Genomic DNA, 144,179 nt, shown 5'->3' on the forward strand with positions numbered 1-144,179 from the left:
GCTAACAGCTGCTACACAGACATGAAATGGCCAGAGAACGATGCAGTCACATAGAAGCCCCAGAATGATTGCTCAAAAGCTCTCTCACTCGTCCTTTCCTTTGATTTTAGAGTTGTCTGCTTCTCCTGAGTCTTGCTGGAGTGGAAAATGGAAGAATGAAAATGAAAGATCAGACAGGGAGCTGAAATGAGCCTCGTCTCTATGTACAAGACAAGTCGTCTACACTGGCACAGGAAGACACCTGTGTGGGAAAGCATTGTCTCTCAAAACAATCCCATTATTTCATCCTGACAGGTTTACAAAATCCCCTCTGAGCAGGCAGATGATAGAGCGTGTAATAACACCTTGCCTATTATTTAACGGGACATTCTATCATCATGACGTGTTATTATCTGAGGGCAGAGGTGGGCTTTACATCATTCCTGCTTCAGCAAAGCAATGATGGTAATGCTGAAATACAGAGCGAGGTGATAGATAAAGAATGACAAACAGATACTAGATCAGTCAAGAAAGGACAAATCATCTACTCTGGGAAACATACTGTTAGGACTTGTAAGAGATCCATCTACCGGATTAAAGGAGGTGATGATCTTTTGTTCTCTGACCACAGATCTGTAAAATATCCACTCAGAAACTGCACAGCACTGATTAACAATGCTGATGATTAGAGTGACGTCGCAAAATGTTAAAGCGCAATCACAAAAAGAGGGCATGAGCACAGAGACACTGATTGTGCTTAACCTGTTATTTGTTATAATTGTTTGAAATATAACGAGGAGTATATTAGCCTTGATTGTAACACTATCAGAAGCACACTTCAAAACATCAGTAGTTACCATAATGGCCATATCCCTGTGCAGTTTCTGCAGAGGAGTAACAGGAAAGGAAAACAAATACTGTTTTGCTCATAAAACAGAGGAGCCATGTGTAATGTCTGGCAAAAAAATCAAGTCATACTCCACATTCCATACCAGATGGGGGCAGTATGCCTCAATAAAGTGAATTGGTCTACTCTAGAGTAACAAACGAGAAACGGCATAGTCTCTATGCTCCGCCCCTACCTTCACAACAACCCTAGAGCCATAGCCGAAGCCTAAGAGGACGTTTTGCCTCCAGAGGAACATTGGGTGATGTCAAGTGATTTTGAAACATGACATCTTCAAGCTACTCCCCTTCACCTTTACCAGTGAATATGTTCATATTCGTTTTTGTTCATATTACATTTTGAATTGTATATACACATTATTTGAATTAAATTAATTTGACAGACAGCATTCTGCCAAACATCATTGGTCAACATCAGACAGCTGATGTTGACCAAGCTAGCACCAACCAACGTAACCAGAGCTGCCAACTCTCAAGCATTCACCGTGAGACACACGCAATTGACTCTTTTCACACGCTTTCAAAAACTTGACCGCTCTGAATATAGTGAGTGAGTGCGCGCGCGGCCCGGGGCGCGCGCGCTATCTCTCTCTCTCGGGTTCATTATCATCGAAGACATTTTAAGCTTCTTAGGTAATGTTACATTTTAGCATCAGCTTGGTAGAGACGGGCTTTGATAGATAACAGGTGAAAACCGGATCGGATCTGTGGGTAAGTTATAGCTAGCTTACTATCAAACGCAGCTACGGTTAGCCATCCCTAACATTAGCACGTTTATCGAACAGCCTTCGATACATTTCTATGTTATAACTTCCCGAAAAAAATACGCAAACATATAAAACAAACTTCTAGCGAAAATACTAACAGCATCTTACTTACCAATCCAAAAGAAATGTTGCAAGCTCGGAGTCGAAGCTCATTTCTTTCAAGTCCATCAGTTGTCTCCAGCGATGGAAAGCAGTGCCGATGTTTACTCTGTTTCGGCTCCTTTTCTTATCGGATTTGATTTGTGATTCCGAGCGCGGTTGCTTGACATCAGCTTCAAGTACGCCCACAAAGCCGTGTTATTCGTGTATTGCAGGTTGGCTGGTGGTTATGTTGCCCGCATACCGCCTCCCATGGCCGAAACTGGTATTACGACACCTGTCGGGCCGTGGCTAGTAATGCTAATGCTAATTAAGGTTGATATCTCTGCAGCACTATAACTTGACATTTTTTTAAAGACATCATCGCCCTTATTTCTTCTCATTCTTTTGATGCGTGTAGGTCATTTTTTTGATATTTTTTGCTCAAAAAAAAAAAAAAAAAAAAATTAAGCAGAGGAGTAACAGGAAAGGAAAACAAATACTGTTTTGCTCATAAAACAGCATAAAATAAAAAATAAAAATATTATAAATAATATTACTGTATTTTTGATCAAATAAGATAAAAATACAGTTATATTATTTATAATATTTTTATTTTATGTTTTTTATAATACTATTTGTAGGTGATGCTTTGATGCAGAAACTGCACAGGAATATGGCCATTATGGTAACTACTGATGTTTTGAAGTGTGCATCTGATGGTGTTACAATCAGTGCTAATAGCTACTATTTTAATATCTTTTTAGTAAATCTAAGTCATTTATTCCATCTGATTGCTAAGCTTTATATTCAGCAGCCTTTACTCCAGTCTTCAGTGACACATAATCCTTCATAAATCGTTCTAATATGCTGATTTGGTGCTCAAGAAACATTTCCTACTATCATCCATGTTGAAAACAGACACTTTCATTTACTGATGTTTCTTCAACTTTGGCCGCTGAATGTTTATTTTTATGCAGTTTTACATGTTTAAAAGCTATGATGACTTTAAAAAGTTAAATAAACATTTTAATAGTTGTTTGAAAACTATTCACTGTTGGACACCGTTAGTAGAAAGGTTAAGTTAGAGTTTGAAACAGGTGTTGTCAAAGTCTGTGTCAGAGCTTATGAAATAAAAGCTTTGAAAATGAAGAAATTCATAACCAAAATTGTTATTTATCTCTTCAAGAATGATCAATGGCATCCATATCCCATTAATGCAACATAGCTTTCTTTTTATTTTCATTTTATCTAAAGGTAGTGTTATTTTTTATTGTTTAATATAAAATGTACTGAGAAGGAGACTGAAGAGTAAAATGCATTTGTATTCATGATACTGCACTGCGCAAACAGTACTAGAGTAGCACACCTCAGTCAGCCTCATTCGTCGTCAAGGGCCTTCTCCACATCTTGACTGCAGTAAAGATACAGTAGGCACATGCTTTCAAACAACAAAACGACCTGAAAACAATAGCTTTCTATAATGAATACAGGTGGTCTGACTGTTGTATTCTCTGCTGCACTGAAAATAAACAAAAAATCTCCAGTAGGTTACTCACAAACTACAACATGGTAGGATGAAAACATTAATATGTGTAGCCCTGTTCTATGCTGTGTGATTATTAGAATTTTGCAACTCAGATCAGATGTTTGATTTTAATGATTGCAGCGACATTTGAACACTTACTGAGCAATGGATTGGCTTGATCAGTTTGATTCCAATCAGCTAGGCAGTCACCGCAAGACAGCCTCATTCGTCGTCGGCTTGTAAAAGTCACAATTGTGATAAAATCTAATATATATTTCCTCATTAGATACAATATCAAACTATAACTTTTCTAACATAAACCAGTCATTTTTATTATGGCAAACCGTAAAATCTTAATCTTAAATCTTAACAGCGTCAGGTTGACTAGAGCAAATGATTCGCACTGTTTCTCTTGACACAGACTAAAAAAAACCTTACACAGACTAAAAAAAACCTTCCTTCATTTGTCCGAATGAATAGAATAATGCCACTCTCCAAATAGCTTTATTTTTATTTTTTATTTAACTCCTAATAATTACTACTTATTGATAGTAAGATAGTTGTTGTAGTAGTTATCTTTAGGTATGGGGTGGGGCAAAGGGATCTAGAATTATGGTCATGCAGAATAAGGCATTAAAATGTGCTTTATAAGCACTAAAAAACAGCAAGCTAGTAGCAAAATAATAAACAGCCTGCTAGTAATAAGCTATTAAGCAATTAGTTAATAGTTGTTATGCCCCTGGACTCATTATGTTGTGTTTTCCCTCCATGTGTTCCATGTCCCATGTTGATTGTATCATTCCATGCATCTGTGTTCCCACAATTATCTTGTCTGCCCCGTGTATTCCTGTGAATTATTTGAATTAAAAGAAGACTGTTCCGTGCATTCCTGGTTTCCTCACTCCTGTCTGCCCCGTGTTTTCCTGTGGATTATTTAAATTAAAAGAAGACTGTTCCGTGCATTCCTGGTTTCCTCATTCCTCGCTCCTCGAATTTAGGCATGTGACAGAATCTTTCCTTTGCCCCGAATTCATCCTCCTCTTGCTGGAGCAGGGGGAAAATTCGCTCGAGGGTCATACCAGACTGTTTCTGGCTGTGGGGCGTTCTATGACGCCAGCCTCAACACCGTCATGGCCCGGCAGTCCACAAGGTCTGGCTGGCTCCTTCGTGCCTCCGGCTACGCCTTGGTCTGGCGTCGACCATCCTGCGCCTTGGGACTCCACTCCTCTGGCTTTGCCTCATCCCCCCGTCCCTCTGGCTCCATCAGGTTCCTTCATCCCCTCGTCTCCACCTCAGTCCTCTGTCACTCTGGCTCCACCGTGGCCTCCCGGATCAACATCTCCGCGTCGGTCGCCGGTGCCATCAGCTCCTCCTAGAATCTCCGGATCCTCCCCGTCACCCTGGCTCTTCGGCTCTCCGTCTCCACCTTGGGCTCCTTCACCACGTGCTCCGCTTCCATTGGTCGGCCCCCTGGAGTCAGCAGCCTTTCCTCCTCCTTCGATTCCACTGTGGGTCGACATCATGGCTGTGGCCTGGGTCCAGCTGGACTCCTCCTGCTCCTCATGTCTCCTCCCTGGTTCCTTCCTCCGTCGTCTCCTCCCTGGCTCCTCCCTCTGTCATCTCCTCCCTGGCTCCTTCCTCCGTCGTCTCCTCCCTGGCTCCTCCCTCTGTCATCTCCTCCCTGGCTCCTCCCTCCACTCCTCCTTGCCCCCCCCCTCCCCCCCACACTGTTGTTCTATGGTGTGAGGTCGCACCTTCCGGGAGGGGGGAGTAATGTCGTGCCCCTGGACCTATTATGTTGTCTTTTCCCTCCATGTGTTCCATGTCCCATGTTGATTGTATCATTCTATGCACCTGTATTTCCCCAATTATCTTGTGTTTATAAGCCCCAGTCCTTTCATTTTTTTTTTGTCAGAGATTGTATGTCTACCTGTGTGTTTCCTGAGCTCCTGTCTGCCCTATGTATTCCTGTGGATTATTTGAATTAAAAGAACATTGTTCCATGCATTCCTGGTTTCCTCGCTCCTTGAATTTAGGCAAAGTGTGACAATAGTGAAGTGTTTTCTATTGGGTATATACAGTGTGTGTATATACAGGTGCTGGTCATATAATTAGAATATCATCAAAAAGTTGATTTACTTCACTAATTCCATTCAAAAAGTGAAACTTGTATATTATATTCATTCATTACACACAGACCGATATAAAATTATTTCAAATGTTTATTTCTTTTAATTTTGGTGATTATAACTGACAACTAAAGGAAAATCCCAAATTCAGTATCTCAGAAAATTAGAATATTGTGAAAAGGTTCAATATTGAAGACACCTGGTGCCACACTCTAATCAACTAATTAACTCAAAACACCTGCAAAGGCCTTTAAATGGACTCTCAGTCTAGTTCTGTAGGATACACAATCATGGGGAAGACTGCTGACTTGACAGTTGTCCAAAAGATGACCATTGACACCTTGCACAAGGAGGGCAAGACACAAAATGCCATTGCAAAAGAGGCTGGTTATCCAGAATAACAGACAATCTCATATTTGTTTTAATATTAGTAACCTGTCGCAGTTCATTATTTAATTTGGGGCCCAAAATGCATCTGATAAATGTGGAATAAAAAAAAAGCCCAAAGCACAAGCACTCTATTAAATTTGTTTAATAAACAGACAAACACCAAGAGAAGAGAGGAAAAAAGGGGTGGAGTCAGCTACAGATAGAGATTAATGATAATTTATGTGCCGAACATCCTGTGATGACCTCAGCACTCTGCCTTCCTCACTCTTCCTTTCAGTCATCCATCCCCCAACTCCAGTTCCAAATCCCATTCCCATTTTCCAATGGACTGACAGTCTATCAAACCTAATCATCTCAACTTTTTTCAACATGGCTGCCAGGAGACGAAAACAAATAAATAAATGAGGACAAAGTAGAAAGTGACCAGCTTTTTTGTTCTTCACATCGGACGCCCTCCGAACAAAAAGAAGAAATGGCTGAAAACGAGAGCACAAAGTGTGATGAATGATTTTCACAGCCACATCTGGCCTGGGCTGTGCACGGCATGTGAGCTGTGGGAAAGACTGTTCCAGCTAATCCATGCTAAGTCACGGTGGGAGTCTGGTAGAGGCCACAACTGCAGACACAGCTGCCTTAGTCAACAACTGGTTTCCTGTTTTTTCTTGAACCACACCTGACTCCATGCTAAGAGTGGTGAAGGACCCATGAAGACTGGCATAAAGATCTCTGCCAACTTCAGTTAATGTTGTCTGTAGAGTACTGAGAAAGAGATATTCAGTGCTAGATGAGATGTGCCTAATATGTATTAGCAAATGCATTATATATATAAAATATATTTATATATTAAAATATAATTTCTTAGCTATTTTCTCCAAAGTGGAAATTTTTATATCGCACTTTAATCGGTGAAGATATAAAGGAAAGTTGGTGAAACATGATCACTGTTTACATAATGAGAGCAATGGGAATATAAAACCATGAGAACACAAGGGCAAGTGTAAGACAGCCTCTAGTCTTAACCTTGCTAGAAATAGATATCATTGGGGAACATCTCTAGGGACGGTCTCTACAATTTTCAAAAAATTGAAAACAAATTACATTATGAGATTCCTGACAAAAGCTGGCAGAAATTTGTTTTTGGGAAACAAGATCAGACCAGAGATTCGCAAGAGACAAGGCCTACCTGTCTAGGTTTTCTAAAAACTATACCAAACTGACCTTTTTTTAAGTTCTGACCCAATTCAGAAGATGGCCTGGAAACAAAAGACCAATTACTAGACAATCTAGGGGAAGAGTGCCATCTAGGCACAACATGACACACTACAGGATGAAACAGTCTAAACATTGCCTTCAACATTTTTGCACTTATGCTATTTAATCTTCTATTTTAGTAACTTTTTGGAGCATATCAACTAGTTATATGGTATCATAGTCAAAACATTACAGGTAAACCATGAAGCCTGCGGTTCAAGAAGCTTTATCTCACCATTGGTCTCCTCACATTCCTTTGTTTGTAGGCTTTATCAGAATTAGCTGTTTCTTTATATTGCACATTTCTTTGTAGTTGACTCTTGGCAGAAAATTAGGAATCTGTATATTAAACATATATTCGCAATAGCCATTCTGCATTCAGTTTTGTTTGGTATGCTTAGCCTGCACCAGGGTTATTATCTTTAACTAAAACTATTAAAAACATTTTTGCTAATTAATAATAAAAATGGCAAACACATCAGCAAAATTATGAAAAGAAAATTAAACTGAGAATGAAAGAGTTCAAAATTAAACTAACTGAAAATATAATATTAACTAAATAAATAAGATTATTAAACTTAACAAAGCCAATTCAAAATATTAATAAAAACAATACATTTTTTTTTAAATTAAAACAAAGCCAATTCAAAATATTAATAAAAACAATACACAAATAATAGTAAAATAACACTGACATACTACATTAGCACTTAAAGGAATGGTTCATCCAAAAATAACAATTATGTCATCAATTAGTCACCCTCATGTCATTCTAAATTGTTTGCACCACAGACTTTCATTGTATGGACAAAAACTGTTTTCTACAAAATATCGTTCACAGAAGATAGAAAGTCAAATACAAATTTGGAACAACATGAGGGTGAGTAAATGAAAAAGAATCCCTTTAATCATCTAAAACATTATTTTTAATATAGCATGCTTGTCTACATATGGATATGACACATTGTGGCAAGCAATATCCCTATGAATGTAGGCACAACAGTCGTAAAATGTATTATTTAGTTCCAAAAGCTCTGTAACCTGCACTGTACTAACTAGGCCAAGCTTGTGGGCCTACATAATTGGCAAGTCTTTCTTGTGCGCAGATGCAGAGAGAGAGAGAGGAGATGGAATCAATAACAGGATACATTTCCAGATGCTAGGGGATTCAAGGGGCACACCACACCAGACACTGTGTGCCTCAAACAAGAGAAACATCTCTTCCCTCATGTTTCTCCCCTTTGTGGAGGAGCGTCGTCATCAGATCAGCACTACAACACTGACTATTTCTTTTCAGTACGACAGTGTTTAAAGTTATCGGCATTATCCAGTCCAATCTCTACTTGGTTTATGCATAGCAGGGGTTTAAGACTTCATTCGTTTTAAGAGAGGGAGGCCCTGGTGTAAATCTGCTCAACTGCCCATTTATGAAAAGTGAACATGAGCAGCCTTAATCCCAAAAAAGCGTCCCACAGACATGACACGTCCAGTGCCAAAACAGCGTGCTTAATTAGTGGGCAGGTTCCGGTCTGACGGGCAGGGCCGTGACCTTCCTCTGGGAATAATGAGCCAGGCAATGCTTGGGGCCTCGAGCTGTGGCATCCACACAGGAGCGAGGTGCTGATTGCTGCTTTAGACGTGCTAAACTGACAGATTCATGTGACCGGACAGTGAACCATACACTTGGCACCAGGAAGCTGAAATATTTGCTGCCGTGTTGGGGTTGGTCCAATCTCTTGTTTTGTGTCCTTTTGTCTCTGCTTTGTGAAGCTAGATGAGATTGGTCAGCTTTCTCTTTGTTCTCCAGCAAGAAGGGAGCAGTGGCCATACTATCCTAGATGTTTTATCAGCATGGGCTAAGAGAAGCAGAATCAGAAAGAGTATTATTGCCAGGTATGTTTACACATACAAGGAATTTGTTTTGGTGACAAAAACATCCAAAACACAATTTAAAAACAAATAGACAATAAAAATATAACAAAAAGAAAATTAACACAAAAGATCAATTTAATACACCATTTACAGACAACTAGTCTATAATATTTTGGCAAGTTGTGCTTTTACACATGCGAGCAAACATGCGAGGCTGACAATATTTAATTAAAACTGATTAATTATTTAAAACTGTTTTATTAACACTAGACAAAACTATAAAAAGAAAATTGGAGGAAACATGGGAGAAAATTCTTAAAATCTTGAATTCTTAAATTCCATGCTGCATCACACACAATAGAGGGATTGTACATTAAAAATAAAAACATTTTGGGTTTTCTCTTCCTTCTTCATCTTCCATGTGCATTACCACCTTCTTGTATGGACTTCTCTTATTCAAACGTTCAAAGCTAAAAATGGGTTTAAACAGCATAACCTCAGTCAAGACATTTTTAATACAAAACTCAAAAAAAAAAAAAAAAAAAGCTATTGTGTTAGTTTTAAGCTGCAGTACAATTGATAAAAATCTATGGAGGATGGGCAATTACATGATAATATTAGATTTGGTGTGTTGATATCTTTATATGTGGCAGAAGTGCCATCTGCTGGTAGTTCCGTTTAATTGCACGCTTTTGGGGCTGAATGTGCACTGTCCCTCGTCAGCTCACAGTCTCGGTAAATGTGCACTAATCCTTATCAGCTGACGGTATGAGTATCACTATTATTTCTATGCCCAGTTAAAATTACAATTGGGCCCAGCATCAGACTATATAATTAGGACATGGTGTATAAATATAAATATTTGGAGAATGCGGGCATTCATCCCGCCGTCATCAGGCCCTCACAAAAACGTCATAAATAAATAATGTTGAATATAAGTTCATCATGTTGTTTTCACTGGATTTTGTTTTAAACTGAAAATGTGCTGATATTTTACTCACCATTATAATGATCAGAAACCATAAAAATAATGAATCCCCACCTTACAGAAAACAAAACCACTCCTATAACTTAATTCCAGTAAAGACGTGTTTTTGCTTTGCACTTTTCAACATTTGGCCCTTTTTTCACAATTCAAGAGGTCTTTATTAAAAGTTTGCAACAGGTTGGTGGCCTATTTTCTGAGGAGCCTATTTCTTGAGACGTATGCAATATCAAAATATGGACAAACTACAACATAAACATTATACAAAATATAAATTTTGTTTAAAAGACACATGATTGTACAACTAAGTTATGGTATGGCCGGATCAAACATCAGCAGACTTGGAGTTTTGTTTGGGATCATCCTGTACCTACTTACAACTATCTTGACCACACAAAGTAAGTTTTTTTGGACTGATCCACTGGATAATCAGTAAGGTATATAAGTCCTTCGTCAAATTACTCTCCCTTGTAATTTCTCCACCTGCCCGCAGGAAGGTATATATCTCTTTCTTGCTTGCCTGGTTCAGGTACAGGTGCCACCAGAAGGTCATCTCCTGTCCGGAACTGAGAGTCAGTTTTGTAAGCTGCCTCATCATCTGTTGTAATCCACTAAAGTGGACGAATGATGAGATCCCCAGTGTACAACACTTCCCCAGCAAGCTCCAGAACCCGAGGGGCTACAAGAGACACACTCATAGCAATCAACTAACTTCTTGGCGATATCACTACCTCATCATCATAGTGCCATGGTGGAAGTGAAAACTGCATGGCTGGCATGAAAGCTGAGGGTTCTAGCCAATGGATGTACAGTTCACGATCTGGAAGGCCAGTGAGGTTACAGGTTGTACTTCCGCCTATTATGTCTGGCAGAATAAACTGGTAGCCAAGAATACTTATAGTAACCCTTATGCAAAAGAAGTTTATTCAAGTGTGCTATTAGTATACTTCTTCTATTTAAGTATACCTGACTTATACTTACAAAAAGTCTAAATAGATTTGAACTATACTTGTGCTCCTAGAATCCATGTTTTCATTATTATACGGTAGAGGGCGCTAGTACACATCTTCTGTACAGAATTTCCAAAAAAACACAAGTGAAGAAGAAAAAGAAACAACAGATACTAATACATGTAATCTAACACGATCATCTGACATGAAACAGCATCCAAAAATCTGTAACGTTATGGAATAAAATGTCGACCGATGAAGAGGTAATAATTACAGTCAAGCTTTGGGTTGTTGATCAACTTCATCTATGTTTTGATTATCATTCTGAATCCAATTCATAGTCTTTTTTTTTATGAAACTTACCCACATTAAAGTGTTTAAAAAAAGAATGCATGAACCTACAAAAAAAAGTATTATACTACAAGCATAAACCAAAGTCTTTCTTTGGATGTTTTGTATGTTCAGATATTCATATAACAAAATATATACAAATTAAAACCTAAATAGGGACATAGTAGTATTCTTAATGCATGATGTAAAGTTCACTTAAAAAAAAACTTATGAGTATACTTGCAGTATAAAACTACTAAACTAGTAGTTTATTGAGACTATACTTCAAAGTGTACAAAGTATTTAATTCGTAAACTATCAGTTTCCCTATAAGTTCACTTTTAGTATAACTGCAGTACAAACTACAAACATAGAAGTAAACTAGTTGTGTACTCAAAGTTTTCTACTGTTATACTTAAAGTATACTTAAAAGTATACTATTTATATACTAGAATATGGGCCAATTTAGTCCCAAGGAGTATTGAAACAGTACACTTACAAGTATACTACACTGATATTTGCATACTTGCTACAGTACATAAAGTATACTTAAAAATATACTTGAACTTTACTTAAGTATACTTAATAAAATAAACTTGAAGTATACTACTTTTTGGTAAGGGAAGTACAGCTGGGATTATAGATTTGAGGCCTAGGGTGTATCCTGAAAGTAAGTCACGTTCTATAATTCTGAAGAAGCAGGAGATGTTTTAAGATTGATAGCCGGACCGCAGCTCTGCACGGACATTGAACGGTATTTCCAATCTAGTGGCAAGTAAAAGTACTGTTATCCTGCAAAGGAACAAAGGTAATGAACTGCTGGGGTAAGTAGCCTGTTTCTCCTGCATCAAACTTAAAAGATACCACTCCATACTTGTTCTTGAGGGTGCTGAGATTCAAGGCATACCAGTCCCGAGCTTCTGGATTTGTGAAATCCAAAATGCCAGCAATACCATTCCACCAACGCACCACATCCCTAAGCTCATACAAACAGTCCTTGTTCTACTCCAACACAAAAATTGACAGAATTATAGTTGACAAATGGATGAGTCCACAAGGTTACCTGGAATCCATCATCCCTAAGTTTTTGAAATATGGCTGAGGCATTGGGGAACTTGATGGGATCTAAGTCAAACTCCCCATAGTCACTAGTAGACATAGTCACCCCATAGACTGCAGTTGAAAACTTTTTTTTAATATCAGATGCATATGTCAAAATTCTTCTTCGTTTACTTCTAGAGCTTTTGTAGACCACACTGGTTGTCTGAAAACAGCTTCTTTATTGGGCTTGTTGAAATAATATCAACGTACCATGTACTTGTGTATGGAGGTGACGTCATGACCAACACATACACGATAGCTAAGTGTCACATGATGGGGATTACCAGGGTTTGGCCTATATGAGCTGTCATCGTATCGAGCTTGGAACCACAAAGTTCTGTTCGTTTCATCCCAGCCAAGGTGAAAATGAACAGAATCATTCATTTTTATGGCCATAGCATTGGAAGAAGGACAGTAGCGATCTTGCCACCAAATGCCTGATAATTCGAATGGACATCACCTGCAATGAAAAGTTTGGGTTCTTGCTAACATTAAAATACAACTCCAGCTATGAATTGGTCACATCTGAGAATCTGTCCCTCTTTACATATTACATTAGTGTACTGCACATGGTTGAAGTAGCAGCTGGCCATGATGACTTGAAAAATTTGCTATGCCTAGACAAATTGAGAAAATTTAAAAGGAATAATATGTTAAAAAAAAATAATAATAATAATAATGTAATGTTTGGCAGTGATATGACTTCTGAGATAAAACACCATCCAATATCTATTCTTAAAGGGATAGTTAACCTAAAAAATAAGATTCTATCATCATTTATACTTATATTTAAGTTATTTAACTTATACTTAAATATATACTCATATTTATACTTGCTATTACACTACAGCAGCAGAACAGTCCTCTAGGCATGTATTGAACACAGGGTTTCCAATACAGTGTTGTGATGTCCTGTAACATGCACACTATTGATTTGATGGACATTTACGACAGAATAAAACCATCTGCTATAATTTAAACACACGTGATTACAATTTTAGGGTTGTTTGATTGTAGAAAATATTAGTTTTAGCAGATTCATCCTCGTCACAGAAAAGGAATATCACTTAACAAATGCTTTCTGACACAGTACCTGACAGTTTGAAGTAACACTGCTGCTTGATAACTAGCGATTAAGTCACGCAGACGATAATACATCGTTCATTCCACCGTTTTTAAGGTGTTCACTTGAGAAAGCACAAAGATGATTAAGTTCTGTTTTATGTTATTACACCTCACATATCTATGCAATAAGCAATACATTTTCACCAGTTAACTTACATTTCATATCCAGTTCACTGATAGCACACATCATGGAGACGTCTATTTGACGTATGGATTTACATCTACAAACAAGAGATATTTTTAGAGTGTTTGCTCATCTGCAATACGTCTAAAGTTATAGGACGTTTCCTATCAGATGTCAAATGGACATTTCAAAGATGTCTTTAAGATGTTTATGAGAATGTAAAACTGGCATCTTAAATAAGTCTATCAGATGTTTGTACACAGCAGATGCTTTTCAGATGAAGAGATCTTTAAAGGGTTACTCCACCGCAAAATGAAAATTTTATCATTAATCACTTACCCCCATGTCGTTCCAAACCCATAAATGCTTTGTTTGTTTTTGGAACACAATTTAAGATATTTTGGATGAAAACCGGCAGGCTTGAGACTTTCCCATAGACTGCCAAATAAATAACAGTGTCAAGGTCCAGGAAAGTATGAAAAGCATCATCAGAATAGTCCATCTGCCATCAGTGATTCAACCGAAACGTTATGAAGCAACGAGAATACTTTTTGTGCATGAAGAAAACAAAAATAATGACTTTATTCAACAATTCCGCTCCTCTGTGTCTCTCCAAATCAGTGTAGCGCCATTTTGACAACTTGGAGCAGTACGCTCTTCTGTGTCAGCCACGCCACAAGGATAAATTTTTTAGGTGGATTTACGCTTTGGTTTGAAAGCAAACAGTGCATCAGAGCTAAATTTTTTTTTTTTTTTTTTTTTTTTATTCGTGTACAAAAAGTATTCTTGTCGACTAATAACTTCAAACTTTAATCAACCATGGCAGATGGACTATTCTGACGATGCTTTTAAAACCTCAATCCACCCTGAAACTTCTACCTACAAGCCACTCTAACCAACACACACAACCCTACCGGTTTTCATCCAAAATATCTTAAATTGTGTTCCGAAGACGAACAAAGCTTTTACGGGTTTGGAACGACATGGGAGTAAGTGAATAATAACAAAAATTTTCATTTTGGGGTTGACTATCCCTTTAACAGACATCTTGCAGACTTACGTGTGCTATCTGGGTTAAGATCAACAAAATCTATGTGAATATTACTTTCACTCAATTTCCATTTGTGTAACGTTACAGCTAAATTTTTCATGAAAATTACAAAATTAATAATAAATTAATTAGTTTATTAATTTTGCACATCGGTCAAAACGCTGTTGCTTGAACGTTCATGAACACATCAGAAGCGAGCTCGACCGGTTTGTGTGCGTCATGGGTAATGTAGTATTGTAAATCTTTTATTTGATGAGAACATAAGAATTTACGGAAAGCAAAAGGGGGGTTGGGGGATGGGGTTTCTGTATGTAGGTCAGGAAAATAAAAATAATTTAGTTGTATTAGTGTTTGGAATGGCATTTTCCCATAATTTCGAAAAACGTTTCAACCAGGTTGTGTATGTTCCATTACACCAGTATACCACTAGATGGCGGTAAATTATAAGATTTATAAAAAAAAAAAAAAAAAAAAAAACATAAAATAAAATAAAAAAAACTTTAAGTATATATTGATTTCTCATTGTAAAACAGTAGGCTATCAACAGCTTCACTTTCCAGAATTTCCAGAAGCCTTGATGAGAGATTGCAAGAAACTAATATTAAAGCGTAAGTTTACAGTATTGTTATTCGGATGGGAATCTACAAGAACTGACAAAGATGTTTTCCTTTTAAAAAGATGTTTAATAACGAAACACTGTGAGTGAGAATGTGTACAACCCATGAGTCTGGCATTAGTCCAAACCTGTTTTTACCCTGGACACCGATCAGTGTAAAAACAAACAAGAAAACACCTCAGCAAATAGAAATTGAAAATTGTTGCTACCTTGCAGCATGCTGCTAAGCAATGTCAACACATTACAAAAATTAAGTTTTTTCTGATATTCTCTAAACAAAATACACAAAAATAAGACAGTCCCCAAGCTGTCCCGATGATCCCAAAATATCAGGCTATATCGAGAACTAGACACAGCATACCACCTTATAAGAAAGAACAACGCAGCGTGTGTCTTTCCATGTAGTCATGCATGGCTAAAATCTGCAGAACACTGTTGAGTCTAGGTAATGTTCTTTTCTTTCTCCCAGTCTCCTCGTCCCCAGAGATATACAAATAAAAACAAACATGTGTCAGCATTCCTGGGCCTCGCTCAGTACTCAATTTCATTAAAATTTTAAAAAAATAGAGAAATAAAGAGAGTTTTATATATATATATATAAAACAGGGTGCCATATTACAGCTACTGTAAACAGATTCTATATATATATATATATATATATATATATATATAATACATGTCCTACAAATACACCCTCTGTGTCTTACAGGGTGCCATATTACAGCTACTGTAAACAGATTCAGATAGCTACAGTAACAGTCGGCCTATGTGATCCCTCTATAGACAAACCCCAATGAGACCTGGAGTAAAGAAAGCACATGCTCCCCCCACCAGCTGTTACTGCACTGCAGTCACCTGACCTCACACAACCTACTGCAATACATCAAATAAAAGAAGAGAAGATGAGGCGGCGCACAGGGGCATGTCCACAAGGGTGGCATAAAAGGAGCTTTGCCACCCCAAAGCAGAGTATGTGAGCGGAGCTGAGCAGTGTGATTTTGACTGAATGAGAATTTTTTGAAAGTTAGAGAGTTGTGGTTTTCGCTCGCTCACAGAGTATCCCACTACTGCTCCATAAGAAGCACAATTAATGCCAGCAGCCAATAATACAACTGCTTTTTAGCAAGAATTCCCGCAATAAAATAAGCATTAGCTAGCTCTGTACTAATGGATAACTCAAATCAGAAAGAAGGTGAAGGTTATGAAGATGTGTGGGAAGTTAAAGAGTAGTTCTGAAGAAATATTGATTGGGTGATTGTACATTAAAAAAAAAAATTGCACAGCAAAGACAACAGGCTTTTCTAATAGCTGTTCTAAACTGGTGCTGCCTGACTGCATTACTCGTACACACACACACACACACACACACACACAGCAGCTTGCATATCCAGGATCACGTGCACACAGAAAACTTATTGTCAACGCTGTCCAGTGGTCAATAAAAAAGCTTAGAAACTGAAACGTTGTAGCATATATTTCATTGTTTTTGAAGTAATTAAAACCTAGAGCTTTATTATTAGTAGAGAGACATTGCACAGAATGGACTAAGAATATTCTGTTTGTAAGGACATAATTATAGGAAATGTTTTCCCCTTTAGATCAGTATAACATTTTATACCAATCATTCCTCATAACAGCTATAACTGGTGTTACTTGGCAAGTTGCCACCCCTCTTTCTGCTCTTGGCCCCCTTTGCCACCCCGAGTACAAAATCCTAGACACGTCCCTGTCGACGCATGAACAGCTGACACTTCCTGCTCAACTTTCAGGTTATGTGTTTGACTTCACATATTACAGCACACAAGAAGACATTTGTGTAACCATTCATATTTATTTAAATTAATTTTTAATTGTATAAATTTTAGAGCATGACATCTATTAATTAGATGTCAATTAATTAATAGAAAAAAATAGAAAATATCTAAATATAGAAAGTCTAATTTAAAATGCAGTTCACATATACAATGACTTGAATAGACCTCTTTTATTTTTTGCATATTTCTATTACAATGAATTTTTAAGAAATTCTTATAATTTATTTATAAGTTTGGCATAATCATAATCTTATCTTATTATTAAAAGCCTGATTATTACTAAATGTTAATTACTAATTAATTACTAAAACTAAAATTAAATTAAATAAAAATTACTGAATGTGCATTTTATATACATTATATAAAATATTATACATTATAATTTAAAACAATCCGGTAGTAAAAGTACTACTATGTGTGTGTGTGTGTGTGTGTGCGCGTGTGTGTGTGTGTGTGTGTGTGTGTGTGTGTGTGTGTGTGTGTGTGTGGTAGTTTTACTACGCATTTGGTCATGTGGTCCAACCAACTTGCAGAAAAAGACGGAGAAAACAGGAGAAAAGATAAAAGGAGATATTTTGACTTTTTTATGCCACTGCAGTCATTAAAAACTTTTGTTTTGAAAAATATATTTAAAAAGAAACCTGCATTGTCATTTTGTTACTAAACTGTTCACTCACCTTTGCACGGTCCCTTTTTAAACACAACATCATCAATTGCAATGTCACTCCTTATTGAGGACCCTCTGACAGCTTCAAATATAATCTGCAAACAATTAGGGAGACATTAAACCTTTCAGTGACATTTTACATGCAAAAAAAAGCAACACAGTAATGTTCAAAGCAACGATTCCATCAGTTTCCTGGCACCTCAAGTATACCATTACCTCAGCGATCAAATGGGTACTTTGATATCGACATTATAAAAGATCTTTTTTAAAGAAATCTTTCAACAACAAAGGGAGTAAGAGTGTGTCTCTAACCCAGTGCCTTGTGTAACACTCATAATCCACCGTGGCCTTCATCCAGGACACACTTTGTTCTCCTTGTCTTGCCCAAAGCAATCTCTCCCTGTCTCCCTTATGCAGCAGGATGTTCAGAGTTCCTGTGCCTGAGCCATACATGTGGTAGAAGAAGATCAGACACTGAGGTCCGGTTGAACCCCTCAGCTCAGTGGACAAGAGTCTGGCCGACTGCTTGGGTAACATGTGAGACGCCTCAATGTACATGTAGTAGCCTAAGTCAGAGCAGGAAAGACTTAGTGTGCACTGTCTCATGACATCAGCAATGTTAATAAAGCATTTCATGCTGAAGCATAAATTTGACTCACCTACCCCTAAGGTGTGGTCCCCCTTGGGTCCTGTGTAAGACGTGGGTGTCTGTCCCCTGATCTGTAACCAATGTCCTTTCTTAGCTTTCTTTTTCTGGGTATAACCACAGTCCCCAGTTTCAAAGTTACAATGTCCAGGAGGTGGATTCAATGGTCCTAAACAGAGCACAAAAAGGGTGACCTCCTTTGGAACAGTAAACCTCCAACATATTAGGCTTTTTTACATCTGAAACACACTTTATGTGAGAGAAATGGTTACAAGATTGTCTATTTCTGTTCACTGCAGCCCATTTAATGTTTACGTTTGTGAGGGCAGATGTTCTCCATTGGCATGTAATATATGTCTACAAGCAGAATATTTAAGAAACTTAGACAAGGGCCTTGCCCATTTCCAAGCCACACTGTTTGAAATGTGCTTCTGCCAAGCATTAATACAGTTTACCCTTTAGAAGAACAATCAGCTGCTTAAGTCGTTTACAAGGCACAGGGTTTACTTCCATAAAACAAACTGGGTCAAACACAATGTTATTTTTTGGACAATTCTTAATGTGGGGACAGTTTTAGATGAACCACTGTGAGTCACTTTTATTATTTAAAGGAAGAACATAAACCTATCCAAGTTTATGTAATTTGATCATTTAAAATCTCACAGTGGTGAAGCAGCCATGAAGCTTAATGTGAAGAATTTCAAAGATTTCTGTGATACAAGCCTCTGCTGTACTAAAAATACACACAATACCACACAGTGAAACCATATGCCACTTGGCAGTAGTTAAAAAGGATTTCCAAAATGCCTTTTGGAATAATTAATGCTTTTAAATTCAGACATGTGGATATGGATGGTACCACATGACCCTGGTGTTTGTTAAAAACAGTAAGTGATGCAACCAGTAATTGTCTTGTGGGCGGTGGGAGCAAAAATGTTGATAAAATTCACCCTGTAAAAACTGGAATTAACTTACATCACCATGAAACACAATTACCATCTGAACAGGGCTTTTGCTCAGTGTAAAAAGGGTAGAAGTTACCTGTAGTAACCCGGCAGTCTCCAAGGGTCACTGAGATGTCATCAAGAGACACAAGCCCACAGTCCCAGAAGTTTCTGCAGATGCTGACAAATGCTACCAATGGGAAGTTAAGATAAAAAAAAAAAAAAAAAAAGTCCATAATGACAAATAGTAAAAACAGGGAGATCATAGTCTAGTAGTTCTAAAATAGTCCTAAATCTTATAATACAGAACATAATTTTACTCAAAAACAAATTAAAAAGGTCTATTAACCTTTAATTCAAAGTTACTTCAAAAGAATTACTATTTTAAAAGAGAGAAAAGAGAAATAACCCATGTCATTTACATACCTCATTTTGATTTCTTTGTGGTTTTTCTCTTAAATGGCTTTGACATTTTGAGGAGGCACAAAATATTCGACAAATGGAAACACTATTAACGAGGTTTTGATGTGGTTTGCCTGTAGACAGACACTCCATTTAAAAGAGTCTTGCTCTTCACTTATCAGAATCCCCGAGATTACTACAGGAATTCACACACGGGGTGACCCAAAGTTCAATAAAAGATTTGTTACGACTTATCATTTGGAAGTCACAAGAAAATACTTTACTAAAACAAAAAAGTATTTAAACTGAATTTGTGCTTATCATTCAGGACAATGTCATTTTATCACCTATAATCTGAAGAACACTTATTGTAAACCTTTGTGTTGTTCAGTTTACAGTACCGGTAAAAAGTTTGGCGTTAATAGGATTTTTAATAATTTTGAAAGAAAGTCTCACATCCTCACCAAGTTTCTGTTTTTGATCAAATATACAGTAAAATAGTGATATTTTGAAATTATATTTACAATTTAAATAACTGTTTTCTATTTGAATATATTTGAAAAAAAAAAAAATCCAAGATGGCAAAGCTGTATTTTCAGCATCATTATTCCAGTCTTCAGTTTCACATGATCCTACAGAAATCATTCTAATATGCTTATTTAACGCTCAGGAAACATTTCTTATTATTATCAATGTTGAACACAGTTGTGCTGCTTAATATTTTTGTGGAAACCATGATAGATTTTTTTTCAGCATTCTTTGATGGACAGAAAGTTCAAAAGAACAGACTGTATTTGAAATAGAAATATTGTGTATAAATATAAATGTCTTTTTAATGTAAATAATAAAGTCAATTTAATGCATCCTTGCTGTATAAAAGTACTAATTTATTATTTTTCTTTTAATCTTCCTAACCCAAAACTCTTAAAGGGTGGTGTACATAAAAAAAAAAATGTCATAAAAACAGTGTCTTATTCCATTGAATAGCGAAATAATTTAAAGTTAGCCATTATCATGAGCACAACCCAGTCTTGAAGAAACACATTTTTCCAACAATCCATAAATCCACTTACCTTAGTAGGCAGGGGCTTTAGGTAGGTGACTTCCACCTCTGTCCAAACATCTTTAGACCTCTCAGACACGGTCCAGATTTTCTCCTGAGCTATGTTGTTTTCATCATAGACATAGAGAGCCAGAGCATTATCTATTTTCATGAAGCCATGCAGGGCATAGTAGAACCTGAGGCAGTATTTATGGTTCCCTGGTAGTGCCGGTCCAAAAAGACGACCAACATACCCTGGACGAGAGGTATGACGAGTGTTGGCCAGGAGAAAAGACCCTGTGAATGTAAAGACACAGATATGACATAATCAGTAAAATAAAAGATCATTTTATGAATGTTATCTTATTTGTAACATTTTTTTCCCTTTAGTTTTCCTCTTTAATCATATCAAAGGAATAGTTCACCCAAAAATTAAAAGCTGCTAAAAATTTACTAATCCTCAGGCCATCATAGATGTAGATGACTTTGTTTCTTCATCAAAACAGATTTTGAGAAATTTAGCATTGCATCACTTGCTCACCAAGGGATCCTCTGCAGTGAATGGGTGCCGTCAGAATGAGAGTCTAAACAACTGATAAAAACATTACAATAATCCACAAGTAATCCACATCACTCCAGTCCATCAACTAATGTCTTTGCTTATCGCCCCAACAGATCCACTGATGATGCCATCTCTCACATCCTGCACTCTTCTCTCACACACATTGACAGGAATAACAGGAACTATGTAAGACTGCTATTTATCGACTATAGCTCAGCTTTCAATACTATAGTCCCCAACACGCTAGCTTCTAAACTCATGGACCTCGGCCTGAATTCTTCACTATGCAACTGGATTCTTGATTTCCTCACCGGCAGACCTCAAGTGGTGAAAGTAGGCCAGTTCACCTCTAACTCCATCACCCTGAACGTAGGAGCCCCACAGGGCTGTGTCCTGAGTCCACTGCTCTACTCTCTCTACACACATGACTGCATGTCTTCCCACAGCTCCACATCTATTATCAAATTTGCTGATGATACTGTGGTTCTGGGCCTCATTCACAACAATAATGAGACCGCATACTTGGATGAGGTAGAGAAATTAACATCATGGTGCCAGGACAATTGTCTCTCTCTGAATGTGAGCAAAACTAAAGAGATGATTGTTGACTTCAGGAAGAGACAGCAGCAACCCTATACTCCTCTAATGATCAGCGGGACCCCTGTGGAGAAGGTGAGCAGCTTCAAGTACCTCGGTGTAAACATTTCAGAGGACCTGACTTGGACTTCACACATTCAAACACAGGTTAATAAAGCCAGGCAAAGACTGTACCAGCTGAGACAGCTGAGAAAATTCAGGGTTTCACCTGCAATCCTGAAAACTTTCTATTCAGGGTCCATAGAAAGTGTATTGACTGTGGTATATCAGTGTGGTATGGGAACAGCTCCAGTCATGACTGCAAAGCCCTGCAGAGAGTTGTGCGCTTAGCTGAGCGCATCTCAGGGTCTGCTCTCCCCTCTTTGCAGGACATCTACCTCAAACGCTGCAAAAGCAGAGCTGTTAAAATCATCAAGGACTCAATCCACCCCAGTAACCATCTTTTCACTTTGCTGCCATCTGGTAAGCGCTTCCGTAGCCTGATGTCAAAAACTGAGAGACTTAGGAGGAGTTTCTTCCCCCAGGCCATCAGGCTCCTAAACTCAAAACCAGCCTCTTAACATCTTCATGTCTCCACTTAATATTCACTTTATCAGTAAGAAATTCATCATTCACTACCTCACATTGACATACTGAAAGTGTCAACCTGTTTGCACATTTGCCTCTTGTACATTCCCGTGTCTATCTTAATATGTACTGTAAGACTACATTTTACTTTCATGCACATTATTTTCCACTATATATTTAATTCTACAGTATACATCTTTTTATATATCTTATATTTTATTTTTATATTTTTATTTCATTCTTTCATAGCTATATTTATGTATATTTTCATCTGTGTTGTATTCTTTAATAATTCCACTGTCCATGGAGCGGACCTGACTCACATTTCACTGCTGGTTATATATGCTCTATATAATTGTGTATGTGACAAATAAAAGTCTTGAATCTCTTGAGTGATATGAAAAGCTGTGTGATTGTAATAAACAAATCCTTAATTCAGGAGATTTAACTTTAAACTGTCACTTCTGGTGAAAAATCCAACCAGTCCATGATCCATATTAATCCTTCCTCCAGTGAAATTGTGGATTATTGTGATGTTTTTATCAGCTGTTTGGACTCTCATTCTGACGGCACCCATTCACTGCAGAGGATCCATTGGTGAAAAAGTGATGTAATGCTAAATTTCTTCAAATCTGTTCTGAGGATGAAACAAACTCACCTACATCTTGAATCAAATGAGTATATATTGATTTTAGGTGAGCTATTGCATTAATATGCAGAAACAGATAAATACTGATAAATTGAAATTAAATATACATTAAAGGTGCTGTACGTAGAATTGACACTGAGTGGTTGAACTAGGTATTGCAGTCCAATTTCAAAATATTGGAGATAGGTTTTTTTCACCCGGCCCCTCCTCCTCAGACTTGATGCACACACAGGTTGCCAGATTGATGACACAAACAGGAACGAGAGCACTTTACAATGAATGAAATGAAATAAGCTGTGTTTTTTGCCAACTGGCAACCCCGGGGGCCGAAATACAATTGGGTAAACTGGCAGAGGGCGGGTTTCACAAACCAAAACAAAGTCTGAGTTTCCGGCCCGGAATGCACATTTTCAAAGGAGAATAACTGACTGTAACATTAATTTTCAGATAAACAAGTATGTTAACTTAGCATGTTTCTTAAATATCTGCAAACATATTATGGTATTTTTATGCTTTAGTAGAGTCAAAAACTTACATACAACACCTTTAAGTAGGAAGTAGTAGGAATCTCACTAATTAAAACAGCTCCATAATTTGGAACTTTAATGAGTTAAAAATATAATTAAAATTAAACATAAAAATATCATATATTATATTTACAGTGATGTAAATGTGATGTAAATTTACAATATTTAGATAAATTAGACTCTATTTTTAAAAATAGAGTCTTAAAGTATGATCAAAATATTACTTCATCAAGCTTGCCCAATATATATTTTGTGTCAGATTGCACAAATTAGGTAAACTGTTGAAAAGAACAGTCTCACTTCGCACCAGTGCCTGTAGTGTGATCCCCGATGCGGTAAACATTTGGTTTCACAGAGACCCTGTTCCACACTGAACCTCCGGTCTGTTCCTGATAATACTGACACAGGCCCTCCTCAAAGTCACAGTTTGCCACAGAGGGATCAAACGCTGGCTCTGAAACATGAGTCACATGAAATTAACTCACATCAAGAACATCTCCCACATAGGCAGACTTTCTGTAAAATGTATGTAAACTGCTGACTAACGGGAATGTCAATGTGGTTGCTACATAACAGTACAACAACAAGAAAATTCCCCTTTAAACAGCACTTATGGGCTTTTTTGGGTTGCTGGGTATAACGGTGAAGGTCCCTCTTAGAAAAATTACTTTTTTTTGTCCCAAAGTATATTTTTGTCCAACCCTAAATATTTGTGTCAATGGATTATAAACAGGTTGCACAAAAACATAGAAATGAGACTGTAAATTCATACAAATTAGCAACAAATTTGCTAAAACAAAAAATAGATACAAATTGCCATTGTGTTGCAAATTACTTCAAATCAGGATTTTGCAGTCTATAGAAAAAAACACATTTAAGATGTGGTGGTTTTTGTTGTCATTCGATGCAATGAGAGAAAATAAGAGGAGGAGGCTTATCCCAATTGTACTCTAATTAACTGAACAGTACAGACATTTTGGTTCTTCACAGCTAAATAAGCATGGTAGAAAATGACTCAAGTAAGAAAAGAGTTAACACATGTTCACCAAGTTACAGTGACTATTGAAATGAAAGCATAAAACTTGTTTTCGAGCTGTGTAAACAGCTGTATTGTGATGTTTTGGATTATGCAGAGTTGCATAAGGCGTGTTAGTGCTTATTATGCAACCGATCCGTACTAACCTGTCTCTGTGTGGCAAAACTCTGGGGAGAAAGAAATGTCATCCAGAGCAACATAGCCACCACGAGGACTGTTGAATGCCACCTCAAACACCACCTAGCACACCAAACACACCAATCAATCTAAAATAGTGACCTGAAGTGCCCAACATGAGGGGAACAAAAGTGCACAAATGATTCATTCATACTGAAAACTGAAAAGTTTCAAATGGATGTAGTTTGTAATTCCGCATAAAAGCAATACAAAAACACTATAAGGTTCAAAGGCATTAGTAACACTTCAGACAGAGAACTCATCTGCTGGAGGGAATCTCCAGACTCCACACACACACTCCTACTCTCATTATTTACATTGTCTCCTAGAGTTGGCTGCTCACACTCAAACATGGCAGCCACAGCACTAGCTCTTTACTTTATGTTTATACTATTCTTACAGATGCAAAAAAAAAAAAAAAAAAATCTCAGCAAAACAGAGATTGCGTTATGTATGGTCAAAAATATATCACTCTTTGAACAGCATTTGGAAATTACCAAAGATATCTTTAACAACTCTTACAGTTAATAATCAGAGCAGTTTTGATCAAATGTCTAAGGTCAGTTTTCAATTGAACTATCCATACTTGATTTGGTTACAACGAATGAGTGCAGTTTTCTCTATTTTTATTTAGCAATAATGTATTAAACAAATAAAACATGATGTAATTATTTTTTTATATTATATATTATAATATTAAACTGATCAAAGGTGATGTAAAGACTTAATTAGATAATATATTAAAATAAAATAAAAAAAAAGTTATTTTAAAGTTCTTTTTATTTTATATTTTAAATTGTAATAACATTTCACAATATTACTGTTTTACTGTATTTTTGATTAAATAAATGCAGCCTTGATGGGCATAAGAGACTTCTTTCAAAAACATTTAAAAAAATACAATATCTTACCAACCCCAAACCTTTGAACAGTAGTGTGTATTCCAATTAGTTACAAATGTCATAATATTAATATTAGTCTAAGGTAGTGACATTCACAACTAACTGAATGTACATTAAATAATGTTTGCTAATGCTATTATTGAAAATTATTGCAAAAGTGTAAGTCATTCATCTTCTTGAGTTCCAAATACATATATTTATATAGAGGGTGTAAAGAACCCTGAATAGAACTTTAATTCATATTTGTTTGACTAAAACGTACCATCTATAATATGGCATCTGCACAGTGTTTTATATATGTTAACTATGCAATAAAAGAAGGCCCCTTTTACAAATAGGTGCTAATCTTGTTAGGTTAGTGTTTTAATATAAATACCGGAACTACAGCTCTAAAGCCAGAAAGTGCATTTGCAAGATGTGTAGAAAAGGACTCTTATATATTTGTGTTTTATTCTACTTATTTACGAGATCATTTTAAATTGACAGCAAGTTGGGTATCAGATTTGTTTAAAATGGATTGTTATTTTGTAATGAAAACACAATGCATTTTAAAATTAATTAATTTTTTTTATCTTAAATGTTTTTTACTTAATATGTACACTATTCTATTAACATCCAATTTCCACTTTATAATCTTTTCAAGATTTTTCTTGATTTTTTTTCCTTATGTTAAAAGCTATGTTAAAAGATTACTTTTTTTCAATTGTTTGCATTAGAAGTGAAGACATTTGAGGTAATGATTTTGTTGGCCTCGCTAATGTGCTGTGGCCCCAAGTGCTACCAGATAATGCAGTGGTACATGGACACAAATTTTGTTGAAGAACTTCACTCACCTCTAAAGGATGTGGTGCCTTAATATCCACTTGCACTAACTTCCAGTGTGTTGTTGCATACATATCTGGCCTCCATATCTCTTCATAGTGGCCAAGCTGGTCCTTGGTAAAGACTGAGAAGAAATTCCCAACAGCTTGGTCCCTTTGATAGTAAAAGGACAAGCATCCTGCCATTGTAGTGGTAGTCATTGGTGACACCAGCTTGGCCACCTCCTGGAACCTTTTAGCATAAACTGAGTCTACATACATGTAGTGACCTAGTTCAAAGTGGAAAAATAAAACAAAGGATGGATTCACAAGCACATTCCTCTGGGTGAGAGAGTAAGCACGTTCCAGTTCAGAAGAATTGTGGGTTGAGAAAAACTATGGTCTCGTTGGAGAGCCTGGTATGATTCATTCCAGCTCTTGACCTATTGTGCAGTATGAAGCTATCCTGTCAGTTTGTATTACCTCTCTCATTGTTCATGGTGTGATCATCTGGAAGATTTGACTGAGGGTCCCGGGCAAATCCCCTACCCACATACCAGTTCACATTGGGATTCCACTGATGATTACTGTAGCCACACAAGTGATGCTCCTCAAAGTTACACTCTAAAACAGACATTACACATTACTGTTATTATTTAAGATTTTTAATTGTTGTTGTTGTTTTTTTCGGGGGGGCATTGCCCATTTACAACCATTTACAACCAACATGACCATTTACGACCAACGTGATATGTTTCATCAAGTTTTACTGTTTCTTTCAAAATACCTTCTAATATTTATTCTTGTTTATTTTGTTCTGTAACTAGTAGTGAAGAAGAATTGTTATAGCAATCTGTCATGCCACATTAAAGAGAGTCAAAACTACATTTATTGTTTGAATTTAGTGCTAAAATCTACAGAATTTGGAAGCCTATTGACTTTGTTTCTTATCAAAAAGTAACAAAGCTCAAAGCTTGTTGAGATTATTGGATGAGTGGCATGCAACAAATGCTGGGATCAATAATACATACATTGTACCCCTAGTATAAAATAGAGGACTTACCTAGACAGTATCCAGGGATGATGTGTATTTCAAAAAGTGCAACGCTATTTCCCATTCCTCTGCTGGGTTTAGCCTCAAATAATAGCTGAATGTCAAGAGGTAATAAACAAAGAGAAGTGAAACTGTTTGGGCTGTAACATACATGTAGTTAAATGTGCACCAACTGCCATCTGTTCAGCTGACAGAAACATTTATTTTATTATCTAAAGCCTAGAAATCTACCTATCTAACTCATCCTTACTCTCTTTCAGTGACTCTCTAAATCAAACACAGCTTCAGTTTTACACATAGTCTACTTCTAGAGTATGTATAATATCAGAAGGTTTACATCATACACCTCAAGTCAAAACTAGCATAATGGATTTACTTTCTTTCCGATCATAATTCATAACATTTGTTATCGAACAAAGTCAATCTCTATTCCTTTGTTTGCAAAGGCCAATTATTACTCTCAGTCTGTCTTTCCAAATGTAATCCCCAGAAACACAGTATTACTGTAAGCGTAGTAAAATAGCACAAGTGCTTGTCTGATCAAGGGAGAGGTGTATAAAGGGCTCTTTTATTCACACAGCTCCACTCAAACGCTCTTTTAAGCTAACAGTCCTCTAGCAAACTATGAAGAATCTTGACTACATTATATCACATGCACAACCCCCTTGTTTCCCCTCTTTACATTTAAACACAGAAGTGACTGTGCCGTGTCAGGCAGATACCTGGTAAGCTCCAGATGTATTACGGAGGTCCACACTGGCAATGAGCCAACTATCTGAGGGTTTCTCCGCCGTCCATAACGTGTAGTCAAAGTTCTCACCCTCGGGTCGTAAGTGCAGTTGAAGAGAGCCTGAGCCTGAGATCTGATAGACCAACCGCACACAGCTCCAGTCTCTGAGCTCCAGCTCTGGGCTGACCAGGACATGCTTTTCTTTCTCACCAAAAGATGAGGAATCTGCTGTAATGAAGCGGCCTGAAAGAATCCGAAGAGGCAGGATTTCAATACTGGAGAGAACATTTGTGCAGAAATACAAATGCATTATGTCATAAGATTAAGAACAGCACGAAAACACTTAAAAGAAATGTATGGTTTATGACTGTTTAAAAATTCAGTTCTGTTATTTTCATTGTAAATGGTCAACTGTTTCACCATTTTAAACTGTGTCAAAAAAAAGGTGTGATCTGTATCAGGTTCTAATGAAGGGCATGGAAACACAGCAAACAAAGACTCGTGGGAGACTCAAGTATTAATTTAATAGTCCATTTAATCTTCTGACTTTACCAGAGTGACTGTTTAGAGCACAGAAATAGGTTAGGTTCAGATTTAAACAGTTTATTAAAGAAGAAATATAAGCTGTCAGACATAAAGTAAACATATATATGTTGTAAACGTATCCAATTTCCTCTTGTTTAATATGCATCAAACCTCAACATGATGTAAGAGTGTGCTTGCTGCCGTTAGATTCAGTGATCTCTGATAGCTCCAGATGTTCGCATGATGATTCATTCCAGGTGCCAGATGAATATTATCCCTTGTTTCTTCTCTCTTCATGACCGCTTGTAAAAACACACTAATTTTCTACACTTTAGTTTGGCCCTCTTTTGAAATCTCATATATTTAGTCCATGAGCGAATACCAGTCATTAATATCCCACCTCTCCAGCCACAACATCAGCTTCTGATGTACAGTAGGTGAAGTCATGTCTCTGGTAAGGTCTAGTGACTTTAGTCCCCATTTTGTGGAATGATTCACAATTAACCACAAAGCAGAGTGTTAACAACACCTGCCCTCATTGTATTAGCGAGTTCAGCTGAACATTCAAAACTAGCATAGGGCAACATACTTCACAACCAGAATATAACTACAGGGAGGAAGAGCTGACGTCAGTGAAAAGGTTCCAGGAAACTCAGCATGTTTCTGTAACTATAGTTGCAAAGCCTTTTAAAGTTAATGAATTAAAATATGGTCTCATATGTGCAAAACTTTGTTTCCAGTTAAACAGATGAGTAGTTTAAAATACTCGTTCCGACATACAGCAGCCTGAGTTTGTATCCCGATTCGAGGTCCTGTCCGATTCCTTTCTCTCTCCCATTTTGCTCTCCACTCTCCAACAGCCCTGTCTAAGTAAGGCCAAAATGTCAAAAAATAAATCTAAATTTTTAAAAAATAAATAAATTAAAAAATTATGCTTTGGGATTGGGCAAGTTTGGGCACTTTATATAGGCTATATACTCCAAAATAAAAAAATAACACACAAAAAAAAAAAACACATATATATATAACATTTATAGTCAAAAAAAAAAGGTAAAAATACTCCACAAAAAACTTATTTATTTCAACATGAGAAAGGAATTTAACACAGAAATTAATCAAGAATAAAGTGCAGTTCTCACTATACTCTCAACTCACTGCAGCAGCTGTTATTCAGTGAGTGTGAAGGAGATCTGGCTGGAAGTAGTCTGTTTACTTCTGAGGCTTCATAGGAAGGGTTAAATGTTGAGGTGAACTTCTGTGAATTTCTGCTGTTCATCTCCAAAGGTCTAAAATGATTTCTACAGCTGTCTGAAAATGGCTGGAGAAACAAGGTCACCAGATCTCCTCTCTTTCTCATCATTTCCATCTCTTTATCTTAGCTCCTTCTGGAAATGTTGTCTTACATAATTTTTGGCTGCTTGTATATGTAATAAATGAATACAAGTAATAAATGTTTTATGAATTATAATCAATGTTATAATTATAGTAGAGAGTGGGCACATTTGATAAACAGTAACATACATTTTTGGCAAATGTCTGAATTCATTCATTGAACATTTAGTAAAGTGTTTCCATTTTCCTAAAACTAAGAAGTCTTCCTTTCTGGGTTTCCACTACAAAATCTATGTTGCCCAGGAAACCAAACAGAAACACAATTGTGTTGCCCAGTCTTGTTTATTTGACCTGTGGAGGAAAAACTACCTTCACATGCAAAAGGTTGAGACAGTGGTCAACCAGACAACTGCCCGACGTACGTTCACTGGATAAAACTTCCTTCATCATACTTCGCTTAACAGTCATTCAAAAGCATCTCCTCTGTTTTCCCCACAGCAGCTGAGCCCATCCAGTTGTTCACCAACCATCATAGTTTTTGGCAGAGGACAGAAACAAAAGTTAAGCAATGATAACAAAACTTATTTTTAGAACAGAGCACAGACAGTTATGGAAAGTGCTCGCTGTGATGAATGCAATATTAAAGTAAATTCAAAAGACAAGAAATATACAAGAAAAAAAAGACTAGCATGAAAGCCGTCAGCAGAGCCCATGATCTGTGAAACATCTCTGGCCAGTGTGCATCATACAGGCCAGTTAATAATCTATGACAACCCTTAGCATTTGTGTCTTGTCAGAATAAGACCAACAGAGATCAGATAAAGTCCTGTTATGTAAAAAGCTGGCTTACTCAATGAAGTGCAGATGTGCAACCATTATGTCTTAAACACTTAAGAAAGTAGTGCAGCAATTTATATATGCCCTGCATATAAAATTATGCATTTAAATACATTCACAGATGCTCAGTATCAAGGTTGAATGCTATTCAGAATTGAATTGAGAATATCTTAAATCAATGTCTTTAAAGATGTAATGATAAATAGTTAAATATTATTATGCCTCGCAGCTGCTTGCTTGTGAGCCAGTGAGAGAGCATGCAGAGTCATCGTCGTGTAACAGGTTGTGTAACTTTCTTAGATTTGCACATAGTTTCCACTTACTCCCCTTTTATATTTATGATGTACATTACTTAGTTTGCTAGTTTAATGATTTAGGGAGTTTTCAAAACTATTCTATTCAGAGCTTTAGCTCTATGCTGCCATCTTTTCGATGTCCAACCCAGAAGTCCCATTAGTGGTATTTCATACATAATACTGACACCTATTGCGACAATGTGTACAAAGTTTCATGTGAATCAAACCAACCCTCTCGGAGGAGTTAGAAAAAACATTGGGTTTTTAAGAAAATTCAAAATAGCAAAATCAGAGGGATTCATATAGGACTTAGAAGACAGCACACAAAAAAATTAATTCTGTCATCATTTATTCACCTTCATGTTGATGTTATTCCAGACCCATAAGACTTTGGTTTGACCTTTGGACCTGAGATATTTATACATCCTACGTCAGCCACTGAAACGCGAAGCAAGAGATTACGGTTTATAAAATTGTTAATATATATTTTTCTTAAACAAACACATTTTACTTTTTATAATGGATGGATGCACTTCATTGGACTACTTGGACTACTGAATCTCGACCACCATTCACTGCCATTATAAACCTTGGAAGCGCCAGGACATGTTTTTATATAACTCCGATTGGATTCGTCTGAAAGAACGAAGAAAGTCATATACACCTAGGATGGCTTGAGGGTGAGTAAATCATGGGGCAATTTTCATTTTTGAGTGAACTATCCCTTTTAAATCTGTTCATGATATGAAGTGATCCAACTGTATTTCTTCATATGTCTTGGATTAAACAGCTCGATTTATATGAATTTAATTTATATGGCACCTTCATGACCTATTTGGATCTTCTACATTTTGGTTACCAGAACTTTATTCAAGGGGCAGAAATGCCTCAGGTTTCTTTAAAATATCTAATTTGTGTTTCGAAGATTAACCAAAGTCTTATGGGTTTGGAACAACATGAGGGTGAGTAAGTAGGCTAAATTAGGACTATAATTATAACTATCTCTTTAAGGATTCAGAAGGAAAAATAATTTTAACTCTAGCCCTTAGGTTTGTTAGTTATGAACTAAAACGCAAATGTAGACTATACAGTATGTTATAGCGGCACCTATAGTGTATAAGGGGTGCATGTCTACTGGGGGAAATATATTTTGGAATCGTCCCACCAATGATGTCTACAACTGACGCTCTCTGACAACTAGACACTTTTAGGGCAGAAAATGAATAACTGTCAAAACAGTACTACAAATAAAGGTGCCTGAAGCCTTAAATAATAAGAAAGTTTCTCATACCTTCCTCGTTGATGGTCCAGGCAGCAAAAGTGGGATCAGACGTGTATCCGCAGCTGTCCGTGTCAAAACTGCAGGAGCCCCGCAAAAGCTGCGCCTGAGCCCGCGCTAGAACAGCGACTGCTGAGGGTGACATACCATCAGATAAACACAAAAACTATAACGCCTAAGCAAGACTTTAAGAATATTTAAGTACTCTGTTAGTGGACGTAAATGGGGGGAAAAGTCCATTCAGCAACGAATAATTCTACGTTGATGCAAAGATGTAAATAATAAATTAAACTTACACAAATGCAAAGAAGCATGCAAACGAACTAAACAAAAAGGAAAAATTGATAACCTACCCAGAAGTGTTGAGAAGTGAAGCAAACTCATGGCTGAAGTTGCAGGGATGCTGAAGTGGAAGAGTGAAGGTCCTGACGAAAATTGCGCACGGCAGCTCTGCGACCGCTGCATTTACTCTCCATGCTTTGCCTCTGGCAGTGCTGAACAGACAGTGGGAGGAGGGAGTGGTTGTTGGGGTTTCTATTTCAGAATGGATCTTAGATAAGGAGTTTGCCGCTGTGTAAACGTCTGCAGATATGACATACATCTTGCTCATCGCAGACAGAAGACTTAATCACAGCTTTGATGGCGTTAAATCACTCAAATAGTAGAGATCATTGATTAAATGATGTTTAACAACAGAGTGACTTCTGAATTGTATGTTTAACTGCAGGTTTACTTAGTAAATGTTGATGATATGGTAACTGGTAATTTAATGGAAAAGCTAGTTTTTTGTCAGTTCCAAAAACAACAATGAATGATGCTCAATTTTTTTCTAATATTTTAGTGAATTTGTGTAAATATTGCTTAAACTGTGTTTAATTTCACAACACGTATGCACATTTCAGTTGTCATAATTACTATAGATAATGATTAAAATGTCATAATGACTTCTCACTTGTGGTATGCTGGACTTCTCCAATCATTTAAGCTGTGTACAAATTGCACAGCCTACTGTCTAGTAGGTACTATAGCCTATATTTTGTTTAAAGCATTCGTTATAAAACTATGTTGTATATAGTATGAATATGGGCATGATTGAAATTCGAACACACTACATCCACCATGCTGGCTTTATCATGTCACAGTGTCAGCTGTGTCACTTCACTGCCATTCACAAGCCCTCTTCCATGGTCTCATGTTATAGTAAAGTGTTCACCAAATGCACAGAATCTCACCAGAATTAGTAGGTAATCCGGGTACTTTTCGCCTACTGTTTTTTGAAAAGTAAATGAATTCAGACATACTACCATTCACATACATTTATTCACATAGTACTGCCTTACCTGTATATTTATTGTACATTTGTAACATTTTGTAGACACTGTATATCCTGTACTTACTGCTTATTGCACTTCTGGTTAGATGCTAACTGCTTTTCGTTGCCTTGTACCTTACATGTGCAAAGACAATAAAGTCGAAACTAATCTAATATTGAAATATTCAGATGCAGTGTAATTCTGCATAAAATGATCTGTCACTACTACTCTCCCTCCGTTTTTCACAAGTTCATCAAACAACTGTGGTAAGTTGGATTCATTCAACAATCATAGTGAGTAATGGCTTCTTCTCCTATTATTGTCACTTGCACTGCTTGCCACATGTATAGTGTAGCCTTCTCTGTCAGCAGTGAGGGATTCACATGTGTTAAATGCAGGGAAATAGTTAGGCTGACAGAGAAGATTTCAGAACTAGAGACACACATTCCAAACATTAGTTGAGGACAGTAAGAATGTGAGGGCCATAGATACAGTTTTGGATGCAACTACCTTAATGAGTCCTGTACATTGTTCGGTTCTGGTTGCAGAACCCTCGCAGCAGGGCGACTGGGTGACTGTGAGGCAGCATAGTCCCAGAACAAAACACAGCTCTTCCGTTTTGGTTAAAACATTAAACAGCTTCTCCCCACTCAGTGATGCACCCACTGAGAAACTTGATGAAAGTGCCCTAGTTATTGGCAATTCTATTATATGGAACATGAAAATAGAGACACCAGCCACCACAGTCCAGTGATTAACCCTTTAGCGCGTACGTTCACACCGGGGTGATCAGTCTTGGCTGGTCCCTGAAGCGTACGATCACACCGGTGTGATTAGAACTTTCAGTGCGTCACGTCATCAACTGCTGAATTTAAATCCGCTTTCGCGCTTTGGTTGGCGCAGAGTCAGATCAGACGCGCTGAGCGCTGGACATATTATCACAAATATTCAGTGTTTTCAACCATATAATGCTTATTTTAGGTTTCAGATATTTAAAAACACATAAGTACTAGCAAAAATATACATTTACAGTTTGTAAAATACACGCTGATGTCTATGGAAACGGCAATAATGACCCTTACAAATATAATCTGACCACATGTTTTTATTGATATCATATACAGATTGTGTAGGTAACTATAAAGTTTACTCTGCCCTTCTCCGAGTTTACAGGAGACCTACTTTAACGTGTTTCGGGAGGAAAGGATGAATTTGCGTGCTGTAAATCCCACAGCTCGGATTCAGCACGAACTAACATGGCGGAGCCCATCCCCCGGTATAGATCAACTAACACGGTCGATATAAAAGTGTTTAAACTACCAAATATATTTACTTACACATATTTCAGAATCGGAATATCAGATATACCATAATATAGTGAGCATGTTTGTGAATGTTTTGAATAAAACAGGGAAAACGAAATAAAAGCGATCCATGTCATACAGATCTATTTTGGCTTTGGTGTGTCACATCACAAGCATGACGCGTCGCCATGAAAACAATAAGGCGGTACACTCTAAATAACGGTCGCCTGAAAAAGAACTCACGCCGGGGTCTCAACTTGAATATTTTAAACTCACGTGCGAAAGGGTTAATGGGAGCCAGAGTGCCTGACATCTTGGCAAATTTAAAAGTGCTGGCTAATGATAAATGTAAATTCAGTAAGATTGTTATTCATGTTGGCACTAATGATGTTCGACTTCGCCAGTCAGAGACCACTGAAAATAACTTTAAAGAGGTTTGTGAATTTGCAAGTATGATGTCAGACACTGTAATATACTCTGGTCCCCTCCCTGCTTACCGTGGTGACGAGATACACAGCAGACTGTTGTCACTCAATGGCTGGAGGTTTAAGTGGTACTAACAGAATAACATAAGTTTCATAGACAATTGGACGAGTTTTGGGGGCAAACCTGTTGAAAAGAAGTGGTCTTTATCCCTACAAGGTTGGTGCCACTCTTCGCTCAAGAAATATGGCACATAGTCTTAGTTAGTTTTTTAAATGATTTTGTAAATGATATGATCACAGATCATAATGGCTAAAACCTGGCTAAAACCAGATGATTACATTACTCTAAATGAGTCTACCCCCCAAGATTACTGTTATAAACATAAGCCGCATTCAAAAAGTAAAGGGGGAGGTGTTGCTACAATTTACAGCAATATTTCCAGTATTTCTCAGAGGTCTGGTTTCAAGTATAATTCATTTGGACTAATGGTGCTTTACACATAATCTAGTGTAATAAGTGTTAATGATAAATTCCTTGGGATGTTTGTACTGGCTACCATATACTGGCCACCAGGGCACCATACAGACTTTATCAAAGAATTTGCTCATTTTCTATCTGAGTTAGTGCTGGCTGCAGATAAAGTCTTAATTGTTGGGGATTTTAATATCCATGTAGATAATAACCATAGCCACCCAGATCCAGAACAGATGGTCACTGCAGTCACTTGGATCCAGTCCGTATCTGGTTAAGATGGTGGATCAGCACCTAGAGATGACCTCTACAGCCCTAAATGTCAGCGGAGACCATGTCAACTAAATAAGCCCTAGAGACAGATCTCCTGTGAAGACCTCATTGGCCATCGGCATAAGACCATGAGAACCAGACAAGTCCTCTGCACAATCCAACGTATGTTGCAGCCTGGAATTAAACCACACCATGCTGGTTTCGTCTGGCCAGAGGAGAACTGGTGCCCCGACTGAGCCTGGTTTCTCCCAAGGTTTGTTTTTCTTCATTTCTGTCACCAATGGAGTTTTGGTTCCTTGCCACTGTCACATTTGGCTTGCTGGGGACACAATTTATGCCAACATTGTTGACTTGACTGCACAGACACTATTGGAAGAGAAGTAAATTGAGCTGGATGATGACATAACTGATTCAACAATGAACTGACTTCAACTGATACATTGACTGTTTTTTATAGTCCTCTTGCATTGTCAGCACTCATTTTTTGTTTAAAACTGTAAAGCTGCTTTCACACAGTCTGTACTGTATAAAGCTCTATATACAGTAAATAAAAGTGACTTGACCTGACATGACTTCTATTACATCTTAACTTTAATTATGTTGTATCGCCATTTAAAAACCCATACAACCCAGAACAAAAAAATATTTGTTCTTATAGCTTGAATATTTAGAGTCTTAAATTTAACAGTACAGACATTGTTCAATACTTTTTCTTCCTCATTTTCCTTGAAGTAAATTAGCATGAGAACATGGAACAAAAATAGGTATTCATCTTTTATTTTTAAGTAAACTGTACAAAACCACTGTCAAGGTCAGGCAGTACCAGCACAAGAGTAAGTGGTTCATGAAGTTCTGGTGGAGGTAAAAACAACAAAATCATTTTAGTTAAAAAAAGAAAAGAAAATTAAACTGTACACAGTGGAAATGGGACTTGATTTTAGGAATGCTGTCTTCTCTTTAATCTACCTAATAAAAGCGTAACAGTTAATAGCAGAGGCCCAGCTGCAGACATTAAACAATACTGTAGTTCATGAGGCTGTTGCTTTACAGTAATATCCTTGCAGGCACAAGATCCACAGAGCAATGAATCCACTGCATATGCACAAGGATTGTAATAATTCCCCATAGTGGTCATAACTCACCTAGCCTTGTAGCTCTGCCCTCCATGCAGCGGTTTCCAACATCCAATGTCTCTAAAACAAAGAGAAAGAAAGAGAGAAAAAAAAACAATTAGCTTTAATATTGTTGTAAATATTTTCCTATGATGATCACTCCAACATGAACATCTCTTTCACTGCTGGTGCTGGAGGTGCAGATTTAGGTTCACTGACAGTACTGGATCTGATTTGTTATGCTACAAGCAGGATGATCACTGCATGTTTAGAATAAATAATTACATTCCACATATGTCACTGCAGTTTAGAAATATGTATTTATTGTGTCTTTTTTTTTTTTGTGATTATTTACTTAAAGGGATAGTTCACCCAAAAATGAAAATTATGTCATTAATGACTCACCCTCATGTCGTTCCAAACCCGTGAGACCTCTGTTCATCTTCGGAACACAGTTTAAGATATTTTAGATTTAGTCCGAGAGCTTTCTGTCTCTCCATTGAGAATGTATGTACGGTATACTGTCCACGTCCAGAAAGGTAATAAAAACATCTTCAAAGTAGTCCATGTGACATCAGAGTGTCCGTTAGAATTTTTTGAAGCATCGAAAATACATTTTGGTCCAAAAATATCAAAAAACTACGACTTTATTCAGCATTGTCTTCTCTCCCGGATCTGTTATGAGGCGTTCACAGCACATCCGGTTCGCGAACGAATCACTCGATGTAACCGGATCTTCTTGAACCAGTTCACCAAATCGAACTGAATCGTTTGAAACGGTTCGCGTCAACAATAAGCATTAATCCACAAATGACTTAAGCTGTTAACTTTTTTAACATGGCTGACACACCCTCTGAGTTCAAATAAACCAATATCCCAGAGTAATTCATTTACTCAAACAGTACTGACTGAACTGCTGTGAAGAGAGAACTGAAGATGAACACAGAGCCGAGCCAGATAACGAACGAAACATTGACTCGTTCTCGAGTCAAGAACCGGTTGCATTGGTTTTCGGATCACCGGTAGTGATGGGAAGTTCTATTCTTTTCCGCGAACCGGTTCTTTCGGACAGTTCGATTCAATAAACCGGTTGCCGAAAACGGTTCACCAGTTCTTTTGCGCTCGACGTAATGACTTCATTGGCGATGACTGCCCTTGATTCAAGCCTTCGGTTTACCCGTGAACATAACATTAGCACAGAATCAGTTCAGAATCAATCATCAAAAGAACCAGTTCGGTTCAGACGCGCTGTGTGTCAGTCTGAATCACGCATGCACAGTATCATCAGCTCCTCGGTTCTCGAATCGGACGCGTCCGACAGAAACGGTTCTTGACTCGAGAACGAGTCAATGTTTCGTTCGTTATCTGGCTCAGCTCGGTGTTTATCTTCAGTTCTCTCTTCACAGCAGTTCAGTCAGGGTACTGTTTGAGTAAATGAATTACTCTGGGATATTGGTTTATTTGAACTCAGAGGGAGTGTCAGCCATGTTAAAAAAGTTAACAGCTTAAGTCATTTGTGGATTAATGCTTGACGCCAACCCTTTCAAACGATTCAGTTCGATTTGGTGAACTGGTTCAAGAAGATCTGGTTACATCGAGTGATTCGTTCGCGAACCGGATATCACTAAACTGCAGTGTTGTGAACGCGCTCACAACAGACCCGGGAGAGACAATGCTGAATAAAGTCGTAGTTTTTGATATTTTTGGACCAAAATGTATTTTCTATGCTTCAAAAAATTCTAACGGACCCTCTGATGTCACATGGACTACTTTGAAGATGTTTTTATTACCTTTCTGGACCTGGACAGTATACCGTACATACATTCTCAATGGAGGGACTGAAAGCTCTTGGACTAAATTTAAATATCTTAAACTGGGTTCCGAAGATGAACGGAGGTCTCACGGGTTTGGAACGACATGAGGGTGAGTCATTAATGATATAATTTTCATTTTTGGGTGAACTATCCCTTTAAGTACAGCACATGAATTTCATCCTTTAGCTTACATTGAACTTGGTGTTCTTAACTAAAAATAAAAATATTAAAAACAGTTTCTGTTGAAATTTAGCTTAAGTAAGATAGCTAGCTAGATAGATAGAGCTACAGGTATCTTCTATGTTCTGTAAATTTCCTCTCAATCAGGAAGCCCTTTCTCCGGCAGTCCTGTGTGAAGATCCTTGTTTTTTTTACTAACCATGTGTATAGCTTGGAGGACTGCACTTTCCACACACAGCCTGGAGAACAGGAATGACAGGATTGGTGGAGGATAAATTCCCCACTAGCCATAAAGACCAGAAGATCCTGGTTCCAGCAAATAACACTAAACAGGATATGAAATGTGCCTAAAAAGTGTTATTTAAATGCACCAAATAAATAAACCAAATGTAGAAACAAGCAAACATTTGCCTAACATTGTGTTAAAAGTCATATTAATTCATAAATTGTATCTATTACATTAAGTGCATAACTGGTAGATCAACATGAGATTCTGACACATTAATAGCCTAAATAGATCTATTAGGAAGTCGACTGATAATAAAACAGATGCTTGCCTTCATGTTTATTGCATTTCCACTGGTAGGTCTTCACAGCAATAAAGAAAGGCATGCGGTCAAGATAGTCTGTTGTGTTGTGCAGTATTGAACACTGCAGTTAAATTCCATACACATACTGCAAGCAAACATCTATCAAACCAAATTTCTTTTTCAGTTTTCCGGATTTTAGATAATATCTACTTAGATGTTGTAGATGGAGCCCATATTAGACATAAAAATAAATAAAAATCTCCATTAAGGGTGCCTTCAGGTCAAAAGACTTAGCATACACCCATGTCTGCATGTTGGCTTACATAACCGCCTAATGGTCACCCTTTGGCTTCCTGTTTGATCGGCATGGAAAAGTTTCTCGCAGTTGGTAGCACAGGCACAGTTGCTGGAGGCTTGATGCCTAGTCATTTTTAGTTGCCAAAGTATTAAACTGAGATGAATTACTGGGTATTTTATGCAGCTGTTGAGCTCACAAACCATAGCAACTTCCTTGTTCCAAAACCACCATAACATCATTAGACACATATTCTTCCAATGTTGACAGATGTGCATATGCCCATTTTCAATAGCTTTTTTGTTTCTCATTTAGGTTATTTTCCTCCAGTCAATAATGACTGGTCAACCTAGACAAGGTGATCAGGCCCCAAAGCAAAGTTACTGACCAAATACAGTACATAACGTGGACAACAAACATCTGTTGAAGCAACTGATTATACATAATCTGGATTACATAATTCAATTCTAAAAATGTAATACTTTTAATTAGATTATGTTATGTTTCAAAATGCTCATAATCACATTACAGTTACTTTTTTATTACATGATTAAATGTTATTCACACAATGGCAGTAATATATTTTAGATATTTTATTGATTTTCCCTTCTTAATTCTTTACGTTATATTCTAAAAAGCCTACTGCTTTCACGCAATATGTTCAGAAAGTTATATACTTTTTAATTTTATATTTTTATTATATTATAAACATTTATTTTTTAGTTTTTTGTTCATATTTAAATGTACATTTTAAATCCATTAATATCTTTATCAACTTATTAGCTTTATCAAACCCCAGTTTGGCAAACCCTGACCTGATGTAGCATTTAATGCACTTCATGCTATTGATAACAAAAGTAATATATATTTTTAATATCAATATTGTAGACTATCCTATTCAAATCAATGAATTAGGTCAAAAGTTATCCAAAAGTAATCCAGTAAATAGTCAGATTAAAATAAGTAAAGTAGTCAAATTAATTAGTCAGATTGTAAATATGTAATTTGTAAATGTTACATTACAATTTCTTTCATGTAATTTGAAATCAGTAACAGACAACAATTTGTAAGTTATCTACATACCACTGCCTGTATGTTATCTTAGAAGCCCAGAGCAGCCTGCTGTAGACTATAAAGTTTGCCATGGATACTGAACTCCACAAATTCAGACCAACCGTGTCAGACAACATCTCCAGGATTCTACACTCCATATGACTAGTAAGCCAATACTCAAATAACTGCTATGATGGCTTTTGTTCTACCCACTTAAATAATAGAAGTACAGTACTTGCACTGTCCAATCTATTAAGACTGTGTCTGTTCCCCGAATAGTGAGGTCAAAATATAAATTAAATGCAGGATCTAGAAAAAATCTGATTGTGATTAAACCAGAAAAATGTAAAATAAATGTACAAAAACAAATTTTTAAAGTTTGGGCTCATAAACATTAGATCACTCACACCCAAAGCAGTTATTGTAAATGAAATAATCACCGATAATAGTTTTGATGTACTCTGCTTGACTGAAATCTGGCTAAAACCAAATGATTATATTGGTCTAAATGAGTCTACTCCACCAAACTACTATTATAAGCATGAGCACCGTCAGGGTGGTCATGAGGGAGGTGTGCAACAATATATAGTGATATTCTTAATGTTACCTAGAAAACAGGATACAGATTTAACTCATTCGAAATACTTCTGTTAAAGGTTACACTGTCACATATGCAAAAGAAATCTATTGTATCTCTTGCTGTGGCTACTGTGTATAGACCACCAGGGCCATATACAGATTCCCTAAAATAATTTCTCAATATTATTAACTTGTCGTTATCTTTAGGTCACGTCCCAAAACCATTCAAGCTGGCAGTTATTAAGCCTCTTATTAAGAAACTACAACTAGATCTTAGTGAACTGGCAAATTACAGACCCATTTCAAATCTTCCATTTATGTCTAAAATTTTAGAAAAATTTGTATCTGCTATATTGTGCTCCTTCCTCCAAAAAAAATGATCTCTATGAAGAATTTCAGGCCCCACCATAGCACAGGAACTGCACTTGTTAAAATTACAAGTGACTTGCTTCTTGCGTCAGATCAAGGCTGCATCTCATTGCTAGTTTTACTTGATCTTAGTGCTGTGTTTGACACCATAGATCATGACATACTCAGATTGATTACAAAAATATACAGGTATTCAAGGGCAGGCTTTAAGATGGTTTAGATCCTACCTGTCCGATCGCTACCTCTTTGTTTATTTAAATGAGGAGTCATTTAATTTATCACCAGTAAAATATGGAGTGCCACAAGGATCTGTCCTAGGTCCTCTGCTATTTTCAATATACATGTTGCCCCTTGGTAATATCATTAGAAAATACGGGATTAGTTTGCACTGTTATGCTGATGATACTCAACTATTTATCTCAATGAGACCAGATGAAACTTCTAAATTATCTAAGCTAACAGAGTGTGTTAAAAATGTAAAGAATTGAATGACCAATAATTTTCTCCAATTAAATTCGGATAAGAAAGAGATATTACTTGTTGGACCAAAAAACAGTACACAGAATCTCATAGATTACAATTTGCAACTAGACGGATGTACTGTTACTTCCTCTACAGTCAAAAATTATATTAGACAGCAACTTGTCTTTAGAAAATCATATTCAAAACCAGCATTCTTCCATCTTAGAAAAACTTACAAACAACGAAAAACAACAAAACATTCTAACACAAAAAAGATACAAAAAACCTAGCACAACCTCTCATGACCTCTAGACTGGACTATTGTAATGCACCTTCAATAAACAAGCTACAGGTAATCCAAAATGCAGCGGCTAGAGTCCTTACCAGATCAAGAAAATATGATCATATTACCCCAATTTTACAGTCTCTGCACTGGCTACCTATTAAGTTCTGTATCAGTTACAAAATATTATTACTTACTTATAAGGCCCTTAATGGTTTAGTTTGTGCATACCTAAATAGTCTTCTACCATGCTACAATCCATCATGCTCCCTAAGGTCACAAAACTCTGGACTTTTGGTAGTTCCCTAGGATAGCAAAGTCCACTAAAGGAGGTAGAGCTTTTTCGCATTTGGCTTCCAAAACTCTGGAATAGCCTTCCTGATAATGTTTGGGGTTCAGACACATTTTCTCTGTTTAAAGGAGGACTTCAGATGATGCCAACCCTGAAACAACATGCAGAACTACCACATTTTGAAATGAGTTTGATTGCATCATGTAATAATTGCTGTTAATAGTGTTCATTATCTGTTTGATTACGTCTTTAATTGATTTTTCCATACACTTCTGCCATATATACATAAACTGACTGTCAAAACTGATAAGCTACTACTAAATATTGTAGAAACTTAATTTTCTGTTAAGTTGCTTTGCAACAATTTGTATCGTAAAAAGCACTATACAAATAAACTTGAATTGAATTGAAGTGAATTGAAGGTAAGACAATCTTTCAAACCCTGTGTTCCATGATCAATTTCAGAACTCAGTTTCAGAAATTGTCTCTTGGCATTTTCTCATTTCTCATTGCAGTTTACGGGTGACAGTGTAGACTGTAAATCATACTGACAGATGCTCTAATTACAGTACATGCCTGTGTGTCTTTCATTTGAGTAAACCACAAAGGGTATAGGAGCAGTGCCTTGGAATCTTTGTTTATCAAGAAAATTAGAAGATCTGCACAGAAGATGTAGCATACTGAGCAGTTTCTGGTAGCTTTCACTGGCAAATTCACCATTCCTTTGTTATTTATTCTTCAGTTTTAGGTCTTCCTTATTAAACTTTACTATTTCATATTGTTCTGATAACACCTGGGGTGCTTCCAAACACTTAGATCATCACTTGGAACACTGGCCTCTATTAATTTTTTTTTTTTTGCTTCAACAAATTCAAGGGTAAAATGGCATATCATTGGGAGTTGGAGACAGTGAGCAGCATTGAAAATGAATACAGTTTTTCCTCAGTTTCTGTGCTTACATCATCTCACCTTTAAACAAAACTGAGCTAAAGACTGTCTGAAATGTAGTAAATTAACAAACTATTTCACCAAACACCATGTTATCACTGACCTTATGCAGTCAATCTAATTATGTAATTCAAATGATATTGCATTTAGCAGACGAAAAAATGTTAATTGTCTATTGTCATTAGTCTAGTGATGTATGAGCCACAGCTCACACAAACCAAGCAATTGCTATTGAAATGACTGCAAAACATCATCAGTCTTAAAGTGTATAGTGACAATACAATGTGTCTTTGTAAAATATAATTGTAATTTACCATAACTTAATAATTTAAGTGTATATTAGAACAGTGAAACAAAATCCTTCAGTAATTAAAAAAGGTGAAATAACTTTTAAATGGAGATATTATACAGGTAAATATGTAAAGTTGTGCACCTCTAACGGTTACAGCATGCCTCCAAAAGGCAGACATGCTTACATCATGTGGGTTACTCAGGATACTGTGGTTGTCTTCACCGTAATATTGTGTCTTTCAGTAGTGGAAAATGATGTCATGCTTCTCTGTGAGTTGTATCACAACAAATCAGCCATAGCAACAAAGGTCTGCACCATTTTTTGTTATAGAACCATAGGAATTGTGCAGTAAAAACCTTGCATATGTCTGAGAACAAGATCCATCTCGAATGAAAATCATGTAAAGATAATGCAAAGACCATGACTAGCAGCATGAGGCAGGGTTGTTTTTTGACATTAATTTAGGTGTTTAATTAAACATCATAAAGAAAAACATAGTAAAAACTCTAAAAGGGGAAACTGCATGTCATGTGCAAAAGAGGTTTTTAGGTCACAAGTGAACAGCAATCCCCCTAAATTTCATCAAGTTTTTTGTCAGGTTAGTCAAGCCTTATGAAATCAGGCTTCCTGTCAATTGTGGGCTTGATTGGCATCTATTTATATCACAAGACAGGACACAATATGACCAGTCAGTATATGACCAGCAACATTTGCATTTAGTTAAACACATTATGCGAACAGCTCTGCAAAAACAAGGTTACTTGTTTTTCTGTGAATAGCCTACAAATGAACATAGGAAATTCTCTCTCCAGTTCTCCATATCTCTATTTCTGGTTAAAAATGAGAAGAAGCTTTAGGAGAAACTGTTTTGGAGTGTATACTCTCCCATGGGACTCAAAGGTAAGCTCCACATTAAGGGCACTGTCCTATGAAATAGGGAATGAAATAGCAAGTTACACATCAGGTAGTAGTTGTGAGGAAACACAGCCTTGAGATAAAAATATAACATTAACACTCCTGTAATCAGTGACCCTCAGTTGCATCGTCTGTGAAGACAACAAACCAGGGAAAGATCTGGTCAAAGAGTGAAAAAAAAAAAAGATTGGTGACCTTTATGCATGACCTGTGAAATTAATTTATTTTCTTATTTATATTCTTCCACTTTGTACCAACTCATGCAATGATGCAAGAGAAACAATGCACTTACTACTATTGGTACAAATGGGGAAAATAATCCAACACAGTTCCAAAAGAGATGATCCAAATCAGTACAATCTATTAAGGTTAAGATTAAAAGCAGATCTTTCAAGATGAATTTGTCATGCTATTGTGATTCAATAATGTGATGTTGAGATGCTAGATCTTTCAAAATCCTGAATGAAGTATAAGTCTTAATTAATACTATTTATCATACTGAGGCCTTAAAGTGTTAGATTAAATCTCATAATTTATCATGCAACAATTCCTGCAAATACTATTGACCCAAAAGCAAGGCCAAAGGAATCGTGTCAGGCAAGCTGCATCTTCTGGACTGCAGTGAACTCTTGTTGCCTATTGTGTAATGACTGGAACATGTTTATAAAAAACCTTCTGTGAGTATTAAAAGAGTTGTGACTTCAATAATGATAAACACTTCATCCTGTTTCTCCAACATCAAGAAAACTTCACTTTTCCACAATTTGGTTTAGTGAGAATGATATGCCAACACAAAATATAAAACTAAAATAAACTAATTAGCTTAGCATAAAAGGTGATTTTCTGTTTAGAAAATGCGTATTGTTGGGGTAACAAAAGTAACTTTAACTTTTTGTAGAGTCTTTTTATCATGTCATATCAAGTATGGGTATGTACCCATCTGCTGAACATAAAGTGACATGCTTAAATATTCAGTAAGAGAGTAATTCAAATCTGTTCCAGATTACCATTTCAACACACCAGACCCAGACCACAAACCTCATGCCTCCCTCTACTGGTAGACACTGTAACATCAACCTGGTCCCAACAATAACAACAAGCATGGGCACCCCTTAATGAAAGGAATGCGCGACACCTGCGCCACTCACCAGCCTCGAGTTCCACGGAGGAGCTCTGGAAGGATAAAGGGAGGAGTGACAAATGTGTAAGACGAGAAAGGACCAGGCCTGGACTTTTTTTTGTTTGTTTGTTTGTTTCTGTTTGTGTTTATTTTATTATTAAAGTTTTTGTTTAAATGTTCACTGGTTCCCGCCTCCTTCTTCCCGACCTACGAACTTTGTTACATTGGTGCCGAAACCCAGGAGGAAGGAGGGACACACTGCCGAAGATCCCTTGCTGCTGTGGTGAATCCACGGTGCCATCGAGCATGCCGGAGCAGTCTGCCACCATGGACGCTCGAGGAGGTGGGCTGGAGTTAGTTGCCAGGGGCAGGGACAAACTTGCTGCCGGCTGCCTGGGATGTGGAGGGACAGCTGCCATCCGTGAGGAAGAGGAGGAGTCACCGCCGTTTGCCTGAGGCCGGAGCCTGCTGCCATCTGCCATAATGGGTAGGAGCAGGGAACAGGGGACTCCTGCCGGCTGCCCGAACCCGGAGGAGCCGTCGCTGTCCACCAGGAAGCAGAGGAGTGTCAGGCCGTCCACCGAGGACTTTCCAGTGACGCTGGAGCTGTGAGCTGTGGGAATGGGGCGAGGCTGGTGGAGTTAATGAGAATGCGTGACACCTGCACTACTCACCGGTCTCGAGTCCCACGGAGTAACTCCGGAAGGATAAAAGGAGGAGTGACAAATGTGTAAGACGAGAGAGGACCAGGCCTGGACTTTATTTTGTGTTTTGTTTCTGTTTGTGCACGACAGTCGTCCACGAGGGATTTTGTTTATTTTATTAAAGTTTTTGTTTAAATGTTTGCCGTTTTCCGCCTCCTTCTTACCGACCTACGAACTTTGTTACAGTAACATTTGATCTTCTATTGGTCTCACGCATTCACATGACGCGAATTTGCAGGTCAGAGTTCACCAAACTTGAACTTTGCTACACAGCATAATATCTCCGCACAGGCTTGCATTTCCGGTCTGACACATTTGCATGCATATGAATGGAAGACAATGGAATGAAAAGCCATGGTCACACTACACTTTGAGCACGCAAAATTCGTTTGGACGCTGCAACGATCGTGATATGATGTCATGCTCTGCAGCGTCTTTTAGAAACTTAAATTCACGTAACACATAAACAATAATAATACACCTAAAATGTAAAAACATACAATCTACTCCACTTTCCTGCAGCACTGCAGTTTTATATATATATTCCTTCCGGTCTCTCTCATGAAACCAACACGGAAGTGACTAAAACTAGCCTGACTTCGTCATACTCATGTGGGCGGGGTTCGGGCTGGCACCCAGGCTAGACTAAAACTGCAACTGCAAATGCTTCAAAAGGGAGTCAGTTCCATAGACTCCCCATGTTAAAATGCCCAACTTTACAGCAGAAAAAAAATGTTTACAGCATGGTACAAAAAGTGGTTTTGGTCTATATAGCTAATTATGCCCTTCATGACAACTGTGAGGGGGGTGGATTTTTTTATAACTCCCAAAGGACGAAGGTTTATTGGGTTAGCTTGTTCGGCCGCTCACTTTGCTGTGACCTTAGTCTTTATTAAAAGATGGCTGTTCATACAACAGACCAGCGTGGCAGAAAAAGTGACTTCTCTCTCTTCTTGTCTTCAAGCACTGGTAGATATAACCTGCACATTGCTTCTCTTAAACCCAAATTTTATTGCGTGGAATGTCAGGTACATTTTCATCATGTTTGTATTACCTGAAAAAAAAAAAAAGAAAAAAAACATTCTGCCAAACTAACCCTTCACACACTTGACACTTCACATTTCCTCTCTTTGATGTCTGTCTAGGTGTCAGCCATTTTATTTTTTGGAATGTGCTGCTGCCTTCATACGGAAGAGGATTAGGGCCAAGCAATAATAAAAAAAATAAAACCATCTCGAGATTAAAGTCATTATATTGCGAGATTAAACTCGTTAAATTTTGAGAAAAAAAAGTCGAAATACAATCTTGAGAATAAACTCATTAAATTTCGAGAATAAAGTCGTTGTGTTTCGAGAAAAAAAGTCGAAATAATTGTGAGAATAAACTAATTTAATTTTGAGAATAAAGTCATTGTGTTTCGAGAAAAAAAAGTCGAAATGAAATGTAGAGAATAACGCATTCGATCAGTGTTCATTGCATAGCCTATATCTTTCAATAACAAAGAAATACTATCAACTTTAGCTAATTATGACACAATAATAATTAGCACACGAACTTTAAATTGAATTTGCAAGCGGCTAGGTCTTTTTAGAAGAAAAAAAATCAGTCCAATTTGCTCGATGTAGGCTACTCGCTTTTGTCCAACATGAAATGACAACCAGAGGACAAATGCAAGGTTATCGCTGGCTTCACCCAAATGCACTCTGGCACAGCTATGATAAATTAAAACCGTACGGCATTGCCATTAATGGTGTGTAATGTAATGCGTTTATTCTCAAGTTTGTATTTCGACTTTTTTTCTCGAAATTTAACGAGTTTTTTTTCTCGAAACACAATGACTTTATTCTCGATATTTCATGAGTTTATTCTCAAGATTGTATTTCGACTTTTTTTTCTCGAAATTTAACGAGTTTAATCTCGAAAACACAACGACTTATTCTCGATATTTCATGAGTTTATTCTCAAGATTGTATTTCGACTTTTTTTTTTTCTCGAAATTTAACAAGTTTTATCTCGAAACACAACGACTTTATTCTCGAAAGTTTATTCTCAACGACTTTTTTTTCTCGAATTTAACGAGTTTTTAATCTCGAAACACAACGACTTTATTCTCGATATTTCATGAGTTTATTCTCAAGATTGTATTTCGACTTTTTTTTCTCGAAATTTAACGAGTTTAATCTCGAAACACAACGACTTTATTCTCGATATTTCATGAGTTTATTCTCAAGATTGTATTTCGACTTTTTTTTCTCGAAATCTAACGAGTTTAATCTCGCAATATAATGACTTTAATCTCGAGATGGTTTTATTTTTTTATTATTGCTTGGCCCTAATCCTCTTCCGTACCTTCATGACAACTGTGAGGTGGGTGAATTTTTTTTATAACTCATCCGTTCAAATAATATTAAGCCTTAAAGTGCTGCATAATTAAGGACGTGGCCACTTGAGTGACAGGTGGATTGCCACTGCTTTCACCACCGTCTAGCTAGGTGGGTGTGGCTTCAGCAACCAGCTCCCGCCTCTTTGGCTATTTTAGATTATCCGGGAGTGACGCGCGGTGACGCGCTGCCACGATGGCGACGGCCGGCTACGCCCACTTTGAGCTTCAAAAAACGCTCTTTGGAAACCTACGGGTGACATCACGGACACTACATCCATGTTTTTATACAGTCTATGGGCAAACCCAAAAGAGCTAAGGCAAGCTGATTTCACTATTTGGGACATGCCCCGCCCCTAAAATGAAATTGTAAATATGATTGGATGGAAAATTAAATATCCCGCCCCCAATTTGAATGGAGGTTCCAATTGTGTATGGTCACAGACCTGTCTTCTCATTGCTTTTTTTTTAAATTGTCTGTGGCTTCGATGATTTAACAAGATTTACGGTAAAATGGCGAGTAAAAGAGACCACAGCGACGTGTGGATTTAATTATTTTTTTAAGCAAGACCATCTCCTAATTTTACATAGCAACAACGTACGCTTTATGGTTACTAAGACAACTTCTCACAGAAGCCTGTGTGACTGTGAAATGTCCCGGATGAGGTTGAGTCACCGGCGTTGTTGACGTCACTCGAGCTCTGAAAATGGCTGAGTTGGAAGAAGAGGTGGATGTCTTGGTCCAGAGAGTTGTGAAAGATATCAATAACGCCTTTAAAAGAAACCCGAACATGTACGTATGTGAACTCGCATCCTTGCTTACCTCACGCTCGTCCAGTTTATGGCTTACAGCGGCTTAGAGGCTCGCGCTCAGCCGCAGCGAGGACATAGTGCAGCAGCCTGTGTAACTTGCGCAGACAGACAGTCTCTGGCTAACTGGATACTAACCAGCACTAACCCGCTGGCGCCTGGTGCGGCCAGCAGCAAGTATAGCTCAGCAAGCCTCGGTTTTAGACCAGGTCTTGTGAAAATATGTCTGGGGCGCCTGTTTAACAAGTACCGTGGGAACGCCGAAAGTTTCTCTAAGTGAAACGCGAAGAGCGCGTGCTTGTCATGTTGTAGCTAGTAACGTCACTGTTAATGTTTGGGTTTTTTTACTCGATGGTCAGTTGCTGGAGAGCGTAGCGAGCTTTAATGCATTATATTTGAAGCTATAATTCTCAGTAATTTGCCATGAGCGTTTGTTTCTACTGGTGTTCGGATTCAGACATTCAGTGGTTGCAACATTGCTGCTCTTGTGTGTCCAAAAACATCACTTCAGTCCACATATGAAGCATCTCGTCAGTTTTTTTAAAGCAACCTTCAACGCAAATATTGTTTTTCTTTATGTAAGGTCTTTTTATCCCAGTGGTTTGACCTTGCTCTTCTCCTATCTTTTGTATCTATGCCAAAGAGGCACATCTGTAATGAGTCCGTGTCAGCTGAGATGTTTGGTGCTTCATTATTCTCTGCCTTCCTCCATCACCTCATCAGAATATCTTAAAAAAACATCATTACTACTTTTTTTTTCTTTTATCTTTTACATTGTGTTCACAGTGATGAAATCGGCCTCATTCCGTGCCCTGAAGCCCGATACAACAGAAGCCCCATCGTCCTGGTGGAGAATAAGCTGGGAGTGGAGAGCTGGTGTGTCAAGTTTCTGTTGCCCTATGTGCATAATAAACTTCTGCTGTACAGGCAGAGAAAGCAGTGGCTCGATCGGGAAGGTAGGACGAAGGTTTATTGGGTTAGCTTGTTCGGCCGCTCACTTTGCTGTGACCTTAGTCTTTATTAAAAGATGGCTGTTCATACAACAGACCAGCGTGGCAGAAAAAGTGACTTCTCTCTCTTCTTGTCTTCAGCACTGGTAGATATAACCTGCACATTGCTTCTCTTAAACCCAGATTTTACAACTGCGTGGAATGTCAGGTACATTTTCATCATGTTTGTATTACCTGAAAAAAGAAAAAAAACATTCTGCCAAACTAACCCTTCACACACTTTCTGAATGATTATATGCACATTTATGGTATTTTTAGAAATTCTCTATTTCTTCTCTTTGATGTCTGTCTAGATGTCAGCTATTTTATTGTTTGGAATGTGCTGCTGCTATTTTTAAAAAGTTGTCTAATTTGGGAAAGAAGGCATCAAAAACTGCTGCTACATTTAACTCTAAATTTGTCTATTTGCACAATATCACATAGGGAGCAAAGAATTGACTGATTTTTCTAACATTTAGTTTCATACAGGAAACACTATGTATATTTAATCCATGCCTGGTTAAAGAAACCAGCCTTAACATTTTTTACTTACTTTTAATTTACATATTTATTTATTTTAACTAGGTTTTTACTAGGATTTTTTGCACAGAAATCTTGGCTGAATGTCTTCATGATAATGTTGCATAGAAGAAACATTGTCCAGGAGGCGGTGCTGTAATTTTTTTTTTTTTTTTTTTTAATGGTTGTATCCTTGTGAATTCATTGGGGTATTGATTGTTTTATAGGAAAGAGCTCCTGCAGTGTGGTGTGTTAAAACCAGAGAAAGACCTTTACCTGGTTAAACTAGCACTGTCTAAGCATCCTAAAAGCCCAGAGACATGGATACACAGGTAAGAGGATTAATTTTTTTTTTTTGACATTTTAAATTGTAGGTTTGCAAATCTTTGATTTGGCCTGCAAACTCATATTAGAAGAGTGGTGGGGGGGTGGGGGGGTGTCTTATTATTATGAAGTTATTATATATAACATCTCTTTTTTTATATATATATTCAAATTTAGAGAATATAATAGATTTTGATTTAAAAAAAACATTTATTTACTTTCAATCAAGTGTTTGGCCCTGTGTATTGAATTGTTTGTGGACCTCTCACTTAAATAAATGAAGCAAGGTGATTTGTTGTTGTTGTTGGGTAACTATGATTTTAGAGCATAAATGTAAACACCAGTGAAGGCATCTGCTTTAGTGCGATAAATGTTCATTGTGAAACTCTGAAAGATATTCTGCTCTTAATGTATACAGTTAAATAAGGTTTTTTAAAAACATTAAAGATTACATATTTTAGAAGTGCGGTGTTCCGCGCCCTTTATGTGTCCTGTTTTTCATATTACATTTAGTTTACCATTAGATGAATCTGAATTTTCAAATAGTGACATAAAAAATGAATAATACATTAGGCATTAAGAAATTAATAATGGAATAGTTGGATGCACTGTACTGGAAAATGTATGTGCTCTGCTTTCTTGTAGCTGAATTAGTATGGAAGAAACCTTGCTCTCAAACCGGCTGAAACAGTGAAAGCAGTGGCCAGGAGACCATGAAATGAAATTGTCTGCAATTGCAGACCTCTTGCAACATGTCAACAGTGGCACATACTGAAGTAGAATTTCGTCACTACTGCAAGGACAAGGGCAAACCACTTTACACGGATCCCTGGAACACTAATAAATATCCAAAGCTTGTGCAACTGACAAGACCAAGAGCTTATATGTACCTGCAGGGAGTGTGCAGGACACATTGCAGCTGTCAGCTATTTTGAAAATAATTTTACTATTCACTATGTCAGTTTGGATGATGTTATTGTCTGCAGATAATAATACTGAGCCATTAGATCTCCCAGGATACTTAGAAGCCACAGGGTGCTGAAATCATCAGGGGTGATTCAGAGCTGTTATGAAAGAGAATTCATTGTATTATTTATGTTCATTGGTTTAGATTTTGCGTTCTCATAAATAAAGCCATAAGCATTTTAAATACCTTGTGCATCCAGACGTGTGTATGATCAGTCTGCTTAATTGGTTTGTTGTGAACACAGACGCTGGGTGTTGCAGTGGCTGCAGAAGGAGGGCTCTCCCTCTGAACAAGAACTGAAGGATCATGCTGAACCCAGAGAAGACGCTGCGAGGAGACCGTGCGATGGGCTGCAGAGAGCCTTGCAGGAGGAAATGAGGGTCTGTGCAGAAGCAGCCGGCCGTTACCCCAGCAACTATAATGCCTGGTCCCATCGCATCTGGGTATTGCAAAACATGGCTAAAGGCAATCTGAAGGTAGGCTGAGTCCTCTGCAGCTTTCTGCACTATGTCTGTGTGATTTATCATAATGACTGAAAACGGGTGTCTGTTAGATGTTGCTTTGTTTGCGTACATCTCAAAGATTAGATTTGTCTTAGATTACTTTAAGGAATGATGGATCACACTGGCATATCATCAGTACTATTACAAGGAAAGCAACATGAGATGGTTATTTATGAGGTTGATAAATCTACCTGAGCCTATGATGATCTTAATACATTTCTTCTCTACTTGAATTACCTTAGGAAGAGACCTGATTACAGATGCCACAGTTTTCTGTCTTTTTAGCTTTTATTTATTTATTTAGAGAGAGAGCTGAGTGCTGTTAGTCAGGAGAGCTTATTGGCTCTTAGGGGGTCACTGAGTGCCAGATCTTTGATGTGCTTATCCTTTCTTAATTGGATGCGAAATTAGGCAAATGTTATAGGGCTCAATCCCAGCTACAGGCCCTCATATAAAAAGGATGAGCCTGTAGATTTAATGATCCAGGACTAAACAGACTTGAACCAGTCTGAGCTATTCATAGGCTATTTCAGGAGTAATTGGGTTATGCGGCTGTCATCTTACATCTCTGCATGTCTTGTTTGATACTGTTTTCCTTGGTCTGTATTTGGGTTTCGGGTTTGTAATGTGGGAAATTCCAACAAACATTTTATTATGTACATTTAATATAGCATGTGGGTTAGATGTAAATAAATCCAGATAGAATATCAGATCAAATCAGTCATTTGAAAACATTGTGTTTCAGCTGTAGTCTGTTTCTCTCTCTCTCTCTCTCTCTCTCTCTCTCTCTCTCTCTCTCTCTCTCTCTCTCTCTCTCTCTCTCTCTCTCTCTCTCTCTCTCTCTCTCTCTCTCTCTTTCTCTCGCTCTCTCTCTCTGACTCTCTCTCTCTCGCTCTCTCTCTCTGTCTCTCTCTCTCTCTCTCTCTCTCTCTCTCAAAATGACGTCACATCAGCACATCTCGTCTGCACTACAAATGACTTTGGCTCACGTTTTGGGACAGCTGACAGACTTGTCACTTGCCTAATCTGGCCAGTGTTGCATCGTCACAAAAATTTATTGTAAAAGTCTTTTTAAATTATTCGTTACTCACATGCTTCAGAGACTTCTGTGTGGTCACCAGACTGCGACTAAAACGGTCGCATTTGCAACCAAAAATACGAATTTGCGAGTGAAGTTTTTGCTGAGGTCGCCACTGGCGATTATAGGTATTGACATGTTATGATTTAAAAAATTGCATGTAATTTTCTGATTGCTTTACGATCACGTTGACGTAATAAACTGAGATGATGCGCATTAAAGTTTTAGTGGAAAAAAGACTTTCCAACAGTCCTCATCTCTGCTGAACAGCAGCGTTGACAGCACACTTGCTGAAAGCAGCTCCAGTTCTGGTGGCATGAGAGAGCGGAGACATGCAAAGTAAAAGTTCAGAAAAGCAGTGTCTAATTCATGCGCAACTTGAACAAACTACAACAGGTAAAGCTGTTAGCTGTGTGGACATTAACAATATATCGTTAACAATTCGTTTAAAATCGATACTTCTTTTTATCAAGATTAGTCCATTAATCGCAATAAGGTTTGTGCTTTGTTACATTTTAATAAACATAGTATCAGCTTTAAAATTCTGCCAAATTCATAATGAAATTTAAAAACAAATGACATTTTGGCTCTATTTAATGCGGCATGAGCGATCGCTTTAGCGCCTCAGTTCAAGCGGCATATCATATCTTTCTATTTACAATATGAAATAAACATGAAAGGACATCATTACTGAAATGTCTCATGTAATCGCTCATTCAGTGTTTCAAACTGCGGAAAACATGTAAAGCTTGTAAACAATGCCATCCGGCGTCCATAAGCTTATCAGTCAGCTAGGAGAAAATGGCTATAAAGAGGAGCATTTTGCTAAATTCATGCATTATATTCCATGTTCATAATTTAACTTACAGCTTGGCATCTGAACTGAAATTCATTTGCAACAACCTGAAGCATAATGTTGTTAAATTAAAATAATACTCTGACTTTCTACTCCAGGTTCTGCATGATGAGCTGTCCTCTACCCGACTGTGGGTGTCCATGCACGTGTCTGATCACAGCGGCTTCCACTACCGTCAACACCTGCTCAAGGCCCTGGCCAAAGAGCTGAGCCAGGTCGTAGAGACGGAGCTCCACCCCTGCCAGCAGCCTAACGGAGAGAGCACTGCGGGTGTGTCTGATGACAATCGCCATAATGACGTCATCCCTCAGCTCTTCCACGAGGAGATGGAGCTCTGCACTGATCTCATCGAGTCATATCCGGGCCACGAGACGCTGTGGTGCCACAGGTGAGAGTGATCAGGCAGAGTGTTTGAAGTCAGTAACAGATCTGCAGGTGTTGCTGTGCTGATGGTAGTCGTGAAATCAGTTAACATCAGACTGCTTCCACAAGTCTCAGTGTGAATACAGTGACTTTGTTTGCCAGAAGTCTGTCCTTGGCTCTCAGCTGGTCTGTGGTCATGTGTTTCAGGCTTAGTGTTATAAAATGATGGATAGTCTTATGCTGCAGGGTTGTACCTCAATGAGGGAGAGGCAAGCAGTTTTCTGGATCTCTTTTTCAAGCTCTTTCAGTTTTCCCCCTTCCCAGCCTCATCCCTTGTGGATGAGACAAGGAGCAGCTGCTCAGTGAATGGTGTTTATATATCTTAAGCTTGTGGTTTCCTCCCTAAAGTGCGATATGAGAGATTGTTTGTGCAACATTTCATGGCTCTTAATGACAAATATTATGAAACATGATGCATTAATAAGGTCTAGCTTGCTTTAGTTTGAATGTTTCATACTTAAGCCTTTTTCTATATCCTGAATGTTTTTTTTTTTTTTTTACTGGTTTTGCACCAGGTTTAGCAAGTGGATGTGATGACCCAACATGGAACCAAAACTGTTTATCATATAAAAGGAACAAAAAGTAACACCAAAATGAAATTGTGTCACCATTTACTCAACCCATATGACCCATATAAAATATGACTGAATTTTGTGTAACACAACAGATTTTTTTTTTTTTTAACATTTTTTCCCCATGCAATGAATAATGGAGCTTTAAAGTTTCAAAAGGATGCAAAAAGCAAATAGTACAAATAATCCCTTCATTTGTAGGAATGTAACGATTAACCGTGAGCTGGTTGAAAATTGATTCAAATATGTGACGGTTCAAATCGGTTAAGATGCTAAACAAATCGCGATTCAATTAGGGGTAGGAGTTTATATGAATGTACCTGTATGTCTGAGGGGAACTTACGGTCTTTAGAAAAGTTTAGATGGTATTTTTTTTTTCTTCATCTTACCTCTGTATAATGCATATTGAAGTTCATAAGTGCAGCCTTTGTTTACAGCGGAAACCAAGGAAACACTTTAAGTGCCACCTGCTGGCAGAGAGTGAATCTGCGTCTCATTCAGCTCGTCTGCCGTTTCTGTTTCATGCAGATATTTTTTATGTATAGTTTCACAAAACTGAAGTCAAACCATTCTGTCTTTGCTTCAAATTTCGAAATTATACAATCTAATTTAGATTAAAAACTCCTCATGTTGCATGTATGAAGCATCTTTGTTTGGATCATGATTTCAAATATAACAGTTGCCTCTAATTTTAAATGGAAAGAGCACAGACAAAGCCTTGGTTTGTTTATATGAAAATATTTATTGTATTTGTGTTACTTATTTGTTTGATTTGGGACTTGTTTTAAAATTTCAGTTTAGTTTTGTTATTTAGCAGACGCTTTTATCCAAAGAAAAAAAATCAGGAAAATTGAAGCAACAAAAGAGCAATAATATGCAAGTGCTATATTAGTATATTATTATAGCTATATTTCAATTTCACAAAGAAACTTGCAGTATTTTGTCCAAGCAATAATAAAAGGACACATTTAATTTATAATTTGTCTTAAATCTCGTTTTGTAAAAAAAAAAAAAAAAAAAAAACGTGAATTGAATTGACCAGTGAAATCAAAATTGTGAATCGAACCGTGAGTTGAGTGAATCGTTACATCCCTATTCATTTGGATAGCATGTGACATTTTAACTATTTATTTTCTATGGCATGTTTTATATCTTTTAGTTTGGATTTATTTTTTTTATTCATTGTTTTTAGAAATTCGTTTTTTATTATTTTTTTTTTATAATATTATAAAATAAGTTTTCAGATGAAGTTGTTCTACTACAATTCTCTGGTGTGATGATGTCTAGAAGAATAGCACAAAATGTTAACATACAAATTACATTTATGATACATTTATGGTGCATTTGAAAGCTTTTTAAAGCTTGAAAGCAATCATTGTAATTATTATGATTTCTCCTGTCATGTTCTGTTCCATGAAAGAAAGTCATAAAGTTTTGGAAATACATGAGGGTGAGTAAATAATGACAGAATCTATGTGACAGCCAAGTGCATGAAAATTTCAATGAGATATTGTTTTCCACAATTTTTATCTGTTGAAAGTAAAACTGTATGTAATCTAGTTTGGGGTGGATTTTTTTTTTTTTTTTTTTTTACTTTGGATAGTGTTGCTTGTGGTTTTTGAAGATGAGGGCATGTCTTTTAAAAGTTGGTAAGCCTATTCATTTAGTTATTCTAACATTGCATTGTATTTTCTCTGCAACTGTCATATCACACCTAAATAATAATGTAAAGTGCTTTTTTTGTATATAGTCAACTGCATTTTAGTACATCAGGTATGTGGTTTTTGAACAAACTCAAATCCAGGCTTCTCCAACAGGCGACATGTCTTCTACCTGTGGCAACAGTGGCGGAGGGAGCACCTGCAGGGGGCAGGGTCACAATCTCCACCTCTCACCCACACCGATGTCCTCCTCAGCAAGGAGCCCTGTGACAGCAGCGCCTCCCAGGCCATGGACGTTGACTGTGTTCTGGACGGGAGCAAACACGGAAGCTACACGCAGGACACCAAGCGACTAAAGCGGGGACCACTGCTTCCCCACCCTGCACTTCCCTCCGAGCACACGTTTGTCTCTAGAATCCTCACGGGCTGCCGGAGCACCGAGCAAAACCGCTTTGCCATTGCCTACAGGAAGTGGCTGGACTCAGTTATAGGTCACTAGTGTGAGAAATGCTCCGCCCACCATGATGTGGGAGAACTGTGATAGGTCAACTTACAGTATTTCTGGCTCCACACTCGGTTCTCTGAAAACAGCTGGACTCGTTGGCCAGTTTGCCAGAGCAAATTCCTCCTCATGATGAAAACCCATGTCCTGTCTCGGCAGTCTAAGCCTGGTCTGTTTCAGCTGCTTTAGTTCAGGTACTGGATATCTCAGGTCTGTTTTCGGTGTGCAATCCTCTTTTCTCTTTTCCTCTTTTCAAAACATAAGAATTTTTTTTTTTTTTTTCGTATAGTTTTGTTGTTTTTTTTTTATGTTGTTTAAAGTCTTCCACCATAAATCAGTTACAGTATGCTCTCATCATGTTGTCTGCAGTTTTACTATTCCTGCCGGGAATCTTAAATGCACATTATGGTGCACACTTGAAGGGAGCCCAAAGTGATTCTGACCCAGTTTCCCTCTTCTGTTTAATTGAGGGCAGACTGGCTCTTGAATCCTGTCTACTGCTCCTCTTTGAACTTTTATACTGAAGCATGAATATTTTTTCAACGATTACCTGGACGTTTTGATACAATCAGTAATGTGAGCACAATCATTGAATTTAAAGATTCCTGGAGCCATTTGATATAAAATATTAGGGCTAAAGACAGACATTTTCATGAGTTTTAATAATCTTAAATCAATAAAACAGAGTAATGCACTCGAAGCTGACAGAATTTCTAGGCGCTGTCCTCATTCAGGTGAGTATTTGTATTATATATGACATGTCTGTTGCAGGGTCAGCATTTCTTCAGTTCATGCAGATGATCCTTGGGCGTTTGAGAATAAATATTCCTGAAGCACATCATCACTCATTCGAATAACAAAGGCCACGTTGTAACATGGATTAGCCTCAACATTTAAGCACAAGTTTTGGGTTCTAGTTCATCCAGGTGGTCTCACAGATTCATGGGTTTTCATGATGAAAGGGAATAGCAGAAGTAGGAATAGGCTTTTCTCAGCTTGGCCCAAATGTGGCTGCAGAAATAACATGCTGCCACATTCAAGCCCATCTCGTGCAGAATGGTGCTTATTCTCTGCACTTGGGGGAGTGTGGACCCCTGAGGGGCCTGGGTTTACAAATGCTGCTTTTTGTTTAACACTATTTTGAACTTAATATATTTATGCAAATATGAAAAGTGAAATGTTGTTAGCTTCAATTATGTGATGATTTATTAAAGCTAATAAGCTATTAGATGGTTATGGTTGACTCACTGTTACTCCGTAATTATTAAACTTGTAATAAACTTTGAAGTTTCACAGGCTCAATATTGCATTGACAACTTAATTCTTTCACAGCTTACTTAGAGTAGGTTGTGAAAATCTGATTAGATATTATTATTATATCTCACTCTTTAAATTAGGACATATGCAAAACTATTCTTGTTAGGTGAAATCATTTTAACATTCTAGCAACGCTTATATGAATCCATGTCTTTCAGCATATCTGTAAGACTTGCAGAGTTCGATCTTAAGTTTCACATCATAAAAGTCTATTACTGTTCTTTTGTTTCTTTTTTGCATAATTGCACAAGAACTAGATTTATGGAAGTAGTTGAGTTACATAAACTCTAGACTGACTCTCAGACTTGATAAAGGGCCATGTCAGAGTGTTTTTTTCTGTTCCTGCATGTCTTGGACCATGTCTAAAACTGGAATGCTTCTGCAACAAATGCCTTTATATTTTGTCACTTTGATCTAAATAGTTATCTTTTTGCATGTACATTGTGTCTACTGTTGTATTGGGATCAAGGTCACATTGTCATTGTATCTGATAACTTTTTAATTATATATATATATTATAATTTAAAAAAATAATTTTTATAAAATATATAAATATATATATATATTTTTTTTTAGGTTTTATGACCCATACATACAGAGACACATCGTGTTGATTTTTGGCTCCCTAAACAATTAACAATTATTTAGGTTTTATGACCCATACATACAGAGACACATCGTGTTGATTTATTAACAACTAAACAATTAAAAAAAAGCTATAAGTGGTATTAATGTCTATTGTCTACTAACTTTTAAACTCTTAATGGACAGTCTTGCCAGTTATATTGTTGAAAACGTACAAATTATATTTATGTCTTTATCTTTTTAGGGTTTCCCGTTTCATAAATAGTCCTATTACTTTAGAGGTTTTAAAGATGTGAACATTAATGTGAATTACACTGAGGAAGCACATAGTATTTCCAGTTGTGTCGTGTCAGTTTCCATTGTTGTAATGTCAGTTGCTGTGTTTAACAGCAATTACACTGTAAAGCATAAACACAGATTTGAAATGGCTAGTACATCTATGCAGATGCATGACAGAGTTCATTTAGCTTTAGAAAGAACAAATGTAGCCTAAGATTTTGTATTTTCCTGTTAAGCTGATAAGGTACTGTAGGTTTTTACAGCCACAATAACCAACATTTATAGCATCTCATCCATTGTGTTTTTTATATTTATTTGTATTAAAAACTGTAATGATCGTAGTTGTTTTGTCAGTTGTCTACCATATTAAATAAAGCTACTCTGAAAAGGTCCATCTCACATTTTAATTTCCTATTATTTTGCATTCATGTCAGTTTTAAGTTATTATTATTATTATTATTATTATTATTATTTTATCATGTCAAGTGTTTATTCGATTATTCATTACCCTGTAGCACATTATTTAGATTTAGGGTTGGTACTTTGTTTTGGAAAGAAGTTTCATAAAGGCTGCATTTATTTGTTAAAAAAAAATACAGTAAAAACAGCAATCTGTTCAATATTATTACAATTTGAAACAACTCTTCTCTGTTTTATTTTAAAATGTAGTTTGTTCAAAGGAAAGCTGAATTTTCAGCATCATTACTTCAGTCTTTAGTTTCACATGATCCTTCAGAAATCATTCTAACAGTTGTACTGCTTAATATTTTGTGGAAAGCATGACACATTTTCTCAGAAATCTTTGGTGATTAAAAAGAGATCAAAAGAGAAGCAGTTTCCAATGTAAAAGTCTTCCCAGTTACTTCTGATTAGATGAATGAATTATTGCTGCACAGAAGAATTAGTTTCGTGGAGAAAAAAAAAAAAACCTAAGGCCTACTGTCCCTAAATTTTTGAAGGGTAGAATAAAAAAAATAATAGCAACAAAATTCCTGTATTAGCAATAAGACTTGTTGCTTGCTTCCTCTTTATAGTCTATATGTTTATATAGCTTTCTTTAGTCGGAGGGCTGGACAGTCATTTTGTAACCAACTTCATTTAATGCCATCGAAAGGGCTTTTATACCGATTTGGTTCTTTAAGTTATTTCTTACTATGAACTTAAAGCAGCATTACATGTATAGGCTACGTATAGTAGTACAATACCTCGACGTTTTGTCGAGAGCTGCAGCTCGTTCATTGAGAAATTGGCCAGTGTTCGGTGGTGTTTGCTTCGCAGGTCTCTGATGGGAGGAGTCGGGCTTGCCCACAGACCGAGTGAAGGGCAGGCTGGCAGGCGATGAAGATGGTGGATCCACACACATATCGGATGGACCGTTAGCTCGCTGCAAACTGCAGTAAACGAACAGGTGAGATATGACACGAGAGATCATTTTACGCGCTGTGTAATGTTAGCATCGTTTGTCGCGGAAGCGGTTTTGTAAAACAGTAAAACGGAACAATGTAATGAAGAAATCATTGTAATTCAATGAGATTCACTCAGTGATGAGGTGCGTAGTGCGGGACTGCTGTGATGTCGCTTTCCCTGCAGATGACAGTCAGGGGTTGTTTACACTAGAAAGGACGGTGTTTCGTTGGCATGGAAAGCAGTGCATTACTGCCGGTTACCAGATAAAATACAAAAATGTGAGGGCCTAAACTGTTAAGTTTAGTGTACTATCCAATAGGAAATCCATACAGTTTGCAGTGCATCAATCTCATCCTCATTAGAGGACAGAAAAATGTCTACAAACTAATTCAGTTTCTAGCCTATGCTTGTGCATTATTGAGAGTAATTCTAATGTCTAGAATAGCAGTGACTTGAATCCGTTTCTCCAAAAACATTGATGGTTATGGTTACACCAGTAGATGGCAACAAGTGAGTGTGGTATTAGTGAATGACTAAATTCTTCACTCAGTCGATTCGTTTCGAAACACCTGCTGCCTCTGGAGGCAGTATAAGGAGGTGGAAGGAGACAAGGCACATCCGAATCTAATTTTCTAATTAGATACCTTAATCTGGGGGGCGCACTCCTAATTTTTGAAGGCAACATATGTGTCCATCCCTGCTTATGACATCTCACAATCCTGTGTGTTTGATTTCGTGACACCCCTTTCTCTGCTTATTACGAATGACTCTGATTAACGACTAAAATGAACAACATTCTAGCTAAGAACTTTTGCTTTGGGAATGTTCGTTTTTGGTTTACAGTAAAAGAACCTACAGAGAACGTTTGTATTTTTGGTTCCAAAAAATAACCTAGTGAGAACCATGTTAACATTAGGGGACTGTTGAGTGTTTGCTGGGATGTCAACTCTGGTTCAGTCAGCCATCCGTACCTCTTTTAGGAACAAGATGTTTTGTTGAGTTTAGTTCACAAAAGAGATGATTCGTTTTTTTAAAACTTACAAAACCAACTCTTGTTTAGTGCATGTTTGTTCAATATAGCTAGAATGCATCACATGCTTCAAAATAATGGAACAAATATGGCAAAACATTAATTCAGCTCAGAAGCACCATATTTAAATTTTAACAGCAATGAAAACAAGGCAGTGAGGGAGAGAAGTGCAGTCCATTCATCCTATAGGCTACTGTATGTCTGCAAGATGTCTGTTAAAGATCACTTCATCTGGAAAGCATCTGCTGTGTACAAACATCTGATAAACGTCTTTAAGATATGTTTTAGCCTACATACATTCGAAAATCATAAATATCTTAAAGACATTTTCTAAGCGTCTAATTGACATCTGATAGGAAACGTTGCAGATGAACAAACACTAAAAAATATGTCTTGCAGATGTACATGCAGACGTCAAATAGATGTCTCCGCGATGTAAGTGTGATCAGGTATGGATGTTAAGCAACATACTGATTGTTTAGCTCACAAAATTTAATTCAAAAAAGCTTTCCGTAGACAAAAAGTTGTGAGTTGGCAAATAGGTGATCTAGGACCTTCAGTGTGTTCCATGGTAAAGACTGTAAGCCTCATTTTCATTAGGCAAGCCTTAAATTCAATATGGTGTCTATTAGTGAGAGAGCAGTGAGCAGAGTTTGGGATCAATGTCAGTTTGTTTGTTTGTTTGTTTATATATTTGCGCAAATATTTAATCTCATCATCCACTGACCAGTTTGAAAGTATGAAATGTAAAACATAGGCTACTACGGCATATGTAAACATATCATGGCACTGGGCATGCACTGTACCCTGGGTTTTTTTTTGGGGGGGGGGTTTTTTTAACAATTTCAGGTTCTTTTTTTTTTTATGGCGATCGGATTATTTCAGGTTCTCACTTTTAATCCGATCGAAATTTCGTTCGGATCCAGTTCAGTCGGATTTGATTGTTTACATAAAGGCTATTCAGTCCAGTTGAGCCATCAATCCGATTATAAACTGAATACTGTATTTTGGTGCATGTAAACAGCTACTGAATTCACTTAAAAGACTCAAAACACCAGTTTACGAAAGGCACGCCACTAATTAAGAGTGTGTTTATGTAGGAGGCGTGTGAAAATCAATCAGCCTCACTTTAAAGCTGCTGGACACAGATTTCACGTAATCTCCGTCACGGATGTTGAAGTGCCACAACTGATGATTCACTGTAGTCTCTCTCTGTGTGTCGCCGTGATTGTAAACGCACTCCCTTCTCTCTCTGTGGTCCACAGAGGTTCGGCGTTTTTGCAAAATAGTGCTCTGCTGTTGAATGGCGCCCTCGGAATACGCTTGCGCTGTAGGCATTACCAACCTGCTTTCCTGCCAAATACATGCCCTAGATGCAGACTCACTGCGCGGCGTCGGATGCTGTGCAGGTGGGAGAGAAAAACACTCGCGTGAAAACTGATTAAGAAGAAGGCGAAATGACAAGGACAGGTCTTGCGGTTACAAGAAAAGCCTTCGTTAGACCTCGTCGCACATATTCTTATGTTATAAGCCACATCCATCCGCAATATCACACCTTTACTCTCTCCGAGTGATGCTGATGCTGCTGCTGCTGATGTTGTCTATGCAGGTAGGGCTGCGAAAACACGCAGTTTACGCATTGCATTGATGTTTTGATTGGTAGGGAGTATTTTCAACTAAACTTTTAAAATGCATGTGTTGATATGACAGATTAGTTCACTTTTAATACCTTTAAGGAAAAATGTCGTGTTTTATGTCGCAGTACGCTGCTATTAAGGACGTCAGTGATCCAGGGAGTAGGTTACAGTAACGACCCGCCCTTTTGCAAATATATTATAGCGAATTGGGCAAAAAGTCATTAAGTGTTGCTCAGTGACAAATGTTTGAGTAATGCTTCGTTTTGAAGAGCTCTGGATATGGGAGTGTTCTCAGAAGACACTTAAAGCCTTCTCACGTATCAAGCCATGACTGAGCAAATAACAAAATAACAGCAATAACATCAGAGGGGAGATTTGACTTCTGTGCAATAGCATTGGTGTCTTAAGCAGGTGAAAAAAGTCATTTTTGTGTGATTTAATTATGATTGTCTGTGTGATTGTATTCTGGACAGTCAAATTTGCTGAGCACTGTTCTACTGAATATTGTTTTTTGGACATGGTACTATGGTGCTATTTTGTAAATAATATCATGGTCATCCTGGAAGCATCTTGGAGTATCATAAATATCACATAGTATACAGTATATCGAAATGAAAATGGTAGTGTAATTAATTTATTTATTAATTTATTAATTATTTTACTTTACCATGGCATGCCAAATATTTCATTAAACACTTAAATAGACTACCACTGTATATATCAAAGTACCATGTTACCCCCACAGTACTTGTGATATTTTTTACTTCTGATATACCTGGCGCATAATACCGGGTATTTAAGACAGAATTGTTCTTGTATTTCCAGAATTGCTTATGTATTTTCAGACTGAATGGTCAACACAGATTGTTTCAAAACAGCTTCACAGTAAAAAAAAAAAATAAAATTAAAAAAAAAATAAAAAAAGAAAAGAAAAGAGGAAACTATTGGTGTTAATTTTGAAAAATGTAGTTAGTAACAGTGTCAGTGTTGTAAAGTTGTAATTGTATTGTATCAATTATGAAATAAATTCAATTTAGCTATAAAGCAGCTCTGCCGAAGACAATAGTGTCATCATTCAGCTTAATTCAGATTCAGTGTTGATTAAATTCAGTTCAGTAATAGTGCCAGTGTTGCAAAAGTTAATCAGTTTTAAAACCATTCAAAAGCAGCACTACAGAAGACAGCAGTGTAATTATCCAACTCAATTTATTTCAGGTCTTTGTTCTCCTCTGATAGTATCAGTACAGTCAGACTGATAATATATTATGAATATTATTTGTCTTTTAAGCCCCAATTGGAGAGAAAAAATAAATAAAAAAAAACTTGGGACAAACAAGGCTCGGTTGGGGGATCAGTTGTCCTCTGGGACCATTTTTTTATTGGTATCTATGGTTCCATGAGGAAGCTTTAACATCTACAGAACCTTTCCATTGCACAAAAAGGTTCTTAATACTGGAAAAGGTTTTTTTAAATTATTAAAATATTATTTTTCAGACTGCAGTATTATTTAAAGATTTGCACATTACAAATTCATTGCTTGTGATTATAGATTATTAAAGGTATTGATTATTGTATATACCTTTATAGATTTAGATTTTTAAACAAACATATTTATGGCAAACTGCTCTGTTAGCACAATTTGAATTCAGTTAGAGTTTCACTTTTGATTACTCAGCCAAACATGAATCAATAAATTGATCTAGAAAATGGCTAAATGGATAAAAAAGTGCAATTATCATTTATCTCATTATATATATATATATATATATATATATATATATATATATGAATAAAAGATAAAAGTATATAGGATTCATAAAAAAAATATTTATAAGCATTCAGAGACATTATTATAGATGCTGTTTTGATGATCTACTCAAAATACTTTGGATTTAGAGGAATAACAGGCTGTTGTTCTGTGTCAGTTGTCGGTCTTCCTTTGCAGACATTGATTCAGTAGCACCATTAAAATGCAGAAATGCAACATGCCAGAATGCAGAAATGCAATAGTAGCCAGAATCGAAGGAAGGGTGTGGTTAATTTCTCAACTTCAAACTATAAGACAATTCTGACAAGTCTGTTACTGTTACAAATAGCTAAGGAGACATGTAGTGGAGATGTCATGTTTTCCTTTTCATAGTCATCTTTGCCTGTCAGTCTGTGTACCTCATCAGTGTTTATCTGCATACTGTAATGCAGTAAGATGTGTAGTAACTTATCTGTGTATAGCTCATGGTGACTGTTTTTAGAAGACAGACATTTTAGAGGTTATTTGCTCTAGACCCATCCAAGCACACATGGATATTTGTCACCGTACACAGAGAGAAGAGATCAAAGGTGATCCTAAACTGAATTTCCCTAGAGGCACTCACTGATTATTATTATTATTATTTTTTTTTTTTTTTTTTTTTTGGCTGTTGCTGGCCATCTTTTTAAATAAGCTCTTGTTTGTGAGCTGAGTGAAGCCTCCGGTCCCAGTTGTAGGTTTTTGTAGGCAAATGAGTGGACAAGCTGAAATGGGTAATGTCCCTCCCAGAAGGGCTCTCTGACCTGCAGTATTATGGGTTTACTCTGATTACTGCTCTCTCTGTATGGACATCACGCTCTTTCTAGCCAGCTTCCTTAGCGGTTTCCCTGTATGTTATATTTCCTTTAAAAAACAAAAAACAAAAACAAAAAACTCACAAATTTCCTATTGAAAAAGATAGTTGGGGGTAGCATATATATATATATATATATATATATAAACATCATATATATATATATATATATATATATATATATATATATATATATATATATATATATAATATATTATATATATTATATATATGTTTTTTTTTTCATAGTCTTATTTAATGCATATTAATAAATCATTCACATATTCATCCAAATAATGAATAGCCCATTTTGTGCAGTCAGATTATTTAGTGAAATAAAGCAAATTCTCCTACCTGTTTTTAAACAGTAAATTTAAAGAGCTGAGGCTCTACTGGGATGCGTTTGGCTCCTGGGTTTGGGATTGTATTAATTTTTAAGCAGCGTGTGTTGAGTTTTGTTTGGTGGCTTCATATGAAATCTTGAAAGTGAAGCAGCTGCGCTTGGAGTCCGATGTGGCCTTGGGGCAGTTTTCCTCATGTATTATTTGTTTTGTGTGGCCTTTCAAGTCAGCAAATTTCTGTCACTACATTCAGAGAAATGATTAAAGATTTTTCCATCAGTATTCAGGGCCAACACAGAGGAACTCTAGTCCAATGTAGTGTCTGAATTGGTTTAAATAAATGCAATTTGAATATCTACGAGGACAGAATGATAGCTATGATTGTGATGAAGATCTCGAGGCATGGATGGAATATTTGATCCATTAATTTCCAAAGATTTCTAATAGAAGCTGTGGACCAGAGTTTTGTTCATTCAAACCATGTCAACATGCACACCTTTACCGGTGGCTTTCACACACCTATATTATCAATAATCATATTCAGACCGTTACTGAGTGGGGCTTAACGACGACTTTTCATTTACATGGCAGCATTGAAAGTGACTGAGTGAATTATAGGCAGACAGAAATGTTACAACTAATTAAGTGCTTTGACGTGATTTAAATGTCAGTGTAAAAGTAGGTTAGCTGATACTGTAACATGCAGGAAGATGAAGTTGCCCTTTGCAGATGATGGGAGATCTTAGTTACTGAAGGGTTTTTTACTCTAGAGTCTAGACTGTTGAAGGCTAATGGCCTGGATGGAAGTTTTCAGTTTTCCTTCTTGTGATTACTTTAATTGCAAGAGATAAAGCTTTCTTTTATCAAGCCAAAACAATCTTTACACTTGTTTTGCACCATCTGGCAGTGGTTTGTTTGTTCCCTTTGTTGTTTATCAAGGAGTCATTAACTTATGGAGGTTGTTGTAAAAGAGGTTTGCCCATAATTAGATTCAAATTTACTTGCATAGAATTATAATGAATGTTCTATAAGGCACTGCAGCAAAATTAATAGAAAGATCCAGACTGAAAGAGGCTGTTATTAATTATAGGCTGATTTAACAATCTAGACTTGTTCTTTAAGCCTGGCAAAATTTTAGAAGTTGTAATTAATTTTTAGGAATCTGCAGGAAGGAATGACTAGGTCATGTTTCTAGTATGAATACATTTTAATAGACATAATCCTCTGAGCTGTGTTGCTGGTGAGAAAGCAAAGCTGACAGAATATCAATGCAGGGACAACTGACAACAGAGACTTTAACTGACCGTGTATAATAGGCTTTTCTAAATTACTTCATTAATAATCGTTAATATCACAGTCTCTAGAATTTTAGCAAAGCTGGTTTTGATGTTGACATGTTGTCAGACTCTATGGGGTAAGTTGTCACAACGGAAACCTGATAATTATTGATACTGATTTATAAAAAATAAGTAATTCAAGGTTTCTGTGCCTTAAAAGGTTTTAATTCACCCTTCCACAAATTAAGGGCTTAAAAAGATGCGAATGATAGATAGGGGCAAGTGAATGATCATAAAGTGTCTACAGTGATATTATTACATTATTAGCAGTGCAGCATTCACACTGCAGATTATAAAGCTATAAGCCCTGTGGGAGGACAGGTGTCCTGGTTTATTTTAGGGGAGAAATTTCTTTCTGCTTCGTTTTCTCTCTCTGTCTCTCTGTCAGCTAATGGCTGATGGTGAGAGAGCAGACACTGACAATCGCTATGTGAATGATCTATTTGCTGCTCACTTTGATTGTACATTTGGCGCATTTTCTGGTTGTCATTCTCATCTCATGAGAGAATTATTCTGATGTTTGGCAAACTGATCTCAGTTTAGGCCGGCTGACAGACACATTGTTGTATATGTTCTGTCCAAGACCTACAAAAGCCTTGAGATTAACAGAGTTGGATTGTGTGAATTACACAAAAGATGGGGCTTTCCTTTGTTGTGATGCTGCATGGCCTCTCCAAGTTCTCACGATCCACACTTCATTGTCTCAGCATTGAGCGTGAAGCTACGGCTAGGGTGTGTTTGTCGGTTTGTGTATAAAGCCTGCTGTGTTACTTGAAGGTCGCTCCACACGAGAGCTGCTCTGTCTGGGATTCAGAGCCCATTCTCAGTAGATTTTGGGGATGTGTGGTGGTTAAACCAGCCTCTGGCAGAGATTAGCCCAGCGTAATGTAAGCTGGGAGCCTTTAGACGATAACCCCTGCCGCTTCAAAACAAAACAAACATGTTCTGGAGCTTCGTTCAAGGAAAACCCTGCAAAAAGACTATTTAATGTTGAGTAATAGATGGTCCAGTGACATGTTAGAGTAAAAGAAAGGAAAAATCTTTTGAACTTCTAGTTTAAAATGCATGCAGAGTTCTTAGAAATGTACTCTTTGCATTCATGTTGGTTTCATATGGCTTTGAAAGATTTACATCATTTTTAAGAAACACTTAAACTGAATGACTCTAAATGCATGTTGATACTGATTTGGTTAGATTAAAAAGAAATGGTGCAATGTTAGTGCGGTTCATTTGAGTAAGTGTGAAGTACAGTGGCACCAGAACCCTGATACGCACCAAAATAGTACTTCCAAACAAATTCTTGTGCACTTTGACTGAGGGTTTGTTCACACATGGCAGGTTTGGTTCAATTAAAACAAACTCTGGTGTGATTGCTCTGTTAGGGCAGTTTATTTGAGTAAGTGTGAATGCTGCCACTCGGTCCAAACAAATTCTGATGGGTTTCGACTGAAATATGAAAGCAACTCAGACGAAAGACATCTAAATGAACCAAAACAGGACATGAAGTCACAAGATTCAATCCCAAACAGGATAGAATGATCAAGCATACCTGTTTTTCTCATCATTTTACATTTGTGTACAAAAGAGGAATTGTCTCCCATTTTATAAGCCCTTCATCAGTTATCAGCTGGTAAAAATACCAGCATATGTGCACGCATACAACAAAAGCATTTAGCCCAGCCAGCACACAGTATTGTTCATTAATAATTTTGCAAAATATATGTCATAAAAGCAGTCCAATCAGGTTGTGACTGTATCTTTTTTGCCTTATGTTTTGTATCTTTAGGGTTGGTGATAAAATGACAGTGTTAAAACTACATGACCTAGGACTAAATGTACTTTCTTCTTTGGTTGTATTTTCTTTTGCACCAAAAAATACTAAGAGAACTGAACTATTGAAAGTGTTCACACACTAAAAATGTCATGTGGTTTAACCATCAAGTAAAAATTAATTACATATATTCCTTACGGACTGAATACATGTAAGTATACTCATCTTAACCATTGATTAAAAAAACATTCTTAAGTTTTTGGGGAGTCACACCACATGACATTTCACAACCTGATCTTGTCTATCCATGAAAAGTTTCAATGATCTGATATTTTAAGAGGCTTGTTGACCTTGACACACATTTAGGAGGGTCTGCAGGGATCCTCTATATTTCCTGTATATTTCCTGTTTTAAATTCATTGGACTATCTGGCCTTGGTTGCACCACATGACTTCAAATATTTTTTTTGAAAATTAATAAGCAATGAAGCAGTTTAGTTACTTTTTTTTTCTCAGTTCTTTTCAAACTTTTCATTCTTTTACTAAGGCATTTTTCTTCATTATGATATCAGGACAGTTGTATCAATCAGACATTTTTGCCATTATACTCCTAATAAATATGAAAATTAATTTTAATACAAAAAAAATAAATAAAAGCATGTTCATCACTGAAGAGGTATATTCAAGTAATAAAAATAAATTGAGTTATATATTTTTATATATTCACTGATGAGATGTTGATTTGAGCACTGAATACACACATATATTTCTCTACAGGATGAGTGTTTTGTTGTCTGTTCATTGTTAGAAATTTCACGTGATAGCCCAGACTGCTGCACGAGTTGTCAGGTGATTAGTGCACGCTTGTGCTTTTAGCTTGTGGAAAGGTCATCTCTCTTCACCTGCAGCTCCAGAGGGAGTAATTACAGACCGATGTGACCACCCACATCTCTCTGGTCTCTAGCTCCTCTCTCTCCAAACACACCACAGAACTCATGCTCAGCTGAGACACGTGGGTCCCTGCCCTTGTTTTATCGATTTTTGTTCAACCAATTTTTAAATTATGCTAGTTACTTCTTTCACTCTGCTGCAGCTCTCTTCTGCAGAACAAAGAAATACCCTTAATATCATCATTAAAATAAATCATCCAAATACATCATACATACAACTCATATATCAAAGTTAGTATACATTTATATATTCTTAAATTTATACATTACTAAAAAAATGAAAATTCTGTCATTATTTATTCACACCCATGTCATTCCAATCCTGCACGAGTTGTCAGGTGATTAGTGCACCCTTTTATTGTCATTCCAAGCCTGTTTGACCGATGTGACCACCCACATTCTTTCTCCTCTCTCCAAACACACCACAGACATGCTTAAAGGTATAGTTTGCAGAACAAAGAATTACTCTGAATCTCTGTAGTATCATCTTTCAAATACATTAGCCAGATTTCTCCTATATGCAAGGGAGTTTGCATTGTTATAGTTTATTTTGTGCATGCTTAAAGGTATAGTTTACCCAAAAATGAAAATTCTGTCATTATTTATTCACACCCATGTCATTCCAAGCCTGTAAGATGTTTTCATTTTGAACTGTTCCTTTAACATCATCTGATGATACTAATCGCACGTAATCTCACAAAAGTGACATAATCAGGTTGATCTGGAGTACAGTAAAGCTACTCTGTTGCATTAAGCCCTAGAAAGCCAACAAGATAATGCAGACTGGATGCGGGCTTGTCTTAAAGAGATATACAGGCATCAGTTTCTGTCTGCTTGTGTTGTGCAGTGATAGAAAAAAGGAGAAATGGCAAAGTCCCTTCTAGATATTGTTGATTATGGTTAAAGATAGTGTGTGCTCCTCCTCTCATGTTAGACAATTTGATACAGTTGAACAAGCAAGAGAAAAGAGTGGTCTGACTTTCTCTCTCTGCCTACTGAAAGACCTATTCATAGATGGTTTGAGTCTGAGACGACATGCCCACGGACTGCCCACAGTGCATTCTCTGACAATCAAATGCATTTTCACACAAAACTGGAAAGTACTTTATCAATCTCATTGGCTAACTGTTTCCACTTCCGGAAATAAAAGTACAGTATGCAGGTAATTATTATATTTTTTTTTAATGAAAATTTGTTTAAAAATGTACTCATCCTCAGGCCATCCAAGATGTAGTTGAGTTTGTTTCTAGATCGGAACTGATTTGTAAAAAAAATTGCATTACTTTACTTGCTCATCGGGGAATCCTCTGCAGGGAAGGAGAGTCCAGACAGATGATAAAAACATCACAATAATCCACAAGTAATCAACATCATTCCAGTCCATCAGGTAACATCTTGTGAAGCAAAAATTAGCATGTTTGTAAAAAACAAATCCATCATTAAGATGAACAGATCAAGCACCATTTACAAGTGAAAGCAAAACTAAAATGACATTTTAAACAGTAAAATTACGTTTCAAGAAGCCCTTTTAACAGAACAGTCTTCCTGTTTAAGTTAGAGTTTTTGGCCAGATGAAGATACAATTTAAATCATCCTTTTTGCTATATAGTCTAATATCTTGCTACTGTATGTAAGACAAATTCATATAGTATACCCGGACTGATAATATTTTTATTCACTATTTAAAAATATTATTAGTAATTATCAAAAAAGAAAAAGATAAACAAGCTCCATCCAGTGACCTCACTTCCAGTGTCTCTTGTTGAATTATTGTATTTTCTTGACACATCATTTGGTCTCTGTTGAGTGTGTATTATTAAACATGCATATTAAACTAAAGAGACCGGAACATCACTTTTAAAATGAGATTTTTTTTCATAGCCTACCAACACTTTATTATTAGACTGACTGTGTTGAATAATGTAGAGTTTCTGTCTTTACAAAGAAAACCTTCTTGATGATGATCCTGTGGCTCAAATGCTCACGACAATTAAAATGTGGAAATACAGTCTGTTCACAAGTGTGAGAGGTGATAGAGCTCCTAGCGAAAATACCAGCTCTCCCAAATTTCAGCTCATTACAAATAGTTGAATTTATATATGACCACAGTAGCTTTTTATCACAAGAACATGTGGGATGGAGCTTTAGTCATACATTCAATTACTGCTGTCTTGTTCAGTAGATAAAATGAGAAGAAAACAGTTTCTGTCCTGCATGTGTCATATTATCTTTAGGAAGATTTTTTTCCTCTGGAAGCGAGATGGCCTGGTGGCTGTGTGAAGTGACAGAGCACAATTCCCGAAATCACAGTGCTGGACATGAACAGATACTGAAAGGGAGCAGAAATGTGTCCATCACTTACAGGCACGCATGCGCACACACACGCATTGTACACCCCGGGGTAGGAGTGCTGTTAACTGGTAAATGAAAAAAGCCTGGGAGAGGCTTTCACATAACACAAATTTAACTGCTACTGTCTGCTAAGGACAGATATGATGGAGCCTGTGGCCTAGATACTGGCAGTAGCCTAGAAAAAGGACTGTATGCTGGATGAATGTGTGTGTAAGGTTCAGAAGCAGAAGAGCTGGATGGGAATGTTTTTATAACATACAGCATGTGAAGGATGCATATGACTGGTTGTCACACTTTTTTTCACCAGTGAACATTTCTCAGGGTGTGTTTATTTTTTAAAATTGTTGTCTTTAAAGACTGTAAAGGCAGCATAGGGGATTTGGTTCAACTCAAACATTTTTTGTTATGCTGGTCGAAAGTTGTATTGTCTGTGGTAGGCGTAGGTGCATAAAATGTTCATCCAATCATATTCCTCGGTCCGAGGGCTATGATAGGCTGCACTACCTGCCTGTCAAAGTATGTATTAGCGTGCCTCTGTGCATTCAACCCTCCACCAATGCTCAGTTATAAACACAATGAGACTGTAAAAGCAGATTAGTGAGTAGATGAGTTTTCCTGTTCGCCGTTCCCTGAAATCCTCTGTAGTCCAATTTAGCTGCTTGTTAGCAACTGCCTTTTGCAAGTCTAGTAAATGCTTAAAAAAATAAATAGGGGGCATTAATGATGTATTTTATGTTGTAGATTAGAATAAAACATAAAATATCTTGAGCTTGTGTTTGACCAAAGACCTTATTTTAGGCATTTAACCAAAAACCCATGTATAAAACCTATTGACATCAGGATGATGGAATGCTAAATCAGTTCTGAGTTTTGGCCTTCAAAAATACGTTATCCCTTCAGCACTCTACTGTGAAAAATATGCAGCTCATTGAGCACATTTTGAGACCACAGGCTCCAGTAGTCACAGTGGAACCTGCCATAAATAATGAAACCGTACAACAGCAAATATTGTAACTAACAAACTGTATAAAATTGAAGCACATGAGGCAACTCCATAATCTGACCTTTAAAAAAATGTAGCTTTTCGGTTAAAATCTACCTGAATTAAATAGTTGACTCCGGTCTAGTCAGAATATCTGCAACATGTTTCACTGTGCTCACTTAAACAGCAAGTTGTCATTTGTGAGATGCTTTAATCCAAAGCGACTTCCAGTGCTCTTGTTACAGGGACAAGCTCCCAGAGCAGCCTGGGGTGAAGTGGCTACTCAAGGCCTCAGTGATGATGGCTCATGACTTTTCTATTACAAGTAATATAAGTTTTTACCCTCTACATGACCCCACAGTAAAAAAAAAAAAAAAAAACAGAATTAGCAGTAGTGTTTTTGTATCTGTGGGATGATCAGTATTTTCATGTAACTGTCACATGACTGGTCACCTAAAGAAAAAGTGAAGTGTCCAACAACCGTTATGCATAAAACTGTTCCTTTTTTTCCATAGCTTTTTTTTTTTAAACAAAATACTGTTGAACTACAACAAAAAACACATACACATGATATTAAAGAACTAATATATATATATATATATATATATATATATATAAATCTACTAATCAAACTGACTAAGCTTTTCAAAGTGACTGGCTGTTTTATGATTACTACTGCAATATTTTCTTATATATGACATAAAAGGCAGACTTGTACACATTTAAAATGTTTTTATCTTTTAGATCATTTGGTGAGTTTCCTTGAAATACCATAAGCTAAAGCAGAATTTAGAGTCTGTGGCAAAGATTCCTCATACACATCTCCAGTAATTGCCTTGACAGTTTGGTGTGGCTGTGGGTTTATATGTAGATTCATCACGTCTGTTCTGCTTTGCAGTTTTCATGATGGAGAGTCACATTTGAGAAGCTTCAAGCTGATACTGAAATTTAAAATGTGTTTTCAGTTTTATTTTGTGACCACCTCATGCATCATTAATAAAGGAGGATGCAGTGCAAATTTGCTTTGCTATATTAAGAGCTTTGAGTGTCGGGCTAAAGCAAGCATCAACTGCTACTACTCCCGTTTTTAAAACTCCTAACCCATCTGTAATTATTACACTCATGCACTGTTTGTGCTTCAGACATGAATGATCACTCAGATTGTACATTGTGTTGAGCAGAGGTATGCTACTGCTTTTCTGAAACATGTTAACATGTTTCTGTATCTGTGTAGAAATGTTTGGCACTGTCTGTTTCTGCACCCATCTGGAGCTGAGCTGTTTTTTCCTCCATCCCCAGCATCCTGATCCTGAGCACTGACCTTAACAACCGCAAGGCCCCTAACTCATCTACCTCGACATCATTCTTTACCCTGGTACTGGCACTGCTTCACACACAGAAGATAGATGAGCCTGGGAGGTGAGTCCTGTCTCATTTTGTCATATATTTGACAAAGATCCGATGTCTCAAATCTCTCTTTCTTTCCCTCCAGAACACTGCGTTGCTCTTTCTATCTAACATTCTTGGGACATTTTCATATCTATCTCAAAACATACTTCAAACTCAAGAGCTAAAATGCAAAGTGAACAGATCTTTTCCTCACAGTTTTTAGAATAACCTGTAACAGCTCTTTTCTAGAAAGCTTTGTACATAGATAGCTTCCATCTAAGGCAGTATCATGACCATTAAAATCTAAATTTTTTGTAGGAAAACAACATTACAAAACTTCCTAAATTCCATCCTGTTTGGTTCCATCCTAAAAATAAATAGCACACACAAATTTTTAATCATGCAAAAATTTGCATAGTGCTATGAAATTGAACTTGGAGCTCTTCTGGGATTGCTTTTTCCACTAAAGATACACGGCAATCCTGCCTTTTAATTTGGCTAAAAAACAAGGTGTCTTAGGAGGTGGCACAATAAAGTCTGGATCAGCCTTTGAGCCTGGAATGCACATATGATGCCTTAAAATGCTGTTTCCTTAGGCACATCACTAGGTTTTGAAACAGAGCATGACTTTCTCCCTCACTGACTGAGTGAAATCTGTCCTTGAACACCAGACTTTCATTTCCTCTCTTGTCAGGGCACATTGTCACTCTTAATCTAATGTGTTTTCTTGTACTGTCTGTGTGATGGTTAGGACAGCACTCAGTTTCATTTCTCTCTGTCCACCATTGTCAGGTCATGTGGGTCTGATTCACCTCGGCATGTAATGGGTTATTGTCCAAAATGTTCAAAAACATGTTTTCTTGGGAATATTATTTGAATTGGAAATCATTTAAGGAACTGTTAGTTTGTTCCAGTTCTCTTTAACTAACAAAAGCCAGTTCAGTAATGGCATGACTTCATTTTTGGTAGGAAAACAATAGCCATACATTAGAAAGTATTAGCAATTCCATGTTTCTCTATGTGTGGTTAACAATTAAGTTAGTATTCTAAAGTTTAAGCATCTGATCTTGACTAAAGCATATTGGGGAATGTCTGTTTACAGCTTTTATAAAAATACTTACTTAAGTTCCAGTACAGGCATATTAATTAAGTAAAAGGTAAAGGGTTTAAACAGCAATGATCGTAATACATGCAGCTGTTGAAGAGCCTGTGGTTGATTTCAGCACAAAAGCTTTTAAACGGTTTCTTATTCAAGTGTATGTTGCAGTCCTAAATTAATCTGCTCTATCAGATTGTAGCTGGATTTGACTCTTATCCTCAGGCAATCCTTTAGATTTTCATTCTGCTTCAAGTGCAAAAGGTCGGTTAATATTTGTTGCCATTGCAACAGCTGTGCATTGTGTGATATAAATAGTGAGAAGAGGAAGAAGCAGTAGAGACGGACCACACCATTGTCCTAATGGGGGTGTTGTCACTATATAAAAACCCTTACATCAGTTCTTATGGGACCAGTAGCTTTTTACTGCATGCTTTGTGTCATTGATTGATTGATTAATTCATTAATTTGTTTGTTTGTTTTTCCCCACTGTGAGAAATGAACATTTTAAGAAGGGCACATTCTTGATTTAACTTTGATTCCGTAGAGTTCTTTGCAGGCTTTACTTTCAAATACATTCTTTCTTTCTCTTTCTTTCTTTCTTTCAGTATAAAAGGTGAAAATGTTCACCGAAAAATGAAAATTCTATCATTTACTCAACCTCAATTTTTCTTTTCCAGTAAAACACAAACAATTTATATATATATATATATATATATATATATATATATATATATATATATATATATATATATATATATATATATATATATATATATATATATATATAAATTGTATGTATATTATATATATATATATATATATATAATATGCATACACACACACACAAACACAAGTTTTCTGAAACAATTATCTGTAAAAAAAAAAAAAAAAAAAAAAATAATAATAAAAATAATTTGTTTGTGTTTTATGGAATCAGAGCAAAAAGTCGTTTGGACTATTTTCAAGATATTTTATGGTGTTTTTGCTTCCTTTTTGAAGCTTGAAAGCTCTAGTCTCTGTTCGGAGGAATTTTTGGGGAAATTAGCGAGTAGCATGTTCTTTAAAATATCTTTTTGTGTTCCACAGAAAGAAATAAGGTAATACGGTTTGGAATGACATGAGGGTGAAAAATGATCCCAGAAAAGAGTCTTTTGACATTGAAAATTAGATAACTGGAGTCATCTGAGATTCCACTGTATTAAGTGGACAAGGAGAGACTATGAAAAAGCAGTGAAAACTATTTTAGGTCACCGCTGTGTTGGAGTAGCATTGTGAAATTCATATACACATGCACATCTACACTGGTAAGTGTGATGTTTTCATTAGTGGTGCTCTTTTTCACTGATACTGTAATCTTCCTTCTGCTTGTCAGTTGATATGCTGCTCTTACATCTTCTAAGAGTTTGTTCACCTTGGTTTACATCTGATGGATCTGCCTTTGATATCTCAGGAGTTACGTTCTTTGGAAGTGTAGTTGAAGTGATGTGTAGAAAAAGAACAGAACAACACAACCACATGAGGACAGCAGTCAGGCTGGAGGAAGATTAAAACAAAATCACTTCCAGTCTTGCAATAGTTCCTCTTGAAGAGGATAACGGTATTATTTCAAGCCCATATGTCCTGAAGGCTATATTTTGCTAGAGACTAATTTTATAATGAAGGCTAGATTATCAGGGATTTACCATGTAGCTCACCAAATGTTAAAATAATTAGCAAGGCATGCCACAAGTAATTTTCTTCACATTCCTTATAATTCACTTACTCTAGTTATTGATTAAGCCAGTAAATCAAATAATAAGGAATAGTGAGATCATCAATTTATTTCATTTTAGATACTATTGATAGTATACAGTCTGAATTCTGCAGCAGTTCTGTAGGAATCGTCACCGAATGTCCTTGACCTACTGAGTGACTTTAACATCGTTCCTCATTATTCTGACAAATATAATTATTTCAGTTGCTACGAGGGTTTTTATTGGCTAATCCAGTTACAGTGAGTCACAGGTCAGATTTGATTTGCCGAAGGCAGATGTGAGTGGGTGGGAGGAGGGTTAGATCCATACCATTGATTGGCCAATTTAGAGAGGTATGCTAATGTGTCTTCATTTACGTCTTTTCTCAAAGCTTCCCAAGACACCATTTGAAATGAAGGAGAACCACATTATTTTAATAGACCTTCCTTCAGGGAATAATAAACAATTCACTACAATCCTACATATGCTGACCGACAGTTCTGTACATGCAATTCAGCAGTAGTTATGAGAATAAAAAACGGCATCTGTCAGAGCAGATACATGTATAAATGTTTTTTTTGTTTTTCTCAATATTGTACCAAGAAATAAACATTCTAATCATTAAATGTTAGTATGGTTGTCTGAAAAGCTTGAACATAATGGTGTTTTTTAAAATAAATCACAAATAATGACATGTGACGTTGTTTAGAATGGCCTCTTGTAGCTTCATCGCATGTCAGAGCGATATTACAGTGGGTTCTGTACTTATTCTCTTGGCATAGTAAATACACAGCATTGTCGATTCAGCTGAGCTTGCTGTCTGTCATAGTGTGACACCATCTGTCAGTGTGTCCAGTGTAGTGTGCTTTAATAAGCCTGAATCAGTAAACTAGTGGGTGGGGTTTGACTTGTTTTAATGGATTTGTTTGTTGCTTAATGGCATGTCCCACCCAAACACAGTCCATCTTTGACAGGAGCCCCAGAATGCTATTGTGCATCTCTCTCTTTTCTCAGCCCACCGCCCCTTTGTCTGCCACTATTCTGTCAGTTAACTCTGGCAATGGTAATCCTGTTAGAGCAACAATTCACTCAAACTCGCCATGCTGGCTGTGTATTTTTCTTTTTTTTTACTTGATGCGTGTGTGTAATCAGGCATTTGAAAAAGACTCCTACATCAGAAACAACTGGTGGACAGAATTGCACTGTGGAGTTCATTTTGTGCTGGAGTTGACTTGAGGTCATTATGTGTATGATATGTTGATTCAGAGTGACTCTTGTTTCACATTGGTTTGAATTACACTGCTAATTCACTTCCAGCCTTGAGGAGCCACTCAGAGACTGTTTTGACTGATGTCACTGAACTGCTGTTTGAGTCACTGTCAATGTTTCAATAGAGGAGACTTCTGCTGTTGCTGTGACTCACTGTAAAGTATGAGTTTCACAGGCTTCATAACTGTATCTGAAACACATACAATGCTGCCTAGAACATCCAAATCCAATCTTGTCTGTGACACCTCCCATAGAACAGGTGTATTAATTGCTGCCTGTGATATCCCACAAATCTGTACTTACAGTTTGGCAGTTGAAAGAACAAAAATGGCATCTGCCAGATTGTTTAAAAAAAAAAGTATTTATAACAAAATTTTATTTATAACTTTAGACATTTTTTACTTTATTACTAATTTACTTTTGTAATTATAAATAAGTATGAATTAAATTATATTTAATCCTTGCTTGTACAATATCAACATACACTACTGTTTAAAATGTGGGGTCAGTAAGATTTTTTAAATGTTTTTAAAGAAGTCTCTTATTATTATCAAGGCTGTAATCATTTGTTCAAAAATAGTAAGTAAAATAGCAATACTGTGAAATATTACAATTTAAAGAAATTGTTTTCTATTTGATATATTTTAATATGTGATTTATTCCTGTGATGCAAAGCTGAATTTTCAACATCCATTACTCCAGTCTTCAGTGTCACATGATTCTACAGAAATCATTTTAATATACTGATTTGCTGCTTAAGAAAGATCTCTTATTATTATCAATGCTGAAAATGGTTGTGTTGTATTGTGTAATATTTTTGTGGAAACCATGAACGATTTTTAGGATTCTTCGATGAATAGAAATAAAAAACAGCAGAATTTACTGAAATATAAATATTTTGTGACTTTATAAAACAATTGAGCAATTTAATGCGTCCTTGTTAAATAAAGGTATTATTTTGTTTTATATATATATATATATATATATGACCCATATACTTTGTGAACGTGTGTGTGTGTGGTGTGTGTTTGCAAAAAACATGATAAATTAAAATATATATTACTGACCCAAACTTTTGAACGGTAGTGTTTGTTAGTTAGTTTGCAAAGCATTTGTTAATTTTTAAGTCATATTCTTACATTTTAATTTCAAGCAGGAGAAATGAAACATTTATTTTCTTAACATAACTGTTTTTTCACTGCATATTTGTATTTTTTATAAAAATTGGTTTAGATTAAGCAACAGTTGTTGAACTGTCAGGTGATGTACTGTAGTGCATCAGACGTGAAGCTACTTTGGACCCCACTCTAAAACTAGTTTACTTAAGATGTGCAATCATAACAAAAAGGGCTTTAACAGACTGGGCAGCAAGGTAAGGTGGACACAGCCAGTGTCTTTATCCAGTTTTGACCAGGTTTGATAGCAGGATTTGTCTGTCAGCAGGTGAGTCCCGTCAGTGATTTTGAGGCAGTGGTTCATTCCCTGCCCTTTCCGCTGTAGGACTGCAGGCTCTAATGAATTGCAGTGTTTGTTTGCAGCCAAACAGCAGTCTGTCTTTATTCACAGGCTGCCTGACCCACACTCCCTGCCAGCTTTACAGACAGAAGCGGATCCACTCCGCTGTGGGTGTGGATGAGTGAGTGTGTCTGCTGAGTCTGGCCAACCACCCGCAGATAGGTCTGCAACCATAAATCTTTTCAGTTCTGAGGGTAGTAAAGGTCTTAAACCATCAGTTTCCACCTCCTCGTTTGTTACGCTATGATATTATTGAGGGGGAAAAAACACTGCAGTATTGTCATGTCACATAATAAAAACATGTTTTCTCCTATACTTAATTAGTATCTTTGTCTTGTTTTACCAATATTTAAATATACTTAAAACAAGATACATTAAAATAGTAAAACTGTGTATCAGCTATTATATGGCTTTAGACGACAGATCATGAATCTGAGAAGCCTTAGTTCCCATTCACATTCACTGCATGTTCAACATTAACCGTATTCAGAATTACTTTTTTACTCCATAAAATTAAGAATTGTCATAGTGACTTTAATATATTATGCAATTTTGGTTCTACTCAATATCTCTTCTTTTGGGGGTGCTTAGATGTTACTGGTACTCAAAAAAATGACACTAATGAATTTTTCTGTAATCTCAACCCATGGTTCATCGTCTCCTCGCATCGTGCTTTCTGAGAGGAGCAGTAGAGACTCCATGCTGATTTGTCCTTGTGGGTAAGCCACTGAGTGAGACCTCCGCTGGGAACTGTGTGGGAGAGGGAGCTGTGAACACTCTCTGATTAAACCTGCTCCTCACACATATCATGTATGAGAACCTTACATGTGTGTGTGTGTGTGTGTGAGAGAGAGAGAGAGGGAGAGAGAGCAATGGTTGGAAATGGCATGGCGTTCTCTGTATCAGCAGTCCTTTTTGTCAGCTGGCCCAGCTTTTGCCAGCTCCTCTACTTTCATCAGTGACCTTCAGCAGATGTTTAGGCCGTCTCCTCCTTCTCCTTGTCTCTTTCACAGTCATGCTGATTTCAACCCACGCTGCACGTACAGCTGATAGAACTTTCTAAGGGTTATTTTCAAATACTCATTTGCATAATATCTAGAGGTTTTTCCAAGTACACGTCTAAAGCTCTGGACGTTTATTCTTTGATGGAGATATGTTGACATTTTACGATTTCCTCAAATAGGAATAAGTACACTGTTTTAGATCCTGAATCAATTTTCACAGCATGATCATTCATTGTAGCTTTTGTTGAAATACAAACCAGATATCTATATTTTTTTGTCTTTGCTGATCTCTAAGCTATAGGCTGACTTTACATTCTCTTTCTTCTGGATATGTCCTGGCCGGGATTTCTAAATTTTGTCTAGATTTTGGCTGAAGGTAATGACTGAAAATAGCATCGTAGTGCATGGTGGGATCTACTGAGAACAGGCGAAGCGTGATGCAAATACACATACATATATGACCCTGGACCACAAAACCAGTGTTAAGTGTCAATTTTTTCCGAAATTTAAATGTATACATCATCTGAAAGCTAAATAAATAAGCTTTCCATTGATGTATGGTTTATTAGGATCGGACAATATTTTAATATCTGGAATCTGAGGGTGCAAAAAAGTCTAAATATTGAGAAAATCGCCTTTGAATTTGTCCAAATGAATTCTTAGCAATGCATATTACTAATCAAAAATTAAGTTTTGATATATTTACGGTAGGAAATTTACAAAATATCTTCATGGAACATGATCTTTACTTAATATCCTAATGATTTTTGGAATAAAATAAAAATAGATAATTTTGACCCATACAATTTTTTTGGGGCTATTGCTACAAATATACCCCAGCGACTTAAGACTGGTTTTGTGGTCCAGGGTCACATATAATGTATGAGGACTGTAGAGAGCACATAATTAGGAAAAAAAAGCCAAAACCCAGGCAATTTAGAAAGCCTGGCCAGGACACATACAGAAAAAGTGGACATATTGTCTGATGTGTTTGAGAACTAGAAGTTGTTGTTACGCATCACACTGAAATGGTTTGACAAAAGCAATTTTCTTTCCTATTTTCTCCTATATTGAAACAAGAAATTTTAGTGGAAGTTATCAAAAACAAAGCTAGTTATTATGAGCCAGTTAGTCCCTGCTGGTAGATGCATAAAAGTCCAGTTTAGATTTCATTGAGCCTTTAAAAATGTACAGTTTATGAAAGTTATGCTTGCATATTCCAAGATGATATTCTGGGCTACTGGAGAGGAAAGATGTGAGATGTTGTGTGTGCAGAATCAATAATGGTAAACAATCATCCCACTAGGATCATATTGTTAGGTCTGTCAATCCATTGTTGATTGATTTGCTTGACTCAGCCATGCCAAGAATCTCTCTCTTTCTCTCTTGTTGGGGTGTCTCCGGGAATATTTCTGGGTGAGGCAGTTGCTTAGAGAGGGGAGGAGGTGTAAGTTTTTACAGTCAGACATTTTTCTAAAGTCTATGAACACACATAATCAGGCTGAGGAGGGGGATTCACCACAGCAACTAGAGCTGCTGCTTCCTCTGTGTGCTGCCAAAAATAATCCTCCCAAACTGTATTTGTGTCTTGCTTTCCTGTTGAAAAATCTAAACTTCCTTTAAATTACATACAGTTACTTGAGATGCAAAATTGTATATGAAGATTATATTTTAAGTTTTTTAACCCCACTGGCAAATTGTTGTTTTCTGAAACCATATAGATGTCTGATTTTCCAGTAAAAAAAATATAAACATCTTTAAAACAATATGCATTTACATCAGATGCAAATAATCTTAGAGATCGTATTGAAAAATAATTTCATTTGTTTAAAAATATATTTTAACGTTATGTTCTGTAAAGATATTGTTTAATTTCTCATTAAAAAAAAAGAAAAAAATCTAAACTTCTTTAAAACAATGTACATTTACTTCACAAACATCATTTTATAGAACCTATTTTAAATCATTTAATTCATTTTTAAAATATATTAAAAACATTGTTTTCTGAAACAGTATTTATCATTATTTTCCTGTAATGGTTGCTTTTGTCCACCTATTTTTCTGTGTAAGGAAGGTTTTTTTTTTTTTTTTGGCTCTGGCTCAGATCATCAAGGTGGTTGCCCTCAGTATTTTGTACATGTTTTGAATTGGTGACACGAGGGACGGGAGCTCAATGTCATTTAGTTTCCTCTGGCATTCCAGCACCTTCTCACGTCTACACCAATTACTGCTGCCTTCTGATGGGTTTAGTATGCGCACCGTCACTTCTGATCACACCTCACAGGAACACAATCACTGCGACTTCTTTCTGACATGATATCTCTAACAACATGCCATACTCCGTCATGCATGGAAACAGACGTCACGTTTGTAGCAGTGACTCATGTTTCAGCAGGCCGTTATGCTGCTGCATGTTTCTATCATCTCTCTCCTCTCTCTAACAGTTTAGAGACACTGCTGTTCATTCTAGGTAAGCTGTCAGGAAGCGAATGAAAGTGTGGCTAATTGTTTGTGTTGATTAATATGAAATCACAGCTCATCTCAAGCGTCGTCTAATTCCAGATGGAAGTCTGCTGCAAAATGTCACCCATCATAATGCTCCAGAAATGTCAAAAGTTTGGTATTTTAATGAAGACATTTGGACAAAATTGTGCAAGTGTGCCAGTGGCTGTCATTGCATGTGAGTGTGTACAGATTTGTGCATGGCTCTTAAAGAAATATGCCTGGTTCAGTACAACTGGACATCATTTGTGGCATAATGATGTTAATTACCAATAAATTATGATCCACATGTCCCTACTTTTTAAAAAAAAAAAAACTCCTAATGCTCTGCTTACTGATAGTAATGTAGTTGTTTGTTGTAGTTAATATGATAATATGCAAGCTACTAAGCAGCTAACCTTTTTTTTGTGGTATATATATATAACAAATATATATATATATATATATATATATATATATATATATATATATATATATTTGTGTATGTATTTATATATATATATATATATATATATATATATATATATTTGTTATATATATATATATATATATATATATATATATATATATACCACAAAAAAAGGTATATATTTGTGAGAAATATATTTGTGTCAAATGAGCTTTGGTATTGAACTTGAAAATTCCTTGAAATCATCCTTGTTAGAACACTACCAATAAATTGTTAAAACTATATTTTGAAATAAATTTGTCTACTTGACTAATCAGCTAGCCGTTTGTCAACTGGTCGACCATCCTGGCCCATCCTTATTTTTAAGTAGGTCACATATAGTCTAGTTAGTAGTGTTGTCTTTCACTTGTACCAAATGTACGTGAATGCCCTCAGCAGTAGGGCTGAACGATTTTGGAAAATAATCTAATTGAGTTTTTCTTTTTTTTTTACCAATATTGGGATTTTTTTTATGTTATGTATTATTATTATTATTATTATTATGTTTTTCTTTATGTTATGTATTATTCAACAAAGACAAGCTATAAATCATTGTATAGTATGACCAACACAATATTAGATAGATTAAACATAAATGTTCTTTCCTGTAGGCCAGGCCTATGTTACGATGAAATTAGGTGATGCATGAATTGATATGAATGACATTTTTATTAAACTACAGTCACAGTAGTATATTGACTGATTTGTTGAACTTCCAACCTTGTAAGCATGTAATAATTATGTTTAAATAAGCCTGGTGTAAACATTAATATGAAAGTCAGTAACAAATCACACAAACTAAAGTAGATTGCAGAAATATAAAAACAAATCTGTTGCTTTACCACACTACTTTAGGTAATTCAAAGTCACTGTAATAAACATATGTAAATATGTGCACTGCACTTTTTAAACAAAAAAACAAAACACCTGCATCACTTGAAACATTGAAAAATAGCATAGAGAGAATAACATTATTATTATTATTCTCTCCCTGTTATTTATTTATTTTTGTGGGTTTCATGCTTTCAGCTAAGGCATAGGAAACACATAGGCTTCCCTCCTCACCAACGACATTAAACACAGTGTCTGCATCAGACATGAGCGGCCAATACAGTAGAACCCATTATAAACAGTGACGCTGTGTACACTGGATGCGGCACGACATTAAACTGATGCCATGTTCTATTTATGACGTACTGACACAAAGTTAAAATGATTTGCAAACGGTAGCAACGGTCCAGTTTAGAGCTGTTGTGGCGCGACACAACAACTGTAGTGTAGTGAAGCTGAGAGCAAGATATGCCTCGTCATATTTTCTGTATTTAGCTTTTAAAAGACCAGCACCTGCCTGGTTCTGTGCAACTTCATCTATGGATTTTCTCTTCCCTTTCACAGACCGATCCATCTCCCATTCTACGTTACGTCCTTTGGCTGTTTACGGTTTTATTTCTTTTCTTTTTCTGCTGATGGCCCACGCTCGACTTGAAGCATTGCTGATTAGACCGGTGTGTGTCATCAAAGTATTGCGAGAGCTATGAGAGAGCGCAGATGTCTCCTTATGCTTTCTCTCGCCGTACTTTGATGTCATACACCGATCTGATCTTCAAGTCGAACACACCTCTTTACTCTCACATGTCACGTGACCATGTAATCACAGACTCTGCGATTGATAAATAGCATTTTTTCATATCGCGATATTATTGCAAATGCAATTAATCGTTCAGCCCAACTCAGGAGCTCATTCAGACTGAAAAAATGTGAAGAGGTTGAATATGAGTTCTCTTAATAAAATGACTGTGTTATCTTATTCGGCTTGTTATGTGGTGCTTATCAAATCACAGCTGATGTTGAGGTGAGTTATAAGAGAGATGAAAGTGGAGGCTTGGGGGTTTTTCTACAGCTCTTTGCATTTCTAGCAGTTGTGTGGGGATAAATTGTGAGGTCACAGGAAAGGCAGGTAGAAATACTTCAATGCTTCTACTACTATACAGGTGCAGGTACAGATTTGTGCATAACTTTTTACATCATAGAGGCAGCTAATCTTTATATGAAGTAGCATAGTAAATGTCACTATGAATAAAACATCAGCTACAACAAGGTTAATGATGGATCCCCATCCCCCCCACAGATGATTGTTCAGAAATTTGATTGGAGGTGAACTAGTCTTAATTCTCATTGGAAAACATTATAGAATCTAATGATGCCCAGACATGTGCCCATGACATTTTCATCTCATGTGGGTGTACATAAACTCTGAACATCTTTATACAGAAGAAAATTGCATTGACAAGATTAAGTAAACATATTTTTTTAATTGTTTAACAAGTACCTTAAGAAATACCTTTTAAATTTAACAATTTTTTTGTCACCATTTTCAATGTATTTTTTTCCTCACATTTTTATGCTTTTGTAAAACCTGTTTGAAAATTAATTTAATAAAACTTCTTTTGAGTAATGAGTAATTTTCGTTTCTTTGTATGTAATACCTGAGAGAAAAACTACTGAGTGCACCTTTAATGGACTGCTTAAATGATCTTTCTCACTGAGTTGTTTCTGTTTCAAGGTTTATATCTGGTTTTTGTTTGTTTTTCTGCAGGTGGTGCTTGAGTGGAGTCCTACAGGGAGAAGTAATGCTCTGTGTTTAGACCTTCCCATATTCTAACCATGAGTCACCAGGAGGCGCCGCATGGCGAAGAGTTGAGAGAGGCGGCTGAGGCAGACCTGGAGCATAGGGGCCCCGAGGGCCAACAGCCCCCCTCATCCCACCGTAGACGCCATGACAATGGAGATGGCAGCTCCCGCTCTGGTCGCCCCCGCAACCACCACAGCAACCACGGTACAGAGAATAACCACTACCAGTCCCAACAGCAGGGGGCCCCACGTTACCGCAGGTACGAGGGATCTAACGGAGGGACAAACCGCACACGTGCCACAAGAAGGCCAGCAGAAGAAGGTGATACCGAACAGCAACCCGTTCAGCAGCCCATACCGAGACCTGCAGTGACACGATACCGCAGACAGGGGGACAACGAGGCCCGAATCCGGGCGCAGCAACAGAGACAGCGACAGCGGGAGAGGCAGCAGAGAGATGCGGAGAGAGCCGAACAGCACAGGCTGGAACAACAACAGCATCTCATCTCTCCTACACAAGCAATGCTGCCCACTAGAGAGCCAGAGGAAGCTGAGGAAGACGAAGGAGATACCGGCAGCGCTTTGGCTCGATCCGCCAGCACCGAGAGTGGCTTCCACAACCACACAGACCGTGCAGAGGGGGATGCAGTCATGGTCCTGGAAGCAGAGCCTGAAGACGAAAGTACATACGGCGTCCCACTTCGCCCGGAATCGGAGGAGTACACAGAGAGCGCAGAGTCGGAGCAACAGCACGGTGGTCCAGCTTACCGCCAACCCCAATACCCACCTCAGCCACCGCCTCTACCTCGAGAGCCCCTGCCCAATGCTGAGAGGCCCCATGATGCAGAGACAATAAACCCCAACTACTCCAATTATGTTTACACTCAACCCATGTACCGCAGTCCTAACGGACCAGGGGAGGCCCGTGAAGGTGGAGCAACAGAAGATGAGCCATACTCTGAGCCCTACGCTGAATACACCCTTCAGGAGCACGTTTATGAAGAAATCACGGACACCCCCTCGTCCAAAGCTGAGGGACAGACTCCACAACAGCGTAGGGTAGAGTTCAGGCTCTTCGAACGTGACTTGTACCAGCAACAGGAGGCTGTTGGGTCCAGGCTCCACCACTATGATGAGCGATCCGACGGAGAATCGGACAGTCCTGAAAAGGAAGCAGAGTTTGCCCCGTACCCCCTTGCTGACAGCTGCGAGCAGGATGAGGACATTGACCAGATTGTGGCAGAGGTGAAGGAGAGTCTGAGCTCACAGAGCCTGGAGCGTGTTGCTATGGGCCTGGACAAGGATGGTAATGCAGAAGAAGAGTGGCCTGAGTCAGAGTCCCATGGTCAGCTGAACGAAATCAAACCCCCGGAGCCAATAAGTGAAAGAGAGGGTATAGAGCAGCCCCCCAGAAGTCCCTCAGAAGAGCTGAGAAGAGAGAAGAGAGACGCAATCTCACTGGCTATTAAAGACATCAAAGAGGCAATAGAGGAGGTGAAGACCAGGACGGTCCGCTCGCCCTACACGCCAGACGAGCCCAAAGAACCCATCTGGGTAATGAGGCAGGACCTGAGTCCTACGGCAGAATCTGACCTGCAGCCATCTCTAGGGGCTGATGTGAGTATGAGCCGAACTATATGAAATGTCCTGTTTTTTGCCGTTCTGATGATGCTCTGCAGTTTACATTATGTAGCATCATCACTGCTGATGTTTTCACAGTTTTATTTCTGTAGTGTAATCTTGCTTACAAAGTTGCTCTTTAAGGGACAGCTTACCAAAAAAATACAAATTCTGGCACCATATTCTCCTTCCAAGCCCATAAGACTTTGGTTAACCTTTGAAACACCTGAGAGGTTTCTGTCCCTCCATTGTCCATTTCCATGTAACCAGGTCACAAAAGGCCTATTCATCAAAACCATTCATCATATAAAGCGATCGTATGTCTTCACGTGACTTGAAGTAAACCACTCAACTAATATGGATTTATTTTACAATACCTTTACAACATTTTTGGATCTTGGTTACCTGGACTTTAAGTGGAGGGACAGAAAAAATATTTTAATTTGTATATTTAAGTTTATCCAAAGTCTTAGAGGTTTGGAACGACATGAGGTTGAGAAAACAATGACAGGATTTTCTTTTTTTGGGTGTACTATCTCTTTAAGCACATTTACATTCTTCATCTGTTTGTCCAAGTGTCCATGGCACAATGCATCATCAGATATTTGAAGGATTAAATATACATCACCTAAGCTTCTCTTTCAGAGCAAGCACTCAACACAGAGGCTAGTTGTAGTCTAGGTCAGAAAAAACTGGATGAGTACAATTTCAGTTGGACTTAACATTTTAAACTGATTTTACACTACACGATTTTAGCCCTGATTCTCCACTTGCCAGCAAGTAATGAAACTGAGTCTCAAAATCAAATTATGAAATGGATATTTTCCCCTGTCTTCTATTCAGTAGTGAAGGGTTTAGTAGAAAAGAGTGATTAGATATGTAGGCCTATTTGCCTTTATGCAGTTTACTTTATGCAGGAAATGACAAAAACAGTATCTCAGGAAGGATGTGTACAATTGCATTGTTGTTCTGCTCGGCTGAAGCAGCCTTGCAGGGTGAATCGCATCATTCCTCTGGTCGTGACTTCATCGCTCTTTCACTGTTCTTTTCTGGAGAGGACGGTGGCACACACTAGTCTCTGTCTCATGAGTGGTGCCTGCCACGGCGCCGGAAAAATTGCATGTCGCTAGAAAATGAAGACTGCTCGCACTCATAGAACGGATCTCCTTATCCGTGGCTTGGAGGGCTCATCTGTATTCTGTGAGAGCTACACATAACCAGCATGTGCAAATGAAGCTGTCCTGCTTCTCAGCCACAACAGACGTTGTCTGAACAGAGCAGAGAGAGAAAGATGAGCTCTCGGAATAAGTAAAGCAGCAAAATTACCATGTCTTTACTTGATTTACTTTGCTTTCTCTCACGCTCTTTATATCATCCCTCCTTCTTCTCTTTTTTCCTTCCCATTAGCTTTGATAAGTATTACCCTTTTTATTAACATAATGAGTAGATGTCATTCAAGTATGCCCACGGTTGGTATAAACTTAATGGTATCATCTCATGATGTGTGCTTGAGATTTTTGATATCTTTTATTTTTTCATTTACATAATTAATAGATTCAGTGCTGCCTAATTTTACTCAGTCGCACTTGAATCAGTCACATTGTCTGTTATCAACACATTACAGAAATACACATACTCTGTCTCACTAAACAAACAACACAAATCCAAGCTCCTCTGTTGCCTATTTCGACAGTGTTAATTAATCACCATTGTTTGTCTGAGCAGTATTCATGAGCACAAGGCCTCATTTGGAAGCAGTTCTTAGGGATCGAGGGCTTTTGGCACTCTGATGAGATGAGTGAACATGTACTTGTGCATTCAGAGAAAAAGTAAAGAATTGCACTTAATTGAAAACTCCCAGTGGGAGTTTTCACCAGTGCCACCCACTGCAATTATGGTTGAGTTCGTAAATGATTGTGCTGATGATGTATATTTTTTTTTATGTGTAGCTTATTATTTTTGGCCTCATATCCCACAATGTCTTTTTATTCAGGCCACTGTAGAAAATACAATTTCTCAGTGTTACAGTATTTTAGTATTATTTTGTTTACTATTATAGTATTTATTAGTATTTTGAATTAGCTTTTATTTGTTTATTTTCAGTTTTCAATTTAATGGTTGTGTTGGTTTTGCTGATTATGTTTATTTTATGTATTTATTTATTTTTACCTTTTTTTTACTTAAAATGCAATGAGAAATATTTCCTTGCAATTAACTGAAATAAATGTTTGTTTTTATGTTAATTTCTTCATTTAATATTTATATTTTATTTTACCAAAAAATGTTTTTGAGTAGTCTTTTATAGATTAGTTAATAAATTCTAGATTATTTTAAAGATTAGTTAACAGTAACAGTACCAGTGTTTCCATATGCAGTTAGGTCTGAAAGTCTGAGACCACTAGTGAAAATGCAATTTCAGATTTGTAACTTTTTCCATTACAAATTATATTAACAATCTCAGTAAAAAGTTGTCAATTAACATGAATTTGTTTGGTTTATCTGTCTTTATTTATTAATAGCAACGCTCAAACTACACAAATTTCTGCGACAACCTGATGATCATGTTCTCCAGCATGATTTGAGATGATCCAAAGAACATCTTCAAAAGTTCATAATCTATTTTTAAAATTCTCACATTTGATTCATGACCTAGAAATAATGAAAGTATCCTAAATGTTTCTTATTCATTTTATATCATAACATTTCATCTGTTTAAAATTAAAAACCGTTGGTGATTCTCAACTTCTCAGAACTTAAAAATGATTGTCTGAACGATCTTTGTTCTGATCAAGTAAACAATTTTCTGGAGTCTTTCAGTGAATGCTGAACAGTCATGCATCTTGCAGATATCTCAGAATCCCCATTAAAGTTGCTCTGAACTTGGTGGTGTCCTGCACGCTTCCATTCTTTGTTGTTCTCAGAATTTGACATTTCATCAGAAGCCCTCCACAATATGATTTATTTAGTGCAGTCAAGAGACACAGAAAGAGACGGCCTGTAAATAATTCAGCAAGGCTCATGTAACACTAGAGAAGAAAAAAACGCCTTCTTCCCCTGCCCTGCATTACTGCTTAATGTGCTTGAAATTTATTTATTTATTTTAAGTTTTATAGATTTTTTTGTACAAGCTCACTGTATAGGTAATGTAAAATCCAGGGTTTGCTGAATTCAAGTACAAATTCAAAAGCCAGTCAATAATTAATAGTGACTTCTAATAGTATTAGCTAAGTGCTGATTATTCCACTTCAGCAGTGTTTTTCCACAGGCCAGCACTGATGTTGCATAGTGTAGTGGCCTCTGATCCAAGTCCCTCTTGAGCGATCTGTTCCACGAACAGTTTTCCTGTAGGGCTGTAACAGGAGCCGTGTTCACCTCTGTTGTCTGGAGCCATTGTGAACTTATCAACGTGAGTTTGATGAGAGAGCAAGAGGCTCTTATGTTCTTCTCTCTTGTACTCAGCAACATCTGCTTGATTTGAGTGTATCCTGTGGAAGAATATTTTTCACTGCAGCTTTCGTCAGCATTTATTGATATGGAAAATTTTTGGATGAATCAGGTAGATCGTCGCCATGGTGATGAGGTGAGGAGTTCATTGTGTGAATGTGCTCTGGGTTTATCTGTCAATGTTTCAGTACTTCAGATATGTTCATTTTCATTCTACATATCTGATGATATTATTGTCACGGAGATACATCGTGGGACTTTGCAGTATTTATATTATGTTATATTAGTTATGAGCTTTTAATATTTTATCCAGATTCGCTCTGGTTGAGGGTATGACTCATTTGTCACCTTGTATTTCACATTTTGGCCTCTTCAGAGAGAGGAGGTGTAGTTTTGAGATGGCAATATAAGAAGACAGATCTCTTATGTACTTTTCTTTTGTAATTTTTCACCCTTGACCTGCTATCTGAACCTTTCAAATTGTGTCTCATTTTTGCATGTCTTTTCATTATATCACAATCTGTTATACCTTAAAATCTAAATAAATTGTACTTATTTGTTTATTTTGGTTATTGAAAAAAAACGTGAAGACTTTAATCGATCTAATATACACTAAATGTCACATGAGTAAATGTAACTTTTATATTTCTTCAATCAGTTGTCCAAAATAATAGAGCGTAAAGCATGTAATATTAATTAGTATGTCTCTTTTGTCCAGTCTCCAGGCTCAGGCTCCACCTCCCCACAGGGGGCGGAGTCTTCCAGCCATCACCTGCCATCACACGAGGGGAGTGACAGCTTTGAGTCTCCATCCCCAGCCAGTAAAGAGGTAGGAGGCTATGAATAAACCTCTAAAACTGCTGAAATTGGATGATTCTTAATTATTCTTGGTAATAATATCCAGTATGTGCTCTAGGAACTTAATTAGGCACATATTATAGGCTTACAGGATACAGTCCTGACTCCGTGTGATTTAGAAGTTATTATAGTTATTATATCTTATCCAAGATACTGTTAAATTAGATTAATTGGAGCAAATAAAGTTTAAAACATATTAAAGTTTTGCTATTTATTGTTTGTGTGTGTGTGTGTGTGTGTGTGTGTGTGTGTGTGTGTGTGTGTGTGTGTGTGTGTGTGTGTGTGTGTGTGTGTGTGTGTGTGTGTGTTTATATAAAATACCAAAGCAAATACAGGATCTAGAAATGTAATTAAATTTTTTTTAAAAAGATATATTTTTTTAAATGTCCAAACCCTCAATCATTATCGTTAAAAAGCCCAAGAAGTGGCATCTTAGCAGTTCTGAAATCACTGTAAAATATGGCTTCTTGGTATTATATTATATTATTTCTGCAAGTAGTACCAGTTCAGTGCATTATGAAGTGCCATACCTAAAAATAACAACTTGCCTTGAAGAATGTTGTATTGAGTCATTTGTGTGCTTGTTCTTGTATGTGCAGTCAAGGAGAAGCCTTGCTTCATTCCCGACATATGTGGAAGGTAAGAAGATTTCCTACATTTTCCTTTAATTTCCTGTTCCCGTCCGGGTCCTCAGCTACCGAAATGAATCTTGAAAGCACATCCTAAGCTATTTTGATGTTGTTCTGAAATGTCCCTCTCCTCTCTGTTAGTACCAGGCCCATGTGACCCAGAGGACCTCATTGACGGAATAATCTTTGCCGCTAACTACCTGGGATCCACCCAGCTGCTCTCAGACAAGACGCCCTCCAAAAATGTGCGCATGATGCAGGCTCAGGAAGCTGTGAGTCGCATTAAGGTGAGGTGAAACGGTTCTGTCTTTACCCCGCTGTTGTAAACTTCATCAGGAGACATAAACAAGCTTCAGGAGCAGCATAAATGTTACAAGAAACCAGAAGTGACAGTTTTAGGACAAAAGAATGGGATTTCATAAGAATTGCAGAGCTGTGCTCTGACTGTATCCGGAGCATGTATTTATTGCACAAGCATTTTATTCCTCATATAAAACATGTTCAATTGAAATGTCAGCTCACAGCAGATGAAGAGAGATGATCATAAAACTAAAAGTGTGTGTGGTCCTCTTGCGGTAATGAAATGATTCTGTAGTCAAATGCAGGGACCTATCCTGTGATTCTTGTTCCTAAAGGACCAGAGACATTTACCACCTCCCTCCTGTTCATCCTCGTGCAGCATAAATCAGCCATTCGCCCTGTCAGCTGCATTACTCAGCATTTTTTACCTCCACCTTAAAAAATGCAGTGACCACCGCACCTATGCCATTTAGTGTTCCTTCGGCATTTTCCTTTGTATGTACATTTTGTGTTAAAATGTTCAATTACAGATCGCTGTGTGGTACGGCACACAACAGTATCGGACTGGTTGATTGCAAATTATTTTAATTATGAGGTCATTGAATATTAACTGGCATCAGATTCTTCTGTTTTATCAAATTGACCAAGGCAGTCTTACTAGATAAGCTAGTAATACTAGTAAAGCAGCATAATGAGGATACTAGCATCCCATGTTCAAAACATATATTGCTACTCTAGTAATGCACTTGTATTAAGATTTTAGATGATTATTATAAGTTGATATATATAATATATATAATAAAATAATGTAACATCCCTATGTTCTGGTCTACATAATATGAGATGATATGATCTTCTTAGCAGTTATAGTTAAAGGGTTCCTCAAATTAATTTTGGTCAAATATTAATGTGAAACCTTCATAATAATTTAATATTTACTGATTTACAGTCAATATACTGTGCTGTTGTTGGTTATTTGATTTAACGGGTTTGCTTAAAAGCCAGAGTCGGGGACGTTCTCATATTTTAGATGACATAACTTAAAAAATGCATTAGTGATCTTGCAGCCTTCAAAGAATGACAAATAGCATGAGGTCTTTACTGACCGTTTTTCCACTTTTCTTATAATGGAGAAAGATCCCTCCATTATAAATGGGATCAGTTCAGTGTGGGCCGAATAGATGTCAAATCTTCAGATTGATGCACTTGCCCCATTCTTTTGCAAATATGTAAATGCATATGGGTTATACAAGAATCACTATATTTTATTTTCTGTATGTAATTTATTAAATACAATTGAAGATGATCATGGGTTATGAATTATTTGTTTTATTGGGTCACACTTCATCTGCATGTGTGAGACATCGTATCTTCTCCCATACACAGTCATGAGCTCCAAATGAGTGAAATTCTTGAGGGCGTTTTTAACAGCATATTCAGTATATAAAGCAAAGGGTAAATTGCATGCATTTGGAGAGACGTCTGAATCAATATGCCCTGCCTCAGCTGGCCTGACGTTAATCTTCCTTAGATGGCTAGTTTGATCCATTACCAGAGCCTGCTAGCAAGTTTGAACTTGCTCTTAATCAAATTTTCAGCAGAGCTCATCTCTGCTTTGTATAGTTGATTTTTTTATGAACAGAATGTTCTGTAATATAAAACCAATAGTTGACATATGATATTAAAAGAACAAATGGGCCACCTGGTGGATGATGGCACAAATTACCATGAAATGAAACCAAAGACAACATATTGTAGCAGGGTGGTGTCTAGTAAGCTTGGCTTGGTGTCATCTGGATCCATTCTAGTCACCCCACGCTGATAAATATCCCAGAAGTCACTTTTCAGATGCAGCTTATTGAGCAGAAATATTCCCCAAATGTGGTTGGTCTTGCTGAGCTCTGCTTTCTCTAACAATGTTCCTGTCTTTGTTTGTTCCATGCTAAGCAGACGGCCCAGAAATTAGCCAAAAACAAGAAGAAGGTGCAGTAATTGCTCATCGGTTTGGTGTTTTGTTTTAATTTTTGTTCTTCGTCTTCTCTTTTTTTTTCCTGGTTTCAGCACTTCAGTGTTTTCATATTTTCTGTCACTCTGCCATTTTTCTGAATCCAGCAATGAGTCATGTACCTGTGTCTGTCCGCACAGTCTGTTAGCCATTGTTCATTCCACACCAGACATTACCTCAGTTTTATCACCAGATCTTTCATGGGGAAGTCGTGGAATAACTCCAAAATTAGGAAATTCTAGTTTTGCTGGATACAGAAAATGCAAGTGATCTTTACTTCTTCTTCTGTGTATCATATATTTTTCTTTCTGAGGTACTGTGCTGTGTTTGTGGATGTTTTTGAAGGTGTATATCTAGCACAGCATGTTTTGCACTTCTCTTGATCTTTTCAATTCAGCCTGTCCTGCACATGGTGGAAAACTCTCAGTTTCTCGCTCTCACACTGAATCTTTTCAAATGAAGAACAAAATAACCAAACTAACCCCATGCCAACTTGCAGTACTAGCTGGCTTTAACAGAAACTTGCAGGTTATCAGAGTTACACAATGAAGGAGAGAGTGAAAAAGAATTTTAATATCTGGCCTTGAAGATGCCAAATTTTAGAGATGCCAGAGGTAAAGTTGCTTGCACGCTCCTTCGTGGCATCTCTGGGCCTTGTCAGCTCTCTCTCTCTCTTTCTGTCTTAGAGTTATTCTGTCACTGTCTCTCTCAGTGGGTGATATTGTATGGTTTTCTATCTTCAGGCTCCAGAAGGAGAAACTCAGCCCATGACAGAAGTGGACCTCTTCATCTCCACTCAGAGAATCAAAGTGCTCAATGCAGACTCGCAGGTACTTCATCATCCATAAAATTGATTTTGGTTTCACCCATTACCTATTCCAAACTGGGTAGAAGCACTCTACATCTCACCAAAACTGTACAAAATACCAGTGCAGACATCATATGTATCACAAGGAGGCAGTGTCTGGACAGAATATGTGTGTTTTACAGGGGTCATGAGAAATCAAAATTAAAATCTGAAAAACAAAAATATACACTAATGTTTAAAAGTGTTCAGTTGGTAAGACTTTCATTTTCAAAGAATTTCATACCTTTATTCATCCGAGATGCAAAAAAAAATTATCAAAAGTGACAGTAAAGACATTTATAATGTTACACATTTCTATTTCAAATGTTAAGTTCAAATAATACTCTTTTGAATTTTCTATTCATCAAAGAATCCTTTTTCATCAGAAAAAAATTCATAAAAAAAATAAGCAATACATCTGTTTAATCATAATAATAAATGTTTCTTGAACAGCAAATCAGTGTATTAGAATGATTTTTGAAGGATCATGTGACACTGAAGACTGGAGTAATGATGCTAAAAAGTCAGATTTAGCAATCACAGGAATAAATTAAATTTAAAAATATATTACAACAGAAAAACATTATTTTAATTGTAATAATATATTTTAAAAATAATATTTCACATATTACAGTTTTTACTGTATTTTTGATCAAATAAATGCAGCCTTGGTGAGCATAAAAAAAATCTTACCGACCCAAAACACACATTTACATTATATATGTAAATATATATTGTATGTATATTCATATGTAAATCTTCCCCTGATTCTCAGGAGACCATGATGGACCACCCTTTAAGGACCATCTCTTACATCGCTGATATCGGGAACATTGTGGTGTTGATGGCCAGAAGGAGAATGCTTCGCTCCGACTCTCAGGAGAACATGGAAGCCTCTGACCCGGCTCAGGATGAGAAGCGCCAATACAAGATGATCTGTCACGTGTTTGAGTCTGAAGATGTGAGTTCTTCATCCTAACTATGTGTCAGTGTGACCTTATGAAGCGACTGCAGATGGAGGCTGTCATAGCGACGGATTCAATTTATTGCTTTAGCATTGTAAAATGATATGATTATTGCTTTAGAATTGTAAAACGATATATAACAGTTTTACACACTTTGCCATACTGCTGTTGTTGGAGTTTATGAAAGCAGTAAGCCAGTCTAGGCCTTTCATTACCACTGTTAAGGGGAGTTCTGCCACAACTCTGCCTTTACACTTCTTCCACATTTAATCCTCCACGTTTGCCTAATTCTTCTTAGTCCCCTCACATTGTTTCCCAGCATGTTCAGTATTGCAGTTACTGGGCATTGTGGTGACCTCTAATAGCATTTATCCAGATGGTGTTCCTGGGCATCTTGCTGCGTGGGTTGAATCAGAAGACAGGATGTGACCTTTTCTCTGTTCAGCTTCAGAGGCTATTTAAATTTAAAGAGCCAGTATATGTCACAGCGTATGTCACAGCACAGCATACAGCAGTGACATGAGGGCAAAAGGCATGTATTCGGCTGTCCTGAGGAACGCCACCCTTGTCGTCTCTTGACCCATGTGTGTATCTGTTATCTTTAAAAAAAAAAAAAGTGCTTTCTTCCAAAAATGGTTAGATAAATCAAATTGTAAGCATGCAATGTAATGTGTTAGTTATGGAATATCATTTTAGTTGTTTAACCTGATTTGTCTTTGTGCTCAGGCTCAGCTCATAGCTCAGTCCATCGGCCAGGCTTTCAGTGTGGCGTACCAAGAGTTCCTGCGTGCCAATGGCATCAACCCAGAGGATCTGAGCCAGAAAGAGTACAGCGACCTCCTTAACACACAGGACATGTACAATGATGACCTCATTCACTTTTCCAAGTCTGAGAACTGCAAAGATGTAAGTGGACAGCCCATGCCTTATGGAAACAGAAGATAACTGTGAAATGTTGAGAATTTGCCTTGATAATGTCAGAATTATCAGTAATGTTGACTAGATCATGTTTTGGCAGTGATGTGTGTGTATGTACACTACAGGTTTACATAGAGAAGCAGAAGGGGGAGATTCTTGGGGTGGTGATCGTGGACACATCATGTCCATCAATCCCACCAACATTTATTATATAAAACACTACACATGGCGGCCCGGCTGAGAAGTCCGGCAGGCTGAACATCGGGGACCAGATCATGTCCATCAATGGCACCAGCCTGGTGGGGTTACCCCTCTCCACCTGCCAGAGTATTATCAAGGTACAGCGGGTGCAAAATCAAGTGGACTTCAACACAATCATTTATTAAATTCAAAGATTTAATTCTGATTCTCAGACGTTCACTAATTTTATCTTTGGATAATTCTTTTACTTTAATTTATTGCATAAAACATATTGCTCTCATCTTCTAGGGATTGAAGAACCAATCAAGAATAAAGCTTAATATTGTGAGATGCCCACCTGTGACCACTGTCCTCATCAGAAGACCAGATCTGAGATATCAGCTGGGATTTAGTGTGCAGAATGGCATTGTGGGTATTTTGAAAAATAATTGAGAATGGCATTGGCTAATATTGCATATTTGCATGTGTATTTAAATGTGCATACTCATTTCCCGTAATTTTATATTTATATATTACCTTTGCCTGCATCTAACATTCACTTCAAGTTAATCTTTAAAAACATTAATAACAACAGTATTAAATGTCATTTTATTAAATGTCAAATCTCTAAATATCATTTTTTGTACTGTACCATAAAATCTTATGAAGCCTAAAATCATGTGTAGCATTTAAAATAATGAAATTGCATTTTGCATTAGTGTGCATTAATTGTGCATTAATTGTGCATTAACGTGCAAATTGCATTAATTGCAAATTAATTTAATTTATGTAGACAAAATAGTAGGGAATATCAGCTATTCAATATGTGTTTATCATCCTTAACAGTAAATAATTATTATTATTGACCAGATTTTTAATAATTTTATGTTGTAATAGTTTGTAATAAGTATTACAGTAATATTTTCCAGTAGTTACTTGATTTGGAATGAATTATGTCGTTATATTTAACTAAAAAAAAAAAAACCTTTGTTAATTAAAAAAATTTAATGTTAACCAAAATAAAATATAATAAAACTTACTTATTTTATTTCAGCAAGTTGCCAAAGCAACATTTCTTATTTTCATTTAGTTTAACTTAATGAACTAAAATAAATAAAACTAAAACAAAAGTAAAAATTAATAAAAACTATATAGCCATATTTTAGTAATAATACGACAAAAACACAATTACTAGAACTTTAATTAAAATTTAATTGAAAATAGAAAATAGAACATACAAAAATAAAAACTAATTGCAAATTTGAAAAACTATAATATTATCTCAATGATAAATAAAAAAAATAACCCTGGTCTGAAGTACAACTTTATTGTATTTTGAATCCTCCAGATTTGCAGTCTGATGAGAGGAGGGATAGCAGAGCGCGGTGGGGTGCGTGTCGGCCACCGGATCATTGAAATCAACAGCCAGAGTGTTGTGGCTACCCCTCATGAGAAGATTGTACACATTCTGTCAAATGCAGTTGGTGAGGTAAGTCTGAGAAACACGATCAAGCTCCATGGTGCCACACTTGCCTAACAACATAATATTTTCACATCGCTATTTCTCCAATGAGGTCATTTATTTAAATTACTATGGAAACTATGATGCCATGTTTAGCTCTGTTTCATGTAGATCACAACAGTGGCCCCAAAAGGTTTTTGTACATTTTTCTCAGAAGTATTTTTGCTATGACTGTAAATCAACCGGTGTCAATGTGAGTTCTGTATGAGTTTCACAGAGGTGTCCTATCAGAGTAACCAGAGGTGTAGTTCATCACATTAACTACGAGCATGATTCACTAACATTTGACAACCAGAAAGTGTCCGAACATGCTGGCAACATCCGAAATCGCATACTGTCTGAATATAAAGTTCTTTTGAAGAAGTCATTTCTTTGCAACCGGCAAAAAAAAAGTATGTTCTATATAGTATGAATGTGTGAAGTATGAATGTAATCTGAATGTACTTCATTCACCATGTTATTATTATCATCTGACCTACCAGTGTCACTGCCATTCATAAATCTCATGGCCTCATGGGATAGAAAAGTGTCCACCCAATGCTCACTTTAGGATCTCGCTGGAAGTAATAGGTCATCCAGGTACTTTTTGTCTACTGTTTTGTGAATACTGTGAAGTCGGACATAATAGTACTGTTTTTTGCCTTTTATATCATAGGGAAGTATGCGATTTTGGATAAAGCCTTTGTCTTAGACAAATGTTCCGGGTTCAGTACAAATTAAGCTTGCAGGTTTTTACAGGGGCATTAAATTAGGCTGATCGATAAATGTTAAAATACTAAAATATTATAAAATAAAGTAGTATAGCCATAAGATGTAAACATGCTGTGTGTAATATAATTTTAGTGTGAAAAAAAATCACACTAACCATTTCTGTGTAAAGTTACTGTTTATCCATCTTAAAAACTCACAGTGCAAAACTACAGTACAGCATCTAAAACAGTAAAACAACTGTAAAAATGAAAATATTTATGAGAAAAATTAAGCGCTCAAATAATACACATTTTTAAAGTGCATAATAAAGTGCTTTTCTAAAATTTAAGAAGCTTTGCATTTCTGTTTATAAATCTTCCAAAAACCGACCCCATTCAGTTTCATTGAAAGTGCCCTATGAAATGTCTTTTTTTTGGTAATCAACATTGTAACAAATAAAGCATAGTGTTAGTTCTGGCAGGTCATGCAAGTCAAGCCACGTCTACCTATAGAAAGACGATGCCTATCAAGGCTTTTTTATATAAGGTCTATTCAGTATTATTCAGCAGCTATATCGCTTGCTCTGGAGCAAATTACCCTCCTCCATCCCCAGCTCCTCCTTTCATCACAGTCAGGACTTGGCTTTCTGATATTCCTTGTTTTCTCAAATCAGACTCCTTTTATCTTGAATAACGTTGCAACACTAAAATGTCATTAATTATATCTGCTACATTTTTTTTTCTTTCTGTTCTTTGCCTTACCACCAACCCAAACTGTATGCTAGGTGTCAGTCATTTTGACGATAGTGGTCCTGACAGAAATTATGTCATTTAAACTTAACTTGTATTGAACCTAGAATATTCCTTTAATTTAAAATGCTAAATATACAGTTTTATAAGTTCTGTTTGTCTTGTTTGAATAGTGTGTCTGCTCTCTTTAAAATTTCACACATTATCATAGTTTATTCGCTATAGTTTAGAAAATGGTAAGAAAATTGGACAAGAACTCAGAGTTAAACTGTGCCAGAATGAATTCATCTTGATAATGTCAGATGACACTTAAGCAAAACAAGGCCAGGTCAAAGTGTTTTACTGGTAGTCCACTGTATGAAGAATTTTTGGGTACAATATGTCACAATTTACTTTATTTTTCTTTCCTCACTTACATAAATAAACTATAGTATCCTGCACCCACTAGTAAAAAAAAATAATAATAATCAAAAATTATATCTGGTGTCTGAATAATTTTTGTTTTGACTGTTGTTTTACATTTTGGTACATAATTCAAAGATACAAGTTTGACTTGAATGCTTTTTAGTATGACTTGTGTGTAACTGAACTGGACAATCACATTTTGCAAAACAGATTCACATGAAGACGATGCCAGCTGCAATGTACCGCTTGTTAACAGCCCAGGAGCAACCCGTTTACATCTGAAGCTACAACGCTTTCTCAAGCCTCCTGCCCTGTTGTCACCAGATATAACCTTAATGTTGATGTGAAACTGTCAGCCCTGTGGACTGGTGACTGTGTGACTGAATCCAATGAAGCTCTGCTCAACATGGCTCTTTGTGACGCTTCAGTTTCTCTTCACTGCCTCCCCTGAGCTCTTCATCTCTTCTTTTCTGTTGCTATGAGTGAGTATGCTGTGCTGTTGTGTAATTCCTCTCTCTGTGTGCGCTCAGCTCGCTCCATGGAAGGAAGCAGAGAGAGTGTGAGAAATATTTAAAAAGCCCCATCAAAGTAAGTGATGTCCTTCAAAATAGCTATTGAAACGATGTGCCCGTATTTACAACAGCAGTTTGTGAGTGACAAAAAGTACACCTGTGTGATCGTTAGGTGTACAAAATGAAAAAGGAGTTTGCCTTATCATACTTTTATGCTGTTATTTATTGAAGCTTGGCAACCATCAAGTGTTTTAGATTCAACTTTAATTTTAAGGGCAGCTGTTAGTCTGAGGAATATGGTGAAAAAATGGCAAAATTCTGAAAAATTCAATCCATGATTTGGAGTTTGAGTTGAATTGGTCAAAGCCCACAGGATGCTGAATTGGAAAGACAAGAAAAGTAATTTACTGAATTACAATTTAAAGTCATTCACTAGTTATCATCACATCATTCATTTTAACTAATTATGTCTATATATTTCCTGACATGCAGAATCTACATTCTGAACAGGCACCAAAACAGATTAGATTTTTTTTCCATACAAAACCAAAAAAATTTAAATTTGACAGTGTTGGGAATCAACTCATATTACAATTCTACATCCTGTTGCTGAGAAAGGGACCAAAAGAAAACAAAAAGAGTCCTTTAAAAAGGTTTTTTTTTTAACCACAGTTCCTGTTAAAATGATGATGACCTTTTTTGCTCATCTGTGGTGAATAATTCAGTGGAATAAATGTCTAGTATATCTAGGGGCATATGTATACTAGAGCACATAGAAATTGTGGATGAAATGCCTTACAGAATGATGATGCCATATTTTGAAAATATATGGGGTTGCATTTGGAGATCGGAGAATCTGATAATTATATTAGTCAGGCAGTTGGGAGAAAGCAACCTTAAAAATAACTTAAATTGTTGTGTTTTACTGCTTGTTTTTTGACATTGATGTGCAATATTTTATTTGTTGTAAATGACTGCATTCCTTATTTTTATGCACAGAAAATCTTCCTTTTTGTCTTAATAAGCATCTGTATATAAAATAATATTGCAAATTAAATATGCTCATATTGGTAGCATTTTCTTTTGAACATTTATACTTGAAAAAAAAACTTAAGGTGATATAAATCTTGTGTTGACAGTGTCAGTATGGTTTTGATTAATTCCATTGTGAGATCTCAATTATCTTTTCTTTTTTTCTTTTTACCTCTATGAAGTTATGAAGTAATTATGAAGTTGAGTCATTACAGGCTTTTATCAACTACATGTTTATTTCATGTGTGCTACTTTTTCACTCAGTGTTTTTTCACTTAAGAACAGAATGTGTCTTAGAAGAACTGTATTCACTCTCAGAAAGCTGGATTTGCCGGTATGGCTCTGTTTTGGCTACTAAGCCACTATGTTTTAGTACAGAGCATCTCAACATGAACCGATTCAAAACTGACTGTGTTTCCAGAGGTTTGCCCTCTCAGACAAACATGATAGTACCATTTTTTCAAGAACTGGCTGGTGTTTAACCGTCAGCATGCTTTGGCACATCTCCATTATTACTTACTTGCTTAGAGACTGTCTGAAGTCTGTTAAATATCACTATATATGTGATTTTGCATCTGATGAAAAAAACAGTCAGTCTGTCAAACAAGCATAACTTGTCTTAGGAGTAGCTTGTTGTAATGAAATATTGACCACTTTCCCCCATTTTACCATCAGGTGTGCTTGTGTGTTGCCTGGAATTTCTTTATTTGTGAGAATACACTCACACTAATGAAACTGTCATTTGCAAAGGTATCTTTTTCCATAATATGAATGATACAGCAATATAGTTTACATCACAATATGTTGATAATACTGCAGCGTTGAAACTGTATTAAAACTAGAAATATTGTGATGAATTTTATTGCTGTGCAATGGCTGTATTTGATGCCATAATGGATCTTTAAGATGCTACCAAACTTCTTGTAATTGTTCCCCTGATAAGAAAAGGTACTTATTATCGCTTAAAATGTGAAATTCACCCCCAAACCGCATTCTGACCTCATTATCACTGTGTTCTTTTACTAGTGGAATCAAAAGTCATTAACACACAGGAAGGCCCTCATGTTTCATTGTTTTTTGCTTTATGTGAAGCATGGTCTTTTTGTATGCATTGCTATTTATTGTAGTGAGTGTGATGTGTGATTACAAATGAATTCATTATAAAATAAAACCAGCTAGACACATTATATATATATATATATATATATATATATATATATATATATATATATATATATATATATATATATATATATATATATATATATATATATATATATATATATTTACACACACACACACACACATACAAACACACATATTATATTTATTTACATATAGCATAATATATATACAGTATATCCAATTAATATATATTGTGTACAATAATGAAGGTAAACTGTGCAAAAGTCTTTGACACCAGTGTGCTATTATTTAATATTTGTTTTAAAGGAATAATTCACACAAAAATTTAAATTTAGCTAAACATTTACTCATCCTCAGGCCATCCAAGATGTAGCTGATTTTGTTTCTTCATCAAAACAGATTTGGAGAAATGTAGCATTACATCACTTGCTCACCAGTGGATCCTCTGCAGTGAATGGGTGCCGTCAGAATGAGAGTCCAAACAGCTGATAAAAACATCACGAAAATCCACATGATGCCAGTCCATCAGTTAACATTTGGTGAAGTGAAAAGCTGTGTGTTGGTAATACATCCGTCAAGTCCTTTTAACTTTAAACCGTTGATTGTGGACAAAATACCAGGCCATAATCCATAATAATGCTTCCTCCAGTGGAAAAAGTTCATCACATATTGTTGTCCTCTCACATCAGAATCCACCACCACATTTGTTAGAACAGTTTTGGACTGATTTGGCTTGTAAACAGTGCTTGATCTGTCCATATTTCTTTCCTGATTAAGACATTTTTTTCACTGGAGAAAGCAATAGAAATACGCCATGAGATGGATTTGTTTCTTACAAATACTTTTCACTTTTTTTTTCTTACAAAGCTTTTCACCTCACAAGACATTAATTGAAGGACTGGAGTAATGTGGATTATTGTGATGTTTTTATCAGCTGTTTGGACTCTTGATCTGACGGCACCCATTCACTGCAGAGGATCCACTGGTGAGCAAGTGATGGAATGCTCAATTTCTCCAAATCTGTCCCAATAAAGAAAAAAAAACTCATCTACATTTTTGATGGCTTGAGAGTACATTTTCACTTTTGGGTGAACTATTCCTTTAAGGGACATCACATCATAATAGACATCTGCAGGCTGAATAACAATTTTTGCCATAATGTAATTGGTCCGTTTCCACCATGGCGCTGTTTATTGTAAAAATGATGCACAATTTTATTCTGAATTGAAAGAGCAGCTTACATAAAACTATGCTTCCTGTGGCTCAGTGGTAGAGCATTGCGTTAGCAGCGCAAAAGATCATGGATTCAATTCCCAGGGAACACACATACTGATAAAAAATTTATATCCTGAATGCACTGTAAGTGCGACTGCTAAATGCATAAATATAAATGTAATGCTAGTCATCTCAACAATGCAGATGGTTATGTTTTTGGACTGTAAGATTAAAGCCTCAACACTTAACCTCAGTGTACCTTCAGTGTCCCAGACTTCTGCACTATACAGTACAGGATATGCTGTGTCCAACACACAATAATGTGCAAGCTTTAATGAGTAATACATTTAAATATATAATATTGGAGAAACAAAACAAGTGGCTTAATGTGTTATTGAAATGACACTGGTATGAAATATGGATGTGCAGAGTATAGGACGGGTTCCCGCCTCAGCAGAGTATGTGGTTTATACTGAAGTAGAAAAGAAACTGTGGCTTTGGTTAGTATTTATAATGCACTTGCTCTGAATGTAATTACAATTATATGTTTGTCAAAGTAAAAACACACTTTCTGTCAAGCAATAGCAATGTTTATTTATTTGCTAGCTTTTCTGTGATTGAACTATTTAGACACATTCCTTTACCATAGCAGGAATGTTTGTAACAGTATTTACAACATTAAACAAACTTCTGAGAGCGCATGCAACTAGAATGTCTCTTTAATTTTATGTTTTTGAAAGAAGTCTCTTGTGCTCACCAAGGCTGCATTTATTTGATAAAAACTACAGTAAAAATAGTACTTTGTGAAATGTTATTACAATTTAAAATAACTGCTTTCTATTTTAATATATTTTAATGTGTAATTTATTCATGTGACAGTAAAACTGAATTTTTTGCAGTCATTACTCCAGTCTTCAGGGTCACATGATCCTTCAGAAATCATGCTAATATGTGGATTTGCTGCTTAAGAAACATTTTGTATTACCAGTGTTGAAAACAGTTGAGCTTAAAGTTTTTGTTGCAACTTTTTGTCAGAACTATTGATAAAAAGTTATTTAGAAAAAAAAAACTTTTTCAACATTCTTCTACATTATTATCTGTCACTTGTGATCAATTTAATGAAGCCTTACTGAATAAAAGTATTCATTTCTTTATCAAAAAACCTGAGCCCAAATATTTGAAAGGTAGTGTATAATAAAAGGTTCTGTTAACAAAATATATATATCCTTCGACCCCCATCAAAATGTCAATATTGACTGAATGAACAGGCAGATGCTTTAAAGATCATATTTAATCTTGGGGAAATATGGATGGTAGGTTTCGCCCATATAATGCAGTATATGAGCCAATTCAGTAATAAAGCACAACATCTCAGAAGGTAATCTTGGGAAAAATAATAAAATAGTTGTGAATGGTCAAATAAAAATAAAATACAAAAACGACAAATTCATCTTCTACCTCACAATATGAGTAATTCCTCACATCATATAAACTAAATAAAGCCATTTGCATGTTTTTTCTAATTATAATGATTAATAATATTGTATTTTTCATATATTCAATTTGTAAGGGGTTTAAAATAATTTTTAAATAAGGAACATCTGGTAAATAAACATTTTTTCCAGTGTTTTATCATAATGCATAATGTGGAAAAAAGTAAAAACAACCATCAGTAAATCCAAACAACTGGAATTCCAACTGAAAAAGCTTAAAAAAAAAAAAAAAAAAAAAGAATAATATTCACTATACACACTGACAACAAAAACAGATGTTTCAAAAATGAAGTGAACTCATCTTTAGCTTCCTTCATGTTGTGATGTTCGCTGTACCTTCAGTCGTCTGGGACACAGTCTGTTTGAGACGTCACTCAGAGGACAGTTTCTCGGAAGACTCCTATAAGGCTGTGTGGACGTTCCTGTTCCAGGCGACGGGATCCTGTTCGAGAATGGGTGCCTGTCCTGCGCTCCGCCTGTGGCTGCACCCAGGTGAAGGAGCTGAGATCACCACAGCTGCGCAGGTGAAGGATGCCCGGCTGTTTGCGCAGTGGCAGCGTGTTGGAGGTGGGCTCTATCTGTGTCTGCCTGCGGAGGGTGAACTGCACTGGTGCAACCTCTGAAACTGTGGCCTGCAAACATGAAAATGATCTGTCAGAGAACCGGAAATTGTATGAGCAAAAATGGCCAAACAGGATATTGATCCTGCTGTATCATATTTGAGATGTACATTTCTAAGGCCTCATAATGCCCAAAAACCTACTGTACATATTCTATTACAGCCTTCTGTTGTCTGATTGATAGTTTATACTTTTTTTTAGCAGGTAAAAGGCCTTTTAATATAATTGTAAAAATATCCATCTTACATGTCTTTTTCCGGTGAAATATTTACAGATTTTTATAAAGTAAACGTAAGAATAACTTTTATATTGTTAGTAATACTTAAAAATGAACACTCACTAGACTGAAGTGAAGACACTTAAGTTTACTTGATTATGCATTCCATATATAATAATTTACAAAAATCCTGCTAAAATGTGAGTATCAAAAATGACATACCAAGCTTTTGAGTAATGTTTATTTGTACATCTCTCCATCATCATCAGTATTGCATTGCATCATGTTTTGTCCCCCACAATAAAAACTACAGAGCTTTGATCAAACATTTAAACATCATCTTATTAAGAAATATTACTGTGAGATATAGAGTAACAACTAATATTTATACGCATTTTATGTAGTCTGCTATGCTGTTATAAAGTGATTTAAATGACAAAAATGCTAAAGCGTTTCATCTTACATTTTGTCCATAAAAATATCAGCAACTGCATCAAATTGCATATTGTAAATAAGCTTTTTTTCCTCCTTGAATATAAGCTCTTATATCATACTGTATGAACCATAAAATGTGTTTTTTATGATACTGAACAAAAATACAAACAAACACATATTTAATAAATTGTGATATCCAATTATACCAAACAGATATTTCTGACTATTATCTCATGTCAGGCTTTACAGTTTTAAAAGGTTGCGAGTCGGATTCAAACTCAGCTCACCCCTTCACAAAGCTCTGACCAAAGAGCATGTGCTTTAAGCACTCGGAAATGTTGTGTGTTTTCATCCCATGTGTCTTGCCTGGTCGATGAAGCTGGCGCAGCGAACGGCCTCCTCCATGTGTTCCTCACCGGAGCGCAGCACTGTTTTGATGCTGTTGACCAGCTCCTGTACCTCAGGGGTCAAGCTGCAGGAGGACTGCTCCAGAAAACGGGCCACCAGCAGTTTTGTGTCTCTATAGCTCTGGTAATCCACCATGGAGTTGGGACGAGGCTTCCGTTTGCCACGGCCCTGTCGTAGTGTAACCGTCCCGTGCTCTGTTACAATCACTGAGCCTGGAGCAGGAGCCGATCCAGGGCCTAATTCTGTCTGTGTAGCTGCTTCACAACTCATTACTGGAACAGAGAGAGAGAGACAGAGAAGCCAATATATCAATGAGATACAGCTCCATATGTTCCACCGGGAACACTCAATATTCACATCTGAGCTGTAACAGTGTGTCAGTCTCTTTAAGTAATTTTGAGTAACCACAGGCCATACTGTACTCATAAAACATAAATAATATTCTGCTATTCCAAAAACACATGGAAAATTACTGAGGGAGCCTGTGGCCCAAAGATCCGAATTCTCTTTAAGGTTTTAGGACTATAAACTAAATCATTCCATTCAACCAAGTTAATAAAAAAAAAAAAAAAGAATAATTCACTGTTGTAAAAAATAAAAATTCTTAAAAAATGTTCCACAGAAGAATAAAATGTCATACAGCAGGTGTTTGGAATGAAATGAGTGTGTGGTTGAGTAAATGATGACTGGATTTTGGAGTGATCTATGCTTTTAAGGTCTTTGCAAAGTGAGCGCTCTCTGCTGAACCCCATCAGTAACACAGAGACAGAGTCCTATATTTAAAATGGGCTTCAAGTAACCACTGACAGGTATAGTTTCTCTAGATTTACTATCAGTATCAGTCCCAGTCCTCTTCTCTGGACACACACACCAAGTAAAATAAACCTCCAGCTGTCATTAGAGAGAAGCCAGTGTTCATAAACTAATTCTAAAGAATTGTGTCAGTGTCTGCACTTTGACCTTTTATGGAAACCTCATTTGTTTTATGTAGATTTAGGCTCAAAACAAGACAAATCTGCCTGTGGACTACAAAAACATACAGAAGCAGCACATACGTCCTCTGAAAACATTTTAATTGGCTGTCTGTGACAATGGTCAAACCAACAGTTTAAGGGTCATTATACAGAAACATCTGACTGTACCTTTGGCGGTCAGGTCTAGCAGGACAGGGTCGCTGTTGGACCTGCGGAGGCGAGGTCTGTGAGGTTTTCTGCTGGAGGAGACTGTGCTGTGAGGCTGTCTGGACTGTGTCGGGGGTGTGGGGCTCAATATGGCCGTCTGACGGCACCTGTCTGAATAAAACACATAAGCAAACTACATAGAAACATGTAAATACTTCAGGGCTTCATTATAAGAGATCTAGATACATATGAATTATTTAGAGTTGAGTTAAAGAAATGGTTCAATAGTACTCACGGACATGTCTTACTATGGCTTAGTTGTATTTTTACTGATAGAATGTTTGGAGATTTTTTACATTTGTTCTATTTTTCTTTATTGTTTTTGTTAATAGATTGTGTTATGTAGTTGTTTCATTCTTTTTCATGTATTTTAATCATATCTCTTCTTAGGGTAACATTCTGTCCACGGGCTACGGATAAAAATTCTGGCATGTTTTATTAATGTGAAATGTCCCTGTTAACTAAACAAATAAAATAAAAGAATAAAACATTCTCTTCAATCCAAAAAATCTAAAACCACTCATCATACAACATTTCCCCCCTAACCGCCCAAACCACTCTAAAAACAATCACAAATGTTTCCGTGACTCTCCAAAGCATGTGAATATGAAGCACACAATTAGATGTCTGTTGCTAAACAACTAGGTGTAACATTCTGACACCGCATCTCAGGGCAGGGTTGTACTGAAGCCTTTCTTGTTATATTTCTTGTCTATCCATGTCTGTCCTATGACATAAGAGTAATCTGGCCAAAACTAATATAATATATTATAATCAACAAAAGTCAGCAACATCTTAAGAAATGTGCCGTCTAAATCAAGAGATGTAATGTCATGTGACCTCATAACAAATAACATGCATGTATATATGTACTACCATTTGGGGTCGCTATGATTTTTAATGTTTTTAAAAGTCATCTCTTATATTCACCAAGACTGCATTTATTTGATTAAAAATACATAATATTGTGAAATATTATTACAATTTAAAAGAACTGTTTTCTATTGCAATATATTTTAAAATATAATTTATTCCTGTGATGAAAAGCTGAATTTTCAGCATCATTACTCCAGTCTTCAGTGTCACATGATCTTTCAGAAATCATTCTAATATGCTGATTTGATGCTCAAGAAACATTTCTTACTATTATCTGTGTTGAGAACAGTTGTGCTGCTTAATATTTTTGTGGAACCGTGCTACATTTTTTACCCCAGGATTCAAAGGAACATTTATTCAAAACAGAAATCTTTTTTAATATTACAAATGTCTTCACACGGTCACTGTTGGTCCATTTATTGCATTTTTGCTGAATAAAATATTAATTTCTTAAAATAAAATAAAAACTTACTGACCCCAAACTTTTAAACAGTAGTTTGCGCATTAAAATTGTAGTATCTAAACCTGGAAATTAAAAATCTAAAATGAAGAAAAGGTTGCATGAACATTAGGTTTCGCAGAAACCTTCGGCATTCATGCAGCTTTCAGTAAAGCAAAACAGAGACAAAGATTTTTTTTAGTTCAACATTTAAAATTGTTATGCTGACATTATTGATAATGAAAAAATATTTATGAAATTTAAAAAAATGCAAAGGAAGCATTTTGAGGAGTGACAGGTGTATATATATTTATATGTTTATTGTGACTTGTGACTTGTGAAGGAATATTAAAAACATATAAGACTGTGCAATCTTTGAAAGTGTTGAAGGATACAGACAGCTATAAAAAGAAAAACACTGGAGATACAACTGACGCCACTAAAATACATTTCCTTTAATACACAGATGACAAGTATGGACGGGTACTGTGAAACGCTGTAAGAATCTTGATTAAATATAGAGTACCAGAGGCACTGGACTCACATAAGCCGTGTCAATAACACATTTCATGTACGCCTCTGTGGCAGCTCCGTTTTCTAATTCCAGACTTTCAAAAGGGAATTTTCTATTTGTTGATTATAGCACTTTCACACCTAAATTGCAATGTTTTGAAAGGTGATGTGTCTTTTGTTCTGTTAAGATACTTTACTCCCGGTTAATGTGCAGAAACAATTGCGAGTCTTAAATGTCATTGCTTATCAATACTGCTCCTCTCCACAAGTCTATATGTAAGAATACAACTGGTTCATACCATCGCTGGGCATCTCAGTCTCTGCGCTCTCTGTCAGGACCTCAGTCAGATCGGTCATTTGCACCTCAGTATTCTCGGCCTGATATAAATACAGAGGGTCAGTGAGCGGACAAGGACTGTATTTGACTGAGCTGTTGACCAGTGGCCCGTTGCATAAACCACTTAGACTAGTCTTCCCTTTTTTTTCTCTTTAAGACTGGTCATAACTTCTTAAAGTCAGTTATGAAAAGGGAGAATGGTCTTAACGGTCTTAACATAATGGCTATGTTTATGCAACAGTGCCTTGTTTGCTGATGTGATGTCTAATTCACAAACAGAGTTGAAATGGTATCAGGACAAAATACTGTAAAGGCTAACTGATGTTGATTTTCATTACAGAGATAATTATGTGATAGCAGATGGCATATGATAACCGCATAAATCAGTACCTGTGCTGCTGGCTGTGAAGCAACGGCTTCATAAGGTGGAGGAGGGTCTAGAGGACAGAAGACCTCCACTCCTTTCATTCTGGCACCATATATATGAGGAAGAGGAATCATACCATTACCAAACATCCTGCCAAAACACACACATTTACACTGTAAACAGCCCACAAGAAGATATAACGACAGTAAACAACTGTTTCAAGACAAACCCATTAATGTTTGATCAGAAACGGGAGCATATCATGCTTTCCCACACACAAACTTCAATCCTGTTCTACGTTGCCAAAACATTTTGGTTGCCTGCCAAACATTGAGCCACCCACCCACAAATATGATAAATCCTGCTGTATTTTTGCTTATGAGTTCAAGGTCAAAAAACAGAAAATATGCAGAGTGTGTGTGTGTGTGTGTGTGTGTTTCTTTCACACATTTTAAGCAAGCTATAGATCATAGAATGCTGGACAGATTTTATCACTGTAAAAAGGGAAAATATGCAGATGCTACCTTAGTATTTTTTCCTGATCTGACACACTACCATTTAAAAGTCTAGGACTGTCCCAGAAAACGAGTACTTATGCAACGGAATCATTTCAGTTTTTTATTTATTTTTTATTTGCAAAGTTGTTACAAACCTTTTTTGCTCTGTTATTATGGTGTATAGAGTGTGGATTGATGGGGGAAAACAAAGTAATTTAAAGCAGTTTACCATAAGGCAGCGTGAAACGTGAAAAAAAATAAATGAATACTTTCGCAAGGCATTTTATTTAATAATGTGTTGTTAAAAATAAACCCAACACAGTTATAATAATTAAATTAAATAATCATTTTTAACTTGAATAACCACCTAAAACACATTTTAGGTAACCTGAATTTTTTTTTTTTTACAGTGGACTGTGTAAAGAGGGCTTGTGTGCAATACCTGCGAGCCAAGCGTGGGGTGTAAGAGTAGAAGGTGGAGAAGTAAGAAGGAGGAGGTGCAGGAGCGACAAATTCGTCAGGGTCAGGAAGAGGAGTCTGCCCCTCCACTTCCTCTGGAACGGGCCTGGCCTCTTCCTGCCAAAGATGATCATAATCACACCACTATTAGAACAGGAAATCAGACACCTCTGAGCTGCTCACAACACGTCTAAACATTCTTATAATCTATGCCACACACTGAACATGAATAAAACCATTGGAATAGATTCTTATCTTGCCATATTTTCCATGATAAGATGTCTCACCACGCAGGGTCGTCTGGTTGAGAAGATCTGGAGATATCTGAGTGCAGCAGCAACCAGACACACAGCTGTGGCCAAAGCACTGAGCGCACACAATGCAAAGAGCACTTTCTGAAAGAGAGAAGACTCTATTACATCCAAATCTACAGCTGGTAAACAAAACTTATTCAAACATGAATATATTCCTCTCACTCCTAACATAACATACTTTATTCTGATTGGTCAGTCGTGGTATTCTGCATACGTGTACGTTAATTTGTTCCCTTGTTCTAGTAAATCCTGGCCACATTGTACTTATTCGCTTACTTGTTTTGATTTAGTAATACATGGCCACAGTTTACTAATTTGTGGCCACGATGAATATAATTTTGTCTGCATGTCATGGGTGGGGCTTCGTGAATCAGTCCAAATTACACAAAACATTAATGAAATCAGCATATCTGTGTCAAGGTAACCTGTCTACTAACTGTCTATCTATCTATCAGTCAAGTAGTAGTGTAATATAAGAATTTAATACTTATAAAAAAAAATAAAAAAATGAACTCACACCTTGAGCAGAATTCTCATTGTACCACATGCATGACCTGCATAGATCTCAATCAACTTGTCCTCTTGGCACTGAGTGCTTGGAATCTCTGAACAACAGTAACAGAGATCACCCAGCTCGTTCTGAAACACAGAAACACATTTATTATGTTTGTTTCATATTAATGTCTGATGACACAGTCTACTAATACTAATAGTGTTATTAAAACATATATCAACCAAGTACCACATCAGCCCGTGTACACGCTTACTGGAAGGAGTATGCATGTATACATGTATTTATTAATAAGGGTTGCCCCACTTCAATTTGTGTTAGTTTAAATTTTGCATCTAGTTTCATGAATACAATCAACACATGAGTCATTTGACATTATGATGTTATTGTCTCTATTACAGCACACTGTCCAAGTGCACAGATTCCTCACCAGCTGGCAGTTAATGGTACTGGAGACCAGCTGAGCCCCCTGACAGCAGAGGATGAAGCCTGCCAGGTTTAGCAAGATACAGACCACTGACAGCAATACAAACAGATTCACCTGTGTGAGAGACACAATGAAAAGAGGTAAAGGTACAGAGAAAGATCAGTATTAGTCAGTAGTAATTCTATTGGACAAATAAAATATTAGTGCTCAAATCACTGTTGACAACAGTTGTGCTGCTTAAACATTTTACTATTATCATTTTATAAAATGTTCAAAAGAACATTAATTTGAAATAAAAATTGTTTGTAACACTATAAATGTAGTTACTGTCACATTTGATCAACTTAGGATTTAAATAACAAGGTCTTAACTGGATGTCTGGTGGACAGAGATCCTATTTAAGGGGTCTTTTAAGATCCTAACAACTGCCCCTTTAACATAAGGACACGGGCATGCAGAAGATTACCCTTAAAACATATGTTCAGGTCAACACAGGACTAATTTGGTGTAGTAAACATCATATAATCACTTTCAAGTAAAAATAAATTAATCTGCTTATTAAAATGGAAACATAAAGACTACTGCCTTAAAGACTATCAGTCTTATATTGGCAAAACACACATACCAGCAGAAGCATGGGCCGTTTCCATGTGGTTAGTCCTATAAGCCCAGATAGGATGACCTGCATAAAACAATCAGTCTGTTCAGCAAAGAGGCAAACACTCACAGACAGATTAGCTGATAATGAGCCCATTATTACCCATCAGATGCTGCACACGCTCAAAATGGCCTTCAGCACTTCTAAATCCTGTTTTAATGACTCATCTCACTCAGTGTGCTGTCAGCCGTGCTGTCTGCAGCAGCCTCATTCAAATACCATTGTCCATACTCGGCTCCCTCTCGTTTTCTCTTACACTGCCACTTCCTGTCAATTACATCAACTGTTGGGTTCTTGTGTTTAGCTCTTTTTAACTGTGAAATATTTTGTGTGAGGTAACCTATAAAAAAGCAGGCTGGAAATAAACTTTGCAGGACAGTGTGGATAATCACAGATACTGCGTCCCAAATGAAGCACCATACACTATGTACTTATGCACTATGCACTCAACCATGTAGAGTATGAATTATATAAGGTTATTTTGTCATTCATAATCGGAGTCTGATAGCCCCTCCCTCTTCGCTATGTAATTAAAGCTGTGACAACTGAGTACATGAAGTGTTGAACAATGTTTTGTAGGAATGATTGTTTATTGTTTTGCAATTTGTTGATTTATTTTTGTTTCATATATTTATTTTATCTTCCATGTTTTTTTTCCATCCTCTAACCACATTCTTATTTCCTTTTATTGCTATGTATTGTTAGGCCATCCTTGAACCCCTGGCTCTTTTTCTTGACATATGTTTTTGCAAGTTTGTATTCTCTAAGCAAAGTGTATTCTAATAAGCAAGTGTTTATTATAATAATAATAAATAATAATAATAATAATAAAAACATTGTCAAACATTCCACTTACTTAAGTGCATCATCCAGGTATTTAACGTGCACTTTTTCTTTTTGGAATTTTCAGTGTGAATGCACTACTCACACTATTCATAATGTAATGTAAGGAGACAGTTTTGAACAATGATTGGTTATGTATTTGCTATTTAATTGATTTTGGATAATTTTTTACCAAAAAAAGTTATGGAATGCAGCTTTAAGAGGAATGTGGAGAATCTCAAGATGTTAAAGTAAAGGATGAGTTCACTTCCAGAATGAAAACGAGCATTTGTTGTTAAAAAGTTGTTTCGCTACATAAGACCCTTATTCCTTGGCTGGGATCGTGTAGAGCCCTTTGAAGCTGCACTGAAACTGCAATTTGGACCCTTAGCCCATTGGCCACCATTGAAGTCCATTATATGGAGAAAAATCCTGGAATGTTTTCCTCAAAAACCTTCATTTCTTTTTGACTGAAAAAAGAAAGGCATGAACATCTTGGATGACATGGGGGTGAGTAAATTTTCAGGAATCTTTTATTCTGGAAGTGAACTACTTCTTTAAAGGTATTAAACTTTTTAACAATGTAATTTGCTGTGGATAATAGCCACATGCATAAATGATAATGTATGTAAACAAGCTTAAAAGTCTGGTGACTGTGCCAGGATCAAAATAATCCTTCATGTGATACTTACTGATAAATCTGACAATCAATGTTTGTTTTTTAAATTAAATGACACTCGTGTCATTCACTGAACTCTAGTTACTGGATTGGATATTACGCCATACTGTGAAACTGTATACTGTAAAAATGTATAACTGTAAAAATGTTAATCCTAAATATGTGCTTAATGTGGTAACATCTGAATAAACTGGTCAAATTCCAGTTAAATTATTATTTAATTTGACTGAATCAATTTAACCGCATTAGGTTACACAGAGAGATCAGGCAGAAATGTTTCCATAAGACAACAACTGGACATTGGTACTTTTTATAGTGTAACTTGACTAATAATTTACAAATATTAGTGCATAGTGCATTATTAGTAAACAACAGTGTCTTAGCGCTCATATAGCTACTCTGAAATAGACTGAACTAAAAGTGCAGCAGCACGTTTCTGTATCAGACTGCACTGGAAACACATTAGACCACAATACAACTTTTCCTTTATACCTGTTGGTTTGTACGGATCGATGAAAAGCTGTAGACATGACATATTAACAAGCATGCATTTTGATATCGGTAGCAGGCAAATGTGGCGTAAAATAAAAGCATTAGCACCTCTGATTATGGCTAGTAATATAATACTCACAGAAGATCCGGCCCAAAACGGACAGGAGTTTCTAATAGGGGGCGAGTTGCTAAGGGACAGAGCCCCGAAAGAGAGCGCCACCATGGAGCAGCCGAGAACCAGTTGCAGCAAGCCGAGGGAGAGCAGAGGGCGTGCGGGCAGCAGCGCCGGGATGAGCCGCGTCTGAGATCCAGACATACGGGACGGAAGAGCGGACACACGGCGGCTGCGGCTGCGGCTTCTGTACGATGCGTCTGAGAACTGATGGGCCAAAGCAGCCCCCGATAAACGACAACAAGATCCAGGCAGAACTACGGGCAGAGACATCGGAGACGCACGAGCAGCCCAACAACAACAAACATTAAAGCAGCATGTCGCCGCTCCCTCATTTTACTCTGTATCTGTCAAGGCGACGAGTATTTCTTTAAACTGCCAGTTCCGCGTTACTTCCATGGTCCTGTCGAGGTAGCTGAACATTGGTTTTAAAATAACTAGGCTCTATGACCTGCTGCTCGGATTTGGTTTCATAGTTTTTGGGCAGCGGACAGGCGGGGGAGGGGCGCGTGGGAAGAAGAGGCCACACACTCCCGCGGGTCTCTCTCTGTTCCGCAAGTGTGAAGAAAGACACACTTATCAAGACGGTCACATTAGAATGTCATCTTTTTGGTGCACTCTCATCATGATGAAACATTTGAAGTCTGTAATGCTCAAAGGGACCACACTCACGCGCTCTTTATTTCTTTATTAAGAAATAAACAACTGGACACCAAAACACTGACATTACATAGTTTTTAATAAAAACAAAAAAAGACATGATTTTGCATGACATAATGCAAATGTGCATTTTTGCAATATGCACAAAACTAATTGCAGGATGATAAATCTTTGGTTGTATGTAGCATAACAATTTTATCAAAAACATCTTATTCCAAATTACATTTAGAATATTTCTTTATAATATTTTTCAGAGAAATAAAAATCATCTATCAACGTCAAATCATGTATGTGACTATATTTTAGCATAACTGTATGTCATCAGATAATATAATGTTAATACCATATCTGAGATATTAAACTATAACATGTTTTTCAACAAAATTATACATAATTGGATTCAAATATAATATATAATAAAATATTTATATTGAATATAATTATACATTTTCACTGTATATTATAAGATAATTAATATATATATATATATATATATATATATATATATATATATAACTCCTCAAGAGGAGATTTATCAGGTCAATAAATATAATATGGATAATGGATATTGGATAAATAATGGATAAACACACTTAGAAATTAAATAATTTGTCTTTTATTTATCCTTTGATTTACTAGACAGAGAGTTGTCAGTCTTGTTGGATATTCTTACCTCCTTTTATTATAGGCTACCTCGTTTGATCGTTTATTAGAACCATGACAGATTGATTATCACAATACAATACAGTACAAAACAGTGCACACACTACACAAAATACAAATACAGTATACAGCATAAGATGGAATAGATAGTGAAGACTGATAGGCTGAGATATTTTGAAAGTGCATGAATGGTAGTGATGTGTAACTGGAGATGGATTATACACTTCCCAGTGTTTGTTCAGCAGCTAGTAACAGTAGAAAAATATTTTTAAAATGTAATAACATTGTGACAACTAAAATAACTAAAATCAAGTGAATTTTCTTTGTCAAATCTGTATTTATTTTATTTATTTTTTAAATTCTGTGGTCAAGAGCGTGTGATTTTGTATTTATTTTATTTTTATTATTAATATTATAATTATTTATTTATTTATTTTATTTCTTTAAATAAATGTCCTGTATTAGTCTTTCTGAGGGTTTTAAGGTTCAGTGAGTATCAGAACCTAACTGGAATACTGTAGGTGATCCAAACTGCATTTCATTGGCTCTGTACTTGTACTCTGCACAATGACAATAAAATTGAATCCAATCTAATCTAATCACATTATATTCTGTTAAAGGCAAGAGCAGCTCATTACCAGTCATGACCAGGAGGTGGTGATATTGACTGAAACCTTGGTGCTTACAGACTAATTCCAGTCTGCATCTTCTGTTGCGGTAAGTTCTCATCCTATACATATCCTCCCGGCTGAATGGTATTGCTTTGCAGCAATGTCATTTTTTTTTTTTTTTTATGGTTTTGTTTAATGTTCAAGTTAGAAACAAGTTGAAAGTTTATCCTACACCAGAGAAAGATAAGTGACCTGGGGTCAAAGAAACAGCAAGGTAATGAGCCGAGTGTTCCAACCCCTTTTTGTGTTTACACCAAAACTAGAGAGCTTGGATGCTGGGATGATGGATGTTTCACATTAGCACTGTCTGACTGATGCATCTGGTATGCTGGATAGCCTTCACATGCTCAATGTGGCTGTACTCTTCAATGAGAAAAGGGTTTGTTGGAACATAATTGAGTTGGCTGCTAGTTCAGGTCAGTGGAAGAGGAGTCGTCTCAGTCTCAGTCTCAGGCCAAGAAGGCCGTGAGAGGGAGAGACCTCTCAGTCCAATTACATCCACAACTCTGCCAACTTATACTAATAAGTGTAGGTTACTCAAGACAAGTTTGTTTTGATTGTTTGCTTTTCCTTTTAGTTTTCTTCAGAAAAAAAAAGGATATTAATAACAACTGTTAGAGACATGTCTACAGAAAGTTTTTAAACACTGTCTCTGTGACTCTATAAAAACATTGATCAGTTTGTTTGTGCATGCAGACTAGCCCAAACAACACAACTTTGGCTCAAACAATGGCGTGAGATTTAGACAGGCTTGTCTGTTTGACTGACCAATGACGGGCAGAGGAGTGGTCAGTCTTTATTTTTGCATTTCCACTTGGGGACACTATTGGGCAAAAAAGACACATTTCAGCTTTAAGAAATGTGTTATCATAAGTAAAAGGTGCAAGTCAGTGGCAATGATCAGAGGTATACTGATCAACCTTGTACTGATATACATTGGCAGCATCACACCAAAGCAAAAGTTTTCTTTAAAGATGCCGTTGTAGAATATCCTGTTGACAAGTGTACAGAAATGTCCAAAAATATAATATTACTAAACATTATAAAATAATATAATAAATATCTATATCAAATAAATGCTGTACATTTAAACAAACTATTCACAAATGAAACATCTAGTCATTAAAGAATCCTGAAAAAAATGAAAACCCTCCACAAAAAAAATAAAAAATAACATCCCTTAAAAAAAAAAAATTAAAAAAAAAAAATTGTTAAAAAGCAAAAAAAAAAATTATATACAAAAAACATATGTCTTAATGACAAGAAAAAAATGTTTCTTGAGCAGAAATAAGCATATTAAACTGATTTCTGAAGGATCATGTGATACTGCAGACTGGAGTAATGGCTGCTGAAAATTCAGCTTTGAATAAATTACATTTTAAAACATATTCATATAGAAAACAGTTATTTTAAATTGTTCTATTTAAAACAATACTATACTATTATACTATTTCACAATATTTCAGTTTTTACTGAATGCAGTTTTATAAATGCAGTCTTTTTGAGTTTAAGAGTCTCAAAAACAAACAAAATCTTACCAACACCAACCTTTTGCACGGTAATCTATTTGTCACCCAAGATTGATTTATACTGCATAGTATTCGTTTCATGTGAGTGTATGTAATTTTTGACATTTTAGGCTGCGATAGCATTATTCTTTTTTTGTTTTGGGAAAAATTCCTTACTGCACCTTTAAGATAATTTGAGCCAACTCATTTTTAAAAATGGTATTGTGGAACAACAGTGTGTTTATTACACTTTTGAGCTGTTGGCAGAGATAGAACACAGGTCTGTGCAGTGAGATAGCATTGATTTGAGAACAGTGTTAGCAAGCCAAGAGAGAGGCAGCTCAACTGCAGCCGGCACAGCCTGTACCTGCCTCAGACTCCAGCAGGAAGAACTGCAGCTGCATCTTGTATACAGGACTCACCACATGCATTGAGTTTAATCAGAATGATACAAAGAGGAGTCATTGTTTCAAAACAGTGAATATTATGTGTTATTAATTTTGAACTTGACAAATGACTGACATAAGGAGAAGTTTTTCATTGAACATCAAGTGCCTAACAAACACAGTAGCAAAGTTGTTTATCCTACAAAAATAAACAAAAAGCTCCTTAAAATATAACAAATTCATAAATATCACAGTGAACTTAACATACTATAGACAAAATATGTGAGAAGTGTTTTTTACTCCCTTTTAAAAGCTATTAGGCTGATTTATTTTGGCCAAAAATGAACAAAAAATGTCGTAAATTAACTCACTCTCAGGTCATTCAAGCTGTAGATGAATTTCTTTCTTCATCAGAACAGATTTTGAGAAATTTAGCAGTACATCACTTGTTCACCAATGGATCCTCTGCAGTGAATGGGTTCCGTCAGAGTCCAAACAGCTGATAAAACATCACAGTAATCCAAGCCATAGACTCCATCAATTAATTAACTTGTGAAGTGCAAAAACTGTGTTTTTGTAAGAAACAAATCCATTATTGATGTGTTTTAACTTTAAACCATTGCTTCTGGCCAAAACATAAATCTATAATCCATAATGATGCATTCTCCACTGAAAAAGTCCATCCTGATGAAAAAAACTAACTCATCTAGATCTTGGATGACCTAAGGCAATTTTTCATTATTGGGTAAACTATTCCTTTAATTGTCTTTTTCCAGATGTCTGAAACCCTTTCAGAACAGACCTGCAACCCACCAGCTGAGAACTGCTGGTTCTTTAGAGAATGTAGGCAGTTTTTTGGCTATCCAGTGCTTTCATTTCAGTTTTGTTATGTGTATTTCAGTGGGAGAGAAGACATCTGCAGGTGTTGTTGAAGCAGCATGAACTTCAGCTGGTCCATGGCCAGCTGGGATAGGTTCAGGGTCTGCTGAAGGTCATGACGGCAGTAGCAGATGACAGGGTGGTGTGCGCAGAACTGGACAATGCCCTGCATATTATCTTAAATCACAGCTGCACTGTGGACATGCAGCAGTGTTTTACTAACCAGATCGAGCAGCTCAGAGGGGAGAATCAACAGCTGAAGGTGGGGAAATTTAGGGAAGAATCTTTGAGTAGAACTTAAAAACTTTTCCTATAACTAATAATCAAAATATAGGATATATAATATAGAATATAACAACTAATTCACAATATAGGATTCCTTAGCTATTAGGTAGTTTCTGTTAAAATGTTAAACCGATTATAGATTAAATAAGAACATTCATAAGCATTATTGATGCTCGGTGGGTGTATCAGGAAGAGCTATGAAGATATATTACACATTTGTTTTCTTTTGGTCCAGGCCGAGTGTTTAATATTCCACTTCTCATAATTGTTTCTTGTATTCTATATAACAGGCTGCCTTGAGACAGGCAGAGTTCAGACTCAGCACAGTGGAGAGAGAGAAGGCCTGTCAGCACGCTGCGCTCTCAGATAAGAAATGCAATGTTGATCAGCTTACTTTAAAGAAACAGCAGATGATCGCTGAGCTGGGAGTGCGGCGTATGCAGCTTACCCAGCTGAAAGGTACAAACACAGACTCATCTACAAACTCGATTCCAAAAAAGTTGGGACACTGTACAAATTGTGAATAAAATCAGAATGCAATGATGTGAAGTTTCAAATTTCAATATTTTATTCAGAATACAACAAAGATGACATATCAAACTGAGAAAATTTATAATTTTAAGGGAAAAATAAGTTGATTTTAAATTTCATGGCATCAACACATCTCAAAAAAGTTGGGACAAGGCCATGTTTACCACTGTGTGGCATCCCTGTTCTTTTTATAACAGTCCGCAAACGTCTGGGGACAGAGGAGACAAGTTGCTCAAGTTTAGGAATAGGAATGTTGTCCCATTCTTGTCTAATACAGGCTTCTAGTTGCTCAACTGTCTTAGGTCTTCTTTGTCGCATCTTCCTCTTTATGATGTGCCAAATGTTTTCTATGAGTGAAAGATCTGGACTGCAGGCTGGCCATTTCAGTACCCGGATCCTTCTTCTACACAGCCATGATGTTGTAATTGATGCAGTATGTGGTCTGGCATTGTCATGTTGGAAAATGCAAGGTCTTCCCTGAAAGAGACACGTTTGGATGGGAGCATATGTTGTTCTAGAACTTGGATATACCTTTCAGCATTGATGTTGCCTTTCCAGATGTGTAAGCTGCCCATGCCACACGCACTCATGCAACCCCATATCATCAGAGATGCAGGCTTCTGAACTGAGCGCTGATAACAACTTGTGTTGTCCTTGTCCTCTTTAGTCCGGATGACATGGCGTCCCAGTTTTTTCAAAAAGAACTTCAAATGTTGATTCGTCTGACCACAGAACAGTTTTCCACTTTGCCACAGTCCATTTTAAATGAGCCTTGGCCCAGAGAAAACGCCAGCGCTTCTGGATCATGTTTAGATATGGCTTCTTTATTGACCTATAGAGTTTTAGCCGGCAATGACGAATGGCACGGTGGATTGTGTTCACCGACAATGTTTTCTGGAAGTATTCCTGAGCCCATGTTGTGATTTCCATTACAGTAGCATTCCTGTATGTGATGCAGTGCCATCTAAGGGCCCAAAGATCACAGGCATCCAGTATGGTTTTCCGGCCTTGACCCTTACGCACAGAGATTGTTCCAGATTCTCTGAATCTTTGGGTGATATTATGCACTGTAGATGATGATAACTTCAAACTCTTTGCAATTTTTCTCTGAGAAACTCCTTTTCTGATATTGCTCCACTATTTTTCGCCGCAGCATTGGGGGAATTGGTGATCCTCCTGCTCATCTTGACTTCTGAGAGACACTGCCACTCTGAGAGGCTCTTTTTTATACCCAATCATGTTTCCAATTGACCTGATAAGTTGCAAATTGGTCCTCCAGCTGTTCCTTATATGTACATTTAACTTTTCCGGCCTCTTATTGCTACCTGTCCCAACTTTTTTGGAATGTGTAGCTCTAATGAAATCCAAAATGAGCCAATATTTGGCATGACATTTCAAAATGTCTAACTTTCAACATTTGATATGTTATCTATATTCTATTGTGAATAAAATATAAGTTTATGAGATTTGTAAATTATTCCATTCCTTTTTGTACAGTGTCCCAACTTTTTTGGAATCGGGTTTGTAAATGGCATTACAAACTGCAGAGCTGATATAAACTGACTTTAAAGCGTATGTTGTTACAAGTACAGTGTCCCTAAAAACTATTGGAACACACAATTTTTGCTTTTATTGTATTGCTTTGTTATACATTATTTGGCATAAACAAAAAATCAAAGATGATGTCATCTGGGTCAGTGAAATATAGCATCCGTAGTATCCATGATTAAGAAAAAATATATATTTTTCAGAAAAGTTTTTCTCAATTTAATAACTCTATAATTTTCATGTGGTGTAACAATCAAATAAAAAGTACTAATATATTCCTTACACCTTGAATACGTGTGTTCAATATTTATTTGCAGGTTAATTCATTATTATTTTACAGTTGTTTTTAATAAACAATACATATACATATATATACACACACACTCACCTAAAGGATTATTAGGAAAAAAACACACATAGCCTAAGGCTTTCTTTATTATAAAGAAAATGGTATTTTAAAGAATGTTTCAACCAGCCCCATTTCACAGGGAAAATATGCCTGTTTTATGAGGTGGCGATTTTGTATGAATTTGGATTGTACAAAACCATATGAATTTTAGAAAAAAAAAAAAAATAATAATCACCTCTAAAGTATATGAATTAGCCAAAGATCCACCATAATTTAAAACAGTTACAAATTGCTATGAGACTGTGCTGTTTCAACTGTTTTTGTTACAATGTAAGCTATGGAGTCTAAAAACAACATTAGATATTATTTATGCACCAAAATACTAGAATTTATATTATATATATATATATATATATATATATATATATATATATATATATATATATATATATATATATATATATATATATATATATATATATATATATATAAATTTTTTTTTTATATTTTTATAAAAGTTTTGAGGGAGTGGCTTCCGTTTTTACAACCCAAGCTAACCTTGCCTTAAAAAAAAAAAAGCTCAAATTATCTGATATTTCTATTTAAAATAAATGGTATTCTTTTGAACCTTCTATTTATCATCTATCAATCTATCTCATTTTCCACAAACAAATATTAAGCAAGTTCAGCATTAATAATAAGAAATTGACTTGAGCATCAAATCAGCATATTAGAATGATTTCTGAAGGACCATGTGTCACTGAAGACTGAAGTAATGGCTGCTAAAAATTTGCCACCACAGAAATAAATTACATTTTAAAATATACTGAAGTGGTAAACTAATTTAATAATATTTTGCTGTAATTTAAATAATCAAATAAATGATTCAGCCTTGTAAGTAGAAGAGTCTTCTTTTTTGAAATTTGAAATAATATTTCTGAATGATATAGGCTGAAGTAATAATAAAAGATTATTCAGAACTACTTAATAAGGTTTTCTTTTCAAGAATTTCATTCTTTTGATGAGGCCGTCTTCTGTCAATATCACCCTGACATTTTTTTTTTACTTTGTCCCCCACAAACTCAGCAGAGGGACAGGAAGCTTTGAAAGAGCTGCTCAGCAGTAAGACCTGTGAGCTGGAACAAGAAAACCTGAAACTTAAGAGCCAGCTGAAGACTCGGGCTGAGCTGGACCAGACCAACAGTTCCTTGAGAACACTGGAGACAGCTGGTGGTCATGGTACTGTGCATACACATAGAAATGCCTCGTTTTAAATGAAAAGTGATCAATTGTCTTAGCTGAGCACTCAGATTCACCCTCAGTAACCTCACAGAACTGGCTCCTGAGAAACAATTTCAAGAAAGTCCTAATTATGCTCCAATACAAATATAGTTATCCGTACTCATTCATAGCACAGCTGATAATTAATCTGAGGATGTTTTTACACCGTTCACAGTGTTACCTCAGGAAAAACCAGAACTAGGCCAAGTGTTTTTAAAATAAAGGGAGGAAGATCACACCCTGTGTTACTGGATTAATTTGTATTCTTTACAGAGAGCCAGTGTGCGGCCATCGTTTTGTTGTTCTGCATTCTGGACAATGGCAGGAAGACAGCACACTGAGATTATAGATCTGGTCGATGCACTCCTGCTGTTATTCCACTATGTACTTTTCCATCTCTTAATCTGCACAAAGTTTAGCATTTTAACATTTATACAATGTTCTCAGCTGTTTGCCGTTAGTGTATTGAGACATTGTTAAAGAACTTTTGTCCTCGCTGTGTGCAGTGCTTGTGGGCTGTTACATAATGTAGCTATGATTTCTTAGTTCTGACCTCTGTAACCTTCCATTGTTTCATTTTGTCCTATTCAATTGTGAGAGGGACAGAATTGGAAAATGGTCTCATCTGACGTAAGTTTCAGTTCATTGGTTCACTGGACAAAGTGGCTTTTGAAAAGCAGACAATGCATTAACAATATAGTTCAAGTTCTTCTCTTGTGAGCAGGATGCAGCTAACATAACCTGAGCTCATTCTGTTTGAATGTCAAGCGTTTCATAGATATAGGGCTACACCTCATTGAACATAATATTCTTCTTTCAGACAGGACAGGGAATAATAATTTTTCAAAGAGTTTTCTTTGTGGTACTTAGCATGGTGTTTCATATGTATTTCAGGTCTTAAAGTTGCTCTGGGAATGCAGAAACAGATCACTGCTAAAAGAGAGCAGATTGATTTCCTGCAAAGCCGAATTCAGCTGCTGGAGGACACCATAGAGAAGCTCAGGATGGGGGGGTGCATCACTAACTACTCCTCTCTGTTTCTAATTAGTGTGTCAATGCGATCATCAGGTCAAGTACTTGAGTTAAAGTACAGATACCCTAATAAAATATTATTTAGAGGTGTGGACTATCAGAAAGACAGTGGGAAATATGGCCGGAATGTAGGTGTAACTTGCTCTGGAATGTTTGTTAGAGATGATTTGATTTTGAAATCATCTCAGAGAGTTTCCAGGCAAACCACAGTTTTCGTTGTTATACTTGTACTGTTGTAGTCATAAATTTACATGCACATTGCAGAATCTGCAAAATGTTACTAATTAAAAAAAAAAAGAGGGATCGTAAAAATTGCATTTATTTTTAAATGAAGTACTGCCCTGAATAAGCTGTTTCACACTACAGGTGTTCACAAATAGACCCTAAGACAAAATAATAACTGAATTTGCCAAGTCCTTGTTTTTCCTAAGTTAAACTGCCTGTTGTTTTTCAGAAAAACACTTCAGGTCCTGAACATTCTTTAGTTTTCCATCATCTTCTGCATTTTTGAGCCATTTCCAACAGTGACTATAATTCTCATTCCCATTTGTATTATTATTATTATTATTAACGAGTATGTAAATTTATGACTGCAACTATATGCTGATATGCAGGATTAAATAGATAAAATATTAGAATGTTCTTAGTAGCAATTAGGAAAGTGTTTCACTATTCATTGGGAGCTAGCTATTATAAATGAGAAGAACAGCAGAACATCTTTTTTTTCTCAGCAAAAGATCTTTCATTCTTAGAATTCTTATTCTTTTTACCATGCAAGGGCAAATATCTACCTACCTAAACATGCAGGTTTTTGCATGGGTCAGTCAGCTACTTTCTACTGTTTGTGTTTTTTACTTTTGTGCATATGTGTTTGTGTGTCATAGGAGAAACACCGTCAGGCATTACTGGTTAAGAGACAGACACAAGAGCTGCTGTCAGAGAGGGAGAGCAGGAGAAGACTGGAGTCTGAAGTGGAGGCTCTGTGCTCACAAGAGCGAGAGCTCAAAGGCAAAGCAGAGAGACTGGAAGCAGCTTTATACAAGGTGTCTGATGGTCTTCTTGTTAAACAAATGCTTATTACAATACAACAGAACCGAACAAATAATGGAACTGATGTTCTATTTGACCAACATTGTAAACCATAACATTATATTATATAATGTACATTATATGTCTGACAGTTTTGCTGAATGCCAAGATTTTATTCAGAAATAGGAACAGGAGTTTATGAGGCTGAAACTGCAGTATGCATTAGATCTAAAGGTAAAAGTGTACACACATTTACTGTAGTAGTAGTTATTTTATATCACCTTCTGGTAAAACTTTATTATTCTCTTGCTGTTATGCTATTTCCATACAGTATGTATGTTTTTTTTGGTTAGGAATTGCAAAGCCAGAACTGGCGTAACGTTTCCAGATCTCCAGTCAGCAGCTGTATCCTACAGACTCATCTTCCCCTCGCTCAGCATAACGTTAATGGCCTAATGGAGGTATGAAAAAAGCCCTTCTAACCACCCACACACTTAAATATCTGAATTGACAGGATGTGCTGGAACGGATTTCCCTCTGGAATCAATCTCCAGATGAGAGTCTCTGACCCCCTTGTGGAGCTGAAGAGGTTTTTAAGAGAGCTGCGTGGTGGAGCTGAAGAGCAAGGACCACACACTACCTTGAGCTTCAGGAGGAGACCAGAGGAAGACCACAAATCTAGACAGTGAGAGTCTCATTCAACTGAAAATAAAAAAATATATATAGAGAAAAGCACCTTAGGTAAGACTGTATCATCAAGGAATGGAGGAGTCAAAGAAATTACAAGCATTTTTTATTTTTGCAGCCCTATAGGAACTAAAGGGGCTGAAAGTACAACAAGGACAATTGGAAGAATAAACAGTTACAGGTAAATAGAAGAAATGCACTTGTAAGGTGTTCATGACATCTAGCCACAGATGCTTGATGCTCAAGAAGCTGCTTTGCCTCAGTGAGGTCATTTTGTAACATTTAAGTGCTTCTCGGCAGTGATTTATGCTTTTTCTCCACTCTCTGAGTCAAGAGTTAGTGCTCTGAGACACATTTAATGCATGTGTGCTTTGATGCAGTGAGCCAGGATCCTTCAGAACTTCTGAACCTAATAAGCAGGATCACCCCAGCCCTTTATCAGCTGACAGTGAGTCTTTTGGCCATACACTGATCAATAATGGAAAAACTGATTAACTGATCCCTTTTAATTTAAAAATACATACATATAATAAAATGTCTCTTGTTTTACAGATAATGCAGTATGTTTTAGAGCAGGACAGACATGCTGTTCCTGCTCTGTTTGTGCAACAGGACGCAGGTCTCCTGTGCACCCCACTGACAGAAACTATTGGCTGGAGATGGAGCGCCTTGCCTACGCTAATCAAATATGTGAGCTCCACTTCACATCAAACATAATTAGAGCCGTTTTATGAAATTTAAACAGATAAATTGTGCCTGCAGGAGGATTTGTTCAACAATGCCAGTGATTTAATTTGTTTACTGCATGTTGTAAATCATAGTAAGTGATTAATTGGTTATAAAGCTAGAGGTTTATTGCTCTTTTATCAGCTGCCAACAATCAAGATGAGCTCACAGGACAGGCATCTCAGAAAATCAAGCTGGACAGGCCGTAGAAGCTACTGAAGGATGATGGCCAGAATGACACTATTTTTGTTTGGTCTCAATAGGTGTGTTTGATTTTGACTTTGACTGAGGCTGGCCCTAATGATTGATGAAATTTGCCAGTTGCATTAAGGGGAGGAGTCGAAAACAGCTTTCAAAACAGACATAGTGACGCTCGCACTGTTTGCTTTCTTTATCGCAAATAAAGTGTATTAGATATTTCTCAGCTAAACAGACATTTGAATTTTAAATGTAGAAACCAAAAACATTTCTATGTGCTTCATAATACAGCCCCTGTACGTGCAAATAAGTCAGTAACATGCCAATATTATTTACATATCAATAAAGTGAGGGCTATATTTTTTGAATCACTTTGATTTTTATAAGTTTGAATGCTGTTGTAGCACTTTGATGCCATATGTAACACTGCGGTACTTCAAAGCCAAACTTAATGACATTTCTAAGCTTGACACTGGGGGGTACTTCAAAGCCAAACTTAATGACATTTCTAACCAGCATGCACTGCTTAAAGTCAGAAGTCAGTCGTAACACTGCGGTACTTCAAAGCCAAACTTAATGACATTTCTAACCAGCATGCACTGCTTAAAGTCAGAAGTCAGTCTTTACTAGCCCATGTTAGAATAATATACAGTCAATTTTTACCATTTTAAAAGCACATTTTCCTGCTGATGCTGTTCACAGACAAGCTTGTCTAGTTCTAGTTCTAGTTCTTTTATTTATAAAGCACATTTAAAACAATCACACGACTGACCAAAGTGCTGTACAACATATTGATCATAGATAAAAATAGGCTACATTTACACAACATCAGTTTGCAAAGGCTTCAGAAAACAAGTGAGTTTTCAAAAGAGATTTAAAACGGATAAAGTTGGAGCAGCTCTAAGGGGTGCTGGCAGGCTGTTCCACAATCTAGGGCCTATCACTGAGAAAGCTCTATCTCCTCTGTGTTTCAGCCTTGTAGAGGGAACCATAAGTAGGTTATGATTACTAGATCTTAAATCTCTGGAAGGGTTGTAAGGATGCAGCAATTCAGATAGGTAACGCGGAGCGAGATTGTGCAAACATTTATAAACAAATGAGAGTATTTTAAAATTTATCCTAGAGTTAACAGAAAGCCAATGAAGTGCTCACAGAAGGGGGGTGGCAGAATCATATTTGCGGCCTTTTTTTAGAAATTTGGCTATTGCGTTTTGGACCAATTGTAAACAAGCTACTTGGGACTTTGAGATGCCATATTACAAAGAGTTGCAATAGTCCGATCGAGAAGTGATAAACGCATGAACAGCTATCTCATGCCAGTTTTTCCGGCAGACAGTGTTTAATTTTAGAGAGTAAGCGGAGCTGAAAAGAGCTAGAGGCAACAACTGAGGAGACGTGTTTCTCAAGAGTGAGCCGACTGTCTAAGAAAACACCAAGGTTCTTAACACACTCAAAAACTGCCAGGTTATCCAAAGTTGAGTTGTTAAATTTAAAATTGTCAGATGGACCAAAAACAATGACCTCAGTCTTAGAGTCATTGAAGGTTTAAAAATTACTGGCTAGCCAATGCTTTACCTCATCAAGACGTGTAAATAGTGAATCGATGGCTGAAGGATCGTTTCTTTTAATAGGCAGATGGATCTGTGTATCATCGGCATAAAAATGGAATGACACACCATGCCTTCTCAGAATCGAACCTAAGGGAAGCATGTAGAGGGAGAAGAGCAGAGGTGCTAAAATGGATCCCTGAGGAAGTCCAAAATTGAGATGAGCAGCAGAAGAGGTAAAATTGCCAATTTTGACTGAAAAATATCGATCGGTCGTTAAATAGGATTTAAACCAATTCAAGACTGAGCCTTTTAGCCCCACACAAGATTCTAATCTAGACAGGAGCAACTGATGATCTATAGTGTCAAAGGCCAGCAGTCAGGTCTAAAAGGATTAAAATCACATACCTGTATCATCAGCAAATAACATAGAAAAAGTCGAAGTTAGTACTTGTCACTAACTACACTAGCTAAGGGAGGGCGGAGCTTAACAACAGGAAAATTCTTACAAAAATTAAAATTTAAAATTGTCCAACACTAGCTAGGGAGGCGGAGTGAACAACAGAAATTGTGAGATCTGGTTAAAGTACATTAGTCAAAAACCCATCTCGAAGTTAGCTACTTTTACACTAACTACACACAGCTAAAGGGAGGGCCGTGAACACACACCCGGAGCAGTGGGCAGCTATAATCCACAGGGGAGCAACTTGTGCCTTGCCAAGGGCACTTCACTGGAAGAGAGCGCTGTTCATTCACTCCCTCCCACCTACAACTCCTACAGACTGGTAACCTGTACCTTGTGTTGTTTTATAAAGGCCAAGAAAAGGAGACACACTTCTAAAACAACACATAAAAAAAAATAGATTGCCAATGATTTGTTCTGCAGGAATGTAGTTTTATAAAGGCCAAGAAAAGGAGACACACTTCTAAAACAAGATCTAAAATAAAATATTTCATTTTTCATAAAGAATTAGATTTTTTAAATGAAATTTCTCTTCTTTAAAGCACTAGAAGACAATGTAGAACTTAGCCAAGTGCAGCTCATTAGCATGGCAGAATGCATGAGAGCAGACTTCAGGCTGTTTACCTAAAAATCCTTAGAAAGCCCTTGTGATTCCCACCAGGGTGCTGAGAACCCAGTGTTTGTTTTTCAGTGAACATTTTATGAATGAATGAAGAAACCTAGAGGAAGAGAGAACCATGCCAAATACGCCCTAGCTCTATTTTCTTTCTTTTTTTGTGTGTAAAATAACATGATACTGAAATCTGGCTTGGGGGTAAAATGTTACTTTAATCTTGAAAAACTGCAGTCTGGGGAACTACACTCAGCAACTGATGCATGAATGTGAAGTGATGTTTAATAAAACAACATAAGGGAATGTTATTTAAAGAGTTTAATGAACAGCTCTCCCTTTAGATGATGATGATGTGGAGCTTGCTGTGTTTGAGAATCTGATCCTGTTCTTCTGTTCATCCTCAGAGATGAAGAAACTACACATGGGAGATGAGTAAAATAATTATTTCTTATTATATAATTAACAATAATACTTTTAATTAATTCAAATGTAAACTCATAACATATCCAGCTATTTATTTAGTTGAAGATGAATACAGAATTCCTTGGCATTCTCTCTCCCTTGTTGATAATGAACTCTCTGAATGCTTTGAATCTGTTTCAGCTCCTCATCCTAGATGACAGGGAAATATGAATGGAACTCAAAACAGCTAAATAGAGATTGGACTGGTTTGTCTCATCATCAGCTGTTTTTTTAATAACTAGTAGATGCTATAAAAGTCACTGTCTTGCTCAGCTGCTCCTTAAAGTCCAGGCTTCCTGTGATATCTGCCATGGCTCTTAGAGGATCATTGACAGCCAGGGGTCTCTTGGGTTTATAGACCTGCCATACAAACATAGACGAGACTTAATAATTCACGATTTTGGGTTAACAACACAAAATGTAAATGTTAAGAAGAAAAACAATATCCCCAACCGGAGTCAAATCTTTAACAGACTGGCCTTTATGATGTTCCTCCACAGAGCTGCAGGTTTTTGCTGGAGTTTGATTAGGATCGGTCTTGTTAATAGGTACAGTCAAGGAGGGTTTCTTTTCGTGTCACTCTTAAAAAGGTCCAAAGTGGTTGACTGTCAGATCACTGGTCTCTCCACCCTGAGATAACAGGTTAAATAACCTTTTAGGTTTAATATCTCATGAACGTGTACATGAAGAAATGTTACCAGTGAAGTAATCAATTCACAGAAAAGCTTGGTAATCATCATCTTGTCGTCTTCTTGCTATACAGAGTGCAGGTGTTTAACACTCGCTGTCTTTAAACACCCAAAGTTTCTTGCCATTTATAGGGATTTCTTGGTCTGGCCTTTCTACATTTCTCCTTTCGTGGTCTTGGGAAATGTAAGAAGAGTAGCAGTAATGGTATTCAGATATATTGTGTAATGTCTGATCACCCACCAAATAGAAATTTGACATTAAAATAGGAATACTGTTTTTAACCTAATATTAAGACCTGTCTCATCCCTTTAGAATGGAACCAAAAGCAGAAACGTGCTCAACAGGAGAAGAAGGGAAAATCCCTTGATTGTGATGGACGGTTTTATAGTCTGCGGAGTTGATATTTCACAGTGTGCTCTACTTTCTTCTTGATGCTCCATGTTCTTTGTTGGAGAGATTATGGACAATTCTCCCTTCATACGCAGATCAGGATCCAGCACTGACAGCACCTGATCAAATAGCTATTGAAAAAGTTGAATACATTTGTATGCATTCTCTATAACGTATGTTACAATTAATATTCCATGTTGCATTTGCTATTTTTTGCTTTTTCTTCACTCATATTTAAAGCTGTTGTTAGAGATTTCTTCACCACTAGCAGTAACATTTGGAATCGCAAAACAATGACCCTTTCTAAACAGGTTTTCCCAAATACTCCTGCAGTGGACTCCTTCTCAGAAGAGAATGTGGTCATTGTTGAGTCGATCATCTATAGTCACAAATAGGAGACAGTGACAAATATAATTTTTTGTGTTCCCATTTGCTCAGAAAACAGAAAAAGAGGGTGGTGGAAATCCACTGTTTAATTTCCAGGACTTTCCAAGAGAGGAAGAAATATACAAAAATGTATTACGCCGGTCAGAAGAGAGAAAGACGTCAAATTTACCATCACTACCTAAGCAACTTAGAAACCCCATTGCAACACTGTTAGTTTTAGTGGTTTAATACAAGGGTAAAATAACACTATACAGCAATAAGCCCCAAGAAGCCATGGTTTACAGTGAATTTCTAACAGCTAAGGGGCGTTGTTAGGCACGACGAGAAGCGGAGTGCCTAAAACCCCCTTAGCTGTTAGAAATTCACTGTAAACCACGGCCTCGCAGGAGTTATTGCTTTTATAAAATGGTTATTCCACAGAATAAAACAGAAAATAAAGTGTAATGATATAAATAAAAAAAAAACAGTATTCTTCCACCAAACAATGTAGTTCCTCAGAAACTGTAGCGCAGGGTTATTCAAATCTTCCCCTCGAGGGTCAGTGCACTGCAGAGTTTAGCTCCAACCCTGATCAAACACACCTGAGCATGCTAACCAGTGTCTTCAGGATCATTAGAAAATCACAGGTATGAGTTTGATCAGGGTTGGAGCTAAACTCTGCAGTGCACTGACCCTCGAAGGGAAGATTTGAATAACCCTGCTGTAGTGGTTCCAACAAAGTGGGTTGCCAAGCAACACAGAAGTGAACAAAGGTGTATGTTTGTGGTGTAATTTACAACGGCTTCGAACGCGGCTCAACCAATCAGAATCAAGGACCAGAACTATCCGTTTTATGAATGGTATTTTAAAATGTTCACTATGTGACAATATTTAAATAATTATTAAAAAAAAAAAAAAAAATGTAAAAGATTCTAAATATTCTGAATTGTAAAAGCTGCTTCTGAAGGTTTCTGATTGGCTTAATACATGCAGCCCATGTTCTGATTCATTTATTTTTATTTATTTTATTTGTCAGAAATGTGCCATTTCTCAAAATGTGGCCAACTTCAGTAATATTTGTCAGTTAATAGGGATGTTTTATAAGTGGTTAAAAAAAACTAACAGTCCCTTTAACATGATTTGAAATGTATTTACATGAGGTAAAAAAAAAAAAAAAAAAAAAAGAATTCTACTAGAATTAAATGTGATTACCTCTGTTATCATACCGCTCTCTAGATGAGGACAGAGGGCCAAGGGGTATGGTTTGAGTTTGTGCTCAACAGCATCAATGAACTCACGCTGAGCTTGACTTTGGGGATTCTGCTTGTAACACACTTGATTTTCACTCAGTCTCTTCTGTGGGAATTTCACTGAACGAGCGTGATCCGGCGTCCCAAAGACTGCAGGGGAGGGTCCACTCTAACACGGGTGAAGAGCTCTTTATGGACTGCTGGGTAACCATCTCTAAAATCATCCAGGCCTGGAGACAAAAAACACCATTTGCGACTGTCTAATGACCCAGATAACTGTTGCTTTTGCCTTAGTTCCCTGAGATATTTAGTCTTTAGACGTTCCTTAAACCTAAAGACAAAGACAAGAGTTGTGGTCATTTCTTTTATGCAGTACCAGATGAGCTCTGTAACTTAAAGGAATAGTTCACCTAAACATTTAAATTGGCTGAAGATTTACTCACACTCGGGCTGTCCAAGATTTTTTTCTTCTTCTTCATGGAACAGTTTTGTAGAAAGTTAGCATTAAATCATTTGCTCACAGTTGGATACTCTGCAGTGAATGGGTGCCGTCCCACCTAACACTGCAGAGGATCCATTGTTGAGCAGGTGATGTAAGTTGATGCTAAATGTCTCTGCATCTTGGGATAGTTTGAGGGTGAGTCAATTTTAAGCAAAATTTTCATTTTTAGATGACGGGGAAAATGAAGAAATCCTCGAATAGGCCTATGTCTTAATAAATGTCCAGTTTGTCATGTTAAAAGTTCATACAATTTAATAAAAAAGTTAGTTCCATTAGTAATAACTGATTTTGTAGGTAATTAAAAGGAAAATGATTGTTGTCCAAACTTACCAGGGGAACTTAATGTTTTCCACCTGTCCATTTTTGAAAGACATTTCAAAAACAGCTCTTCTCAGTGATTAAACTATCCTCATGTCACGGTCGAATCTGGACACTAGCGTGAGGTGCGTTACTACGGAAGCACAGCAGAAAGGAACTCTGGTGACGCCACTGAAGATGAGAGCGCCTTAAAACCACAAGAGGGAGCTTTGTGATAATATTACAGATCAAATAGCGAAGTATAGACGATATGAGCACAATTTGACCAAACGCGTATTACAGAACAAACATATAAATTGCTGAATCTGTACCTAAAAGTCACTACCGTTGTTCTCACTGAAATAGTTTATTCTAATTTCACTTTTTAAATGTATTTTTTTTTAAATGTTTATCCTATGAGTGCACTGAAAAGTTGATATAAATGTTCATTTGTTTATTTTCATTAATATTACCAGTCTTACACAATATCCCTAAAATAATTGCCCTTTTATATTTGTATTTTTTTTATTTTTTTTATTTTTTTTTTGAAGTGCAAAGAACAGGAATAGATGGCTGTGGAGTAAAGAGATGTTTTGCCTTTGAAATTTGTGAATAGTTTTGCATCGATTAGCTTGCTTGAATTACTCTCTGCATGAATGATTTGCATGCATGTGGAAACAACAACAGTGAGACTCTGATAAGGTATCTTCTGTTGGTTCCCCTGTGTTCCAGTCTCCCAAATATCATTAAACCAATGATCCGTCAGCTCAGTCAGCCTTAATAAGTTAATAATAATTCACAGTAACTATGTTCAAACTGGGCACATGATAATGGTCTTAGTTCACACTTAAACAGGGGGACAGTTAATGACTGTGGGGAGGCTCAGAGGATGCCCTGTTTTTCAGGCGGTTCAATGTTGTTTATGGAACAGCTGTGGAAAAATACTGTCAGGCAGGTTATTCCAAACATAACAATAATGTCCTCAGCATGAGGAGATCTTAACATTCCCTGGAGAACACCCTTTTAGAGTAATTAAAACTTTAGAAGTTTCTCTACATTGGATACTTGGGAAAAGTAGCACAGCTGTTAGAAATAAACATTAAATTCTGGCAATGCATCAGCTTATGTTCTGAAATATGGAAATGAGTGCATTAAGTGTTTAGTGAGTGGAGAATCCTCTCTAAGAATGAATAACAGGTATCAGACCCCCTAAGCAGAATTTTTATGTTTTTATTCCTAAATCTATGTGCCTGGATCACAGGATCTTCTCACATATACTGTAGCTGTTTTGAGGTTAAACGTCACTTAGAGCTAGTCATCCTAAATGTAAAATTATGCACAAATTACTTTGACTTTCTTTCTTCTGTGGAAAACAAAAGAAGATATTTTGTGTCTCAGTGCTTTTGATGTTGTTGTTTTAGGCCTCATTGACTTCCCTCTTTAGTGTTCATCAGAAGAAAGAAAATCATTCAGGTTTGGATCATCAGTGAGTAAGTAATGACAGAATTTTCATTTTTCCTGAACTATCCATTTAAGTTCACACAAAAAGAAAAAATTAAGGAAAATTTTATTTATCCTCAAGCCATCCAAGATGTTGATGAGTATTTTTACTTCATCGGATTTGGAGAAATGTAGCATTATATCACTTGCTCACAATGGATCCTCTGCAGTGAATGGGTGCCGTCAAAATGAGAGTCCAAACAGCAGAAAAGCTGCATTTTTGTAAGAAATAAATCCATAATTAAGGCATTTTAACTTTAAACTGTTGCTTCAGCCAAAATACCAAAAGTCCATAATCCTCAATAATGAAAAAGTCCATCCCCTGTCGTACTCTCACATCGAAATCCACCAACATATTTGTAAAGAGCTGTTTTGTCTGTAAACTGTGCTTGATCCATTTGTATTTCTCTCCTCATTCGGACAAGATTACTTTTTTACTGGAGAAAGCAATATTATGAATAATGGACTTGTGAAGTGAAAAGCTGTGTGTTTATATTAAACTAGACATTAACTGATGGACTGGAGATGTGTGGATTACATGCAAATTATTGTGTTGTTTTTATCAGCTGTTTGGTCTCTCGTTCTGACGGCACCCATTCACTGTAGAGGATCCGATGTGAGCAAGTGATTTAATGCTAAATTTCTCCAAATCTCTTCTGATAAAATAACATATTTGGATGGCCTGAGGGTGAGTAAATTCTCAGCAAATGTATATTTTTTTAGGATGAACTATTCCTTTAAATTACGGTTTGCATAATCTATGCGAATCACAAGTTTCCAGTAACTGATAAGGAAGTTGACAACAATTTTAAGGTTCATCAAACTCCCTTTCCCTTCCCAACCAAAACGAGTGAGTAATGTAAGCTTGTCTTGACATCTGCAATAATGTGACGCTTGTGCGTGACACCTACAGTGGAAGCTCTTTTAAATAATTGTTAGAGTAAACAGAAAGTAAATTTAAATGCTGTGTATTTGTTCTGCACGCACTCACAGTAGAACAAACTTCACAGACTGTTCAGAATTAACGTGATGGCGTGACTGATTCCAGGAATCCGTGTGTTTTGAGGGTGTAGCCCGGTGACTCCTATACAGCCAGCAAGGATTGAACATTAGAGCAAATCCCTTTCATTCCATAGTTAATTCATCTGTTTGAACTCTAATACTCCTTCAGCTATGAAGTAATTCCTTGAATTGACTCATGTGAATAATTATATACATGTTAAAATAATTAATACAGCATGTACATTACACTAGTGGCCAGTAAGGGTTTTTATATTTTTATTCAGCAAAGATGCATTAAATGAACTTGAAAGTAACAGTAAAGTAAATTTATAATGTTATGAAAGATTTATATTTTAAACAAATGCTGTTCTTTTGAACTTACTATTCATCAAAGAATCCTGAAAAAAATGCATCACGGTTTCCACAAAAATATTAAGCAGCACAACTGTTTTCTGAAGGATTTCTCAAAGAACATGTGACACTGAAGACTGGAGTATTCATTAAATTGCCCCTTAGTGATTAATTATGTTTTGTACTGCAGAAGTCAAATATGTAAAATGTCTTTAAATGAGAAATGCTAGAGCAGCAAGAGCAGGAATTTGACTATATATGAGAGTTTTCCCTTGAGTGGGAAGTTTCTTTCATTAGCTCAGACTCAGGAGAAATTAGCCGAACAGAAAACAGCGCTAATTGTTTATAGAATCATTTCCCCAGTGTTCACTGCTGCTGCTGAGACAGTTAGAAGTGGGCCGCTCTACAGGGGCAATGGAATTTCCTCCAAGCCAAACCCTATGAAAAGTATTTATCAGAGCATGTGATGTGCCAGAAACTGGGGGGCTCCAGTTTCCCACAAAGGACAAATGCCTTATGTAAGTTTTGAGACAAAGCACACAAAGGAGGAATTCTCCCTTTGATGGTCTGTGTGTTAAATGGAGAGCCAATATAGAATAGATACCATAATGCAACAGAATGGGTGTTCACCAAGGCTCCATTTATTTGATCAAAAATATTTTACCATGTAATTTATTTCCATCATTACTGTGGTCTTCAGGGTGACATGATCCTTCAGAAATCATTCTATCCTGTTACTCTGTCCTTGAAAGTTGTTTACTAGTTTGATACAGGATAACACAAATCATCAGGGGAGGGTTAGCTGGCAGTCGACACAAAGACAAAGAAAGGAAACTTTAATGATGGGAACATACAAATTTTTATTTATTTATTTATTTATTTAATTGTAAAAGTGGTCCTCCCAGAAATGTACTTTTCCAGATATTCAAGGTAGCGGATTTGCTCTAATGACTTTCAGCTTCCTGAAACAGTACATCTCTCCTCTTGGGAGCATTCAAATACTTTAAACAGAACATTTGCGCTATTTATACTTACTTTAAATCAGTAACTGTATCATGAGTGATTCTTGTAAGTTGTTAATCATAGATTATTCAAGTAGGCTTTACTAGAAAAATACTATTTCAGTTTTGATACTTTAAATTTTCACATTTAATTCAACGTGTTACTTGCCTTTTCTTTGTAATTGTGAAATTTACTAACAATTTCTGAACAAAACATTTTTATACACCTTTTCTTTTTTTTTTTCAAAACTAGTTAAATACTGAAAGACAAACCTGATAGTTTTATACCAAGTCATCTGGATCTGTGTTCAGTCCACATCCACTCCCTCCACCTAATCCCATCATTCCTTATGTTTAAACAATGGTTTGTTGTAGTTGTGTAACTTCTCTCTCAGCTGTGAGACTAGATTCACTATACCTTCAACAAAGAACAAAACAGGACTAATAAAATAAAAAACTGAATAATAGGCCAACATTTTAAAGCCCATGTTGTCATTTTATTGATATATTAGGGAATAATTTATTACAACACTTAGTGAAATTGTTTTCATCTGAAATTAATTCTGTTTTCCATCCTATTTCTCATTTTTGTGACAAGCTAAAATGACCCGCATTTGCACAGTGTTTTTAAAGGGGCCATTTGTGGCCTGAGTGAGCTGCAGAATAGAATCTCACTAATATAATAGCCTTCTTTTCATCCTATTGTGCTTAAGAGGCAACATCAATCGCATCTCCTGAAAAGGTCTTGCTCTTCTCACTACTCCCACAGTCATTCCTTAACAGTGGTCTGCACCAGCCCATCCTGGATGGTGCCAAGGGCCTGTTAGGAGCTGAAACAAACACATTGTACCATCCTGTACAGAGCTGCATTTTATGTGGTGGTAGTAGTAAAACAACTGATCATTTAAACACTGAAAACAATGAAAGATAATGTATATAACACAGATTAGGTTAATAGTTATTTTATGGTAGATTGAATTACACAATTCCATGATACCAGGCTTCCTTGTTATTTGCAAACCAAATGATCTGAGTGGAGAAACTAGTCCAACCACAGGTTTTTTTTTTTTATTATTTGTTTTTATAGTTTCCCCAACACTTATGTGCTTTACAACTGTCCAGCTGTCAGGTGGCAACTGTCTCATTTACAGGCAGTTTTCCACCCATCATAAATAATTCAACTAATGGTACAGAGTGCACCTTTTTACACAAACAAGCAAGACTGTAAACTAAATTAGTGACAATACTGTTACTGGTTAAAGAGATTTTTCACCCCAAAAATGAAAATTCTGTTG

General features: G+C 36.7%; 5 protein-coding genes and 1 pseudogene across 10 annotated transcripts; 3 read left to right on the forward strand and 3 right to left on the reverse strand.

Annotated features, from left to right (window-relative positions):
* Nucleotides 1-10,265: 10,265 nt before the first annotated feature.
* On the reverse strand, nt 10,266-12,859 carry LOC109087132 (annotated as a pseudogene).
* Nucleotides 12,860-17,527: 4,668 nt separating this feature from the next.
* On the reverse strand, nt 17,528-33,120 carry LOC109087141 (MAM domain-containing protein 2-like). Of its 3 annotated transcripts, none has more exons than XM_042756697.1 (13): nt 32,921-33,111; nt 32,580-32,696; nt 28,291-28,541; nt 27,578-27,662; nt 26,998-27,138; nt 26,548-26,804; nt 24,782-24,875; nt 23,907-24,053; nt 20,725-20,994; nt 19,351-19,443; nt 18,323-18,478; nt 17,976-18,229; nt 17,528-17,758 (listed from the first exon to the last, which is right to left on the reverse strand). In XM_042756697.1, the coding sequence occupies exons 1-13, from the start codon at nt 33,030-33,032 to the stop codon at nt 17,666-17,668; spliced, it is 2,070 nt and encodes a 689-aa protein (XP_042612631.1). In that variant the 5' UTR covers nt 33,033-33,111; the 3' UTR covers nt 17,528-17,665. The 3 variants fall into 3 exon arrangements, with proteins under 3 accessions (XP_042612631.1, XP_042612630.1, XP_042612632.1); XM_042756696.1 differs by having other exon boundaries at nt 32,580-32,699; XM_042756698.1 differs by lacking the exon at nt 17,528-17,758 and having other exon boundaries at nt 18,029-18,229; nt 18,327-18,478; nt 32,580-32,699; nt 32,921-33,120.
* A 17,026-nt stretch (nt 33,121-50,146) lies between these two features.
* Nucleotides 50,147-60,185, forward strand: LOC109087136 (protein prenyltransferase alpha subunit repeat-containing protein 1). Its single transcript, XM_019101369.2, has 7 exons — nt 50,147-50,475; nt 51,279-51,448; nt 51,584-51,650; nt 52,228-52,332; nt 53,536-53,767; nt 55,827-56,116; nt 58,541-60,185. The coding sequence occupies exons 1-7, from the start codon at nt 50,390-50,392 to the stop codon at nt 58,881-58,883; spliced, it is 1,293 nt and encodes a 430-aa protein (XP_018956914.1). The 5' UTR covers nt 50,147-50,389; the 3' UTR covers nt 58,884-60,185.
* Nucleotides 60,186-62,195: 2,010 nt separating this feature from the next.
* On the forward strand, nt 62,196-105,523 carry LOC109087139 (amyloid-beta A4 precursor protein-binding family A member 1-like). Its single transcript, XM_042756700.1, is given in 14 exon segments — nt 62,196-62,475; nt 76,773-76,892; nt 89,029-90,680; nt 94,846-94,956; nt 95,585-95,624; nt 95,756-95,901; nt 97,865-97,897; nt 98,663-98,749; nt 99,542-99,727; nt 100,458-100,637; nt 100,775-100,987; nt 101,139-101,258; nt 102,178-102,318; nt 104,406-105,523. Coding segments are annotated over 12 exon segments (2,913 nt in total). The 5' UTR covers nt 62,196-62,475; nt 76,773-76,892; nt 89,029-89,096; the 3' UTR covers nt 104,478-105,523.
* A 3,850-nt stretch (nt 105,524-109,373) lies between these two features.
* Nucleotides 109,374-120,598, reverse strand: LOC109087140 (protein FAM189A2). Of its 3 annotated transcripts, none has more exons than XM_019101375.2 (11): nt 119,985-120,598; nt 117,820-117,876; nt 117,198-117,308; nt 116,776-116,895; nt 116,203-116,337; nt 115,926-116,059; nt 115,010-115,088; nt 114,582-114,660; nt 112,416-112,565; nt 111,232-111,545; nt 109,374-110,225 (listed from the first exon to the last, which is right to left on the reverse strand). In XM_019101375.2, exons 1-11 carry the CDS (start codon nt 120,288-120,290, stop codon nt 109,968-109,970), a joined length of 1,743 nt encoding a protein of 580 aa, XP_018956920.1. In that variant the 5' UTR covers nt 120,291-120,598; the 3' UTR covers nt 109,374-109,967. The 3 variants fall into 3 exon arrangements, with proteins under 3 accessions (XP_018956920.1, XP_018956917.1, XP_018956918.1); XM_019101372.2 differs by having other exon boundaries at nt 115,010-115,136; nt 119,985-120,593; XM_019101373.2 differs by having other exon boundaries at nt 115,010-115,136; nt 116,230-116,337; nt 119,985-120,580.
* A 4,126-nt stretch (nt 120,599-124,724) lies between these two features.
* On the forward strand, nt 124,725-132,799 carry LOC109087133. 2 transcript variants are annotated; one of them, XM_042756702.1, is made up of 10 exons: nt 124,725-125,046; nt 125,360-125,528; nt 128,584-130,853; nt 131,020-131,073; nt 131,193-131,300; nt 131,394-131,524; nt 131,645-131,707; nt 131,907-131,974; nt 132,079-132,216; nt 132,397-132,799. In XM_042756702.1, the coding sequence occupies exons 4-10, from the start codon at nt 131,038-131,040 to the stop codon at nt 132,459-132,461; spliced, it is 609 nt and encodes a 202-aa protein (XP_042612636.1). In that variant the 5' UTR covers nt 124,725-125,046; nt 125,360-125,528; nt 128,584-130,853; nt 131,020-131,037; the 3' UTR covers nt 132,462-132,799. The 2 variants fall into 2 exon arrangements, with proteins under 2 accessions (XP_042612636.1, XP_042612635.1); XM_042756701.1 differs by having other exon boundaries at nt 124,727-125,046; nt 130,992-131,073.
* The last annotated feature ends 11,380 nt before the right edge of the window (nt 132,800-144,179 follow it).

The sequence above is a fragment of the Cyprinus carpio genome, chromosome A5 (genome assembly GCF_018340385.1).
Source record: "Cyprinus carpio isolate SPL01 chromosome A5, ASM1834038v1, whole genome shotgun sequence".
NCBI lineage: Eukaryota > Metazoa > Chordata > Actinopteri > Cypriniformes > Cyprinidae > Cyprinus > Cyprinus carpio.

Excerpts from the sequence above, each read along its gene's own strand:
- LOC109087141 (XM_042756696.1), bottom strand. The coding sequence starts at position 33,032 with ATGCAGCGGTCGCAGAGCTGCCGTGCGCAATTTTCGTCAGGACCTTCA. Across the intron at positions 27,139-27,577 it reads CATCCCTGGATACTGTCTAG|AGTGTAACTTTGAGGAGCAT; the intron begins GTAAGTCCTCTA and ends TGTCTGTTTTAG. Across the intron at positions 20,995-23,906 it reads GGATCACACTACAGGCACTG|GGTCTTTTCTCCTGGCCAAC; the intron begins GTGCGAAGTGAG and ends TTACATTCACAG.
- LOC109087136 (XM_019101369.2), top strand. The coding sequence starts at position 50,390 with ATGGCTGAGTTGGAAGAAGAGGTGGATGTCTTGGTCCAGAGAGTTGTG. Across the intron at positions 51,449-51,583 it reads GCAGTGGCTCGATCGGGAAG|CACTGGTAGATATAACCTGC; the intron begins GTAGGACGAAGG and ends TCTTGTCTTCAG. Across the intron at positions 51,651-52,227 it reads ACAACTGCGTGGAATGTCAG|GAAAGAGCTCCTGCAGTGTG; the intron begins GTACATTTTCAT and ends ATTGTTTTATAG.
- LOC109087140 (XM_019101372.2), bottom strand. The coding sequence starts at position 120,290 with ATGTCTCTGCCCGTAGTTCTGCCTGGATCTTGTTGTCGTTTATCGGGG. Across the intron at positions 116,338-116,775 it reads CAATGAGAATTCTGCTCAAG|AAAGTGCTCTTTGCATTGTG; the intron begins GTGTGAGTTCAT and ends TCTCTCTTTCAG. Across the intron at positions 111,546-112,415 it reads GCTAGACCTGACCGCCAAAG|TAATGAGTTGTGAAGCAGCT; the intron begins GTACAGTCAGAT and ends TCTCTGTTCCAG.
- LOC109087133 (XM_042756702.1), top strand. The coding sequence starts at position 131,038 with ATGAGGCTGAAACTGCAGTATGCATTAGATCTAAAG. Across the intron at positions 131,301-131,393 it reads ACGTTAATGGCCTAATGGAG|ATGAGAGTCTCTGACCCCCT; the intron begins GTATGAAAAAAG and ends ATCAATCTCCAG. Across the intron at positions 131,708-131,906 it reads GGAAGAATAAACAGTTACAG|TGAGCCAGGATCCTTCAGAA; the intron begins GTAAATAGAAGA and ends GCTTTGATGCAG.